This window comes from Haemaphysalis longicornis, unplaced genomic scaffold (genome assembly GCF_048455015.1).
Source record: "Haemaphysalis longicornis isolate Haplotype H1 unplaced genomic scaffold, Haemaphysalis longicornis Haplotype H1 scaffold_1, whole genome shotgun sequence".
Taxonomy (NCBI): domain Eukaryota; kingdom Metazoa; phylum Arthropoda; class Arachnida; order Ixodida; family Ixodidae; genus Haemaphysalis; species Haemaphysalis longicornis.
In genome coordinates, this window is record NW_027526203.1 from 285,230,019 (window position 1) to 285,354,287 (window position 124,269).

The 124,269-nt window shown below is 48.6% G+C and overlaps 2 protein-coding genes across 3 annotated transcripts in view; both read left to right on the forward strand.

The window, feature by feature from the left end:
* The first annotated feature begins 21,946 nt into the window (after nucleotides 1-21,946).
* LOC144147077 (uncharacterized) lies at nucleotides 21,947-84,279 on the forward strand. The gene is made up of 6 exons (XM_077679122.1): nucleotides 21,947-22,419; nucleotides 29,329-29,529; nucleotides 37,482-37,613; nucleotides 78,492-78,674; nucleotides 80,518-80,658; nucleotides 84,175-84,279. The coding sequence occupies exons 1-6, from the start codon at nucleotides 22,294-22,296 to the stop codon at nucleotides 84,244-84,246; spliced, it is 855 nt and encodes a 284-aa protein (XP_077535248.1). The 5' UTR covers nucleotides 21,947-22,293; the 3' UTR covers nucleotides 84,247-84,279.
* Nucleotides 84,280-100,399: 16,120 nt separating this feature from the next.
* LOC144147086 (alpha-(1,3)-fucosyltransferase C-like) overlaps nucleotides 100,400-124,269 on the forward strand; it is a 45,928-nt gene continuing 22,058 nt past the window's right edge. Inside the window, exon 1 of one of the 2 annotated variants that reach the window (XM_077679148.1) lies at nucleotides 100,400-100,572. The gene's annotated coding sequence lies outside the window, so the exon portion shown is untranslated. Of the gene's footprint in view, nucleotides 100,573-111,720; nucleotides 112,000-124,269 lie in introns of those variants that run through there. The other variant, XM_077679134.1, reaches the window with a different exon arrangement.

Consider the following 124,269-nt stretch of genomic DNA (forward strand, 5'->3'; position numbering starts at 1 on the left):
GAGGAAGGGCCTGATGACGGAGCCCTGTGGGGTGCCCACGTCCACCGGACGGGGGGGGGGGGGGGTGACAGGGCGTCCCCCACCTGCACCTGCGCCGTGCGGCCCGTCCGAAACGCCTCGATGAAGCCCCGCAGCTTGCCCGCACTGTCACTTGCCCGCAATGGTGTCACAGGGACAACAGCCGATCCAGGAGGCAAACGTCCCAGGGCTGACCAGGGCGCACGTACACACTGCACACTGTAATGTCTGTTCCTGCCGCACTGAGCCGCAACGTCACTGCCGCGAACTCCTGCACCACTGTCGTCACCGCACTGGTATCCAACTCTGCGTGCTGCACATCGTTCCGCACAAACAGTGAGGCACGCGAGGTCCCTGGGGGTGGGGCGGGTCGCCAAACACCACCGCCGAGCACTGGGCACTGTCACACGCCGTGAGGCTGTGATAGCCGATGTAGCCCGGCAGGCGAATCCTCCCTTGAGCCGTCCCTTCCCACCGCACATAGCTCTCCTGTAAAGCCACGAACGACGTGGGGCTCGTGCTGCAGCAGAAACGCACTCAGCTCCGCACGACGCGGTCGCAGAGAGTTGACGTTGCACTGCAGCACTGTAGGCACCAGGGGCAGTGTGCGGCGGCTCCTAGCCATGGAGGGGCTCGGTGTGTGGCTGTCCCAGCGAGGCCGGCTGCTTGCGCAATCTCTTCCGACTTCGCTTCAACCGCGCCGGGGCTGCCTGGCTGCTGGGCTGTCGCTGGGCTGTCTGCTGCTGCTGCTGCTGCTGCTGCTGCTGCTGCTGCTGCCCGGCTGCTGGCGCATCGTAGGGGGCGCGAAAAATACAGGGGCCTTAGGTGCGACAGGCGGCGGCTAGGGCTGCGTGACCGCTCGCAGGGCTGCACGGACGCCCAAGCGAGAGGCAGGCGCCGGGGCTACTAGCTCCGCACACACACGGTGCTCCTCCAGCCAGCGCGGGCAAGAGTGGTCGAGCACGACGTGGGGGCCCCCGAAGTTGGTGCAGTAAGGCTTCGCGGCCTTGCACGCTGCCTTCAGGTGGGAACCCCCGCATCGCCAGCACCTCCTCTCGTGATTGCAGCTCGCTGTGGCGTGCTCCAGCCTGCCACACCTGCCGCACTAGAGTGGTCGCGGTCGGCACACTCTCACCGGCCGTCGGAGTTTGTGCTGAGCTGGTGGGTGTCGGACTGGGCCTGGACCTGATGCTGGAGATGGAGCCCTTGCCCAAGCGCTGCGCCCTGCTGTGCGACTCCCGGGTGTCCCTGGTGCTTCTTCGTGACGGAGACTCGCACTCCTTGTTGGTGCGGGGCATCCGGGAGAAGGCGGCACAACTGTCGGACCGGGGCACTCAACTGTGCCTGCAGTGGGTCCCCACCCACATCGGTCTGGATGGCAGCGAGCGGGCGGACGAGCTGGCCGCCGGGGCGCACGCGCTGCCTCCCTCGGACATGGTGGCCCAGGCGGCAGCGGATGACGTCCGCCTGCTCATCCAACGACACCTCCGCACCAGGCATCCAGACCCGCGGCTGCGTGTCGGAGGGGTCCTGCCGCCAGTGCGGGCCTCACGCCTGCCTCGTCGACTGCGCTCGGCCATCCTGCGCCTCCGCGTGGGGGACGCGTGTACGGCGGAGTTGAAGCACCGACTGGGGCGGGTGTCCAGCCCCGCCTGCACTCACTGCCGAGCGCCCGTGCAGTCCCTACCGCACGTACTCTACGAGTGCCCCAAGTTTGCGGCAGGTGTGGCAGAGCTGCTGGCCGTTTTTCAAGGAGAGCGGCCCCGTGAGGAGCTGCTTTGGCCCCCGGGCAGTGCTAGGGAGCGGGACAAAGTGCTCGAGGCCCTGGGTACATACCTGGGGGCCTCGGGGCTGCACAGTGCACTCCACTACAAATCCACTTAACTGCCCAGATTGTAGTGGAATGCTGCTGATGATGCAGCTTCTCTACGTGTGTGTGCGTGTGTGTGTGTGTCCCCTTTTACATGTGTGTTAGACATTGTCCCCTGTAGATTCACGTGTTGTCTATATCTGTTGTGTTTCTCTGTAATGCCAATTTCCTCAATGTTTAACTCCTTTTTTCTTTTGTGTTTTATATTTATCCTTGTCAACTTGCCCAGTGTGTTATATACATGATAACGTCAACAATCTCCACTATCCTCCTACTCCTATGTATTCTTTCCTTCCTACACCCCCCCTACACCAGCAGGCGTTCCGATGTCAGCCCCCTAGGCGAGACAATTTACGCCTGTTGGTGGATCTTACCTTTCCCATGAACAATAAATGCACACATAGATACTTCAACAGCTGAAACAACTACCCACGCTTCCTGATCGTGTTATCCATGAACAAAGCATCACCAGTGACCGGGAAATCCTTATTTATTATCTCCGCGTTCATTGCGGGCAGGGTAGGTAAACTTTACAGGGCATCACTTACATCAGACTTAACTCGCAATAAACAGACTACTAACCTTTCTTAACAGACTAACAGCAGTGCCTCTAAACAACATTCACACCAAACTGAACATTATACTTGTCAAAAGCTTGGTAGAGTTGTAATGTTGGCACCGTCCCTAAATTCTTTCACACCTTGTTTTCTGACTCATTTTCAAAGCATAGTCCTTACGGGCGCTTGTGCCACTTTAGTCTTCTTGTTCACTTTAGCCATTACTTAAAGGGGCCATGCGGACAAAAAACAAGTTCGGTTCATTCGAAATATTGCCTCGTTAGAATCATACTGACACCACTTTTAGCGTAAACTTCGCTCAAATAAGCTGATAATTAGGAAAAGAGGGAATGGCGATGCGACTCACTAGCTCATTTCCCGCATTAGAACGTATGATGTAATTGCACAGCCGTGCGATTGGCTGAGGTCGGCAAAAGCAAACGCAAGTTAATCAGGGATTATAAGCTTGCACAACTAGCTATTTTCGCTTAAACGCAATGCATATTCATTTTATAGCAGTGTGAATGGTGGGGTGAAAGAATGGATGTTACGAAAGTACACGTAAACTATAGAAGTACCAATGCATACTCCTGTTGGTACTGCGTGCACTATGCTTGTTATAGCTGCACGGCAGTGCGGTGCTTTGGGGTTGTCTCAGACGTCACTGGCCGATTGGCGTAAGCGACACTGTCTTACGTGACCCTGTTTGACCAGCATACCCCATGTTTAAAGAAACGATTACTACCTACCGTAAAAAAACAAGCCAGGTGCAAATACGGTCAAAAACACAGCAAAGGCAGACAGCGGTCCAACGCAGTATGGTGGCGCCATCTAGGAGGACTTGCGGTAAACAAGGTCCCGCATTCCTCTGCAGACTAAACAGAGCACTAGCGTTCGCTCGAAGACCTGTCCTTGTTACGCCACGCAGACGTAACGAAACACACTTTGGCTGGAGAATCAAAATTTTAACTCAGGTTGAATAATTTCGCAGTGAATAAAGCAGCCTTTTATGCCGGACAAGCGCTGGGGGCTCTATAAAACACTAAATCTTTCGAATAAAACAAACTCGTATTTTGACTGCACGGCTCGAAGTGGCAACATTTCATAATGACATGGCGCTAGCCAAGTTGTACACCAAGCGCCATTTTAAATCCCATTATTCAGATCTCGAAATTATATTACACTCAAACGAGCTTGTGGAACGAGCCCAAAACTGAGTCGGGTACATGAATGCTATATATTCTGTCGTTCTGGTGTTCATGAGAACGCAAAAAACGTGGGATGAAATTACAGTAATCCCTCTTTAACTCGAACTCGGATATCTCGAAATATCGGTTAAGTCGAAACTTTTTCTCGCTGTGTGTTTACCCCCATAGGCGCTATCTATGTATTTGCACCACTTTATTTCGAAACGTTTTTTTTTTTTCGGGGTACCACTGATATCTCGAAATGTTGACAAGGCAAAGTCAGCTACGTGAAGCTGGTAGGTCTCCGTTCGAACACTCAGCTCCCACAACGCGCCGAACGCGGTCGTGAACGGAAAATTTACGAGGATTACGCGTTGTAGGAGGCCGATGTCCCCGTTACCGGATGTCTGTCTGCCGCCTACATGGTTGAGACAGCTGTGGGCGACGCAGCTGATCATGCGGACGACGAGGAGCCTCCATAAATGCCTACAACGGCAAAAAAAAAAACAAAAAAAAAAACATGCTGCGCCTGTTAGCAACAAAGTAGAATGTATCGGTGGCGACCAACAGTTGATGCGATGCATTGAGCAGCTCGAGAACGCTTTTCTGGGACCCGATGCAAACGCGAAACATGAAAACATCACGGAGTTCTTTCATCCGCGATAATAACATATTGTTTTTACTGTGAATTGTTTTGCCTTTATTACGAAAGTTCCCCTGTGCAGTCGAGCTTTTGTTACCAGCACTAGTTCTTATTTCAGTGACCTGGCCCCAATTTTTTTTTTTTGGCATTTCGCTTAACTAGCACCACGGCTTATCTCAAAATTTTTAGCGGATTTTACCACTTCGAGTTAACGAGGGTTCACTTTCAAAAGAATCGACATCTGGGCAAGAATTGGTATGACGTTAACATCTTGAGGGTGTCACGAATCAGCACGGGGTACTTCGGTGTTGCTCTGTGCGCGCGAGCTACGCCGTTTTCTTACACTTTGTGCATTGCGGGAAAGTTCCGTGAGTGGCGGTAAAGCCAGCTCGTCAAACATGTTTCGAGCGCCGGAGCTTGGCTGCCGCGCGCAACCCGGGCCGTTGTGTCTCGGGCAGCCGTTGCGTGATCCGGTTCAAACTAGCTCAGCCAGGACGTGTTCAAACCAGCCTTCTACAATCGGCGGCCGTACGCTGGACTTCCCTATTCCTCCCCCTTCTTCCAGCACTGGGGAATGCAACACAGAATCTAGGAAAGGTGTCTTGTGTATTTGTACCTTTTGACGCTGCGTTCAACACACTGAACGCCTGTTGACGGTTGGGGCTTCTGGGTATAAAGTGTCGCCCTACCGATAGCACAAGCAATGCGTCCTGGGCTTTTGCGGATAACGTTACTGTGCCCGTTCGAGATGTCACGTGAGCACGCCAGTCTGCTGCTGTCTGTATCATCGGTTTTCTCTACTCGCCATGCATTAATCAGATTTTATTTTATTTATTTATTTACAGATACCTCAAAGACCCCAATGGGTGGGGTTTTACATGAGGGGTGTTGAAGCACAAAAATTACACAACAACCGAACAACAAACAGAAAACAATACAACCGAACAAGCGCATCACGAATAAAGAGGGTATCAAGCACGCTCTGTTGATAAAAAAGCATACAATGCCAACCAACGAAGTAGATAACACCACTAAAGGTAATCGCATACACTACACAAAAATAATCACTGCAAAGGTTTTTCTACGGCAGCTTTGAACTGAGTCGGGTTTGTTTGGGTGACGACACTTTCGGGAAGGCTGTTCCATTCGATGGCTGTCAGAACAGGAAATGAATTTAGATAGGCGGTCGTGCGTGTGTGAAGTGGGTATACTGCTTTTGAGTGGTTGAGGCGATTCGATGGGTGGTGAGCAGTTTTTATACAGAGGCTTTCGCATGATAACGAGTTGTAGAATTTGTGGAAGAGGCAAAATCGCGCTACTGTACAGCCGGTAAAAGGCTTGTCTATAACACAGCTTTCCTACTCTCAGCCCTATCCTGCCCCGCCGGAGCAGGATTTGAATAAAACTACTGCGGAATTCCGAAGTCTTAGCCCTTAGCTTTTGCCTCCGACATGTTTGGAACGAGTATGTTTCCGCAGTTTTCGGATGTAGCTCGTTGAAGTCGAAATCGCTGTTATAGACAAGCGTTTTACCGACTGTACGTCGTGTTTTGAGACTTGGCAATTTAGCTTTACGTTTAAGATGTGTTACGCTTGTGTGGTATGAATAATCTACGACTGTACGTCGTGTTTTGAGACTTGGCAATTTAGCTTTACGTTTAAGATGTGTTACGCTTGTGTGGTATGAATAATCGGAAAAGATGAATCTGGCCGCACGGTTCTGGACGGATTCAAGGATGGTACATGAGTTAGCTTGCGGTAAGTCCCATACTGCACACGCGAATTCCAGCTTAGGGCGAACAAGCGTTTCGTAGGCCAATAATTTAACTGTGGACGGAGCCAGGTTTATGTTACGTCGGAGGAAGCCCAGCGCGCGATTCGCGTCACTGGTAATGCGATTTATGTGGGATGTCCATGTAAGGTCATTAGAAATAAGAAGACCTAGATATTTAGTGGACGAGACAGGAGATATAGCGGAGCCACTTAAGAAATATTTGTACGTGGAATAGGAGTGACGCCTGTGGAATGAAATGACGGATGTTTTGTGAACGTTTAGAACCATGAGCCATTTGTTGCACCATTCATATATTTTCCTTAGGTCTTGCTGGAGTGCTACGTTATCAGTGGGATCGATAATGGGGCGATAAATGACGCAGTCGTCCGCGAACAACCGAATGTTTGAAGAAATATTATCTGGTAGGTCGTTGATGTATATGAGAAAAAGTAAGGGCCCGAGGACCGTCCCTTGAGGAACACCTGAGATGACAGGGGATAAGGAGGAAGAACTGTTGTTAGCATTGACGAACTGCAGTCGGTTAGTTAAAAAGTTTGAAAGCCATACAAATACATGTTCATCAAGGTTTAAATGTGAAAGTTTAGATAACAAACGCTTGTGAGGAACTTTGTCGAAGGCCTTCTCGAAATCTATGAAAATAGCATCGACGGGGACGTTAATGTCTAACTTAGAATTTATGTCACTTAGGAAGAGTGCCAATTGAGTGTCGCAGGAGAGACCTTTTGGAAGCCATGTTGATTGGGATGAAAGAACTTCGCGGATTTAAGAAAGCTAGCTATGTGCGTGTAAATAATATGTTCCATTAGATAAGCTAAGTTTGGCTCTTGGCTCTGCGTCGTCGGAACGGGGGCAACTCCCCTGCAACCCGCTCGCCTACCACGCTACAACGATGGGTCGGGTCGTAGTCGCACGCCCTCCCCCGTGTATCAAGGGGCAGCGTAGCGTACGAATACATTCGTCCACTACGCTGCTCCTCAAGCTGGCAATGTTAAATTACTTGACTCAATCCTGACGGTATGCTTCCTAGTAAATAACTATGTATTCCTTTTATTATACGTACAAAACTCCAACACAAACACTTCAGCAAAAGCGGTTTTTAAGGCTATAGACACAGCATTCAGGGCCACAACTTCGTCGGCTTCCACGCCACAAATGGTTTTTTCTCGACTTGCCCCATGCTGCCATGCGACTTGCGGCGCAAGTGATGGCGTCTGCAATGTTTTCGCCCCGAAATATTTCAGTAAACGGAAGATCAATGCAAAAACACATGTCGAAAATGCCGAACAGGAGATAACAATGAACCCATGGTCAGACTCGAATATGAGCTGACTGCATGCAATGAATTACCGCGTCAGCGTAAACATTATCTGGTTGGTTCCTCTGTCATAGGAATCGCTAAAAAACGAAAGTGAAGTGTGCAATGAAGTCTGCCGCTGAGCATGATTTGCGGGTCGGCGGCTGTATTGCGGGTGTGCTTGGCGAGCGACGTCCTGCTGGCGGGTCGTTTCGGCAAAGGTGTACTGGCGTCCTTTCCGGGACGGATATGACCGTCAGTGAAATCTTGGTGTATCCCGGCATAAAACACTTCCTAGTTAAAATACAAAACCCGAAAACGAACCCGAAGTATAACGTACTCTTTAGTACTAAAGGTTGCTTCACCGCAAGAAGCCCTCTGTGCAGAGGTGCAGCCTTTACAGGCCGCTTGCTTCACTGTAGTGGCGTCACTTACGTGACGGATATGACGTAAGCGAAATCTTAGTGAATCCCGGAATGAAACACTTACGTGTTAAAATGATCACCTTTCATATTTTGAAAAATAATCAATTCCACATAATGTAGCAACGTAAAGATTAAAATACAAGTTTGACAATCAAACGTTAATACTACACCGTCTGCGCGTGACATTCACTGCGTGCTGCGCTTTCGGTAAAAAAAGGGACAAAAGTATATTTTTTATGAAACCTCAAGCTTGGTTCCTAGTGATCTCTCTCTCTCTCTCTCTCTCTCTCTCTCTCTCTCTCTCTCTCTCTCTCTCTCTCTCTCTCTCTCTCTCTCTCTCTCTGTGTTACTGTACTAGCTACTGTACGCCCGGCGCGAAAGGCAGCGCACTTTCAACTTCGAGCAGCCTCCATGCCGGCAACGCTCTGGGTTTGCACTGCCAACGCTATTGCGTCAAACCGAGAATAGACCGGACAACCCAGAGAGGTGACAGCATTGGCAGGCATAACCAGATAGACGCTAGCGTTACTCGTGGGCGTTGCTTCATGTGGTTGGTGATTTATTTTGGAAACGCGTCGTAATAACGTTTACAAATATTCGCTAGAGAATCTGGATTCGACGTGCCCAAGAACGCAGTGTGCCAGTATATGCGTCAAAACGACGCTCAGAGAAAATGTAATTGCGAGTAAGCTAACTATTCCGGGTTGCTATTTTTATACCATGGGTGAGAAGCAGCGAACATGGAAATTCAAAAATACACAATACAATTTGAAGGTGTTGTACGCCGAAACCTGCGCAATGAGGCGCGCCGCGTAATTAGGGAAGCGCAAATCATCACTTCTGCGGGCTACCTCGGCACCCTTCTCGCGCGCAGAAACCTCGTACACACGGCCGTTTGAATTTTTCTCCCCTAATAACAAAATGGCAGCCGCTGTTGGAAACCGAATTGTTCACTATATAAATCAAATCAGCTACTTCAACCGCGCGATGTCGAGTACGGTTCTGGTGTGTGCACCTGACACGATGACCACGGCATCATACGTTTGTGGTTCAGTGCTTCCCTTGGAACTTGGAAATTCGTTAAGTGTTCGGCGGGGATTTGTCCGCAGCACACACACACGCACACACCAGTCGGCCTGAAACGGCGCTGCCGCCGAATGTCAGTTTCCGTCGCGGTGTCCCTCGTAAAAAACCATTACGTGCACATCGGCTGTCAGGCTGACCTTGCGGGACTCTGTTAACACCATGGAGGAAAGTTCTTTCCTCCATGGTTAACACTAGCTCATCCAACAAAAATGCCAAGCCGGTCATAACCAACGATATCTTAAGACGCCAAGGAAATCTACACCGCTATGGAATGCCAAAAGCGAAAGGCGAGCCTCGGTTGAGCATGAAAAATGACGACATGACATCCCCCGGGCTGTTTTTACCTACCGCGCGTTCGCGCAAAGTGTTGTTTATGCACCGCTTTTGACTCTCTGCCCTGCCGTCGAGTGCGTGCCATCGCAAACCCAGGCTTAGGCTGAGACGTATACCTCCCCGCATGCGGCGTAGGCTCTGCCTCGCCACTACTTTTCCTTGCAATCTCCCAGCTTGCTGTTTTTATTCATGAATATACATCTAAGTAGGTTTTCGTTTTTTCCCGGCGAATATGTATTCAGGTTTTAGAGTTGATATTAACAAAGAATGGAGTAAAATGGCAGGCATAAAAAAGGTACGTTTATTCATCTAACTGCAACAGGAAGGAAGGAACACAGACACACGCACACACACGCCTGCACGCGCACGCACGCACGCACGCACGCACGACCACACGTACGCACGCCCGGCCGCCCGCACGCAGGTGATGTGCTGAGCTAAGCCAGGCAGCAAGCGTACTGCCAATCAAGGCACGGGTACTAAATCTGATTATAACATACGCATACGTGAGAGTAACTTAGTCATCATGGCCAAGTAGACTCTTATAAATCTCGGAATTCGCGTTTGCACGCAATGAGAGCCTTTTTTTTCTTTGACCCATTGGGGTAATTGTCAGCAGAAATAGATCACCGGATACAACAAAAATGAATCGTATTTGTCCTTTCCAACTAGAGAAAGCCTTGGTAGAAAGTGTTAAAATTAAGTACTTTTCCGGGCAGGGGCGTCGGAACAATTTTTCCCCTGTGGGAGCGGAAAATATGTTACCATAAACATCGTCACTACCACCACCACCATCATCATCATCAATGCCATTACTAATATTCTTATTTAAATATCATTGACATTTATTTTCTTTGAGTACCTCTCCAGAAGCTGTACATTGGCGCTAGAATGACTAGTATATATAAATAACAACAATAGGCCCAACAACATGAAACAAAATCAAATCAAATATTTACTCAGCACCACAGATGCTGGAGAGCCGCGACAGTAAAAAATGCGGCAGCTTGCACTAGTCGTGCAAGGCTGAAGAAACAGCAGAGTTGGCGGGGGTCCCTGTCCCGTTGTCGGAGACCCGGCTGCTGCACCTGACACGTATTTCCGAACTTGCCGCTGAAAGTTCTCCGTGACTGGCAGGCCCGAGTAGTTTTCAGTCCGCGTGCTTTCAGCTTTCTCCCAAAGTGGACCACGTTAGCACCCGCTGAAACCCGCGGCAACCGGACTCGCGAACTCGACGCCTGCGCTCCCCACATCAGGCGCGAACGTATGTGAACTGGCGAGGAGAACAGCGCGAGAGAGATTACGCCACGAACGCAATGGCATAAATCCGCTTTCATAACGCGAGGGACTCAGGTTGGATACAGACCACTGGAAGCGTTTTCAAAGCAATGCTTTGCTACTTTCGTCTAGCGGTTTCGCGGAGGATGCGCAAGTTAACCTTTTGGCCGGAGAGACACCTCCGGAGACACACCCCTCGAAGCGCATCACGTGATTCGGCGGGCCCGCTGTCGGCGCTGCGCACAAGGCCCTGTTTTCGGGTCGTTCTGCTCACGTAGCGGCGGCGGCCGTGACGGGAGCGGCCGCTCAACTGATCGGCAGCCGACCAAGCACGCACCCTCCCATGCATGTGCCGCTGGGTCGTCTCGGGCTATATGACGCATCTTGCGCCGCGTTCGCCGTGAAAGAGGAACGCCGCGTTTACCGAGAATGAAAGCGAGGCCGGGCCTCCTTCTGTGAGCCTTGCACGGGAACGAACAGCTTTGAGCCGTGGTCGGCAATACAGCTACATCAAATGTCAACCAAGAAGAATAAACCAATCTTTTGCTTTGCATATTCAAGGTTAGCTGAGCCAAGCCGCAACCATTTTTTTTCCTGGTTCGTCTCTTTTTGTTTCATGCCGCGGCGTTCTTTTTATTGTTTTCTGTTGCTCCTAATTTGGGCAGATATGTTATCGCTTTTTTGTTACTTTATTATTTATTTCCAACCTCCCAAACCCATGTGTGCATTAGCTTTCCCGCCTAGTAATGAAGCGGCCTGGGAAGGCGAGATGGAATGGTTTTTGCACGCTATGGGCGCCTAAAATCGGTGTTATGCTTATTTATTTTTCCCGCTTCAAAATTAACCCATTTGGATCTAATACTTATTAAAATTCCCATCTGCGCAGCGCCGACAAGGTCACGGTACGGGGGAAGGTGCCCCTCTGCACGGCACTGCCAGACCTGGAGCTCTTGCGGCTTCAGGCTCGCCGCAACCAGCTGCAGCGGCGGGCCATCAGGAGCTAGCGCCCAGCTGACTGGACGGAGCAGCGGCGGGCAGGCGCCCAGTGCAGACGGCGGGCCCGGCAGCGCCGCACGCAGGGCTGGGAGTCCCTGTGCTCCTCTATGGACTCCCGCAGAGACCCTCGTCCACCCCTCGTCCACCTGAAACAACTGGGGTGGAAGGAGCTTGAGCTTGACCAACGCCGGGCAATCCGGTTCTGTCTGGGCCTCCCACGCCGATCTCCTGCGGCGGCCACGTACACCGAGGTAGCCACCTGGCCAATCGAGCTGCGGGCCTTCCAGGCGGGCCTGCGCCATATTGACCGCCTGCAGAAAAGCTCGGACGGTGCCACCCTGCTGCAGAGGTTCCGTGGCGCCGAAACTCGCAGGCGGGCATGCTGGTGCACATTTACGAAGAGGACATCGTGGTGCCGCAGCGACCCCCTCTGGAGCCTCCACCGCCTGGCACGGGAGAGGCCCTGGGCATCACCACCAAGCTGCCTCGAGTGCGCAGCAAGATGAGCACTCCGCACCAGGCCATCTACCAGGAGGTGGCCGCCCTGCTGCAGGACAACGCCGGCCTTAAGGTGTTCACGGACGGGTCAGTGCTCCCCCGCACGGGCCTACACCAACGTTACTAGAATTATTCTAGTAACGTTGGCCTACACTGCCCCGGCAATCGGCGCCAGTTGGGTGTGCCGCCTTCCCTTCGCCGCCTCATCCACCACTGCGGAGTTGGCCGGCCTGCACCTGGCTGCGGACCTGCTGCTCGAGCGGGCAGGCCTAGACTGCAAGGCCCTCGTTCTCACGGACTCCCGGCCAGCCCTCCTGCGGCTGCAGGCGGTTGACTAACCAGCCAGCTCCAGTGGACACGTGTAGCGGTCGCTGGCGGTCAAGCTGCACGCGGTGGCCTCTCGCGGCTACACCGTGCGGGTACACTGGCTACCGGTCCACATGGGCATGCCGGACAATGAGGCGGCCGACTCCCTGGCGAAGGATTCCCACCAGCCGGGGACCCCCGCCTCCCAGGATGTGACGGCGTTCGATGCCCCATGCCAGATCCTGGCCCGAATAGCCCTGGCCATACACCCGGACCCCCGAGTAGTGAGTGGCCAGGCCCCGCCTGCTCTACCTGGGCGCCTCAGCAGGGACGCCCGGAACCTGCTGCTCCGGATGCGCCAGGACTGCGGCGAGGTGGTGGCCCTGCCGCACCACCACGGACGCCGCGCCTCCTCCACCTGTGCCCACTGCCCCGAACCCGAAACGCTGGAGTACCTGGTCCTGTCCTGCCCCCAGCATGCAGCACACAGAGCAGTGCTGCAGGTTGCACTCCAGCATCTGGGACAGCCCATGCAGAGCCTCAAGGACCTGCTGTTCCCCACGGGTCCCGCCAGCTCCCGCCGGGAAGTGTTCAACCACCTCCTGACCTACCTCGAGGCCACCGGACTCACCCAGCGCCTGTAGCTAAGGCTGCCGAAGAACGAACACTCGCGCCGCTGTCGTCGAGCAATTCCCCCTTTTTTCCTCCCTCTCTTTCTCTTTAACATCTTTTCTATTCCACCCCTCATCTCCTCCCTAGTCTTTTTTTCCCTCTTCCCCCACCCCCGCACTGGGTTGTATGCAGGTGAGCTCCCTGCTGAGCTGAATAATATCCCCAGTGCATTTTTCTTTCCTCTTTTCCAACAAATCACTTCTCTCTATCTTGTTTCCGTGTAGGTATTGCGCACTGCGTGCCAACACAACCTTTATTTTTTTTTCCAATGTGCTGCACATGTTATTGGTCCCCGCCACTGCTAACCCCGTTGTACCCCTCGGGCCTTCGGGGTGGTCCTCAGGTTAGGATGCCGGTTGCATGGTGTCAAGGTCCCGGGTTCGATACCTGGGACTGCCCTAATCACATTTTTTTTCTTGGGGCGCGCACTCGCGCGCTCGTGGGCTCCTTGCCTCCTCGCCACATCCCCTTACACTTCTTGGTCTGGCATTTTCACCCTCTCCACTTCTTCGATGATGATAGTTTTCTGGTGTAACGCTCCACGGCGGCACTAAAAGATTACACAGCTCCCCTGTTGAAAAGCCAGTCAGTGAGTTCTAAGGTCCCTAAAAAGTAATTTCAGGGACCTTAGTGAGTTCACGGTGACTGCGCCCTCTCGAGGCAACGGTATCATGCACGATTTTATACAGTTTATTTATCCATGCAGTAAAGCATTTTACATACAAATAAATAGAAAAAAACAAATTTGCAAAAGCAATACACTGCCAGTAGGTTTGTATACAGGCCTCCTAACCACGAACGTACTACCAGGCATGCCCGTTCACAGGGCCGGCTTTACCTCATTCGCCGCCCTGTGCCAACTGCTGCCAGGGCACCCCCACCCGTCAAACTCATTTTTACAGCGAATCTGTCTATGGCTAGGATCCCGCAGACCGTCTCCGACTGCAGAGCAATGTAGACAAGAATACCACGCAAGCGTAGCGCCATTTTGCGGCATCCACTCAAATCTTCGCATCGCAAAACTATGCGCCACACCTTCAGCGTAAGGAAAAAATCATACCAAATAATCAAAACGTCATAGGGCCTTCATATTTTGATATAACACGGCTTATATTGCCCGTGAAAAATGATGTTCACAGCAATGAATTTGTGCTTAGAAGTTATGACGTCTTTAATTGGTCTTTAATTGTAGGATGGCTTTCCCACATTGTGGCGGCCCAGTGAAGCATGTCCAGCTACGGAGGGAGTATGATTGCAGAAAACGGCTACAACTCCTCTCTCATTGAAAACATCAAAAAATCAGTTGTATGACCATTTGCCGCTAAGACGGCTCTACCATCACGCGAAATTTCATTTACGTTTCAATATTTCACACTTCACAGTGAAGTTGTAAATATTGGGGAATTCCCGTCTGCTGTCAATACATGGTTTCTACGGGAGGAAAACGGACAGCCCCATGTTTCTGCGCTGGAATAAAACTCTAGTCCGTCCAAGTTTAATTGAGGTAATTATTTAGAAAGTAGGCTCAATCACTAATAACGAACAAACGTGTTTTGTTTTGTGCACCCCTTGGACACATTGTCGCTCACGTTGAGGCTCGGCGCCGCAGCATCGCTGTTCATCCTCCTGCACAGAGCGGAAAGACACTGAATTTTTTTTAAAAACAAAACTTTCATAGTTGGACCAATGGCGTCCTGCCAAAAAACTAATGCATTTCCCCATAGACTGGTTAGCCGACCGAAAAGCTGTCATACAAAATTAAAAAAAAAGTCCTAGGGCTTCATATTTTGTTATAAGACGGAATAAACTGCTCCTTAATTAATGTCATCCAAGCAATGCATTTGTGTTTCGAGGTGAAGCCGACTTGCAAAGTATCTGTGTAAGCTTGGTTTTTGTAAGCTGGCTTCCCCACAGTGCCTGTTCTGCAGTGAAGCTGACCATCTACGGAGGGAGCACCGGGGTATCACAGAGGAAGTTAACTTCAAGGCTGTCGAGGGGACGAAAAGAAGATTAGAATGCTGGTGGACGAAAAGCAGAGAAGGGAATATTGCCTAGGACAGTTACCACCTGTAACAGGAAAAAAAAAAGGTATTTTGGGCCTAATAAGCTTTTTGTGCCTGCCCTAAGCAGCGCTAGTATTATAAACCAAGAGTGTAAAACATAGGTTTTTTAGTGCTTTTTGGTAAGATGACATGTCATCGCCCCGCTACAAAGGGGAAACCAATAGCAATCATCATCATCAGCAGCATGGTTACAGAAAACGGCTCCTTTAGTATTATCAGAAGTATCCCGAAACGAACTTCAGGGCAATTACCCGCTGCGACCCCTCGACAAGCGTGAAACCGAGCTTCTATCGTGTTTAAAGGGTCAGTTGAAAATAACGAAAAAGGAATGGTTCTGGGTAAGAGAATACAAGCATCGATCATAAAGAAGGAGTACAATAGTATACCTTTATCTCATAAATCACGATATATGGTATACATTTAGGTCGTTCGTAGATGCGTTTACTTAGTGTGCGAAAAATCGTCGCTTTCGCGCTTCTCTCAACTTTTTTAAGGAAAGGATATGGTAGATTTTCTATTATTACCTTTTTTGCGATCGGTTCTTTTCGTTTTTTTTAGGAGGATGTCTAATCGTGAAACAAAATTGTGTTTGACGACAGTTCATTCCCGTGAGCGATGTATTTCAGTGGCTGAAGCCTGCAACATGGACCGTGAATCAATGCCCCAGCCAGGATTACGTTCTCAGGTATGACGTCGCCCAAGGTCCGATCAGGTCACCGACCATGTACATTTCAAGCAGATAATGCTGCTTAAAATGCACAAGCGAAAAGAGGCTTGCCAGTAAAAAAAAAAAGGCTAGTTGTAACCAAAATGCCAGACAACTGCAGTTACTCATCAAGAAGCTAGCGCGAAATAGCAAAGCCCCAATACTGTCCCGATTGATTTATTTTGTATGTCTGATTTTAAACCTTGTGTTGACTGTCTGATTTTAAGCCTTTATAAGCAACAAACCAGTGTTAGTTTTAAGGTAAGTAAGATCTCCGTACTGAAGGGTCCGATAAAGCGCCCCCTTTTCACCAGCGCCTTGTGCGAACACCCTGGTCGTCCCCCCACGACCGGCACTGTACGTTCATGCTACCAAATGAAGGCTTACACAATGAATATTTACAAAGCAAGAGAGTTATTATATACACAGACCAGTTCAAAAGAGAAGTTGTGCTATGCGTTGAAATGTACATACAGATGGAACCATGTCTGTTATATTATTCTAATTGTCTGGTGTGCATGATATAATAAAATGACAGCTTCGTGTTCACTTTTCTTTTAATCTCTTCTTTTCCCATCTTTCTTCTGCCCTACTTCTTTTAGGGCCTTTACTCCCTTCTCCCCATCCCCGCAGAGTAGCATGCAGGCGGTAACATGCCGGCAAACCTCTCTGCTTTCATCTAATAAAGAGCTCTCTCTCTCTCTCTCTGACAGTCGTATGACACGGACGCATTCGCATTCATATTCTGTTATTTATAGCCGCACTGCTAATATCTCGGCTGACAAGTTGTCAGAGCGTGAGTAATTATGGGATTGGTATAAAAGAACCACGGTTTCCTGTAAGAAATCTCAGCTGGTTAGCGTAGAGATATTGGTCATAATGTGCAGTGGAGCTGGCTAAGTATCAGGATAGTACTAGTTCGATACAAAGGGCAAAGTCAACCTGCCATCTATTCCTTGAGATTGATATACTGTAGGCATCAAATATTTGAGACGGGAGATTAGCTTGTCAAATGCTTCATACGAAGGCCTTTCAACTATATATCTCCTGAAAACGGGTAACATCAAAATCAATATATTTTTCAGAATTGGGGGCATTCATAAAGGCGAAAAAGGTCGCCGTCTGGGGCTCAGCAGAAGCCTTCAGGTGCCCTTTGACTGACCGGGGGAGCCATGCTACCCATCTGTAAAAGAGGGGGAGCCACCGCTCCCCCTGCAACCCCTGTTTCGTCGCCGCTTTTAGGTAAGTCCACACTGCGTATACTGCACAGTGTGGACGTACCCACCGCCGTTTACCCGGCGGTGAAAAAAATTCATCTCCTTCGGTTAAAACCGAATTCTGAAGAAAAAAATCAATTGACTTTTATCGTTCTTTTTGTTCTTTTTAATCCAAAAAGGCTGATTCCTAAACATATCGTACGGTCAAATTTTTAGAACAAGTACGCCCCAACTTGCCCAACAAAATATCGTACCCGCGGATTTGTGGAAATAAACGCGAGCGCGCGAAAAAATTGCTCCAGAATAATGGCAACTGCAGGTTGCAGTAACTTAAATGTTCTCGCACCGTTTCATGCAGCCCAGCGACTCTTCTCGACACCCTGGGGACCCGCTGCGTTATCTTGCGGATACCCATTCAGAAGCTCTTTGCGTCCGGAAAACCGACTTGAGTAATATATGCGAATTGCTTATGCGAATTGCAACACAGTTGGCCGACGGTTTCCGCTGCGTCGCCTTGCGGAAACACTCGGCCAACCGTGTTGTTGGTCCGTACTGCACTGTGGAAACCCGTTGCGGGGTCACGCGTCCGTGTGTAGCTATAGCCCGATTATGTGTGTAGGCATCGAGGGGTGGGGAGGGGAACAAGGGTAGTACTCGAGGGAAGATTTGGTCATGGGGCGCATGTTAAGAGCTGCTCGTAGCACTAATGTATACAATAAAAATTCACCGGCCATTCAACTCTGTGGAATGAATGAATGAATCAATCAAATCTTTATTTAACGATGTCTTGCCCTCTGTTCAGGGGACCCCTAGGTTGCCCGTCGTGGCTTTCCAGGCGACGTCGTAGTCCTGTGTGGCCTGGGTTGAGTCATTGTCGGGGGCTTGTAGGTTTCCCTTGTGATGGCGTTCCAGGTGGTGCTTGACGAAGGCGGTGAGAGCGGTTTGGTCTTCCCGGGACCAAAGTCTTACAATGGCTTCATCTCCTGGTCCTTTGTTGCAGTTGCCGAATACGTGAAGCTGGTACCAGCACTCCATGGCATTTCGAGCATCGTGGGAGTGGTCTTCCTTGGTAAAGGGCCATTCGTGCTGGGATTAGGAGGGTACCCGTTTGCGCCTGCCTCACTAAGAGCTGTTCTTAGGTTAGGTGTGGGTGTGTGGTTTAGGGTAATCTTCCGGGTTGTGTCTTTCAGTGTGATGGGTTTTGTTGGGATGGGAGCTCTCTGGGGTTGGATGAGGTTGCAGGGAGCCCGGTGGTCGTTTTTGCGGGCGAGTCGGTTTGCTCTTTCGTTACCCTGCATACCGGCATGACCAGGTACCCAGTAGAGTGTGATCGTTCCTTGTCTCTTTTCATAAAGCGTGCGTGCTGTGAGGGGTATCCGATTGTATAGGATGCGTGAGCACGCCTGTTGGGAATCAGTGTAGATGTTCAGAGGTTCGGTGGGGTGTGCGTATTTTTGAATGGCTTGGCCAATGGTGTATATTTCTGCTTCGGTGCACTGTGTGCAGGGGCAAGTGGAGGTGGTTGTCCCGCGAAGCTGCTTGCGTTGGGGGGTGCTAACGCAGTGCTTCGCCGGCCTCTGTGTGTCGGACTTTCATGTCTATGGTTAGGTCGTTATCGAACCAGTATGTCGCACACATTGCAGCTGGAACCAAAATGGCCACCGAGAAATTCTCTTTGGAAACTGGGGTACGCTCCCTTGACCTAGTCGGCAAATTGAAGGCTCTTAGCCGCATTCTCGGACTCGCTATACGCATCGTCCGTTTTCGCCCGTCCCTAACGTGCCGTCTCGCGAGCACGCTCGTTCGACGCAGCATTAGTATCGGCACGCCGGCGAAGGTTGCTGTAATCGGGCCCCGTTCGCATCGCATTTTCTTTATAAGTAGGCTTCTCTGTGCAGCACTATAATGTGGGAAAGCCAACTTACAGAGACCAAGCCCACACCGGTCTTCTTAAAGTCGGCCTCACTCTTAAGCACAAATACACGGCTTGGAAGACGTTTTTCGAGGTACAATATAAGCCATTATATTGAAATATGAAGACCCTAGGGCGTTATCGGTGTAAGATTGGTTTTTGTGAGCTTACCAAGCTTACACCGATTTCCTTATAGTCGACCTCACTTCTAAACACAAATGCATTGCTCAAAAGACATTTTTCTAGAGGCAATGAAGCCGTCGTGTTTCAAAATATGAAGGTCCTGTGACCTATCGGTGTAAGCTCGGTCTTTGTAAGCTGGCTTTCCCACATTGCGTTTTTTCATGCCAACGCCATAAAATCCCGCATCGTAGCCATAGGCTGATGGCGTGGAGCTCCAGTGAAGGACCAGGGTGTGCTACCTCACACCCTGGACCACCGTCTGAACTTCCGGCAGGCAGCCAAGGAGCTCCGAGCCAGGGCGCAGCTGGCCACCTCGAGAATGCACAAGATAGTGGCCAGGTACAGAGGCTGCTCACAGCGGACGGTTCTCCAGCTGTACAGTGCTTCCGCTGTGGGTCTCCTCGTGTATGCGCTGCCGCTGGTGAGCCTGCGGCAACCAACCTGGCGGCAGCTGCACCACCGCAAAGGGGTCCGCACTTGCCTCGGCCTGCCCCAGAGCTCGCCGTGCGAGAAGACGCTGGCCGAGGCGGGGCGTGGACCCTCGAGATGACGGCTGCCCAGCGGGCGCTCGGCCAAATTGACCGGCTGCGGCGCGCCGAGGGGGGCGGCCCGCTGCTGCAGCGACTGAGGGGCCACCACCACTCGCGCATGGGGCGCATGTGGACACTGCGGGCAACTGCAGCTGGCACGGGGCGGGCGTCGTCTGGGCCGGGGCGACCTAGACAGCCAGGTCCTTGTTTACACGGACGGCTCGGTGCGGCAGCAGCAGGGGTCGGCCGCAGCGGCCGCCGTGCTGGGAGAGGCCACCCGACAAGCGCGGCTACCCTACGCCTCTTCTTCGGCCGCAGCTGAGCTGTTGGGTGTCGGACTGGGCCTGGACCTGCTGCTGGAGATGGAGCCCTAGCCCGAGCGCTGTGCCCTGCTGTGCGACTCCCGGGTGACCCTGGCGCGTCTCCGGGACGGTGACTTGCACTCCCTGTTGGTGCGGGGCATCCGGGAGAAGGCGGCACAGCTGGCGGACCGGGGCACTCAACTGTGCCTGCAGTGGGTCCCCGCCCACATCGGTCTGGATGGCAGCGAGCGGGCGGACGAGCTGGCCGCCGGGGCACACGCGCTGCCTCCCTCGGACATGGTGGCCCAGGCGGCAGCGGATGACGCCCGCCTGCTCATCCAACGGCACCTCCGCACCAGGCATCCAGACCCGCGGCTGCGTGTCGGAGGGGGCCTGCCGCCTGTGCGGGCATCACGCCTGCCTCGTCGACTGCGCTCGGCCGTCCTGCGCCTCCGCGTGGGGGACGCGTGGACGGCAGAGCGGAAACACCGACTCGGGTGGGTGGCCAGCCCCGCCTGCACTCACTGCCGAGCGCCCGTGCAGTCCCTGCCGCATGTACTGTACGAGTGCACCAAGTTTGCGGCAGGGCGGGCGGAGCTTCTGGCCGTGCTACGAGGAGTGCGGCCGCTCGAGGAACTACTTTGGCCCCCAGGCAGTGCCAGGGAGCGGGACAAAATGCTAGAGGCCCTGGGTGCATACCTGGGTGCCTCGGGGCTCCACAGCGCACTCCGCTACATCATGTAAATGCCCAGGTTACAGTTAAGGGCTGCTGCTGGTGTAGCTTTCCTGTGTCTTTTCTGCTACACCCTTGTCCTGTACCTCGATGTTTATTTATATGTCTAGTGTTTATACGTATTTGTCCTTTGCTCTATTGTTTAACTCCTTGTTTTTTTTTTGTTTTTTTTTACTTATACGTTGTATATTATGTTCCTTCGTAATCTTGCCTATGTCTTATATATGATTCATGTAATCCCTCCACCCTATCCCCCTATTCCTATGTACTCTTTCCTCCCTATCCCACCTCCGCTACACCAGCAGGTGTTCCGGGGTCCGCCCCTAGGCGAGACAATTTACGCCTGCTGGTGGACCTTCCTTTCTTTCTATAATACGTACATACATACATAGACAGCTTTGCGATAAAAACAATTCGGCGAAGCTGTTTAAGATACACATCACGTCATGTAGAATGTTTCTGTTTATTTTTCTCCTATTTTGGTAATGGTAGTGGCTATGACTTTGTGATTAGGTAACGAAACTTGGAAAGCTTAGCGTTTTGTCCTAGAAGACAAACACGGGGCTATGAATATCCCTCCCTAATGCCAATACATGGGCATCTATTGATGCCCTATGTAACAATTACAACTGCACTGTGACTAAATTAATCACGGCAAGCAAATGGAACTTGGCGTAACGACAGAGTCGTATTGGTTACAGCCGTTTTCCGGTGAGCATTCCCGATAAAGTTGGCTTTGCCGCAAAGCGTCTTGCGCACCCCCAGGAAAAATGCAGAGAACCCCAGCCATATTAAGCTCTGCCATGAAATAACGGGGCCTGGTCACTTGCAAAGGCTTCCTCCACAAGTAGGGGCTCATTGCGGGAAAGCATAAGAAGGGACTGTAGGGCAGCAATGACTGCAGCAACGCATTAGCATGATTTGCAGGGGGCATCTATTCGCCTTCGGCGGCACATGCGCCGATACGCCAGCGACGAACACGCGTTCCCCAGCTGCCGCCGAGAGAAAACTACCCCCAACAAACTACTGACAGATGTCGCTCTAAAATGAGCACGGAAAGCACGGATACGCGTACTGGACGGCTCAAATGATTGTCGCAGATAACACTGTACCCGGAACAATTTTTTAGGTGCATGGCAGTTCTCTCTAGCAGACGACGTATTCGTTCGGCGTGGGAAGCGCCACTACGGATTAAAAAAAACTAAACAAGGAGAGATTGAAAAATATCGGAAAATGACAAACACCGTTATTCCAGGCATACCTTCCTTCTCTCTAACAAATAACAGCTATTTCAGGTATTTCGAATGACGACGTCAACAGAACTATTTACACGTCGCCAGTAAGCATCGTTATTTCGACGTCTTTGCGAGCTGCGTGAGTTTTTTGCAGTGAATGTCAGTACATCGGTGCGCCTAGATTGATTACTTTCTTGGTTTCGCCCGTCGCCTACGCGGCGTTTGTCACGCGCAGGCAGGAACTTAATCATGAATTCCTTTACTACGTCGCTGCAGCGAACGGAAGCACGAATTCCTTCCGAAGAAAACGCCAATCGGACCACTTTCATCTGATCTTCTGGCGCCTGAACGTCGTGTGCTTCCCGTGCTGTTGCGGCGTGGGATGTCGTGTTAGCCTGCAACAGGCATGAAATATGTGGACCACAGTACCAGACGGCGAAGCTTAGATAACGACAATGGATAGCAGCAACAAGCCGCTTCTTCCCGTCACATCCAACGGGAACGCAGCATTGCAGTCTATGTTGGGTCTAAACTACCGCTACTGCTTCAGCCTCATTGGGGTGCTTAAGCTTATAGAAATGGTAATCACATTTTTATTTATTTATTTTACGGAGCTGTGCTGTTGGCTTTGATGCAGGTGTACTCCTTGCCGTCTTAAGTAACCATTCAAGCCATTTGTAACACTGCAAAATATTTTCCGCCCCGGGGCGGTAGCTTGGGTGCAGCCAGTAGTATGATGATGAGCTGTGTTATGTACACGAAGTATCCTTGCTCCGTAACTTATGATTTCATGAATATGTTTGCAGAAAGATTGGACACTGTTACTTTGCCTGTCGACGGTACGCTCCCTAATATGGGCAGGATGAAGCTCAACCTCCGTAGCCAATTTTAGAGGCTATTGGTTATGTAGATCGTCAATGGGAGTGAACGTTATTTGTTTTGCTAATTCACAGGTAATGTTTAGAGACATGAGCTGTGCTCTTACTGGTTCCGTCGGTGTATTGGGCGAGTGATTTTTGGCGCCGGGTTGTGCGCGTGCCACGGCTGCACGCGGAGCTTGGTGCTGGCGACGCCCAAGGCCCGCGCGCTCAGCTGGCTGGACGTCCGGCCCCTACGTACCGCGGTCTCACTAAAACCTGCCGGTCCCAACTTACTTGGAGTCCTGCATTTCTGTGGGCTTGTTTTTGTACCTGTCGTTTTTATACCGTTATGTAAGTTCCTTGTGTGCGGTTCACCCTGGTACAGTAGACTTCCGTTACGCTGAATGCGAATGTAACTAGAATGCATTTCCGAAATTAGAAATATGTTATTGTTGCAGTGACCGAACACTGATCTGCAGGAAAGATTTTAAAAAAAATTCCCGTGCCTTCCCGCAAGGGGAACACGAGTAAATGCAGAGCATTGGGGCCTCAGTACTGATTGAAGGCAGTGTTGCTTCCATCGCTTCTTCCGTGATGCTGGAGTAGCAGACACGAGTAAACGTGGGCACGAGCGTCAACCAAGGAAGAAAGGAGCAACGCAGTGACTGAAACACGAGCGACCGCTAGCCGCTATATTTGCAGCGCGCGCCGTAGAGGGAGAGCAGTACGGGGGGCAGAGCGCGCATGCGCAAGCAGCGCGCGCCCTTCCACGACCCACCGCGCTACTATCACGCACCTGTTAGACCGAGACCGCGACGGAGCGAACGGGCTGACTACGACGCATGCGCTCGCCAGCTGCTGTTGAGAGAGAGGATGGAAGGAGAGGCGCACCTGCTGCGGACGCGAAATTGTTGACACCGTCCGACGCAGGAACAGGCGAGGCTAAGAAATGCGCTGCATTTAAAAATGCTCTGCATTAAAAAAACGAACAATGGAGCACACAGGTCCGCCGCATGCCTCACCGTCTGGCTGCACTGTCAGTAAACTGCGCGCATGCGTAGTTCTTTCTGAGCGTTTGAGAGTGTAAATGCTTGATAAAGAAGCGACGCCGGTCATTTATTTTGAGGTGTCTTTTTATGCTCTGTCGCCATTGAGCATCCTGTTCTCTAATTCGGGAGTCAAGCGCACAGGAGGCTGATTGCAGCTAGCATGGTACCCTTCAACGGTCATCCCGCTCAGTGCTTTCCACGCGCCTACAAGCACATTAGCAGGCTATCATACTATGGAGAAACCTCTACTGCACAAGGCAGGGCAGTTTTCCGTAAAAAGTTGCCTAGCACGGGCAGTGTAGCTGGGGTCTACTCTGGTCCCTGCAAAGCTGCCATGGCCTTGTAAAGTATGCCGCATTCCCCTCCCCTACTCCCCTTCCTCTTCCCCAAACAGGCCTTTCACCCTCCTTACCAATAAAGGTGGTACTACTGCTACTGCTCAGTGGTGACGCAGCGTGAAAAGGCATCGCAAAATAAACGACCGGCGACGCTTCTTGATCTAGCATTTCCCATTAATGTTGGCCACTCTTAAATGCTCTCGAAGAAGTGTGTATACGTGCAGTTTACTCGCTGCAGCCTGGTGGTTCAGCATGCGTGGGAGGCTGTGCGCTCCGTTGTTCACATTTCTTTTAATCCCCCCCTGTACAGTGAGAACAAAAAGGGGTTTAGCACAGGTTTTTGTTCGTTGTGGTAAGAAGATAATTTTAGCAACCTACTGGAATTTCATGCCCATCCTCTGTTGTTTCCTTTATTTTTATTTTTCCCACGGTGGAAATTTAAGTGCCGCTTTCGTAGATACCATGCACAACAGCTTGGGTTAAGCGATTTTTTTTTATTTGTTATTTCCACTGGCTGAGCTTTTCTGAGAAGTTGACATCACAAAGTTAACCTTAACAGGAATGTACCATATTTTCTGATTGACTGTGCATTGAGAGTGTCGATCAAAAAGCCTGTATAACCAGCCGTGGTGGCTCAATGGCTTAAGTGTTGGGCTGCTGAGCCCAAGGATGGGGGTAAAAGATGGAGGCAAAAGATTCCCACATGGTTGAAAGTAATCTGGATCACTGTTTTATTGGTTGATTATGGGGTGTAATGCGCTGAAACTACTCGGGTTATGAGGCACGTCGTAGTGGAGGCCTCCAGATTAATTTTCACCACCTGGGGATCTTTAACGTGCACCAATATCTTAAACACATGAGCATTCTTGCTTTCCGCCTCCATCAAAAAAAGCGGCTGCCACAGCCGGAAATTACACCTACGTCCCAGCAGCACAATGCCTTAGCCACTGAGCTATCGTGGCTGGTAACCCTCCACTGTGGTGCACCTCATGGCACAGGTGTAGCTTTGGTGCATAAAACCCGCCAAATTTGAAAGCCTGTATGCTCCCACTGAGTGGCATTGTTTGATCACTTGCAGATGAACACAGTGCAAGTGCGAGCAGTATTTGCGTTCAGTATTTGAGCAGTATCTGGAGCCCTCCACTACGATGTGCCTCATAACCTGAGTAGTTTCAGCGCATTACACCCCATAATGAACCAATAAAACAGTGATCCATATTAATTTCAACCATGTGGGAACCTTTTGCTTCCATCTTTTAACCCCATCCTTGGGCTCAGCAGCCCAACACTTTAGCCATTGAACCACCACGGCTGGTCATACAGGCTTTTTGATCGACACTCTCAATGCACAGTCAGTCAGAAAATATGGTACATTCCTGTTAAGGTTAACTTTGTGATGTCAACTTCTCAGAAAAGCTCAGCCAGTGGAAATAACAAATAAAAAAAAATCGCTTAACCCAAGCTGTTGTGCATGGTATCTACGAAAGCGGCACTTAACTTTCCACCGTGGGAAAAATAAAAATAAAGGTAACAACAGAGGCTGGACATTAAATTTCAGTAGGTTGCTAAAATTATATTCTTACCACAACAAACAAAAAACTCTGGGTTTAAGGCTTTGGGGCTAAGGCGTTGCGCTGCTGAGCACGAGGTCGCGGGTTCGATTCCCGGCTGCGGTGGCCGCTTTTTTGATGGAGGCGAAAAGCAAAAACGCCTGTGTGTACGAGATTTCGGTGCATGTTAAAGATCCCCAGGTGGTCAAAATTAATCCGGAGCCCTCCACTATGGCACGCCTAATTGCCTGCGTTGCGTCGGCGCGTTAAACCCTCAAATCAATCAAATCAATGAAATATGACCTTCCACCACATTCACTGGACCTCTGTGCTAGAGCACTACATAGGATCGTGCCTAATGGAAACCCGGCCTGCCAGATGGCACCTATCTCCCCCTTTCCCAGGCTGGGCCCAGGTGAAGCCTTTTTTTTTTGAGAGCAATAAGGCATGCCGTGCTATTTATGTAACCATCAAACATACAACTGTCAAATGCTGTTGATCAATTGTAGCCGATTCACTTGTAACTTATTTTTGTAGCCTTGAGCGGCAGTCTGGCCAGACAGAAGTCAAACATATTTATTTGAGCTATTAATGTGTCACTCCATGCATCATTCCAGCCACGCTGAAGCAAAATTCATCCCTATTCTGTTTATTCGCCACCTTCTGGGCCTCGTAATTTATGACTGGACTTAATGGCATAAATCATTTTCTTCCCTAAAAATTGTTGTAGGAGCTGAAAAAAAGTACGATTCACCTGAAATTCCATTTGAATTACCGGACATCAAATTAGAGTAAGCACATATCACGACGGAAAAAACTAGAAGATTTTTTCATTAAATTAGAGCCGTGATTTATACAATTTTTAATTAAAAGATAGATCCTTTAGGGGGCTTTTCGTGCGCTTTTTTATAACATTAGCATTGAGGGCTGCTTAGATTATATTTGCACCACTGCCTGATCACAGAGCAACCTGTAGTGTCACTTCCTGCTTGAATGTGTAAATTGTTTTATCCTTTGCGTTGTGATAATGTGTGCCTCCTGTAAATGAGGACAAGGGTGTGTTTTTTTTTTTTTGTTTTTTTTTCTGTTAGTAAGGTATAGCCCCAGGAGGCTTTGGTGAACCAAACATAAGCCTAAAATTGTTGCTGAAGTTCTTGCGTTGCACTTACAACTGTTGCCTCAAGGTGACTAGTGAAAATTTTTTGAGTGCTAGTGCTTTTGCTTTTCTGGCGTGTTTTTGTTTTTTCAGCAGATAGCAAACATTTCCTGCAGAACTCTCAAAAGTGTGGCCTTGTTTCACCCCTGCGAAGTTTTTCACAGGGTGACCAAGGCGTTTCCTGTAACAACCCGCCGCGGTGGCTCAGTGGCTAAGGCGTTGCGCTGCTGAGCACGAGGTCGCGGGTTCGATTCCCGGCTGCGGCGGTTGCTTTTCTGATGGAGGCAAAAAGCAAAAATGCCCGTGTGTACGAGATTTCGGCGCACGTTAAAGATCCCCAGGTGGTCAAAATTAACCTGGAGCCCTCCACTACGGCGCCCTCATCGCCTGCGTTGCGTCGGCGTGTTAAACCCTACAATCAATCAATCAATCGATCAGCGTTTCCTGTAACAATACAACTGAGCAGAACTATGATTTTTTTTACACTAGGCTCCAATCTATATTGTAGAATTTTCAGATTTGCAATTCTGTGAAAGTATGGTCGCAAATTTCTCTTTTTGCTAAGGACCCCCTTTTTTTTTTGTGCTGGCTCCTAATTTGGTGCAGTACTTCTTAAAAACATTTTGTTACAATGTAAATAATTTGTGTCAATTACATGAAAATCTAATATGCCAGATTTTTACGTGTAACAACATTTAGTTTGCAATGTAGTTCTCAATATATAAAATGATTTACAGTCATGTGAGTTCAGGTTTTCCCCTTTGATAACTGGAGAGTTCAAGCAATTTCACAATGTTTTGTTTATAACCGTAAATCTAAAGCTAAGTAGTGCAACTTTACTACCTTGCTTTAGTCTACTGTAAGGAGCCAAAAAAGGAACTACTGTACTGCTAAGTCTACTGTAAGGAACCAGACAAAGTGGCATTTTGTGTGGCACCAGTTGTTTCAAATTGTGAAGTGGTTGTGGAAATGGATTTGAAGCATCACACATCTGTTTCCAATAATTTAATCACTTCTGGCATAAAAGTTTGTGTGTGACGAAGTTGGGGGTAAATCTGGACCAGGTGGTCAATGTGGGAGAAAAAGACTGAATGCCACCGTCTTCCTCTGCTTTTCTTCGGTTTTTCCCCCAAGTCAGTTAACCAAATAACATGCGCTTCAGAGGGGGGCTCAGTTATGATGGCAGCCTGAACATTGCTCTGTTTTTTCAAATAAGGGGATAAGCTGTCGTGTTACTGTGAACTGTGAGAAGTAGTGAAAACAGATCTGAGCTAGGCTCGGAATTGGTCTCTCAATGTCTGGTGCCTGCAGCTGCTGGAGACAGACAGGAATAGTGTGGAATTTGTATGGTGCAGTGAAGCACTAGAAATGTATCTCTGTAGAGGTTATATTTGCAAATGTGCTTTGCATACTTTGAAATATGTTTACTGCAAATGAGTCTTTATTTTGCATGAATGGGGTAAAACACATTTGCCTAGAATTCTATGTTCACACTCACATATATGTTGCTTGTTAGTAGCACTTGACCCTTTGGATTTGGTATAGTAACTTGCAAAGGCATAATCTTTTTATTCTTCTTTGAAATCAGTTTTCATAGCTGGGTTGTACATCGTTGCCAGCTGTGCGCACTTTTTATTTCATTTCCCTTGTTAAAACAATTAAAGAACTAGTTTCGCTGGAGTGGCATGTTTCTGATGTTTCATTGACCTATGGGTATGGAGAGACGGAGGGAGTTAGGTGTGCCAGTACCTTGAGTTAGTTTGAGGTTGGGGGCAAAAAGTTTTGTTTTCGTAGGTAGACGTCTTCCTTTCGGGTCCGTGCTAATAAGAAAAAACAAGATGCGTTTAGCTGATCTTAATTTTGGGAAAAAAATTCTTATGTTATGCATCATCTTCAGCTCTTACAGGCCTAGGCTCTTGCTTTCGAAGTTGTTTTTTGTTTGTTTGTTTGTTTGTTGTCTCTTCAGTGCCTGTTTGATAGGCTGGGTTAGCCTTCTCCTTTCCTGGCATAACCACGGTTAGGGGCAAGAAAGGTTAGAGTGAGATTGTTTGTGCTACTATTACTAATATTTAGTATTACTCCTACAATTACAATTATGCCAGCATGATTCCAAGGCCTAGTTAGTAGTTTATTGTGTGGCAAACAGCACAGGCAATAGAAACAAAGGATATGAAACAAGGTTTGTGTAGCCCTGAATTTGTTTCTATGCAGTTGTATTGTGCTGTCATAGTTGCACACACCTCATAGAAATCTGCATAAGAAGGGATGAGGGTTTCCTAGGGGCTGGTAGATGCGGAGGTTTGTTGCCTCCACATCTTTGATTTTGGCGAGGAGATGGGGTGTGAAGCCATTCAGTGTTTTTGTAGTTTGGCCTCTCACACAAAAGACGGGCCCTAACATAAAACATCTAATGTGGGAGGTGTGGGCGCAGTGGGCAGCACATTCAAGTGCGCCAGGGGGAGGGAGGGGGTACAGTTGTGTTTGTTGGGGATGATGAAGCCTTTTGGTTAATCAGTGGTGGTGCCTCTTCATCGCAGGGACTGAATGTGATGTGCATCCAGATGATGCTGGAGTACTGCAACCCAGCGTACTCGGGAGCCTCGTGGGGCTTCCTGGGCACAACCGACGAGACGCTGTTCATCTTGGGCAACTTCAGCGCCCTCATGATGAATGGCCTCCTGTTCCTCTGCTGCGTCCTGTCTGGGGCCACGGCAGTCGCACTCTCAAAATCCCTCCTGGTAGGTGCTCCACTTTTCTTTTTTTTGTCTACTCTGATCCCATCCCAGCTGCGTTAATTTTTTATTGTAATCCCGAGTATTCCCTGTTAACACAATTTCATCTTGCGTAAGACATGTGACATTTTAGTGATCTGAGATCAGTTCATATGCTTAAGAGGACACTCTAGTGTGTTTTCTTCTGGCGCACCCCGTAGGAAATACATTACAGATCAAAGTTTTGAGTAATGAATCACATTGAATACAATTGGTTGCATTTAAAAAAAAAAACAGTTGCCATTTTTGGAATACCAGAGACACAGTTTTAGGTTATGCATTTAATTGTAATAGATGTCAAAAGTTGCCAAATTGAGAAAGCTGTGAACCTAAATTTACCAGGTTCTGTTTTGGGAACTGCAGATACAAACCAAAGATCTATGCACAGAAACAATTGGAAGTGTTAATTGTGAAATAAACAGGAAATTCAAGTGGACAGCGCAATAATTATCATCATGTAAATACTAGCTCTGGCATTAAGACTGTCACCCCCATTGCAGGCAGCAATGACAACGGGTCTCTGGCTTGTCCTTTCGTAACAGGAGGTATCTGCAACGTGAAAAGCAATTTTGTTGTTTTTTATTGCTCTTATTTATGGAAGTTAAAGTGTACTAATAGCTTTTCTGGTTATAAGACATGGTGTAACTTAAATTGCTACTAAACTTTGCAGGTTTTACTTTTGTCCGAAAAAATGGTCAAGACCTAACCCATAATTCTGGCTCACCTTGTCCACTAGCTGGAAGCTTTTTCTTATGATAGCAACAAATCCTATGCAAGTTGGCTCTGCAGTTACCTTCAACTTTTGCTTTTGCAGTTTAATGTACGTACTATGGAAAGCTGTGGTTTTACTTGAGCTCTACTTGCTGGCTTGCTTTGAAATAGAATGTCAGCACAAACGGGTAGCCACATCGAAAGATTTTTGCGATCGAAGTGACAAGCGTAGCTCAGTAGTTTACAGTGAACTAGTGGAGCGGGCGTCAGGGACCCCCTGTCGCCCACACTACACAATACACTGCTGCCGGGCCCCTCCGTCACTGTTACTCGCTTCTGGCCGGCCAAAAGTAGCCCGCACGCGAGTGACAGCAAAGAGCGACAGTGACAAAGGGGCCCGGCAGCAGTGTATTGTGTAGTGCGGGCGACAGGTGGTCCCTGACGCCCGCTCCACTAGTTCACTGTAAACTACTCAGTTACGCTTGTCACTTCGTTCGCAAAAATCTTTCTATGTGGCTATGTTTTCATTCAACTCCAGAGGTCAAGAGTTCTTACTGTCCACTTTTGGTAGTGGGCTCTATTTGTACGTGTGGCAATAATTGAAACATGAAAAGGAAATTTGAACATGCACGCACAAATTTAAAGATATGGGTTGATAGGGTAACATATCGCGTGGTTCATTTATCTTAATGAAATTCCATTGTTGCCCTGAATTATTATCTGTGAGGTGCAATATTTTGGCACACTTTAGTGCTTAGGCTTTCTTTATTTCTCACTGTTTGTAGTACTAGTGGGAAGTGCGATATATTGTGCATGAAATATTTGTCGTGCATGAGTATGTGAAATCTTTTGATTAGTCAAATATGATTCTCCAAAAAATACTTCAAATTTTAAATTTAGTACCAAAATTTTGATTGACTATTGTAAAAATTAAATAAAAAATGTAAAAATAGAGCAACAGTGAGAAGGAAGAACAAAGGGTAAAAAGAGAGCATTGGGGGTGCTCATTCCTTTTCGTGGTATTTAATCAGTGTACATTTCTATCATCAATAAACAGGGCTCAGGGCCCAGCTCAAGCTGGGGTCTCGACAGCTGCGAACACACACAAAAGTTTCATCGCTTTCTTTTACTTATCTGTTCATGCCGAGGACCGAGCAGTATGGCCCTGTTCAAAGAGTGTTCATGCGAGGTTGCATACCACATCCCTTTTAGGGCATTTCGTGGTTCAACTCTGTTTCTTGTTGGTGCTTGTGCTGAGCACAGTTTTACTTTTTGCACGGAGCTGTCTACAGGGACACGGGTTTTCAGTATTCCGGTAGAGAACTTTTGTCGGCTCTAATAGGTTCGATGCATGTTGTTTCATCATTTTCAGCTTGTGAAGCCATTATTAATCATAGACAAACAGAAGTTACAACATTGCCAGTATGCCCAAAGGGGCCCAGAATTGAGGCTAGACATCTTGACATTGCAGCATTGCTTATAAAAATGTGTCTTCTTTTTTATAGTTCAGCTGTGTTGTGGTTTTTTCAAGCGCAACTCATTTTAATGTGGTGTTAGTCTCATATACTCCTTGTGTGCTTTCGTTCTTTTCATCACACATGATAGAACCTGATTCTTTTCGGTCAAGTATAGCTTACCGTCTGAGTACCTTACCGGTTAGCATTCTTTTTGGTCCTTCTTGCACTTCACGAAGGAAAAATTGTGCTGTGTAAACCCTGGTTGCACCTTGTTTACCCGATTTCGACCCACATTGACTTCTGCAAAAAAAAAAAAGGGAGAAAATAATAGAAAAAGCTGCGTGCCCCAAATCTATTGCAAACCATATTTCCGTGACTGGGCAGGAACCAGAACTCCCACTCCTAATTTTAACGGCCCTGTGATTTTCATGAACGAAAAAAAAAAGGGCAAACATTTTTATATTTTTAGCTGGACACAAGGTGTTTATTCACTGTTGTTGTCTTTGGACAACTCGTTCTCACTCCCTGACAAAATCTTGTCTTGGTGTTTTTTGTAGCATTAGAGATTAAAGGGTAAAAACAAGTTGGCTGTTATCGATAGATAACAACGCCAAGAATCTAAATACACCATTCTCGCGACCAGCAGTTGTTTAATAAAGCGGAAAATCCCAGAGGGGTGAAAACGGGTGTCGACGTCCCGTATCCTTTCGGGTACTGCGGTTCGTGACGTCACGAAAGTTGTGATTGGCGAGAGATCATTAGAGAAGCATCTATAAATGTTTTTCTGACATGAACAGTTCTTAGGTGGTTGAGAACGTGAAATAAATGTAAATCAACCCTTTACATAGGCTCATCTTATTTAAAAAGCACAGACTCCTGACTACAACTGAAGCGTAAGGGAGGCAGGCTGCTTCTTTCACGCTTCAGGGTTGGCCATCATGTTTTCAGTTTCGTTTTGGAAAAGACGCGTACTTTACGAAGTCAATAATCTATGACGGGGAACGCCTGAGCTTTTGCAAGCAATAACCCTGACAAGAAGTTGCCAAAAGAAACAAGATGCTTAAGCGACCCGCCTGAGCTTTTAATCTTCCGTTCTCCATGCATGGATGTTGCTACTGGTAAAGCATGCCCGTGCCCGGTTTGAACCTTATTGCCCGTGAAAGGTAAAGGGGTGCTCCTTGTGCTCCTCCATTGGCCACAAGCCGCTGTTGGTAATCTGTAAATGTTGCATAGCTCTAGGCTTGGGCCCGGGGGAGCGGGGCAGGACTCCTCAATTGTAATGTTAGCAGGCCGAAAGACGTGACCGGCGGTTTATTCAAGGAGCATACAAAAAGACGTCTTCACTGTCAGCTTATTAAGTTTGAGTGCACGAAGCAGAGAGCGCGGATGCAACCGATTGCATTTCACTGATGCACTGTTTATCGTTCTGGGAAGGCGCCAGTATGCGGGAGCTCGCTAGATTGGCGTCGGAAAAAGCTCACACAGCGTACCCGTTTCATGTATCGCCTCACAGCTGTGTGGCCTTGGGTAGTGGCTGATGCAGTTTTGTTGCCATGGGCATCACCGGTGTGTCAAAAAGCATTTCTCATTTCGTTGGGAGCAAACCGGAAAAGTCCGCGCCAGCCCCCTTGGCCAGATAATCGTTGTCGGCGTCGGCCATGGCTTGCAGACGTATAAGATACCTTTGCCATCATGAAAGTGCCTAGACCGCACCGGTGCCTTGCTCTCACTTTGTTACGCAATGGCTACGTCACGAAAAAATGAAAGGGAAACGGAAGAGAAAAAAGCCCGCTTCATTGCTCGTCGAACAAAAGCTGAGAGTGCTACAAAACGTATGATTTTTCAGTTAAAACAGCATTTCATTCAGCCTTTAGTGTTCCTTTAATGCCTTCACAAGCATAGTTGGCAGAATCTCAAGCCAAGGTTCAGCCACCCACCTGGCCATTTCCTCGATTGAGGCACACTTCAGCCTATTGCATGGAAAGGTCCGTGGTGATCTAACCTTTCTCTTTGACATGTGCTTTAAACCTCTTAGAAAGTTCGCGGACTTGGGGAGCGTCTTGTTCTTGAACACAACAAAAGGAGTCAACTTGTTTCACCCCTGTCAACTCCGCAATGGTGTTGGCAGGCATATCAAAATAGACAGGTGTTTGGTTGGTGTTGCCGAGCTATCCAATATGATGTGCGTTGCACTGATAAAATGTGCCGCTGAAATGAAATTTCTCAAAAGCCTCCGGCTGCTTCTGCCTCACACCAGTCCGTCTATGAAGCAAAAAATCCTTCGTGCTTCAGGAATCTTGTGATCCCATTCCAGCCGGCTTTGAATTGGCTTCTTGAGAAGCCTTGATTTTTTGCAGGCTCATGGGTTTTTACCTTGAGCACCTCGGTGGTCACAGGCATGTGATCTACCTGGAGCTGCCTGGTGAAGTTGGCTGACTCATCTTTAAGGCCCAGAAACCTCTCTGCTTGCAAGCCATGCAGCCTTTGCTTGATGACTTGCACTCAGAGGGAGACTTTTCAGTTTTCGCCAGCTGTGAACACGTTTCTGGCTCGCTACAATCATGGGCTGCATCTCTATTGCGGCTTTCTTCTGTGCATGCAATAACTTTATTGGAAAGTTATTCCTGCAGCAGACATGACATGTCTTTGTGGCTTCTATTTTCTGGCAAAATAGGCTACAGGCTGAACACTGGTAGCACCTGATTGCAAATGGCTCATGTGACACTGAAAGTGATGAGAAAATGGGCTACCATGTGGGCCCGCAACTTGTGAGCTCCAACCACTGCATAATAGTGATGACAATGGGAAACTATGCGGCAGTTATGACAGAGAGCTGGGATGATTGGTATCGAGCATAGTAAGACATGCAGCACAATTCTCAGATACGCTGAACGACATGGGTACATTTGTTTGGTTATCCACGGACCCGATGGAAAAAAAAAATCCACTTAGAACGAACTGCTTCGCACGTACTCTTCTGTTAAGATGAGCTTTCGTAGTGACCGCCACTGCTTACACTTGGCGGGGCATTCACACGACTGAAGGGAAAGCAACAGAAAAAAGAAGAAAAGAAAATGTGGCAACAGCGTGAAGCGAATCTGCATCTCCATGCTACAGAGCGAGAGAGCCAGAGAAGCAAGAAAGAAAGACCCGCAGATAAAGCTGCTACCTTCGTCACCCCCCACACATGGAGCTGGCTTTAAAGCAAAAGAAAAGAAAACAAAAAAGTGGGGAGTACCATGGCCAGTCATGCGCACATTGGCCTCGCAAAAAAGGAGAGAAGTAAAAATAAAAAGAACACAACGACGGCGACTCTTCTATTTACGAACAGAGGAACTCCTGACCAATGCCGTCCCTAAGTGGGAGCTTGTGAGCTCACATCACCACGACTTACTGTGCCACCGCCACCACAGCTATCGTTTGTGGGGTCAGCGAGTCAACCGTTTGTGCTTGCCTTGAAAGGACAGCTACCTGCTATGTCTATCAAGCTAGGCGTAAAGTGAAAGCCCATTGCGCTTTCACACTTCTATTAAGACGAATTTCTGATAAGACGAATAAGTTTGCATGATCCCTTCGAGTTTGTCTTAACGGGAGTCTACTGTAATTACTCATTTAACTGTTCAAAGGTGAAAAGAAGAGACTTGGGACAATACTGGACTTCAACTGAATTGTATTACATGAGCACACACATATATACCTAAAGCACCCACTTATGCATGGGCACTATAAACATGTTATCATAGTACACAACGATCACGCACTATATGCCAGCCCACTCCTGCACAGGTAATCAAGTTCTTTGTCCAAGAGTACCAGTGAAGATGTGCTAATGCAAGTGTCTGCTTCTTTTTAATTGAAAGAGCTTCAAAGATTTGCCTCTCCTGCTGCCTGGTGAACCAGCAAAGCACTCTTGTCTTTTGTGGTAAGGGTGACAAGAAAACCATTGCCAGAGATGCTCAGATGCCCTTACCACGAAAATAGCAGAGTGCTTCACCAGTTTGTAACTTGACAGGAGCCTTTGAATTAAAGGGACACTGAAGTCAAAATACAAAATGCTCTACATTGATGATTAGCTCACCAAGAGCACGGGTATGCCACTATTATGCACAGCTTTTTGTAAAATAAGGGAGACAATAGCGAAAACGGGAAAGCAGGTGCCGTCGCCATTGGCTATACCTCGCAACCTGCACCAGAGATGCTTAAATTGTCCGGTGTGTGCAACGTTTTTCCTGGCTGCCACTAGATGGCACTACTTGCCAAGACTTGGGGTGGCGGTGCCGCTTTTTGAGGAAGCATGCGAGCTATGCATGAGTGGTTGGTTCAACGCCGAAATGGGCGGGGCCTCAAAAGGACAGTGTTATTCTTCAACAAAGCGTCAATACTGATCACAGCTCCCATGAGGGAACATTTTGCTTAGTGGTCACGGCTGATCAGCATTTGGTTAGCAATTTCTCAGCAATTTTGGCACTGAATCAACACTAAAACAGCTATGGGAAGGCCAGACTTTCATTTAAAACCAACTTGCTTGTTGCCTTCAGTGTCCCTTTAATAGGAGCCCTTTAGTTTAATCTTTGAAGCCCCCACAATTAAAGAAAAAATGCACGCCTGTGTTAGCACACCTTTAGTGGCACCCTTAGTGTGCATGGGTAAGCGGGTGCTTCATGTATATTGTTTGCATGTTCATGTAATATAATTCCTTTGAAATCTAGCATCGTCCCGTGTCTCTGCTTTTCTTATGTGTACAGCTAAGCTAGTAATCTTGTCTTATTAAGCTGTGTGACAGTTTCGTTTTGTACCGAATTCTAAAGTGTGTACACTTTTAAGATATATTTTCCCTGTAAAACATGTGCACAGTAGAACTTGGTAAATACAGTCAGCAGTTATTTTGCAGCATTTCTTATACTGCACGGAGTCTTCAGTCAAATTATTTCAAAGTGTGGCTCCTCTCAGCGCCCCCCTAATTTGGAAGCCAAGCTTTGCCTTAGGCCAGTATGTCTTGCAATGTCTTCCACCTCTAGAACTTTCTGTTGATCTCAAAAACTGCTCCGTACACCGTTTTCTTCTTTGCTGAAGTTGTGATTATGTTGAGCAAAATAATTTTCCAATTGTTCTTAAAATGCCACTGGCAAAATTGTAGCCATGCTACCACCTTTTTGCACTGCTTATATGCATCTGATACCACCCAGCAAAAATATAAATCCGAACCGGATAGTGCTGTTTTTGCTCATAAAAAAGAGAAATAGCCGAACTATCGGCTACAGTGATTACAATCAGAAGGCACACTCTTCTCTCAACTGATATGCAGGTGAAATTTTTTGCCCGACTGCTGATTGGGAGTGCAGTTCTGCACGTATGGGCAATGTCCAACATGACCAGAAAGGGTTAATGCATATCTCTCCCTAAAACGTAGCATAGCTTTGGCCTCGGCAAAACCAGGAGCTGTTCCTGCATCATGCTTAAATAATTAACTGGCAAAAATGCCTCGCAATATCATCCAGTGGAAATATATTGTGCAGTGCGTGTCAAGCGCAGAGCTTGTGTTTCCACTATGCAGGGGACAGAGAAGTCTGGCAACTGTTTCGAGAATACTAGACTGTTTTCCCACTCTGAGGTCACTAATACCAGTTTTAGCCACATCGCAGCAATTAAACAGGAGTTGCTGCACACCTTTATGCAGTTTTTGCTGCACTGTGAGAGCTGGTCAGTCTGTCGTCCTTTATTTGTTCACGGAGGTAATGGGCACTTTTGCAGGATGTGATGGGGAACCTTGCCCATTTCCTGATCTGCATTGGGAGCAGCCTCGTCTTGCTTTCATCAGGAGTGAACCATCAGCCGGGCTCGAGGTACAGGGAGCAGGTCTTCCAAGGAAAAGTGACTGTCTCAGTAAGTGCAAGCGCATGGGTGCTTTTTTGTTCATTCATGATAGCATCAAACTCGGTGCTGACTGGACGAGAGTTTCTCTAGTTCAGTTGCATTGAGTAGCAGTTGAGGAGTTTCGCTAGTTGGCATTAACTGTGCAGAGTGCGACCATGTGAAAATTCTGGTTGAGTTACACTAAAGTTGTTTTTGATCAAACCCTGGTCTCTGCTACCATATTGAGTGGGAGCAGATGACCTAATAAATGATATTGTGCTTGCCAGGAAATCATTGCAAATGTACACGCATTTCATAAATATGCTGTACTGTATTAGAGTGAGAAAGTTAGCACCTGTTTATTTTGGACAGATGAGAAATGGAAAAGTGACTGTCTCAGTAAGTGCATGGGTAAGGGCCATTCTGAAAAATGGCAGTTTATTTATTTACAATTTTTCTTTAATCCTATGTGACGACATTCAAGTTTATAACCAGAAAGCTGTATAAAATTTTGGGGTTAGCAAATAACTGTAGCTTGAGCTTTACTGTTAGGTTTTGACTGCTGTTACATTGGTGAAGGTGTCCCAATGCCGTGATTGTGTCTCCATTTCAATGATGGAGAGCCAAGAGCAAAACTTACCTTGTTTAATGCATAGCAAGAAGAGAACAGCAACAATACAGGAGCAGCGCCTTGGCGTGCTTACAGCATGACATCTGAACGGGCAGAGCCATGCTCTCAGTCGAGCCCAGGAGTCGCACTCCTGGGTGCGTGGAAAGCCTCTTTTTATAACCAGGAGTCCGAACGGTCCACAGCCTTTCATCGTGTTGTTTGCATGGCACCGAAAAGTATTAGTAAACAAAACACTCTCCACAGGTCCCGTGATGCGTTCGCAGAAGCCGGTGTATGCTGTGTTGCAGAGAGGGAGGGAAAGGAGGGGTCCAAAGGACGGCAAAGTGAAACGCACACAACAAAAGCACTCTTGCACAGCCGGAGAGGCCATGAGTCGGGCGCCGCCGCTGTTAACGGCCGCTCGGGAAAGCCTTTGCATGCCAGAGAGGGTTCTGGCTGCGCCGTATTTTTTAAGTCGCATGAGTGCTGCAAGTGTCTTCCTCTCCCGGCACCAATGCTATGCAGGAAGGCATCAAGGCGCAATGTCGCTCTGCACATTGTCAAAGCCCGTGCACCACGTCACACAGTCAATTCGTAACACTGCCAAGCTGCCCGTCAGATTGACGGAGTTTTCTACAGTATGCCAGGGTTTATTGTAAGTTGTATCAAAGCTCTATTGCAAATCTAGCCACTGATAATCAGACATAAAAACATTACCCTTTTCAGCCCTGATTTTTTAATTTCAAGCAAAGCAGTGTTTTCTGTGCGTTTTCTTAAATTTTTAGGTCCCATAAGCCCCCAGACAAAAAAATGCACCTGGAAGGGCGAGAAATACCAGATATATTAACGAGGCAATTAATGGGGACATCTGGCAATTAAAAATTTTATGTTGAGCAGAGGCATCACTTTTGCATATTCTCCTAAACCTTATGACTACATGAACCTGCAAACAAAAAATGCGCTTCGTAGTGCACAAATTGACAGATTTACATGCTCGGAAATAAAACTCGGACCTCCATTTCTCTCAGCCTCAATGTCGTACTTTCATTTTCACTGGAGCTTCTTCTTCTTCGTAGTGTGCAGCCCTCCACTAAAATGAAACAACAGCGATATCTATTGCAATAGGTATCACTGAAGAACAATTCCCCAAGAAACTAGCAGTTTTGTTTTCGTAGTCTGTGCGCTAGAGGAACTTTTTTGTGATGGTATCAGTTGACACCAACAGGGTTAATTTTATTCTGCATAGTGTTTTTAGAGCGATCGTGTAAAATTTTCTCTGGGTAGCAGAGAAGCCTGAAGTGCTTATGTGCAGACTGTGCCTGTGCCAGCTCAACTTCCCCACAGTTGATGGCAATGCAGTCGACTATCGTTAATTTGGCATTGGTTAATTCGATTTAACTGCTTAATATGACAAAGCTTGGCAGTTCTGTTAGGACATAAAGCTATCTATTTTGACTTTGGTTTTAATCTTTGGTTAATGTGAGTTCTTAATTTGTCCAGATTATAGTTCCCAACAACGTTAAAAATTAAAGGGGCCATGAAAATATGCAAGTTTGGTTCAGTAAAGAGATGGCTTTGTTTTGGCAATGATATTAATTTTATCACAAACTTCTAGCAGCTAATCTAGATAATGAGAACAGATGAAGCAGTGGGGACACTCCAGCCACGCTCTGGCAAGGTCTCTAAGGCGTCGCAGAATCTTGTTTGTGGGATTGGCAACCGTCGACCAAACTGCTGCGAAGAAATTGTAGGGGGGCCTCAAGTTCCATTTGATCGTATCTCTTGAACGCTAACGGGCAGTTAACACGCTGGGGCTCTTCGATTTACAGTCTCGGACTCACCACGGACTCCCCGAGAAGCAGTCCAGCATTCAATTTTCCCATGTATCCCTATGGCCCCGGGGAATCCTCGGACTACCCGCGGACTATCCGCGGTGAGTCCGAGAGTGCAAATCGAAGAGCCCCACTGATGACTGAGTTTTGAGTGCCGGCCTCTACTTCGTCACTTATGCTGCTATTGTAGCACAAAATGTGAAGGTTTTTAATATTCCTTGAGTTTTCGCGGTTGTAAAAAGTCTTTCAGCGTTGGAATAAAAGCTGAGGGGTTTACCAAAGGCCAGTTCATTCAAATTGAACACAGTTGTATTTCGTCTTCGTGGCCCTTTAATGAGAGTTGGCTGTAGTAGCTTGTAGTCCAGCGTGCTCGTGTAGGGTGCCCACTCCCATGAAGCTCTGTTCTTTTTCTTTTTGTCTCTTTTATAACCTTCCAAGCAGCTTTCCTTATGCATAAAAAAATACAATGCCCATTATGAGAACATGGAGGATATACCCCCATTAAGGGGGGACACTCCTTTAATTGTAAAGTAAACTCTGGCAAACTTGTCAGTCTTCTGCTTTTTTTCCTCTGTTTCAAATATGGCATTATTTTTTGAGTAAGTCAATTAGTCACCAGGATAATTAGAGATAATTAGTCATTTTTGCAGGAACAATAGACAAGACAGTGCTAGTCACAGAACTGTAATCTTTATATTTTCCAATACTTTAAACCATGTTGAGTACAATAAGAGAATCGGTTTTTTGATGCACTGCTTGGAACTAATTTTATAGCTCATTAAACTTTCGTGGCACCAGTGGCAAGGAACCATTAAGAATGCCCATTTCAAACACCAAAGTTTAATGGGCTGTAAAATTAGTTCGGAGCGGTGCGTCAGAAAACCGATTCTCTTATTGCACTCACCAAGGTTTATAGTATGGAAAATATAAACGTTACAGTTTTATGGCTAACACTGTTTTGTCTATTGTTCCTCCAAAAGTGGCTTGTTATCTCTAATTATCTTGGGAACTAATTGACTGACTAAAAAATAATTACATATTTGAAATTAGTGGGAAAAAAGCAGCAAGGCTGACAAGTTTCAGAGTTTACTTAAAAATTAAACGAAATTGTTTTAAGAGCGAACACAGTCAAGCAAATTCGTGGTTATAGGGGCCATGAAGACAAAATGCAAGTTTGGTTCATTCAAAAGATTGCCTCGTTAAAATCCTCAGTCTTTACACAATCTTCACTAAAATACCTAAGCTACATAATGAAGAAAACAGAGAATAGGCATGTGACACCCCAGCTACTTTTCTGTAGTGAACTGATGACATATTACGTGCAGCTCGTTGCAATTGAATGAGGCTGACCAAATCCAATGCAAATTGAGCAGGGAATATAACTTTGGAGAACAAGATATTTGCGCTTAAATTTAGTGCACATTCTTTTTATAGCAGTAACAGTGGTGGGGTAAACAATGGAAGTTATGAACAAACACGCAAACTAGAAGCACCAGTGCGTACGGCGTGCACTTTGCTGGTTGAAGCTGCACAGTCGTTGGGTGCGTTGCGCTTGTCTGCCACGACACTGGCCAACTGGCATAAGCAACATCGCAACTTACGTGGCCTTGCTTGGCGAGCATACCCAACCTTTCACGGACGATTACTATCAATCATAACAAAAGTAAGACAGTTGCAAATCTGGTCAAAAACTCAGCAAAAGCAGACAGCGGTCCTCGGGTGGTATCGTCCCCGCCAGCTATGGAGGCGAACAGTAAGCAAGGCAACCCAAAAGACTTTCGCCATACACAGCAGCCATAATCAACGTACTAACTTCCGTATCGTGTATGTTCTTTGAAGACATCATTGCTGATGTCACAAAACACATGATTTAGCCAGATAATTAAAATTTTGGCTTAAAATGTTTAATTTCTCAGTGACCAAAGCATCGTTTGCTGCTGGACTAGTGCTGGGGGAACTATAAAACGCCAAATCTTTCGAATAAAACAAACTTGTATTTTGGCTTCATGGCCCCTTGGGCAAGTCGTCTTTGTGTTATCGTAGAATGCAGAATGCAAGAAAGCATCGTCTTGAGAATCATTTCTGATGTGCACTGACGGATAAGAACATCATTTCTCATATCAGAAGCTCAGAACCTTTTGCTGCCAGTTACTACGAGGAAAAGGAGGACGGGGCATCTGTGCAGTCACCGACTCAGAAGTCATGGAAGTCATGACCAGTCATGAATGCCGCCATTCCCTCCCACAGTTTTTAAAAAGACAAACAGGAGGCCTTCCTCTGTGTTTGCTCATTAGACCAAAGGTGCTGCCAGTCGCCTTGAAGGACAACAAGCAGGCTGCAATAACAGACTTCTTCAAGCATCAAGTTGTTGACATGGCCTACTGCTTTCCATTCACAATGTGCTGTTGACCTTCACTTTCATTAGTTTGAACTTTCATTAATTTTAATATGACTTTCCATTGTGGTTCTAATTAATGAGCTTTTACTGTACGCATATACACACACATGTGTGCCCATGCATGCACACACTCATGCATGCCTGCATGCTTACAAACTGGAGAACTTGATCACTTTGAAGTCCAGCAAACCATCAGAGATACTTTAATTCAGTGGATATTTAAATTTCAGAAAGGGAAAGAACTAGAAAAAAAATTACAGAAGTTCAGTAAGACAGTCTGTTAATACTTGTGAAGCATGATCGGCAAGGTCATGTTCTTCACTTCGTTCTATAACGCTGTGCACAATGCCTCTAACGATGAATGACTTCTAGAGTCAAGGGTGTGGTGGGCTGGTGGTCACTGTTGTTGATGGTCGTGGACTCCACAGTGGCACTGTAAATGTCAGCATAATAACTTTGCTCATTGTTGTTCATTCTTGAGTATTTGGAGGAGTTAGCACGATTGGACTTTACATCTGTTGTCAGCGCTTGACTGTGAAGGCAAAACATTCAGTCACCTTCATCGTCTAGCTCCAAAGTGACATCGGCAGTGACACGGCAGTTGTTGTCTTGCTGTTCCACTCTATGTTCTGCAAACCCTTAAAAGCATGTTGAATTTTTCTCAGAAAATTGAGTGGAACAGGAGGATGAAAAATTCCGAAAATCGTGCTTCCCATGTCAAATGTGTGGGCTTCAAATCGTCCCAGGAGGCACGCACTGTGCACTCGAAATATTGGCCAGTCTTGCATGGGAAATTGTGGGGCCCTGCAAGTGTTTTCTGTTATGCGGAATTTTGAAATAATTGAGTTATCAAAGTTGTAGTGTGCATACTATTACACCATGCCCAACAGGGTTGTGCGTGGCATATTTTTCTTTATTGGAAGTGTCAGGTTGTGCGGTGACATTTCTCTTGATTGGGAGTGTCAAGCTAAGCTGTGATATTGTGTTGCTCTTTTCCAGGTTCTGGGCATAGTGAACTCCCTGCTGTACTTGTGCAGTGTGTTAGCTGCCTACTGGACCTGCAAGGCCAGCAGACACTAACTACTGATTCCTGCAGCAGCCCCACGCATTTTAAAGACGTTGCGCCCTGTCCTGGCCGTGGACTAAGAAGCTAGGTGTGAGCTCATTCAGCCAACGAGTGCGTCCGCGGTTGGGACGGACGTTATTTGCAGGGTGGACTCACCTTCTTTCTGTAACTGGTCTTGAGGAGTTGGCCAGTACGCGGCCACCAGCAGTGCGGAGAGCTGCATCCATTTGCTGTGATGTTGAACCGGTGTGGCACGCATTCGCTAGTTTTTACCTGGGGACAACCCCAGTAGTGCCCCGCACCTCAGGTCTTCTTCTGATGCATGGCTACTTATCTGACATGGGAAGAGCAGACATCCGGAGCTAAAAAATGGATGTGTGCTAATGTCTGCCTTTTAGTTCTCCTAATGTCAGCGTTAAACTCAAGCTCATTTATGTGAAATGCAGTCGCTTTTTTGGCACTGATTTTGCAATGAGCTTCACAGAAAAAGCATGGCCCCTAACTCGGTTTACACGTGTTGAAGAACTTGTCAGTGATTGGTTAAACATCGAAGTGCGTTAAACATGCTCTTGTGGGAATTTTTATACTTGAACGAGCGACGTAATGTCTTTTTTTTTTTTTTTTTTTTGTCTTCCAGCCTTGTTTTATTGTTTTGTCTCCGTTTATTTTACACCAAGCAGACATTATCTCCCTTTGAGATAGTTTCCCATCAGCTTTCTGTTTTTCTCTATTTTCTTTACACAGATAGAGGAAAGTTAAACTAGTCCTAACCACAACTCAGCTTTGTTTCCATACATGTCAACCTTCCCCAGGTTTATAATACATTTTGAGCATTTTCCTTGGTTGTGTACATTTCAGAGCAAAGTTCATGGCAACCGCCACCTTCTTTGTTGCTAACACTTTTGGTTGAAATCACGGTGGTTGAATTGCTATTGTCATCAGTTAGCAAAGTTGCTTCAGTGAGAAGAATAGGTTGGCTTCTGCCTCTCATGCTGTTACTCACTACGGGTGTCTAGTTATGAAACCTCACTAATATTGTATGTCACTGTTTGACAAGTGTGCATGTCCAACCATGTTAAACATAGCCCGACCATGTTAAAATATATGTACCTGTTGGGTGGCCAGAAATAGTGTGCATAAAACTGCACTGCAGCCCAAACGGCCATAGTCAGCTGGAATAGTCATGCTCACCACGTCTTTTAATGCTTTAAGTGGTTAGTGAGAAAATCTACAGTGCAAAGGGCCAGAACAGATGAGGGGCACACGCAACACCACTGTGTTGTCCATCCCCTTCACCCCTCATCTTGCCTTCGCACCTGTCGACATGGTCAGAAGAACACCATTTCTCTTTTGAAACTCCCTGCCCATTGTATTGGATTCATTGTGCAGCCTGCAACCTCTGTGTGAAATTTTAGGGCATTAAGTGGAGGGAGAAATTTGTGGTTCAAGTTTTTTTTAATGTCAAGGAAAACCACCCTGTTGTTAGGAAGCGCAGGCGCGTTGTTAACGTGATAGCCCTGCGGCTGATCGTCCTCTCGTGTCCGGCTGCATTTCATGCATATGTTTATCTAAGCTGTCTATGCTTCAACCTCTAAACAGCTGAATGTGTTTCCAAAAAAGCATACACACTGGATGCGTTTTTTCATGTACACCTTGCCTGGATACACGTCACATGTGGGGCTTCAAATAGGCACTCACTTTTACTGAGGATTTAAATAATGTGATGAGCTTTTTTTTTTTTTTTTTCTGAATGCTCTTGTTTTAACTTTTTGGCTAACCTGGTCACTGTAAGTTTGGGTACGGAGACGCGGTTTGGTCCAGTGCATCTCGACCTCTTTAAGCTGTTATTCAGCTTGCGTTTTCTTACCGTGCATTTTGCTGTGTACATTTTTTTTGCCACCGGCATGTACAATTTTATTTTGCACATTTGCTGTTACAGTGCACATTCGTTAGACAACTCACCCAAGTTCACCACACTTGGGTGACTAATGTTTATGGTACACATATGTAATTAATGATTCTTAGCTGGCTGCACTAATATGCAGCTAGGAGTACTCTGTACTTTGTAGCCGCAATCTTTAACTACAGTAATTGATGTTTTCAGTTAAGTCAGGAGTTTTCTAAACCACCAGAACAGTCCCTTATAGGTGCCCATGTACTTGTAATCACATGTCTCAGCAGCTTATTTAATTGAAGTCCAGTTAGAAAAGGCAGTTGATTGTTGAACCTTTTATTTGAAAAGCAAAAACTAGACTGAAGTGTTAGTGGACCTCACTGTGACACTAAAAATTTTTTCTGTGTGGCATACTTCAGTTATTAGCTATCTGGAAAGCTGAAGTCGGGGATGTGCGCACACAAAATGATGTAGATGCATCTGTAAAAGTGCGCAACAAAGAGCTCACATCAGACTTCTTGCCTGATTGTTGCTCTGTCAGCCTGTCTTCTTTTTCACAATTCTCATTTGCTTTCTTGTTCTCCCATTCTCTTAATTAAACTTTGCAAATGTCGTTTGTCTGTCTATCTTTCAATTGATTTACTTTGTCCTAGATCTCCCTATGCATCTTGTACCTGAGTGTACCATGACGCAGGCAGTAAGCAAACTTCTGTTACTAAACTCTTTGTGATTCGCCTTTGCTGGAATGGAACTGCTGATTATGTTCAGTACCATAAAATGGTCAACTTCATCATCTCTACACTGAACTGCTGTTGTCTGCTGAACTCTAGGACTTTGATTTAATGAAACTTTATCATATGTGCACATTGTTGTATATGAGCTATTCATCAGCTCATAAGCTTTAACAGGTGCATTGAAGGTTACCAGTACAAGTGCTTATGTTGACATGAAAGGAAAAAAGCTCACACTGTCTTAGTGGTGCGATTTATTGTTATGCTTTTTATTTGACTTTTTGTAAAATTTTAATAAAACAAGCGATTTGTATGTTGATGACTCGGATTCTGATTTCTAGATACAAAAAAATCACAAAGGTGGGTCTAAAAAAGTGTATATTACAACTAGTAACAGCCCTAAAACATGAAATAAGAGGAGGAGAGAAGCCAAACATGACACTAACAATTGAAGATTTTTTGTCCCTGCTAATGGTGCAAACCAAGACAACAACAAAACGAGGGAAAGAGCAAAAAAACTAATTGGCCTGTAATCACATGAGAGGATATAAATATTTTGTGGCTATGACTGGCCCTTTTTGTTCACGTGTCTTGCTAATTTGTTTTCAGTTGTGGAAAGGACGAATCCTGCAGCGGAAATGCCATTTGAAGTGTCCATGAAATGTGAACGTGCTAGTTAAAATGGACAAACCTAGTACCGACAAGAAAAATGTGGCGTAGCACAGCATTTCAACCAACTGGGAAAGCTTGCTGCGTCAAGAAGTGACTTTCTTGGTAGAAGAGGGCAGTGGGAGGAAGCTTACGCAATGGTCCCCTAACTTTTATTTCAGTTGCTTCAATGCGTATTAAGAGGATGTTAGCATTTAAAAGTCATTGTGGACTTCAGTAAGCATCCTGCCTATCTGATTTCTCATCATCAGTTTTCTTGTTTGTAAACGACTTCACAAATACTTCTACTGACTCGATAAAAATAAAAGAAATAGTTATGTCAAGCCATAACTGCTAAAATACACCGTAAAGTTCCGAAAGGACGTCCACCCAAATTACAGAGAAATCAAGTGAAGAATACGGGGCGGGCCAACTTTCGGGTAGGGTGCGAAAAACTACAAAAATGTGGTCGCACCGCCGCCCAAAACTGTGGAGATATCAAATAAAATATATATATGAGATGGGCAAACTTTTGGGTCAAGTGCGGGAAGGACGAATCGACACATAAATAGATGATTTGCGTTTACTTTCTTCACTCATCATCACTAAAGGCATCAAACCTAGCGTCGCTGTCAGAGTCAAACACAAACTGCAGCGCTTCGTCCACCATGCTTTCCCGAGCTTCGGGTCCCCATGCCGGTTCCGTGCTCACAGAGGCCAGGCGTTGGTTGAACTCACCGTCTTCACAATCGTCAAGGCTTGTCGAGATGCCGTACACCAAAACGGTACCTACCCGCTCTTTTATTCTTCCCATCTACTACCCCTTACTTGTCCTCTGGCCAGTCAGGCCGGACTAGCGTCACTGAATAAAGGCTTCTTATTTAGTGACGCTAGGCCAGACAGTTTGTTAGGCCAGTTTGTGTCTCTTTTGTTCAAAATCGGCCGCGGGAAGTTTTCGCAGAGGTTTACGATGGGCTTACAATGGGCTCCGGGCCTACGATGGCGTCGAAGCTAGCGCGATTTTAGGGGGGGGGGGGGGGCGATGTTTGAATATTTTGATGTTTGAGTAAGTTGAATATTTCACCCCTAAAGGGGGGTGGATCGATCTCTCGGAACTTTACTGTAAGGTAAGTTTCCTTTTTTTAAAAATGCATTGCAGCTAGTAGATTCGTCCTATAAACTGGTGATGGTCATACTCTTTTTTTTTTCACATCATTTAATGTGGGAGTCAGTATTCCAGGTTTAACTTAGTGTGTCGCATGTAATTATCAAAACCTATGGCCCATCAGCTATTTGTAATGCAGTAAAAGCTCGTTAATTCAAACTCAAAGGGGACCATAAAATTGTTCGAATTAAGCGGAGTTCGAATGAATGCAAATTGCGCCACACTGCTCGGGCAGAACACAAAGAAGCCACCTCTGGACTCGTTATCACGAATTCGGCGCTAGTACTACACGTTTGTGGCAGGCGACTTTATAAATCATACTTCATAAATAATATTGGCATGTGCCGGATCAGTGGCATTGGTGGCACGGCGCCCTCTGTAGACGTGAAATAGGCTGTTGCAGGAGCGTAGTGCGCGCGCGCCACGCTGTTGTTTTTCTGTTTCGTTGTTTCGCGTCTCTAGTAAACTAGGTTTAATTTGAATTTCCAACACATTGCAATCACTCTGGGCTGACTTCTTCTGCCCGGAGCAATGGCAACGAGGGAATCATAGTTCGAATTAACCGTTCTGGATACTGACGCGTTCGAATTATTGGAGTTTTCCTCACTTGAAATATTCAGGGCTGTGCCGGGACTGCGGCGTGAGTTCGAATTAGCCGATTTCGAATTAACAAGCTTTTACGGTGCTATACAAGAGCACATAGTTAAGTACGTACTTGTCACAGATAAAATTCTTACAGCTAATTTCATATGCGTAATCAAAAACTGGCCCTCTACACTAACCATCTCCATTGTCATTAATTGATTTTGTTGTTATTCTTACTTACCAGGTTTACCACGTATACCTTTTCATCTCTGTTGGCTAACCACTTATTTTTGGCACTCTTTGCCGTAGTTGACCTTGTGCCATAAAAATCCATCCATCACAAATACGTACCATGCAAGAGTGAGTCTTCACATTGTGCAAGCCAATATCTTGGGCTGTGTTTTGCTCGGTTTGGCACAGAGGTAATGCACATTTCGCCACATGTGCATAGGTGTGTCTCTTCACATGCTATGCATGCGCAAGGGCTCCCTTACGAGGTGTCAGCATGTGTACTGGACGATCGCTCGGTTGACAAATGCTTATGAAGGATATTGGTAGCTAACTCCGTTTCACAATGTACACGTTTTTACCACCTGCTGCATACAATCAGTGGCCCGATGTGGCTTATGTCTGTTGTACCAAAGCCAGAGCAGGAACAATATCTACCAAATATCCTTCCATGTGCAGCCAGCTATTATCCTGTGGCGGCGCCCCAGCAGCTTGCGTCGTCTGCTGCCGCAAACGGGCACGCTCCAGGAACGATGACGCTGGGGCTGAGCCACGAGTGGCGAGTGCCGACCACGCGCTTGCGGTGCGCGCTGGGCACGAGGTGGAATAAAGCGGGGCCTCCAGTTTGGGCCCACGGCGCTGTAGCGTGCAGACGTGTGTCTTCTCATCTCTCTGTCGCCGTCGCGACATTGGTGACCCGGACGTTGCAGCGGAGCCACGTACTCAGAATGGACCCTCCCCGCGACGCCAGCGGTCCTTCTGTGTCCTCCGCTGCCTCTCCACCTTGCATCTCCGCCGTCGCTTGCCGTTTGCCCCCCTTCAGCGCTAAGCACCCCGACGTGTGGTTCCTTCAAGCCGAGGCAAGCTTCCGAGTGAGTCACATCACGTCGCAAGAGACCCGCTTCAACCATCTACAACAGTCACTGCCTATTGAGATCGCGGTTGAGGTTCGTGACATCCTTGCCAACCCGCCTACCACGAACCCTTACGACACGTTGAAGGCAGCCATCTTGAGCCGCACGAGCCCTTCGGAACGGCAGCGTTTCCAGGGGCTGCTTTCTGCAGAGGAGTTGGGTGACCGTCGACCTTCGCAGCTCCTTCACGAACTGCAAACCCTGCTCGGCGACGCACCTTCTGCCACGGACTCCCGTTTGTTGAAGGAGCTTTTCCTGCGACGGCTCCCCTCTTCCGTGCAGATGATCCTCGCGACTGCTTCTGACCTTCCCTTATCCGCGTTGGCCGCGCATGCTGACAAGATAATGGAAGTCGCCACGTTGCATCCGCCCTTGTCCACGGTGGCATCCGCTCAATCTTCCGACCATACCACCGTGGCGGCGCCTGCTACTCCTTTGCCCTCACCGCTATCCGACGACCTCGCCGCTCTCCGAGAGCGCATGCAAAACTTGGAGGAGCTTGTCGCCTCGGCTGGTTACAGCTCGCCGCCGCCTCGCAACCCTCGAGCTCGCCGGTTTGGCCCTTCTCGCCGTACCCCGTCTCCGCAAGTATTTCGCCAGGAAGGCACAACGCGCCAGCCACCTCAACACCCTGATTCATTGTGCTGGTACCATCGCCGCTTCGGTGCAGCGGCGCAACGTTGCACCCGTCCTTGCGGCTGGCCGGGAAACGAGGCGAGGGATCGTTAGCGGCGGCGACCGATTCCCAAGCCAGCGACAGTCGCCTCTTCTACATCACAGATGCAACCAGTGGTCAACGTTTCCTAGTTGACACTGGTGCTGAAGTGAGTGTGCTCCCCGCTAATTCCTGTGACCGCACTCAAGCACCACTGTGCCATCTCCAAGCTATTAACAAGTCCAGCATTCCCGTGTACCGAAAAAAATCCCTGATGGTAAACATCGGCCTACGCCGTGCGTTCCGCTGGATTTTCCTCGTGGCCAACGTGAGTCACGCCATTCTAGGAGCCGATTTCCTTTCGCACTTCGGCCTCCTGGTTGACATGGCCCGAAAAAGAATCCTGGACGCCACAACCGGCCTTTCTGTCATCGGCAAATCGTCTCCAGTCCATCCGTTCGCATTCACGCTTCTTTGCGACCTACCTTCTCCGTACCGGGAATTGCTGAACGAGTTTCCTTCCCTGACTGCCCCTCCAGACTGGACAAAGCCAGTGAAGCATGACGTCGTTCATCAGATCATCACCACCGGTCCACCTACGCACGCCGTGGCGCGTCGACTGGCTCCAGAGAAACATAAAATCGCGGAACAGGAATTTCACCACATGGTTGAAATCGGCATTGCTCGCCCGTCATCGAGCAACTGGTCCTCGTCGTTACACATGGTCCCGAAGAAATCAGGAGACTGGCGACCCTGTGGTGATTACCGCTCCTTGAACGTGGCCACTGTACCCGACAGGTACCCCCTACCTAACATACAGGACTTCACCAATAACCTCAGTGGATGTACCATCTTTTCAAAGCTTGACCTCCAAAAAGCCTACCACCAAATCCCCGTAGCCCCGGATGACGTCAAGAAAACTGCCATCATTACACCGTTTGGCCTCTTCGAATTCACTCGAATGCCTTTCGGGTTACGCAACGCAGCTCAGACTTTTCAGCGCTTCATAGACGTCGTCCTCCGTGGTCTACCTTTTGTTTTCGCCTACATAGATGACGTTCTTGTCGCCAGTTCATCGCTATCTGAGCACCTGCACCATCTGCGGATAGTTTTCGAACGCCTAGCAGAGCATGGCCTCATCCTTAATAGCGACAAGTGTGCGTTCGGGTTGCCGTCGTTGGAGTTTCTCGGTCATTTCGTTGACTGCAATGGAATTCGCCCTCTGCCAGACAAAGTGAAGGCCATAATCGACTTTCCCCGACCTGAGTCCTTGCGCCAACTGCGCCGTTTCCTAGGGCTGGTGAATTATTACCGACGGTTCATCCCGGAATGTGCGGCCATTGTTCAACCTCTCGAAACTTTCCTTCAAACTTCCAAGTCTCCTGAGTGCAGTCTTGAATGGTCTGAAGCCGCTGATCGCGCATTCACTACCATCAAGGAGCGCCTGGCCTCTTCTACCCTCCTCGTGCACCCGCGCCACAACGCTCCCACAAGCCTGATGGTAGATGCTTCCCACTGTGCGATTGGAGGTGTACTTCAGCAGCACATCCGCGGCAGCTGGCACCCGCTCGGTTTCTTTTCGAAGAAGCTTTCTCCCACTGAGCAACGGTACAGCACTTTCGGACGGGAACTCCTGGCGGCATACCTCGCTGTGAAGCATTTCCGCTTTTTCCTCGAAGGCCGCAGCTTCGTGATCTTCACCGATCACAAGCCTCTTACGAACGCCTTCAAGTCATCGAAGACTACATATTCTCCCCGAGAGACGCGACATTTGGCTTATCTTGCAGAGTTTACGACGGACATTCGGCATGTCAAGGGAGTTAACAACATTCCAGCCGACGCCCTTAGCCGTATTTCCGCCATACAGAACCCCGGTTTCAGTTCTCAGGAGTTGGCCCAAGCCCAAAGCGATGACGAGGAGCTCCGAACTCTACGTTCTTCAAACAGCTCCTCTCTGCAACTCGAGGACATTCTATGCCCTGATTCGGGAATCAGCATCGTTTGCGACATTGACCCGGTCTCAGGCCGCAGACGGCCGTACCTTCCTGCGTCTCTCAGGCGCATTGCCTTCAACTCTATTCACCGTCTCTCTCATCCTGGAGTTCGTGCCTCACGGCGTTTGATTGCCGAGAGATACGTCTGGCCGGGCATGAATACTGACGTACGCGCCTGGGCCCGTTCCTGCCTCGCCTGCCAACAATGCAAGGTCTCTCGGCATACCACATCGCCTCTGGCTACTTTCCCACTACCGGACTCAAGGTTCTCCACAATTCACGTGGACCTTGTTGGCCCACTACCACCATCTAAGGGCTGCCGCTACATCTTGACAGTGATCGACCGTTTTACCCGCTGGCCGGAGGCTTCTCCAATCGACGATATTACGGCTGAGACTGTTGCTTCCACGCTTATGTCGACGTGGATCGCCCGTTTTGGCGTGCCGTCGGAGATTATCACAGACCGTGGCCGCCAATTTGAGTCCACACTCTTTCGCCACTTGACATGCCTACTCGGTGTTACTCACCTAAAAACAACGGCCTATCATCCTCAAGCCAACGGCATGGTCGAGAGGTTTCATCGTCAGCTCAAGGCCTCGCTGATGGCTCACGAATCACCTGAGCAGTGGGCAGTTCACCTTCCTCTTGTGCTGCTAGGATTGCGCACTGTCATCAAAGATGATCTTGGTTGTGCCGCATCCCAAATGGTCTACGGCACGTCTTTGCGATTACCGGCAGACTTCCTGGTCCCTCCACAGCCTCAAGATAACCCTTCCTCTCCTGGCCCATCCTACGTAAAGGATTTAACCCGGTTTTTCAGCTATATCCGTCCCCAACCGCCACGGCCGTGTTCCACAAAACCCACTTTTATTCACCCAAGTCTTTCTGTCAGCCAATACGTTTTCATCCGTGTCGACAGTGCCCGCCGGCCACTTCAACCGCCCTACACCGGCCCTCATCTCGTCATTTCACGCGGCGAAAAGACGTTTACAGTTCGCGTTAACGGCCGCGACACTGTCGTTTCCATCGATCGCCTCAAGCCCGCTTTCACCGAGGCTGAACCGCCTGCCTTCGACACCACCATCCACCACTCCACCCTGAACACCACCACTCTCCCCTCCGTTCGCAGCCCCACCCGCGAACATCCCAGCGCAAAGACTGTCCGTTTTGACGACACTCCGTATGAAGAGGGGGGGGCTATGTGGCGGCGCCCCAGCAGCTTGCGTCGTCTGCTGCCGCAAACGGGCACGCTCCAGGAACGATGACGCTGGGGCTGAGCCACGAGTGGCGAGTGCCGACCACGCGCTTGCGGTGCGCGCTGGGCACGAGGTGGAATAAAGCGGGGCCTCCAGTTTGGGCCCACGGCGCTGTAGCGTGCAGACGTGTGTCTTCTCATCTCTCTGTCGCCGTCGCGACAATCCAAATTCTTGTCTCTTGGTCATAGTTCACATCGCACCGTTCCACGAACTTGCACCCGATCTTTCTCACTATTACCTTGAGCACACTGGCTTAGGGCCAGCATATGCCCCATGCTGTCAGCTGTTGTGCCACAGCGCCCGGCACAAATTCACTTCGCCTGGCGACGCGCCGACGGCTGGGCCAAATCACGCCTCGGACATACGGACCGCAGCAGACGTGCACCAGCACGCCGGGAAACGGCGCCGAAGAGTCGCCTCCCCTTTCCTCTTCGCGGCGGATGGGTGACGCAATCACTTCGCCCCAATTCGTCGAATTCAAACTGTGGCCAGCAAAGAGTCCCGATTGGAGGGATTTGAACTGCTCGCGGTGCCAACTGACCCCCGGAAGTATAAAACAGCCCGGAAGCAGCAGCGAGCGCTGCATTCAACGAAGGCGCCGGCATGAGACGTGTTCTCGCCTTTGTGGGAGCCATAACGCCCTTGATATACATTAATACATACTGCATATAAATGCTGCATTACCTCACCGTCGGCTCAACAACTTCGTCGCTGAGCTACGCGTCGCGTTGGTCGCGGGCTGAGCAAAGCAACTTCGCAACCCCACTGAACACAAAACGTCTTATAGATGTCTACCATGGTCTTGCAAGGTCTGAGATATCTTGCGCTATGCGAGTTAGCTATAAGACGTGTATTTTTTACGTCTCAAAGATGTCTTAAGAGAGATATCTACAGGACACCTGAGCAAGATGTCCGACGTCTTGATCTCCGTGAGATGTTGATAAGTCATCTTTACTAAGATGACTAGAAGACACGAACCTCAATGTGTACAAGACGTTCCCAAACAGCAGAAATTGCCAAGCCCAAGCACGGCAAATCATCAGTGACCAATGTGTCCGAGCTTGGCAATACCTCGGCCGCCATTATTGGCTGGCGCTTGGGAAAGGTGACAAGCCAACAATTGGCCAAGCTCTGGAAGGCCAATATTGGACAAGGCTTGTCAAAGTATGTTGCCATGATAATGCCTATGGGTGCACCCCGTGAATTCTCATGCACATTTTTGGCGTTGTGGCCAGTCTTTATGACTAATGCCTATGTTATGGGATGCCTCGCTGCTCGGTTTCTGCTTTATACATGCCTTTATACAGGAATTTATTTAACGTTACTTATTTAATTAATGCGCACTCGTTAAACAATTTCCTGTGCAATGGCATATATAAAACAGAAATCGGACCGCGAGGCACAATAAACAAATGCATCAACTTTGCGAAGCAATTATGGCACTTGCAAAACAATTGAGAAAAAACTTACCGGGTCCCTCTGTGTATTTTTATTATGCACATCAAATTTACAACTGGAAACTGGCTTAACAGTGGCAAGAATACGAACACAAACACGAAAGCAAACAGAAACACAATAGTCGAGAAAAAATTTTAAAAAGCGCTGCTCATGAAGCGCGAACCGATTGTGCTTCGTTTAACGGCTTGAGATGCCTACATGCATGATGCCTACATACATGCATGAGAAGGCAGCATGCCCTCTTTCAACCACCCCACAGTAAGAGGGCTGCGCCGCAGTGCCGGCCGCAGGATGGCACGAAGGCAGCATGCCCTCTTTCAACCACCCCACAGTAAGAGGGCTGCGCCGCAGTGCCGGCCGCAGGATGGCACGAAGGCAGCATGCCCTCTTTCAACCACCCCACAGTAAGAGGGCTGCGCCGCAGTGCCGGCCGCAGGATGGCACGAAGGCAGCATGCCCTCTTTCAACCACCCCACAGTAAGAGGGCTGCGCCGCAGTGCCAGCCGCAGGATGGCACGAAGGCAGCATGCCCTCTTTCAACCACCCCACAGTAAGAGGGCTGCGCCGCAGTGCCAGCCGCAGGATGGCACGAAGGCAGCATGCCCTCTTTCAACCACCCCACAGTAAGAGGGCTGCGCCGCAGTGCCAGCCGCAGGATGGCACGAAGGCAGCATGCCCTCTTTCAACCACCCCACAGTAAGAGGGCTGCGCCGCCGTGCCAGCCGCAGGATGGCACGAAGGCAGCATGCCCTCTTTCAACCACCCCACAGTAAGAGGGCTGCGCCGCAGTGCCAGCCGCAGGATGGCACGAAGGCAGCATGCCCTCTTTCAACCACCCCACAGTAAGAGGGCTGCGCCGCAGTGCCAGCCGCAGGATGGCACGAAGGCAGCATGCCCTCTTTCAACCACCCCACAGTAAGAGGGCTGCGCCGCAGTGCCAGCCGCAGGATGGCACGAAGGCAGCATGCCCTCTTTCAACCACCCCACAGTAAGAGGGCTGCGCCGCAGTGCCAGCCGCAGGATGGCACGAAGGCAGCATGCCCTCTTTCAACCACCCCACAGTAAGAGGGCTGCGCCGCAGTGCCAGCCGCAGGATGGCACGAAGGCAGCATGCCCTCTTTCAACCACCCCACAGTAAGAGGGCTGCGCCGCAGTGCCAGCCGCAGGATGGCACGAAGGCAGCATGCCCTCTTTCAACCACCCCACAGTAAGAGGGCTGCGCCGCAGTGCCAGCCGCAGGATGGCACGAAGGCAGCATGCCCTCTTTCAACCACCCCACAGTAAGAGGGCTGCGCCGCAGTGCCAGCCGCAGGATGGCACGAAGGCAGCATGCCCTCTTTCAACCACCCCACAGTAAGAGGGCTGCGCCGCAGTGCCAGCCGCAGGATGGCACGAAGGCAGCATGCCCTCTTTCAACCACCCCACAGTAAGAGGGCTGCGCCGCAGTGCCAGCCGCAGGATGGCACGAAGGCAGCATGCCCTCTTTCAACCACCCCACAGTAAGAGGGCTGCGCCGCAGTGCCAGCCGCAGGATGGCACGAAGGCAGCATGCCCTCTTTCAACCACCCAACAGTAAGAGGGCTGCGCCGCAGTGCCAGCCGCAGGATGGCACGAAGGCAGCATGCCCTCTTTCAACCACCCCACAGTAAGAGGGCTGCGCCGCAGTGCCAGCCGCAGGATGGCACGAAGGCAGCATGCCCTCTTTCAACCACCCCACAGTAAGAGGGCTGCGCCGCAGTGCCAGCCGCAGGATGGCACGAAGGCAGCATGCCCTCTTTCAACCACTTGTTGTTGTTGTTGTTGTTGTTGTTGTTGTTGTTGTTGTTGTTGTTTCGACGGTGTAAAAATTTTCGACGGTGTAAAAATAAGGCCATCCAACAGTGCCAATAAAAAGAGTGCGACATGCAAATATACTGCGTTTCAAGCGTGAATGCGCGCGACGCAAACAGCTCGTGAAGATTGCCGTTTTGGGAACCTAAACTGAAAAACGCGGCCATTACCGGCGGCCGGGCGTCACAACGGTGATAGAACGGAAGCATGCGCATCAGAATCAGAGGCCGCTCACAGCAGCCTCCAAATGCGCGTGATAACGTCGCGTGTCCCATTGTTATTTCCACAGAAGATGTTCCACTAACGTCTGCCCAAGCTAATGGAGTTAGGCGCAATTCCAACATCACGTTGCTATCTATCAGGATGAAGTAGACCGTCCGACAGTTATTTTTGCATCAGAAAAAGTTGCAGTGACATGTTGGACGCGATAGCGTTACTTTGACGCCGAATGAGCGTTTTAGAAGGGAGTTGCTGCGTTTACAATTTCTGCTTTCCAGTTACCGAAGGTTAGCCAAGATAGTTTTAAATTGCCCTGACACACAAATAACAGACGCGATCTACGCTTGTGTGGCTGAACATGTGGACGTGAAGGTTGCGGCTGCTTGATCTTGGTCAGTTTCAGGGACAAGGCGACACTATCTGTCGTACAAAGAGCTTATTCCCTCATGCCGTGGCTGGTCTAAGCGTTTTGGTTTTTCTGAGAGAGAGAGAGATAGAAAGCAAATATCTTTGTTCAGTAAGAAAGAGTGGGAGTTTGGGCAGAGGGGAGCCCGAAATCCAAAGCCCCTAATGCAGCAGCTTGTTCCCTGCCCTCTCAATCAGCCCACGTTGATCTAGAGGTGACAAGCTAGTCAAAGCTGCCTCCCATATTTCACCAAAGAAGTGGTATACGCAATTTTTGAGTTCTAACTCTTAGAATACCCTTGGACAGGGTGACGTTGCATGGAAGAGCGTGCATATTTTCCGCATTTCGTAGAGTTTTCAGTTAACGTTGCATGTTTTTTTATCAAACATCTCCACCCATCTACATTGATGATGATGGTTTAAGTTTAATGGCGCAAGGCCGACATGGGCAAAGAGCGCCAAATACAAAGTTATTTGAGGAGGAGGGAAAGCATAAAATCAGTTAATGACTATGAGCACGGCTGGTGTATAGGGCCAGGGTGAATAACATGAGTGGTTAAAAGATAAATAAGGTGGCTGGTGTATAGGACCAGGGGTAAAATTATGGGTGGTATGAGATGAGTTGTAAGAAATGAACTTCGGATAGGAACTTAAAGGTACGCTGAACAGAGAACAAGGCATCATCTCCTAAGAAGTATGACGGGTGTGGTGGAATATGTCGTGTGTGTAGTTGTGGGAAGTGTTTGCGTCGTGTGATGTCGAGTTCCTTACATTGTATGAGGATGTGGATCATGGATAGGGCCTCTCCGCACCTGCTGCACAGAGGTCTTGGAGATCCAGTGAGCAGGTGCGAGTGCGTTGCATGTGTGTGCCCTATCCGTAATCTAGCCAAGGCAACTTCAGTGTATCTATTACGTGTGTCGGTGGTGTATGGTCCTAAGAGTGGTTTTATTACGTGTAACTTGTCTGTTTGTTCGCTCCAGTGTGTTTGCCATGTTTTTCGAAGTTGTTGTCTGATGTGTGGTTTCACGTCGGTGTAGGGTAATGTGGTTATGTCTACTGTATTCAAGAGTGTAGCAGCAGCAGCCATTCGATCCGCTGCTTTTTTGAACTCATCCTTTTTGAACTCATCCTTTGCTGGGCCAGGGGCCCAGCAAAGGATGAGTTCAAATTTGTGGACATACACAGACATAATACTTTTGATGATAAGATTTACAACGTGATTTTTTGAAGACTTTGTTGACGACAATGCCCGCACAACACTGAGGGAATCTGTATAGATAATGGATTGTGGGATGTGGCTTTGAAGTATATGGTTAACAACAAGAAGTACACCATAAGCCTGTGCCGTAAAGATACTTGTATTACTGTTAAGAGTTCTCGTGACACTCAGGCCGGGCCCATGCGCCCCGCAGGACACAGAGGTGGCAGTTCTAGAAGCGTCCGTATAAAATTCAGAACATTGGTACTTCTGCTGCAAATACAAGAAATGCTGCAGAATTGCACATGTGGGAGCTCGGTTTTTATCTACATGTGTGAAAGATGTGTCGCATGATACAGGGCGGAGATGCCATGGTGCTATAAAATCTGTTAGTGAACTTTAGATTGTATCTAAAAAGGAGACAGCAAGCTCTGACACTTCCTCTCTAACTATATAAGAGAAGGGCGCAGAGAACGATGGTCGATTTAAAAGGAGTTCAGTCAAGGATGTATCATGAAAAACTGATTTAAAATGATGGTGTGGCATGGATGAAATTTTAAAGGCATAAAGGAGATCTGTGTATGCTCGCTGACGTTGTAGGTTCCATTTGTTGCACTCCACATAGAAGCTTTCGACCGGGCTAGTGCGGAAGGCGCCACACGCCAGGCGGAGCCCGAGATGGAGCAGTGGGTCCAGCGTTTTGAGGGATGTTTTACTTGCTGACCCATAAACAACGCTACCATAGTCCAATCATGAACCTATCAAGCTGGTAAAAACACGTAAAAGAAGTTGTTTGTCAGCGCCAAAAGAAATGTGCGAGAGAACCTTCAGGATAGTCATTGTCTTTAAGCATTTATGTTTTAGATGTTTTATGTGTGAACGTGAGCTTTTCGTCGAAGATTATACCTAAAAACTTGTGTTCCTTTTTGACAGGAATCGAGACACCATTGAGTTGAATGTCTGGATCCGGCCGGATGCCACGCCTCTTGGAAAACAAAACACAAGTGCACTTTCCGGGATTAAATTTAAAACTACTGCTATCTGCCCAGCCAGCTAGCTTGTTAACACCAAGCTGGACCTGGCGCTCACAGACAGTCAAGTTACAGGATTTAAAGGAGAGTTGAACGTCGTCTACATAGATTGAACAAGAAATCGACGGTGGCAGCGCCTTCCTAAGGGAATTCATTTTCACAATAAAAAGGGTGCAACTTAAAACGCGGCACTCCATTTTCCTGCACATGAACCCTAGAGAGTGCAGTTCCAACTCGCACACGAAAGGTTCTTTGAGACAAGTAGCTGACAAGTGTGTTCATCATGTTACCTGTTATGCCGAAGGACTTGAGGTCGCTTAGGATGCCATACCGCCACGCGGTATCGTACGCTTTTTCCAGATCAAAGAATACCGTCATACAATATTGTTTGTGGAGGAAAGCATCCTTTTACATAGAACTCGAGCGCGACGAGTTGGTCGTTGGTGGACCGCCCCGCCCTGAAGCCTGCCTGGCAGCTCTCGAGAAGACCATTGTACTCAAGAAAGTACACGAGTCTCCTGTTCATCATCTTCTCGAGGAGCTTGCACAGGTACCTTGTGAGGGCGATGGGCCGATAGCTAGCGGGAGAGGAAGGGTCCTTTCCTTCCTTCAGGAAAGCCACTACTATGGCCTCCCTCCAAGAGCGAGGAATGTGCCCCGAAAGCAATATGTTGTTGTATAGATGTAGGAGTGTTTCAAGAGTGTCTGGGTGTAGGTGTTGTATCATGGTGTATGTGATTTTGTCTGCACCTGGAGCTGAAGGCTTACATGTGCTCAGAGCAACCTTCAGCTCATGAATTGAACTGAGCTGAAGAACTGAGCACGCGCTCCTTGTAACACAGTGTGCAGTTGTAATCACATACGTTCAAACTTTTTTGTATCTTTTTGTATATTTTTTTGCATCTCCTTTCCACACAAGCACGTGTGTATATATATGTTCATCCACGTAAATAAATCAGTTGTTAGTTTGCGCTTCGTCCTGTGTTGTAGCTTTTCTCATCCTTGTTTAATAGTCAAAGTTTGAACGCTTTACATTCAAGCTATGAAAAAGGAGAATTGTAAGAAGTGTGCGACTTGTTGTTATCACGCAGGGACTTCTTCTCCGCAGATGTTTTGTGTGTCATGAAAGTGTTTGTGTAGTGTGCTGAACTGGACACGTGTTGGAAGTGTTGTGCGAGTGTGTTAGCCTGGTCTTCCAGTATGTCCCCTGTTGTACTAACCAGGGGCAGGCTGTGTGTCTGTTGTCCTTTTAGTTTTCGTATTCGTGTCCAGACTTTGTGTGTATCAGTGTATGAGTTGATGGAAGTGAGGAAGGTGTGCCAACTCTCCCTTTTCGCCTCACGACGCACTCGCTTCCCAAAAGCCTTTGCCCGTTTAAAAGAAATGAGGTTATCTGACGTGGGGTACCGGCGAAGGACACCCCACGCCTTGTTCTGGGCCTCTCGCGCCCGCCTGCAGTCCTCGTTCCACCAGGGCCTCCTTGGGGTGCGGGACCCACTGGAGGCCTGGGGAATTTTTTCGGCGGCGTCGAGGATGTGCGCCGTGACGAGTTGGGCGGCTTCCTCCACGTGTAGGTGTTTTATGGATGTGTGGTGTAGTTGAGATGTTTGTGTGAATGTGCTCCAGTTTGCTTTTGATTCATTAAACTTTTTATGGAAAGATGGACTGCTCGGGCCTATACCTATATACGTTAATGAACTGGGGAAATGTTCACTACCATATGGGTCTGTGCCCACACCCCACTCAAGACATGGAAAGAGAACTGCGGAACCAATAGCCAAGTCAAGATGCGAGTATGTATTGTGTCCTAAGTTATGGTATGTAGGCTGTTTTTTGTTGAAAAGGCATGCTCCGGAGGATGTAAGAAACTTCTCTATCAGGCGACCTCGGGCATCCATTCTGGAGGAGCCCCAAAGAGAGTTGTGCGCATTAAGGTCGCCTGTTAGTATGTATGGTTCGGCCAGCTGGTCAACTAGTGCCTCAAAATCAAAGCTCAGAAGTGCAAAATCAGGAGAGATGTAAATGGATCAACCTATTAAATATTATTGTACAGCCTCGAGGTCAGTGTTTAAAGAGAGAGGGTGGCATGCTAATGATTTCCGGGCGATAATGGCCACACCTCCTAAAGAGTGGGTGCAGCCAACCCTGTCCTTTCTGAATACCATGTACCTATTTAAGAAATTTGTTTGTTTATAATTGAGGTGGGTTTCCTGGAGACACATGATACTTGGCTGACTGGCATGCAGAATCTCATACACATCGTCAAGATTTTTAAGGAGGCCTCTGCAGTTCCATTGGATGATGTTTTCTGTTCCCATTATTTAAATTTAAGAATGACTGGAGTGTGTGTGTTCGTGTGTGTTCATGTGTCGTCTTTCGGGGCTGTTACTCTTGGATTAGGCTTTTTAGGCCTTTCTACTGGCTTGGCCGTCGGAGGCCGCTCCTTGCGCTGCGTTGCAGGCAGGAACGGCGCGACGTCCATCTCGTCGTCGGATGTCCGAGGGGTGCCCGACGGACCGGGCCCCCCGGACTTGGCCCCCCTTCGGGAACCCTTCGTTTGAGCCGCCACCGCCGCGGGCGTCGGGGACGCCAAAAGTGGCACGGGCGGTGCGGTGGCGGTGGGAGCCGATGCGGGGCCCGTGGTGTCCATCACCTCGGTACCCTCCAACGCACTGGAGGACGGGGAGGTGGAGGCGGGAGCGGCACCGGTCCCAACAAAAGTGCTTTGCACCACAACCGCTGCTGCCTCAGCAAGCGGCGTGGTGCCGGGTTGGGCTGCGTGAGGCAACCCAAGGGGGGGGGGGGGGGCGGGGGCGGGACCAGGTCAGACTCGCTGAACTGGGTCCCTGTGGACACCAGACGCCGCTCCGCCCCCCGGCGAGCCGCGTCGGCGTACCTCCCCAGGGGGAAAGAGGCGAACCTCTTTCGCGCCTCCGGGAAGGTGATGTTCTCAGTTACCTTGATGTTGATTATCTTTTTTTTCCAGTTGGAACTTTTCACACTTGCGGGAGTACGCTGCATGCGGCCCGCCGCAGTTCACACAAGACAGGGTATCGGATGGACAATTGTCGCTTGGATTATCATGCGCCCCGCATTTCGCACACGTCGTTCGCCCACGGCAAGAGTTTATACCGTGCCCGAACCGCTGGCACTTAAAACAGCGCCGCGGGTTCGGGATGTACGGACGGATGGAGCAACGGATAAAACCTGCATTTATGTGTTGTGGGAGAACTGCGCGGTAAAAAGTCAAGATAATATACTTGGTGGGAATCTCCTTGTCGTCTCTGCGGATAGTGATGCGTCTCACGGCAGTGACGCCCTGCTCCTTCAAGCCGGCAAGGAGATACGCATCCGTTTCGTTCAGGAGATCTGTCTCGGATATCACACCCTGCGAGCAGTTGAGGCTCCGATGGGGTGTGACCCTGATGTCGAGATCAGCCAGTATAGTCTGAGCTAGAAGCCTTGTGGACTGCTGCCTAATTGTCATTTATTTCGATGAAGAGTTCACCAGACCTTTGTTTTTTGCACTTATACGATTTTCCTATTATGGCTTCAAGATACTTGGCGATCAAGAAGACTGACTGAGATGCAAGAGGGTGGGTTGGATTGATGGACTCCATGACAAGAAATCGAGAGTAATGATCAGGTTCAGAAAATGTCAAAGATGGCAATGGGGGAAACGATACTTCGGTGCGGCCCCTTTTAGGGGGCCGATCACGGTTGGGGGGGGGGGGGGAGGGTTGAAAATACCATACGGCATAGTATAAAAGCAGCGAGACGGGGGTACTTTCTCCTTTGACCTTACCCTGGTAGTCAAAGAGGTCCCGGAGCTCCCTGCGTGGTAGACAGGCAGGGAGCCCATCGGCCGGAGCTTGACCAAGGCTCCGACGGCCACCGTTTACGGCTTCTACCCTTCACCTTTCAACACCTCGCCACGGTTGGACACGGCTTATGTATGGGAGCTCGGGGTCCGCGGTGTCGCTGCTCACCGTCACCATGAATACTCAAGGTGCCCCGTGCGGGGACCCATCTACATTTCTGAATACTATATTCTAAATGCACCTAGCACTGAAGGTATCAACCAAAAGATTGCGTGGACATGCCTCCTACGGGCAAATCACCGAGATTCTAACTGCGACAGCGCTGCGCTCCTCTCACACCAAAAGCAAACGTGCAGCGAACTCTCGCAAAGGCGTAGCGACGACTTGAGCAATACGTAGCGGTGCGTGTAGTTTGCCAAAGCACGCATCCTGGGATCCAAAGCAAGCGCAATACCTGAGAAGCCTGAGAGTCCACAGCAGGAATGCTTTCGAATGGGCGCCGCCATTTTGGCTACAGCTTCAGTGGAAGTGACGTCGGTGACATCACGATGCTGGGGCGCAATTTAGGAAGGGGGGGGGGTGTCGGCCTGGTCCCCTACGGGATATGGTTTGGGAATAGGCTTCCGGGCGCTTACGGAAGGGGGTGTGGTTTGACCTCTAGCGCGCAAGGGCAAAACTGGTCACCCCGCGAAGACTGCTCGAGGTAGCGCAGAGTACCTTGCGCTATAATAAGTGGCTAAGAAACATCCAGATTTAAAGGGACAGACAACCGATTTTTGTCGCGTATATGTTCTCTAGCTCATATGAAAGTCAGCGTTTTATATAGCCCGGTAACCACAAGCAATTTCTAAACAAATAGGCGGAAATCATTTTAATTTGGCAGCAAACTTCCTGAAATCGTAAGGGTGGCGGTTCGTAGTGTCGAAACTTGGCACTACAATATGTGTCCCTGTCACGTGACCTACAAACCTAACAGCTACTGTAACTGCTGAAACACACTATCCTATCCTTCGCATGCCACAAGGAGGGCTCAATGCTGAAGAATCGCAAACTCTGCACGGCAAACAAACCTACCCATCTACATTTCTGATGCAAACAAAGCAAGATGACTATAATTACGCTGGCGTAAACTGCTGTGAGAGGTTTTCCTTTATGTCTCCATAACTACTAGAAAACATCTTCAGAAGACATTATGTCTCTATCTGGCATGCTTAGAAGTCGTCTCGTAGATTGCTATTCAAAATTTTTGAGAATGTCGTCAAAACGGAAAATAAACGTTTTGTTGCTTTCCATCCAGATAGCTATGAGGTGTTTAGTATTCGTCCTGTAAACGTCTTGTTGGAATTTTTAGCAGTCTCTGAGATATCATCAAGAATATCTTGCAAGACGTCTTGTAGCTCAGGCTACAAGACATTCGGGCTCAGGCTCGTCGCGTTAGCCGAGCTACAGGATGGCTATCTCCCGTCTTGGCAATGTCTATAAAAATCTTGATCAGGTGTTGCGTAGACATCTTGGAGGTCTCGCCAAGATGTCATATAGAAGTGTGGTAGCTGTCCTAATGTGCAGATCAAGATGTCTTGGATAGCTACACAAGATAAGTTTGAGACTTCTACAAGACGTGCTTGCGTTCACTTGGAACAGTGGTGACAGCGCTGGGATGGCAACTTGACAACACAGCATTGTACCAATTGTCCACCCTCTGGATATTTATTGTTCAGACTATCTGATTCTTGTTGTTACAGTCAATCCTTTTGGAAAGTTCGTGAAGTCTCAGTTCTTCAGATAGATGGACAGACATTTGTTATTTGGCAGGAGGGGTTAACATACTTGTATTTTCTTATTATTTCGGCTGGGCGGGCCTACTTAGCTGCCCAGGCGTGATTCAGGCTCGCGCTGCGCCAGGAGCAGTACCGCAGAATGCGGCCAGTGACAGAGAGAGAAGCACAGTGGCACATGTAGCGGAAACATCAACGTGCCTTGCTGTTTGCATGGGGCTGGCGCCCAGCTGTTTCTCAGAAGGTGTGCTGTAGCCGTAGCATACGCATGCTAGTTAGTAGTCACTGCGGCCAGCAAGCAATGGCCACCTGGATCAAGGCCATATAGCGCTGGGAGAAGGACCCGAACTCCGCCTCTCTTCTCAGACAATGGCGCACACCCACCTACTCCCCTTCCTCACGGTGTGACAAACAAGAGAAGGAAAGAAAACGTATAAGGGAAGTATATGTTAGAATTTTGTGCCTAATTGTTTCTATTCATAGATAAACACAATCGTAGTCCTGAAAGTTTCAACAGAGGTTACCCTAGAAAGGCTCTCGCCTTTGAAGGTTGGTGCAGCTGCCATACAAAGGCCCGACCACTCTGGCCGCAGAAATGACTGCCGTAATAGAATTTGAAGCCCTCTGTGGTCAGCGCGTAGGCGGACAGTGCACCGAAATATTTGGATGGCGCCCGCTGCACATATTCCTTAGAACGCTGTGTTATGGAACGGGACGCGGACGCGAGGCCATGGCTGAGCCGGACCGAGGTTTATTCCCTTCTTTCTCGTCTCCCCGATCGTAATGATAGTTGGCGGTTAGCCGCCTTTGTCCTCTTCCTCTTCGTTACTAAATCTGCAACATACTCCCACCCCCGACGGTGAGACTAGTGGGAAAGTGCAGAACACGTTAGCGTAGTTTTCCTAAATGGGTAGTCCGATGTCAATTCCTTCGTAGACGAGAGGTGGAAGATACATCCTTCTTTATCCTCCATCTATGCTTCGCGGCACGATGCCTTCTTCTTGCTATCTTCTTGGCTACGACGGGGCACGCTGTTTTGCTCGAACCGGAGTGCCTGACGAACATGGATAAATCGTATTCTGGATGCAGCCTCAATCTTCTGGTCAGCGGTCCGCTTTCCCTTTTCTGTTCGCTTTCGATGTTCCTTTTGCGCACTGTCTGAGTATTTCCCACTTTCGTCTGCGTCATTGCCATTAACCTGGTTTTACTTTCTTCTAGTGGTAGAACGGAGGCTTCAATTTCACGTGCTTGAATTCGCTTGTTCCGGGGTCTGCTAGTAAGCCACTCGTTCCATGACGGCAGTGCACGAGTGAATCTCTTCCTGTCGTGACACGAAGAACCACTTCCATCCGTTGATTTAATCTTCCTGTTGTCTATGTGCGATGGCTTCCTGTGCTTGGCCACGGGCGGATCCGAGTCCGAGATGGTATTTTCATCGCTTCGGCGAAATGCCACGGCGCCGGCTGCTTGGTCGAACTTGGTGTTGCTGCCACATCCCGCGGCCTGGTTCACCGACGACGTTGCGAATGTAGGGGCGCTGTGCTGCTCCGTGTTCTCTTCCGCTGAACACGACGAACTCGCGGTTTCGCAAGCAGCCCTTGTTGCGAATGGGAGTGATACAATGGCCGCGTCCCTTTTCAGGGAGGTGCCCCCTCTGAAAGGATCCTGCGTCGGTTGAGGTGGCGACAAAGTCTTCGTCGCGGTGAACGACGTCCTCAACGTTGCCTGAGAGATTCGTTCCCTTAACGAAACCTTCGTGCGACTTATCGCGTATGAAAACTCTTCGCCTTCTTCTAAGTCTGCCACAAAACTGTCAAAGTCGAGAAGGCTCTGGATATGACCGTCCAGCTTTCGAAGTTCGTCTTGTTTTTGTTCTGCCATACGGTGCAAATCGATGAGCATACTCATATTCGATAGTGACTGGTGTTGGCTAGTTCCGTTATGTCCGCCCGGAGGATGACCCGCGAACTGATAAGTTGGTCCACGACCTGCCTGTCATCTAAACCAGAGAGCGCACCGAAGCAAGGGTCGGGACTGTCCGATGGGTAGGGTTCATCTCCGGGTTCTAGGTGGGGGGTCTGTGTCCAGCACGCAGCCATGGCAGGCACCGTTCAAGGGTGAGGCCTCCGAGACGATCCGACGTACCTGAGGCCACGCACACCTTGAAGGCACTGCGCCGTGAAGTCCGCTGGTCCGTCGTTCCCGGGTTTCACGGCACCAGAAATGTTATGGAACGGGACGCGGACGCGAGGCCATGGCTGAGCCGGACCGAGAGGTTTATTCCCTTCTTTCTCGTCTCCCCGATCGTAATGATAGTTGGCGGTTAGCCGCCTTTGTCCTCTTCCTCTTCGTTACTAAATCTGCAACACGCTGATCAAGCGGAACGAAAAACTTCGCCCTAAATTGCGTGGTTAACATACTTTCACCATGTTAGTCTAATTCAAATGTTGGGTGTTTTGCGCGCCGAACTACACTTGGGTTATGAAGCGCGTCATGGTCAAGGCTACAAGTTAATTTAGACCACCTGCAGGGATCTTTAATGTGCGTTAAAATTTTGACATGGGTTGTTTTCGATTTTCGTCCCTATCAGGAAAACGATCACCGCGGACAAGATCGAGCCCACATCCTTGGGCTCAGCAGCACAGCACCTGAGCCACTGAGCCACCGCAACGGGTACCACGTAGTACTGGTTGTCACAGGTTAATTCTGGGACTTTTGGAGGTCTGTGGGAGGTGCCTGTCTCACGCATATGAAGTGCATTACTTCAAATAAAACTCCAGATTGACTTAGGATCAGAGGAGGTAACATGAATAATCATATGGAAGTGAGGTCTATAAAATGCTCAAGCGATCTGGGAATTGCCAAAACTGACATTAACCGCAGTAGTATGAGGGAAACACAAAAGGGGCTGGCCTATCTGTGCAATGCTATACACATGTGTGCTTGCACCGGGAAACTGGCAATGCAATGGCTGCCGGGAGGTATCGGCAGAACACACATTCACTTCTGCATTGGGTGAGCAAATGGCTTTCGCGAATGGGCCGTAGAGGAAGCCGTGCCCTCCTACGTTTTTATCGGTACAGACTAAAAATAGAGGTGCAGCAGCGTGCGACCGTCCGGGCTCAATTGTGTTGCGCATGGCTCATCCTGCATGCTGGGGCCACGCACCGCTGCTGGTGATGATGACGATGCAGATGCACACGGCACGTGACAATAATAGTAGGCCTAGCAGGGCGATGATGATGCAACCACTGCAGGACTCTCTCCCAAGAGTTCTTCAACATACTGAAGTTGCGAAACACCGCTTCAGAATGCAGAACCACTGTGCCCCCTTACCCTGCCCTTCTTGGTAAGTTATGAGCAAGCATATTGCTTAATCTTGCTGAACGTTTACTTTTAATTATTAACACTATAATTACTCAATAAAACTTTCTTTTCAAATTAGGAAACATCTAACTGGAAAACTTATTTTAAAGGTGCTGACAAGGTACAAGTTTGGTTCGTTCAAAAGTCTGCATCGGCCGAATAATGGTGATGCCAATTTTGATGCAATTAGCATCCAACAACTGTGGCGATTCACTAGCCACCTTCTCACCGGGCCCCTTATCCACTTCCAAAGGCAAGTTCTTTGAAATTACAGAGCTAAAGTTTGTCTTCACCACACCTTTAATTTCATCTGTGGCTAGCGGAGGCAGCCTTAAGCAGGCAATTTCTACTTGAACTGTCCGTAGCAGGCGAATCCAGAGCCAACAATCAAACCAGGGGCCGCTTTTTGATACATAGGACCTATGGGGACTTTTGCAACATTATATAATAAAAAAAGCTCTGTTTTGCTTAAACGCTGAGCCCGCTAAGAGCAATTGTGCGATGTAATGGTATACGCACAAACGGGAAAACGAAACTGGCTAGGGGTTGGTATGTGCTAGATAGGAAATGTATGAAGGAAATACCTACAAATAGGAGACCAAAGAGCCATATGTACAAAGCGGAGTAGTACAGAGGGGACCAATGAGCCATATGTACAAAGGCGAGTAGTACAGAGGACGGGCATTTTTTTAGTGTCGTCATTATGACGCTTCCTCCCCTCCACCCGCACTCTCAGCGGCGGCAGCTGTGTGGGGGCCGCATCACCTTGTCGGAAATATCTGCTTTGTCAGTCGAACGTCGTGAGCCCTCTCCGACGATCGCACTATGCCAAAATAGTCCTTAAGCGACCGCCTTCGCGACGAATTGCACACTGAATCGCATGCATGTTTTACGCACATAATTCTCACGCTGCCGTGATTGACCGTTTTCCCCCTACCACGTAACAGGAAAAGGCCAAGTGGAAAGAGGTAGCTCGGTGTCATTACTGTGGTATTGCTAGTCTGTTGCTCCCGAGTTTTTGGTGCGTACAGGGCGATTTCGCCTAGGTCTTTCACTAACCGCAGTACTTCATATCCCTTTGATCAAGAAGGAATACAAAGCAATTGGTAGGGCAGAAAGCCATAGAAAATGCGTGCCTTTATTTCCTATACATATGCAAAGGGGAAAACCTTCAAAAATGCTGAACACTGAAATACGGGAGTAAGACAGTCGAATAAACTGCTATAGTCAACGTACAATGCGTGCCAAGTTTATACTGCGCAACCTTATTGCCAGCATATGCGACATCACAGGGCATGTGTGCACATACTAAAGGGGCGCTACGGAAATTTGAACAATACGCACCCTGTGAAATGTGGTATAGATACAGGGGCTAGCCAGTAAATTTACTTGGACCTCTTCTATTTGTTTATTTGTATTCCTATTTCGGTGTCACCAGAAATAAAACATCCGCGGACAGGAACACGCCTTCACCCGAGGTAGTTAATGTATATATATGACGATTCGACATCTAGGGAAGAATGCAAAGTAGCACCAAGCATTTTCAAATCAGCAGTTCACATACGCTCGCTTTCGTGTCTACAAAAAGACAACATTCAAATTTGGGGTTCACTGTGCCGAAGTTGCACCTCGGCTGTACGACTTTAGGGCGCAGACAGGAGGCTGCGAATTAAATTTCGCGCACATGGATGTTTCTCACACACAAAAAAAGTACGGGGATGCTTAGAGCTTTCTAAAAATTTGAAGGCTAAAGCCTAGCTGGACCTCGATCTGTTGATCTGCTGTTGAACTTTCTGTTGAACACCGTTGCCGCACCCGTCACCACTTGACCAGACCTCTCTCCTTTGACGCTGCTGTCTCCCTCGCCCAGCGCGCGATTCCCAGCTCACGCTCGTTCCGACCTTAACTTTTCAACTTCTTTGTTCTACCGATTTTCTGTTCCTCCCAGCGCGTGTGCTGAAACAAAGTTTCGCTTTAAAAAATGAGGGATGGGGGGGTCCGTCGCTGCAGTGTATTGAGTCGGTAATCTCATGTAAAGCGAGTGAGCGCGGCGCAGAGCACCGCAGCAGCTGACGACAGAGTTGAGTTGTGTGGCCCAAACATTTACTGAACGCAAGTTGGGGGGTAGAGGTGGGTGTGTGCACCCGTGGCCCGACTTCCGGGAGCTCCTGGGAGCTCCCAGCGCGTGCTTATTTTGAGACCCTTCGGAGAAGTGCCCATTTCTAAACTTGGCCAAAAGGGCCCGGCGCGTCTTGCGTTCTTCTCTTCGCTGGCGCTTCCGGATTGACTGCGGCGACGCGACGCTGCGCGGCTCTGTCTGTCGGTGACGCTACCCACTGCCAGTGCAATGTACCCGGCGCGCGAGCCCCGTGCGCCGGGTTGATGCCGGACGCGCTCGGGCTCGCCTTACGTCCGGACACTTCCGTGTCCGCCGTGCGCCTCTTCGTTCGGAAAACGAACAATATTCAGCAGGTTCAGAAAACTAGGAAAACGGCCTTCGAGGCGTCAGCTGCTCCGAACGAAGGAGCCTGCCAAGCTCAGTACGGCAGTTGGAGGGTGAGGAAAAAGCATGGACAAAAGCAGGCCAGTTGTGACCAGAACGACGACGACTATGAGATACCGGACACCGACAGCGGGAAGTGACAATAGCGAGCTGTTTTGCGGCTGCTTGAACTTGGCGGTTTTCAACACGAGAGCAGGCCTCTACAAGGTTCTCGAAACGGTAAGGTGCGCATGGGTGAGTGACTTCGGGGGTCCTCCGTTCTGGGAAACATTGCATCTCGAGACTATTGTCTAGAACGTCCAGTACCATAGAGTGCAACAAGGGGAAAGCAAGCTACGAAATATGTTTCATAGTCTCGCATTACATTACGCATTCCCAGCGCGTTCTTTTTCGCAAGTAACGGTTAGAACAAAATTGTCGTGCATCTCGATTAGTCATAGTTCCGCATTTATCAGGTTACTTTTTTGCGATACCTTTTGCGCATGTTATATTCATTTGACAATACTTTTAGCATTTTGTTCGTTTGTTTATTGTTATGCTGGTATGAATAGAGTATTTTACCCGTATTGCACCTCGTAGCAAACTTTGAAACCAACTATATGGGACATCTTGAAGGTAGCGCACTTAAACACGGACACTAGGGAGAGAATATGTCCCATATGCATTACCAACTAGCCCAGTTGACACTTCTACTGTAGCCAATTTTTCGTCTCATTCATTGGCGATATCTTTTACGCATGCTATGACCGTTTTCCACATAGTGTTTCTTTTTTGGCGTATATCGAGTTGTTTATCGGTGTAGTATTTCATACCGAATCCTTTTGCGTGTATGACGCCGCTTTCATGTTCCTACGGTGCCGGTGTTAATTTTTTTTTTCGCTCGTATATTGTACGGCCGAATACTTTTTTGTCTCGTTGTGTTGCCGAAACGGAGGCCCGCATCTCCGTCAAGCTGTTATTTGAGAGGGCTTTTTCTGTCGGCCCTTGGCTCATCACTTCAGCTAAATCACTTTATAGGAAGCGATTGACTCACCCTTAACGAAGCACCACCAGAGAAAAAGCTATGCAAGCAATTAACTGGAGCTTTTTTTTTTTCTTTTTTGGCTCAGGACTACAGTGTGCTCAAATGCCGCTTTTCCCTGCAAGGATCCCACATGGTGTCATTATGTCTTGTTACAAATCATATATGTGCTTTAATTACACTTAGTTTTCGCGCGAAGCATTCGGCCAACGTGCAGCGGCGTGCGCCTGCAGCCTCGACACGTGCCTCGACATGATGATGATGAAGATGATTAGAGCTTCCCCTTCCTAACGAGGTGGTGATGCGAGCAACCTTAATGGTAACTTCACTGCTCATTCGCCTGGCCTTCTTAATTTAAAAAGAACTTCTTACACTTTCCCCCAGTTCTAGGCTAGGCTTGACAGGCGGATGAGCGTCGTGGCCGATACATGCGAGCGCAAAGTTCTGCTCAGAATGGTCTGCGCATGCTCGCGCCTCTTCTTATCGGCGCGTTAATCAGCTATGTAAGTTTTTACTTGCCGACTCGAATTCTCTTGTGCCGCCTGTAAAGGTGTTTGTCCATCAACGGCCATTGCTTTAGCGGCTATATAACGGAGGGAGTGACTGCACTGTAGTCAGTGTACATGCTGGAAAGAGCTCGTGAACTGAATGAGTGCTCATGGTGGAATCTTTTTCGAAACATTTGCTTGATGTAATTACGTTACACTCTTCTTCTCGTCATATATTAAACAGTTTCAAGTTTGTTGCCTATTAGTTTTAGAAGATGTATTGTAACGTCCAGCTTTTCAGAAGTTGTTGAAGCCAGGTGGCGCGGTGTTTCTTTTGTTGCTGATTAGAGCACCGTGGAGCTTGATACTGCATTCCTGCGGATCACAAAGGCCGTGAGCGCCTGTAAAAAGGTGAACGTCCTCGCGGAGGCGAAAAACAGAACAAGAAAAAACGCGTATCACTGCGAGAGTTCGGCACACGTCAAGGATCTTCACCTGGTCTAAACAATTAGGTGCCTCATTACCGAGGTGTACAATGTGCGTGCAAAACCTCTATTCGAACTTTGCGGTTAGGTTAATTTTTGTCTCTCGCTGGAATCCAAGTGTAAATGACCTGCCAGGGTTTTTTAACGACGATAGTTTTCCTTGGATTAGGCAAAGGCAAAAATTTTGGCCTGTCTGTGTGACTGACACCCGAATGAGTCATAAATGTCACTGGTGGGTCTGCTCGCTATGGCGGATGTAATATCCGGGGTTTCGGTTTCGATGTCGGTGGTTACTATTACCAGGGGGCTAACCACGGGGTATAAATGTGACGTCACTCTGAAAAAATTGCTCTTTGGCTTCACTCCTAAACGCGAGTGCACGTCTGTCTGCTCGCCCCTCGGGGCCGTCACCGACGCGACACTACAGTCAATTTATGTTCACTAGAGATGTGTGAACGAACACTAGTCATGAACTGCGCCTGCTCGCAATCTTGGACGCATTCTCGGGCAAGCACATCTCATGTAAACGGTTGAGCGGGCACTGGAAACCTCCGATCTGCACTACCACCCCGTCGGTCTCCCGTGGTTCACGTGACGACCCAGAGAAGGGGAGGGAGCTGGAGAGGGAATGGATAGGGTAAGTGACGATCGAGGAGTAGCGGCGGGGATGAGAGGAGGAAGCGAATAAGAAAGGGGGAAAATTGGAGTGTAAATGATATGAGGGGAGGAGGAAGAATAGGCGAGGAGAAGCTGTAAGCACATTGAGAAAGAGGCGAGGAATAGAGAAGGGAGACGGGGAAGGGAAGAGAGTAGAACGGAAAGAGGAGGGGAGCGAGGAGGCGGATCAGGAGAAATGGCATGAAGGGGGGGAATCAGAAGCTCGGGAACCTGAAAGAAGCAAGCAAGGTGAGCGAAAGAAGGAATGAAAGGGGAAGAACAGAGCGTACGTGAGGGGCAGGAAGTACGGGGAAAGGAAGAGGAGCGTTAGGTGCAGGGCGGTAGGCGCTTTCGTCTTTCCACGTCATTTGCAGCAAAGTTTTAAAGACGATAGTCTTTCTTGGGCTATTTAAACCCAGAAATTTTGGTCTGTCTGTCTGTCTGTCTGTCTGTGACTCGATTCAGCCACCCGGCCAAAGTAAAATGCATACTGCGCAATAGTCTTATATACTCACAGCCAAATGTGAGCGTCTAAGCCCGGTTTATATGTTCATACTTTTCAACTTTGCTGAACATTAACAAGACATTACGCAAATATAGGACCGAAAATTAATACACAAGGGATATTTACAGTGTCCCTTTATTTAAAAAAAATTCATGGATGCATGGTTTTTCGATAGCAAATGGTAATCTACATCTACTGCAGAAAACCATCGCCTGCTCTTACCCGCGCCACCTCCTGGCGGCATATGAGAAATCACGCGGCAACAGCAACGAAAGGTTCCACTAGCTCGGTTCCACGTTCTGCTTGGAACGCACGTGGAGCACGGCAACGCGGTTCTATAAACCTTGAAGTCGGCCGCCTCGATTCACGCGCGTCTCCGCCGTACTGCAGCGCTGGCATCGATGAACCCGGCCTGTGCAGTGGAACGCGGTAAATTCAAATCGCCTTGCGCAAACCTTTAGTGTGTTTACCTTGGGGTTAGCGCGACGGTACAGCAACAGCATGAGAGGTGAGCGGGAAAGCAAAGGGGGCATTTCCTTGGCAAATGTCTACAAAGACTATCGTCTTTTGACGACATTTGCAACGAAAGGAGCAGATACGCGGCCAATTTTTACTCTCGCATTCCTTCCTTAGAGATAGAGAAATAATGATTTATTCGAGAGTTTAGATCCAACCCATACAGGAGCTGGCTACTCCAGGCATTGGAGTATACAAAAGGTACAATACTTGCCCTAAGGAACCACAAGGGGTTAGATTAAGTACATTGAGTCAGCAGCGGATGAAAGATGCGCACTCAGTAACTACTTGCTCTGCGTAGTACATAAGCACACCCATATATATATATATATATATATATATATATATATATATATATATATATATATATATATATATATATATACAGGGTGTCCCAGCTATCATGCACCAAGATTTAAAAAAAGAGAAATCGCGTAACTCGAAGAAAACCTAGTGCATAATGTTTGCAGTACTGTGAAGAAGCGGAGAGTATTTTTTTCGTTAATGAGACTTAATTAATTAATTGTAATTAATTATCTAACTCGAGAAATACTGTCCTAATCACTAAAATGTCAATGAGGCACTTGTAGGTAACCACGAGGGGCATCTAACTGCGCTATTTTCAGCGACGAACTAATTGCGTACTCATTTATTCTGACTGATAAAGGAAACCCGCGAAATATGAAAAATACCACGTGACGACGCTTACGCGCGCATTTTAAAGCAGCGTCCCCAAACAAAGCTGATTGAAAGCAACTGCTTCGCGTGCTACCCGCCCGAAGAGACAGCGCATCACCTTGATAATAGCATGCATGGAAGGAGCAGCAGCAGCAAGATTCGCGCGACGCGTGTGCAGATAAGGAACAAACTCGGTCGCGATTTCTTATTTCTTTCTTTTGTCTATTTCATTCTGGCTAACTCAGAGGCAGCCTGTTTGAGGGCGTTGCTTTACGGTGCGCGCGGAGGCGCCGTCACGTGGTATTTTTCATATTTCGCGGGTTTCCTTTATCAGTCAGAATAAATGTGTACGCAATTAGTTCATCGCTGAAAATGCCGCAGTTAGATGCCCCTCGTGGTTACCTACAAGTGCCTCATTGACACTTTAGTGATTAGGACAGTATTTCTCGAGTTAGATAATTAATTACAATTAGTTAATTAAGTCTCATTAACGAAAAAATTACTCTCCGCTTCTTCACAGTACTGCAAACATTATGCACTAGGTTTTCTTCGAGTTACGCCTTTGCTCTTTTTTTAAATCTTGGTGCATGATAGCTGGGACACCCTGTATATATATATATATATATATATATATATACATGATTCCTTACAGCAGTGGAATATAGTTTAAAAAAAACCAAGAGAACTACACACATCTATATTCAGACGACAACCACGACGCGACACAGATAGTTTCGCCAATATACATAATACCCTTGTGTGTTTCCACACCCATTTCGGAGCGTTTCAGCGGAAAGTGAACGCATTTAATAGTGTTCACACATCTTCGTCATTTGAAAAAAATCCCTTAAGGCAAGGAAGGCTTTCGTTTGGTTGCGTACATTGTCCCACAGACCCAACAGTTTCGGCAAGGATAGGGGTGTCCGAGATAGCAGGTTAAGCTTATCACTTAATTTTTTCCGCTCGGTCGCATATAGAGGGCACTCAAGCAGGACATGATGCACATCTTCAGTTTGGTGTCCACAAGCACAGCAGGTGTCATCAGCGAATCGAATACGGTAAAGAAATTTCTTATTTTATTCCTTCCTTAAAATTCACTACTGAGCGTTACCTGCCCTCGACCATTCTGTCGCAAACTAAGGTAGAACTGTGGATAACGTATTTTATGTCCTTTATTTCTGTATGTATTTTGTACTGCATACTTTTCTGTTCTAACAGCAGAGCTGTTTGAGAGCTCTGTCCGTGCGGATCGTCAACAGAAAATTATCGTCATCGCCGAAGTGGAGAGAGGGAAAATTCTAGACCAAGAAGTGTGAGGGGAAAATGAGGTTAGGGAGGTCCCGGGAATCGAACCCGGGACCTTTATGCTGTTTAACCGGCACCCTAACCACTGGGCCACCCCATAGGCCCGAGGGGTACAGAGTCAACAGCGGCGGGGAACAACATGTGCAGCCAATTGGAAAGAAAAACGCTTCCCCGTGCACGGTCGTAATCGAATTTGGGTCCCTCGCGTTATGAAACCGGCGTTGTTACATTGGCAAAGGCGTCCCCGTACCGAGTTCCGTCGTCTCCGTCATGTAGTGGTAGCGTGGTGAACGAGCGGCGAACAGGACAGATGCCTCGGTGTCAATAGGTTAATTTATAATCGGACAGAAAGAAATAAATAAACCTAACAACGAATTTAGGGCGCCCATAGTGTGCAAAAGCCACTCCATCTCGCCTTCACAGGCCACCTCATAACGAGACGGGAAGGCCAATGCACACATGGGTTTGGAAGGTTGGAAAAAAATAATAAAAGAACAGAAAAACGGTAACTGAACCACCAAAATTTAGCACCACAAAAAATAACTAAAACATGAGTAAAACCCAGGGGGGGGGGGGGGGGTACGCTTCCCGTAATCGAAATCGAGCCTTGGTCCCTCGCGTTATAAAATCGGCGTCCATCCGACTGCGCTATTATCTTTTTGCTTTATTTCCATACAAGCACCGCTTTTACAGACATAATACACAGTGACGAAAAAGGAACATTGTACTAAGACAAAATCACTTCCACTTTGGGATACAGTGCTGGTTGAAATATTTTCTATTTCATTACCCTTTCCACTACAGACAATGAGTCTGGAACACATTGGTGTGCCTTTTGCACTTAAGGAAAGTGAATATGGCTTCTTGGAAATCGCATTCGGGGCGCACCGCATTTCCTTTGGGTTTGTAGCGCGGGCTTTCGACTTTGGCTGGGTTTCGGACTTCAGCAGTTTGGATTTCGGACTTTAGGAGGGCAGATTGTGGAATTTGATTTGATTCAGTTTGCAGCAAGAAAGCTTCGCTTTTTAACCATCTTTTTCTAAAGAAAGGGAAGACCTAAGAAAAGCGAAGTTAAAGCTCGTGAAGACCCCCAGCTCCGCTGTTTCCTCAGTCTTCGCATCTCACTTGCGAAGGTGGCCAACTTTTTTCGCTTGTATTATCTTTCCATTTCCGCTATAAAAGCTGAAGTATGTAGAAATAATCGAATGAATAAATAGTCTTAGCACACGCGCAAATTCTTCGCACACGCGCGAACCGATATATTCGCGAGTTTTTTCAGAAATATTTTACAGATGAGCGTTTTCCGAGCTTACTGGAGTAATCACCGCAACATTATTTGCGACCTATAGCAAACAGAGTTTTCTTGGAGTGATTGCGGCAAAGTCGGAAAGTTTTAATTTCAGTGTATCCAGCAAGGTTAGATGAAACAAGCCATTCTACTTCCAGCTGAATGCGCCCTTGGTGAGACGTCTCAGAAAACGATCGCACCAATGTCTGTTGTCGCCTTGATCGCCACGTGCCATAATTGGCTTTGAAATGCTTGGCATTATAGAGGCATTTCCGTGACACGCATGCCAGCTACGCTGCGTACCTGCGTCGGTAGCAAACGCGCGGCCGCTCCTCAACGCCGCTAGTTGAACACTCGGGAACGGCCTGCCCTGTGCGCAGGCCCTGTCCAGCATCTCGCTGTGCCTGATCCTGTGGTACGGCACGCCCGTCTGGCTGCTGCTGGGGCCTGCCTACCCCTTCTACTTGACGGCGGTCACCTGCTCGCTCATGGGCTCGGCCACCTTCCTGCTGGCGTACCTCGTCTCCAGGAACACATTCCTGGTTACTAGGACCACCGTCCTGGTGAGCGCATGCGCACGCTCCGCTTTTCGCACCTCCCTTCCCCGGGTCGCTGCTACTCGTGTTTCAATGCCTTCCCAACGATGACCTTTTGGGCCCTCGTTGTTATCTGTCCGTGATGGTCTCAACCAACCGTTCGCAACAGCCAGCCTTTACCGTGTCGGTGAGTGCCATCTCTTGCCATCCGCCACTGAATGCTCCAGTATGGCCCACCCTCTCACGTGCTTGCCGTCTGCCAGTACCGGTTCCCGATCTCCCACTTGGAGCTATTCGGGAGCACCCGTGGCCTTCTTCAACTACGCCCAGTTGATCCAGCAGCTCAACCACGTCTGTAATGCCAACGCAGATGGGAACTTCGCAGCTGTGTTTGTTCTGCTCCTGATGGCACATCTCGTCTTGCCCTATCAACTGTGCCTATCAGGACGGAGGTGACGTTGAGACGAAGCCGGTCCTCAACTTCAACTCTATGAGCTTGAGGATGAGTAAGGTGTTGAAGTTCGAAAAAAAGTTAAATCAGGCCCGTAATCAGTCCGCGTACTTTTTCACATGGACAGCTTTCTGTCTGTTTTGATCTTTACTGATTTTCCGATAAGATTAAACGTATCTTTCCAGTTAAACATCTCTAAATGTGTCACAAGGCTTTCAATATTTAGCCGTGACATTTTAAATAATTTGCTCACTTCAACCTGGATAAATGTTGCACCCATGAATGCGTATTGGTTTAATACTTCTGTTTATATATCTTAAATTTATATTTGGCGAATGCAGTATCGAATCAAGCAGTCTTGAACGCCTAGAATGCTTAGCAGGACGCGCAAAAAAAATTGGCCGAAAAATTTTTAATGCGATAGCTTTTTCTTGGGTTACCTAAAAGCACAATTTTTTTTAAATTTTGGTCTGTCTGTCTGTCTGTCTGTCTGTCTGTCTGTCACTCGATTTAGACGCCAGAAATGACTAAAGACGAAGTACATATAGGAAGGACCGTTCTACACTATTAAATGTGCTGGAATGGCTCATACATGTCCAGTTTATTCAGCGTGAAGGAAACTATCTAAGGCAAAACCTGAGTACGAACCGAGTACCAGCGTTCTTTTAATTAAGAACACACGTTGGATTGGTTTTAATGGTAGCAAATTAAAGAAAGCGGGCTAAAAAAGTGTCATAGAGAGGCAAGATAACGAGCAACACTATATGAAATAAAAATCTCAACACTTGCTGTCCCCCCCCACCCAAAAAAAAACAAAAGATAAAAAAAGGACGCGCGCTGCCCCAATCAGATGGTGCGCGAGCAGTGTGAAGGCGGGGAAATTGAATTGAATCGAGCAAACGCTCATTATATTCATCATGGGAGGAGCGAGAGGAGAGGAGAAGAGCTTGAGGGGTGGGAGGGGGAGAGAGGCACTTACGTGGTAGGGGCGGCGGACGACTATCATCGTTAGACTACATTTGTAGCGAAGCAAGCAGATACGTGGCCAATTTTTTTCTCCTAATACATACATTCAGTAGATTATGCCGCCAATCGTTGCTAATAATCGTTGATAAGGGAATTAATTGAAGTCACGCGCGACGCTGCACCTGCACGCAGCGGATAGGGAGTCACGTGAGAGTTGCGAGGCACTACGGGATTATTGCGTAACTACTTGCGGGCGAAGCGCGCTTCACAGGTAGCCTTGCGTAGGCTGCCCCACAAATCTTCCAACTTAGCCGTCGTTTTAAGATGCCCGGATTGGCGTTTCAAAGGGTCTTCCCTGATCTCAGCACAGTAGGCGCTAACGAAGGCGAACAGGCTGTCTGTCTCGACCACCGTTGCCCGCGTTGACGCTAAAAATGCGGACCTTCCGTGCAGGAGACGATCCAGAACGGCGTCTCCTTCCTGCTGCTGGCCGGGTCGTCGTCCTTCTTGCTGGTGCAGACGTCCTTCTTCCTGTGGCCCATGTATCTGCTGATCCCCTTCTTCCAGGCATACCCGGCCATGATGGCCGCCGGGGTACGACGCGCCAACGAGGCCTTTGTGACTGTCTCGTCCTTTCTGGGAGGAAACATACTATGGGTCTCCTCGACTATCAGTCCCGGACCGTCCGCGGACTGCCCGAGACGCGGTCCGGCGCTCGTTTTTCTCATGTATTCCTATGGGGCTTCCGGTCCGAGGACAGTCCTCGGACTGCCCGCGGACCGTCCAGGACTGGAAAATCGAAGAGGCCCTATATAGGGCTGCTGTCACGGGGCGTGACTCGCAAATCTTAATTGACCGCGACTGCTCACCGTAGTCCTGGATGTCACGTCTTATAGAGCAAGAGAAAAAGAGTACAGGCACACAGCTAGCAATGCGTTGTTCGGGAGACACAGAACCCACGTTATTTCGGGGCTTTAACGCGCCGAAGCTACACCTGGCTGTGAGACGAGCCGAGGTGGAGGGCTCCGGATTTATACCACCTGAGGATCTTTAACGTGCGCCGAAATCTCGACACACGGGCGTTTTCACTACGCGCCTCCATCAGAAAAGCAGCCACCGCGGCCGGGGTCGAACCTATGTCCTTAGGCTCAGCAGCACAACGCCATAGCCACTGAGCCTCCGCGACGGGTAACCTCCGATACTTAGTGGCCCAGACGCGGCAGCGTACACAGGTCTCAAGAACTAAATGTCTATTCGGTATGCAGCAGAACGTCCTACGAACAGTAAGCCAATAGTTAGACTGTTCACCATTCTATAGGGTTCTCAGTGACATTCATTGGTAACTGACATGGGATGGAAACCAACCATATATATTGGTGCCACGAGCACCTGGTCCAGCGACCATATATTGCGTGGAAAAATCGCCTTAGTCCACAATGTGCAGGCATGCACCGTGAATGCCAACGTACGGCCTGATACCTTAGCTGCTGCCTATTCTTAAGTTTGCGAGTTTCGGAAATTGCACTGGGAGCCTGTGAAGAGCGCCTTCACACTTCCACCCTTCCAAAAGTGAAATAAGTGGAGGAAACGGCGAGTCCCCGAAGGTCATCAATGGCTTGACGTCACTCGGAGCGGAACGTTTGTCGTGCTGGTACTACTGTAACCGATGCTTCACGGCGTCACTCAAAACCGAGATTTATGGATCATGGGCATGACCCCAATGAGTTGTGGTGTGGTGCAGCAATGCGCACAGTTACGCAACTGTGGCATATATTGTAAAAGCATACACGCCTGGGAGACAGAGCCGGATTCATGCCACCTTCTTTCTTTTTTACTCAGAGCTGGCACCGCTAGTACTAAACATCCATTCCCGGCAAGAATTATCGTATGCTGTCTTGAAAGCCCTGAAAAAAAAAGTGGCTCCAATCCACTGTGTGAAGGTGGTTGTACTACGAAGCTGTAAACGACACCCACAACGATTACCATGCGACGTCACTTAAATTCTCACACGTGGCACTACAAAGAGTGAGACCACAAGAGTGACGAGACAAGTGAAATGTACTTAACCACACTTTCTATTACTGTATAAACAACGACATTCACGACCGCTTTATGTTCTTCTGTCTGTTCTTCTGGCGTCTACTTTCCGTGGTCTACGCAAGGTAGCTTGAAATGAACTGAAGGAGGTGCTATACCGGTCTCCGTTTTTATATATGAAAGCGTGGTGACGTCACTACGTGATTTCTATGCTGTTGGGTACTTTTGCAGTCGGAGCAGCTTGCACAACCCTTATCTTTGCCGGTATGGCCAGTCCCCCTGGAGAGGTATGTGCCTGCCTTCTTAACGATGATAGTTTTCTACCCTCCGCGGTGGCTCAGTGGCTGAGGTGTTGCGCTGCTGAGCACGAGGTCGCAGGTTCGATTCCCGGCCGTGGTGGCCGCTTTTCTGATGAAGGCGAAAAGCAAAAACGCCCGTGTCTAAGAGATTTCTGTGCGCGTTTTTGATCCCAATGTGGTCAAAATTAATCTGTAGCCCTCCACTACGGCACGCCTCATCGCTTGCGTTGCGTCGGTGCGTTAAACTCTACAATAAATCAATGATAGTAGTCAAGTTCTTCCCTTATCTTCTTTATGTTCGCCTTGCTGGTTGAGCGGCAGATGGATGCCGCTGACATGGGGAATGAAGACGAACTCGTTATCTGCTGGCACCTTGAGGATCAGACAACCACGACATCTGAGAGAAGAGAGTGTTTAATGCGTCTCCTGCTCTATTTACAATGTATTCACAAGAGGTTATATAGGCTTTCTAACCACAAAGGATTCCCTGCAGCCCAATCAAAGAACAGCACTTTCCCTTTCGTGAACTTCCCATTGGCTGCAGACGAAATGTCCGGCCCGTGTTCCTTCCGGCCAATTATCCGATGCACAACCGCCTCTCTCAAGGCGATCATTCGTCGCTTGCGGTCTTGCACGGTCCTTGCCTCATTCTTCGTAATTCACAGGGTCACCTCGAGTTCAATGGATCCTCCGCAGTGTGGTGCGCCTTCCCATTGTTGTGCAAACATCGCGCCACCTGCGAAGGCGTCATAACACACACGTGCGTGCGCTGGCATTGTCGGCCACGTAGCTCCGCGCGATCCGTTGGGATATCGTATGTCCACGGCCGCTCGCACGAGTTCCTCGCATAGCGAAAACACTTCATGTGTTGCCAGGTTCAGCGTGGTTCGGCTCTGATCTCCGCCTCGTGGTCGCCGCCGCTTGGTCGAGTAGGGTGCAATGTAAAGGCAATGATGAAACCGCACATTCTTCAAGTGGTTGCGGATGTTTTCGAACCCAACAATAGTTTTCTGCTGACATCGCCACGAAAATTTGCTTGGATGGTCGAGGTTTACAGATTCGCAGTAAAAAAAAAAAAAAAACGCGAATGCTTTTCTCTTGCGATTCGGCCACCTGTTAAATGGACTGCGGCAGCTAAGAGTAAAGCGTTCTGCGTGTGCACTGTAGCTGTTTTGAGCGCAAGTTTTCAAATGAACACGGCGAAAGCTGTTAGCGCTAACCCAACCGGGATCTTTCGTGAACGTCGTCAGCAAAATATAATTGCTCCTCAACCAACGCCCACGGTGATATGTATTGGGCATTTGCACCAAGTTAGGACCACTGCGATTTTTCAGTGGCAGCGAGTAAGTGCATTGCCCGGTGTGATTGCCCCACAAATTTTCCCAAGGCCCTGTGTATCGGCCAATGGGACCTGTGTATACAACCGGTGTGATTGTCGCTGGCGGTTGGCAATCACGTTGGTTCTAATGTCCAGGGCTTCTTTGGGCATTCGTTTGATTAATGGTCAATGTACGCCCTTCTTTTTCTCTAAACACCGATACATTAAAAGGCCAAGCACAAATCGGGCTATCTAAAATATCCGGGCTCTGAGCCCGCACTGTGCACTTGTGGACACTACAATGTAACATTAGGCCTGTTAAGAATTGTTTATCACGTTCTCTGTCACAAACAAGAGCTGCGGCATGGAGATCATTGTTTATTCTTTTTCTTTCTTTCTTAGACCAGTGCATTTTTCGGTGTCATTCCATCCGCTCGATTTTTTTTTTTTTTTCAGGTCCTGGGAGCGACAGCAGCAGCGGTTCACTTCATGGACTCCATACTGGCATGCAGAAATATAAGGCAATAATTATACGGAAATAAATTTCTTTCCAATAATGAAGGTTCATCGTCGTCACTTCATTCAGGCTTCTTTCACAAAGAATGGCATACGCGAATCACGAATGCTTGTGAGTAAAATACGAACGATGCAGTTACATTAATTAGGCAAAAAATGTATCAAACTTCGACGCGTGCCTTTCGATTGAGCACCAATGTCCAAAGAGAAATGTTGAAAGCGAGCAAGAAATCTCATAAACACTCATTTCCGCAGGTTCCAGTTTTATACCGAGGATTATACCAACGTTGCGATTGAGCCACGATGACCTCTGAATGGTCCTTATAAAAAAAATGGCTGCATATGCCGATGAGATGATGCGTCTTTTAAAGTTTTAAGAACACAAACACGGCTCCAGTACTGTAGAAGAAAAAACGCGCGATCGAAACTACCTGTCAGGGAATTGTCATCGTAGCATTCTTTGTACGTTCCTGTCAAGCGCTTTATTTATGGCATAATTATCCCGCGTATACGCTCTGCTACGTACTAAGGTAACTTCTTCCGTAATGGCGCGACGTTGGCGCTCTTCTACCAACAACGAACGGTTCGTCCGCTCTAACTCGACTAGCTCACCTCTTTCTGGCGCCGCTCTTTGTAGCTGAGTCTCGTATATAGGAACCAACGCACAGCCGATTTTTAATTGAGAGAGCGCTGCCAGGCTCGATTATGTATTTGTGTTTTGCCTAAGGCTATGTTCAGACTACCGACGCGAAACCCATATCGTGATCTATGGTTGCAAAAAGATGGCGTGTCACACAGTTCGGTTGGCTGAGACGTGAAATGACGTCATTCTTTAAATTTATTACAACAGTTAACAGCCTGAACCCGGCCTAAGGCTATACTTGTGCACTAAGCAATGTTCAAGTTTATGAGCCGTGCCACCAGTGGTAGCAGTTATGTTAGTTTCGAAAGGTTTTGTTAATGCATTCTTTGTCTCCATGCTGACTGTTATGGGAGCAGTGTTCTTTCACACCAGTGAGATCTACGGAAATGTTAACTTTCGCGTATTGGCACATATAAGCGCTAGTGGGTTTTCGTGCCAGGACGGGAACAATGAATTTTTTTTAAAAAAAGAAAGAGAAATTAAACCCTAGGTATTTGTAGAACCTGTAAACAAGAGATCACAGAAGAAAATGTCTATATATAACAATACACTAAATGGAGTGCATTTCTTCTCGAAGCTAGAGCAGGTTGCTTGAGAACTAGGGCGGTTATCCATGAGCGGGAACAGGAAGAAGAATCGCGTGTATTTATTTACTGAAACCGTTGTCGCGAGTATAAGCTGAATCAAAGCGCTCGGCACAAAAGAAGAAAAAGAAATCTTCAGACATTTTGAGAAACGTTTGCTAATGACTCAAAATTCCTACGCGCGCCTTCTCCATTTCACAAACCTTGCGTTTTCTTGGGAGCATTAAACGTGTCAACCCATACAGCGTCTTTTCATTTTTTCTTTGTTGAGTTAATCACGGGAGGCCGTGGGGTTGAAATACACCTTTGTGATTGTGTTAGTTAATTTTCAGTCCATTTTTCTTTTTGTTTTAGGCAAACGCGATAAGGTAGAAATTTGCGATTGCATTACTTTAAATTTTCAATATATTCTAACTCCCTTTTCTTCTATTCTTTCGTCCCATAAACGTTTGTTCCAAGATTTGTTTGTCAACATCCAAATTGTGTGCCTTTGTTTCGTCTGGTAATATTTTTGTTTATGCCATCTACCCAACAACATACACATTGACTTGTCAACACTGCCCCGCACCCAACACTCTCTGCAATATGGTGTGAGAGTGCCGACACTCACCATCACTAACCGCCCTACCAAACCCCACCCTGGAGCAGTGGGAGGACCAGCTGACCAGCTCGCGCCCTCAAGATCAGTGCTCGACGACTGGTGGATAGGGCCCGTGTAAGGGATCCAGGTGCCAGCGACGCGGAATATGTCGAACGCGGAGGGAGCGGCAGGCCCGGGAAGTGGGAATTAATGAATGGCTTTATGGCAGCCAGCTCGTTAAGAGCAAGCGGTCTCTGGGTCATGCCGTTCGCGGAAGGGCACATTGTCTGGGGTCGCAGCTGCGCTGTCGCGTTGTTTTGGCCGAAGTGCGTGGTGCCTTGGGAAAACATTGGTAGCCTGGCGACTCAAATGGAACCCCGGGGGCATGGCGGCCGCTGGCTCGGGACTCACCACGGTTTCCATTAGCAGGTTGTAAAACCATTTGGTCCGTCGAGCGGCTGGAGACGGGGAGCGTGGAGCTGTCAACTGTGGTTCGACAGTGGCCGATTTACGGCGATAGCTTTCCTTTTGTTGGCCAGTGCGCGCGTCGAGTGGAGGCTTGCGAGGGGGCGCGCGTTGCGGCCCGGGATGGGCGCGGCAGAGGCGACGCCTGAGCCGACCGCCGTGTCCTTTTGTCCCTACGCGCTGTTTCTGGCCCACGGTCCAATTAACGGGGCATCGCCTGTCAACGGCGGAGAATCTTGGGGACGGGCCGGGCCGTTAAGACGGATGTTTATGGGTTTCAGCTGGCTTGAGTAGCTGTCCGGTCTCGGACGAGATGCGTGGGAACAGGCGATGCAGACCAGCGTTCGTGGAAGCTTGCCCCGGGCGCTTGCACGTGTTTCCTCGGATGTTTGAGTGTTTGTCGTCTTTGTTTGGTTTACTTTTGATCTCTTCCTTGTTTTTCTGGTGGGAGAGAGTGACCAGCGTTTGAGGGTTACGGAGGGGCGTTGCCCACCGTGGTTTAGGCCCGGATTTACTAATCCATCCTATCAGGTGCCCAGGAGATACCGATTGGCCGGTGTATCGGGGGTGGGGCCTAAGTAACCCATCAAAACCACGAGACACGAGGTCTCGGGGTGGAATCCTCAGGGTTTTAATGTGCTATGCACGGCCGGCGTATTGCCGGGCTAGCCAGGTCAGGCTAGGGAGGATCTCACCACTTGGGTAGTTTTAAGGTCAGGGTCCGTCGCTGACGGGGGTGCCGCGTGCACAAAGTTTTAGCTGACCTAGAACCCCATTTTATTTCTTACTTTGTTAACTCCATCTTCAGTCTGTCAATATTCTGTATATATCTTCTGTGTGAATATACAGTTTTGAAAAACCCTCCATCAACCATCGTCGTCGTGTCGTCAAGTGCCGCCACCATCAGGCACCAACGCAGATCATCACCATCATCAACAACATCAAGAACAACGAAAGAACCTACTGACATTTACTGGCGCAGTCGGCAAGGATCTGCGAGGCGCGACGACAAGGAGGGCGACGACTGAAGAACAACAAGTAAGGGCGCATCTGCCACGGGGGAAGACATCGTCTACCGGAAGCCCGTGCAGACAGCGGGACGGCGAGTTGACGGCTTGCCGGGGACCAGCAGGAGCAACGGAGGCGTCGACATAGCGTCGGAGTCGGAGCGACTACTGGGGAAGCAGCGCATCAGGTGTGTGACTGCGGACACTGACTGAACGCCGTGATCGTGCGGTGAGGAGCAGCAGGGAAGAGAGACCACCTGGAAGACGACGGCGTCTGTCACAGCGCGTCGGGGGGTGAGTCCCTTTTGCCTTCACCCGTGCGCGATCACTGCCGTTAAGTCAGGGCATGCATTAGCGTAAACTACGATTTAGTTCGTATAGCTAATCATGGCGAGCAAGAATCGCTCAGTCGAAGTGATGGAAGCAGAGCTCAGGGCTGTTCGGGAGAACATTAGGCATTTAGAGCGGGAGCTCGAGCTAATGGAACAGCGCGAAAGAGCCCGGCAGTTGCCGCGGCGGGGAGCGGCGGAACAAAAGCTGTGTGAGGCGACGCCGCATTGTCAGCCGAGCACCGATGAGACGGCCGTGTCAGAGGCGGGGGGACGCGCGTGCGTCGCACCCGTTGCGGCCGCCGCAGCGGTTCACGAGCCGCCGCCCGACCCCGCCGCGGGGTGGTCAGTTTATTCAGACTGCGAAAAGGATAGAGAGACCGCACGCGAGTGTCTGGTCTCACGCCGGTGCGGGATTGCGATCCCGGGAGCGGAGCCTTCAGGTCAGTTGGCGAATGCTCAGGAGCCGGGGCCGGCCGACGAGGCTGTAACAGTGAAGGGTGAGGCGACGCAGCATTGCCTGCCGAGTGCCAACGGAGCAGCGGCTGTTGCTGTCCCAGCGGCAGAGTTGGGATGCGAATGCGTCGCAGTTGGTGCAGTCGCACCACGGCTTCAGGAGTCGCCGCCCGATGCTGGCTCGGACCGGTCAGTAAATCCAGACCACGGGCAATCTCAGGAGTACGCAAGCGAGGGTGTAGACATACACAACCGTGAGGCTGTAATCCAGGTAATCGAGCTGAAGGGGCGCATGAACTACACGGCGGTACTATCGGAGGCCGCGGGGCGTAGTGATTGCAATCACCGCTCGCGGAGCGACGCGGTGGGCGGGAAGGGTGCTTCGGTAGCGCTCCTTCCGCGAGATGATCTCGACGACACGGAGTGTCGGGAGGAGCCAGCTGTCGCGGTTCCGCGAGAGAAACAGAGCGACAGGGTCGAGCAGGACGCGCGGGTATGTGCAAAATGTCCCTCGGGCATTGTTCTGCAGCAAGCAGACGAGAGGCGCGTACAGGGCTCGGCGGTGCAAGGGCACAAGCCGCTCGAAACTGAGCATCGTGTCGCGCCGGTAAGATCGCGTGAACGGGCAAGCGAGCTCAGCAGTTCTTGCAGTGAAGGAGAGACCAACACCTTCAGTGCGGGCAAGTGTCTGTTCGCTTGCAAAAGACTTCCATGCAAGGTTTCACACTGTCAAATCAGCGGTGGCTTCATGCACAGGCGCGGGGAGTTTTCTCCGGCGCAGGTTGATTACCCAGCTACAGTCAGGGGCTCATTTTGGGCGGCCTGCAGCTATTTCGGTGAGGTGTGGCTTTTCGGTGGCCAGGTTGAGCTCGAGGTAGAGTTGCGCGAAGGGGCAGCTCTAGGCGAGGACGGAAGGGTGTCCATTTTTCTGCGGTGTTCCTAAGGGAGCGGCAGTGTTCGCATGCGGGTGCATGGCGGGGGAACCCTCCTGTGTAATCGAGAACTTTGTGTCGCAACAATGACTGGTCGTGCTGCCGAGGAAGACAGCGACACGAGACGTTGCGGACTGGCACCGGGTGTGTTAGTGTTTCGCTAGCGGAGCACAGCGGACTATACGCCGTGTAGCGAGCGTGGTGCTACACCGGACACGTTTTGCCTTCGCTTGGAACTCTAATTATTTTGGGGGTTGTCCTTGTCGAAGGGTTGGTGTGTGCATGCAAGCTCGTGTTAGCGTGTTTTCCGGGTACAAGTATGTGCACTGTTTTCACTGTCACTTTGCACGCCTGGATCCTGGTTGGGTTATTCACGTAGTGACCAGTGGGCCCCTACGTGAATCTTGTGACGGGCGTGTAAGGGATCCAGGTGCCAGCGACGCGGAATATGTCGAACGCGGAGGGAGCGGCAGGCCCGGGAAGTGGGAATTAATGAATGGCTTTATGGCAGCCAGCTCGTTAAGAGCAAGCGGTCTCTGGGTCATGCCGTTCGCGGAAGGGCACATTGTCTGGGGTCGCAGCTGCGCTGTCGCGTTGTTTTGGCCGAAGTGCGTGGTGCCTTGGGAAAACATTGGTAGCCTGGCGACTCAAATGGAACCCCGGGGGCATGGCGGCCGCTGGCTCGGGACTCACCACGGTTTCCACTAGCAGGTTGTAAAACCATTTGGTCCGTCGAGCGGCTGGAGACGGGGAGCGTGGAGCTGTCAACTGTGGTTCGACAGTGGCCGATTTACGGCGATAGCTTTCCTTTTGTTGGCCAGTGCGCGCGTCGAGTGGAGGCTTGCGAGGGGGCGCGCGTTGCGGCCCGGGATGGGCGCGGCAGAGGCGACGCCTGAGCCGACCGCCGTGTCCTTTTGTCCCTACGCGCTGTTTCTGGCCCACGGTCCAATTAACGGGGCATCGCCTGTCAACGGCGGAGAATCTTGGGGACGGGCCGGGCCGTTAAGACGGATGTTTATGGGTTTCAGCTGGCTTGAGTAGCTGTCCGGTCTCGGACGAGATGCGTGGGAACAGGCGATGCAGACCAGCGTTCGTGGAAGCTTGCCCCGGGCGCTTGCACGTGTTTCCTCGGATGTTTGAGTGTTTGTCGTCTTTGTTTGGTTTACTTTTGATCTCTTCCTTGTTTTTCTGGTGGGAGAGAGTGACCAGCGTTTGAGGGTTACGGAGGGGCGTTGCCCACCGTGGTTTAGGCCCGGATTTACTAATCCATCCTATCAGGTGCCCAGGAGATACCGATTGGCCGGTGTATCGGGGGTGGGGCCTAAGTAACCCATCAAAACCACGAGACACGAGGTCTCGGGGTGGAATCCTCAGGGTTTTAATGTGCTATGCACGGCCGGCGTATTGCCGGGCTAGCCAGGTCAGGCTAGGGAGGATCTCACCACTTGGGTAGTTTTAAGGTCAGGGTCCGTCGCTGACGGGGGTGCCGCGTGCACAAAGTTTTAGCTGACCTAGAACCCCATTTTATTTCTTACTTTGTTAACTCTCTCTTCAGTCTGTCAATCTTCTGTATATGTCTTCGGCGTAAATATACAGTTTTGAAAAACCCTCCATCAACCATCGTCGTCGTGTCGTCAAGTGCCGCCACCATCAGGCACCAACGCAGATCATCATCATCAATCTTCAAGGAACAACATCGAACCTGACATTTACTGCCCGCCTGGCAGCTAAGGACCAAGGCTTCCTGTACTAAGGTGGCTTCCCACAAAGGGACATATACCATTCAATAAATTTTTATTCCTCCTCTCTTAATGCCTTACATTTACACCATTCACATCTAAATGTCTTGACGAGGCATGACACAGTTCGCGTTGAGGTACTCGGCAAAGAATGCTTGCGCATTGTAAAAAACTCGGTGACGCTAATTAACGCACTCTGTCACGTTTTTAACGCCCTTGGCAGTTTATTTGTGCCGCCTTTTATTTCACACAGGCGTGAAAACGTGGGGTTTTAGCTTTGGCTGTTGGTCCGATATTCAATAAAATGACCACTACAAACGGGGAAGCGTGGCCTCAGCTCCCAGGCTCCCGTGTCGTCATTACTGGGAAGTAGAGCGTACAATGCTTATGGCTGCAGAAAAAAAAAATTGTAAACTGCCTCAACGTTCCACGGCCACACAGCAATCGAACTCGCACGTAAGCATGTCTCTCTTCAAACTATACGGTACCCTGGTATCCCACCGTTAAGGCTGGTGCGGAAACCGTTGTGATTGAATAGTAATACATACTAATAATTTTATTCGTACTCAGGGCAAGTGGAGACAGGCGTACGGGGCCACAAAAGGCAGAACTGCCCACACCAAAAGGCTTGTGCACCCAACGTTAGAAACGTCCGACGAGTTTCCGTCGCTGGTAGTGCAGCCGGCAACACAACACGTCTGCCTAGACTTCGTTTCACCGGACGTATCCACTCAAAACACCACCCAAACATTAAAAGCGCCGAAGCAAACACGACTAAAACAATGGGAGGCTGCGCACTCCAATGCACCGGCCCATTCCAGAGACGAAAGGAGCGCCGAGGGGTGGCGCTACCCGTCCAGCTGCCCGGTCCCCAATCATTTAAAAGTTACTGTGCACGTAGTTTTCTGCAGTACACACACCGTACAACCACACACAGTCCGCTGTCCTCCTTTCTGAGATCTGCCCATGCTTTACTCTTAAAACAGTGCGGTGTAATAAAGAGTGCTACAGAAGGGGCCCCGCCCCCTTTGTGCTTTTTCCGTGCCTCTTCCGCGGTGTCCCTTCCCCGAAGAGCTCCGGGAAACCCAAGCCTGTGGCAGCGTTCGATGCTTGCAGGTTCTCTTGGGTAAAAGAGACGATCATCCCCAACACACGTGCTCTCATATTTCAATGGGTCCGTCATTGCGCTACCGGGGCGACCCGGTGTCTCCCCCTCCCCATTATTAGCACATGGTGCCGAAACTTCTTTGGTATATTCACACTTTGCATTTTTTTGGGCGAAGAATATCATAAAATTACATGCCGAATGGCATTTCACCACGGCTATGAATTGCCGCAGCTGCTGTTGACTCTGCTGAAAGGTATATTGTCACGAAGCCATAGATGACGCAGTTGGCTTGAAAGAAAAACATGTTTATGGGAGCGAACTTGTGCTCCCCTAACAACTAAAAAAATACACAGGCGGCGGAGCAGCCGTCAACAAAGTGACGTGCGCAGGCGAGTGTCGGCGAATCGAATGCCGCAGCGTCAGCTCTGCAGGTATTTATCAGTCGGCGCGAGGGTTTCTCTAACCGTCTAATTACACCAAGAACACGGTAGATCAAAGAAAATTTTCGAGGCTAGTGACGTTAGGGCGAAAGACTCTTCCTATCAAATGAGATAACCCGTGCGGCATAAAAAATAAAGAATGGAACAAGCGCTCACTTGTCATGCAGATAACAAAGCCCGGTGCGGCCGGGCGGCAAAAACAAAACAAACAAACAATGCCGATACATGGTTTGTGCCAATATACCCAGCATCCTCCGCGACCTCTAATATAAAGTGACCTGAACCAAGACCATTCACACCTCACGCCAGCTTGCAAAATTGGACATGCCGACGACCATGAACTGAAACAGAGAATTTGGGGACAGTTGGCATGGGCACCATGCATGCCGGTTGAAAAGACAACGAGAGCGGGTGAGGAATGATAGGGTTTTTGTGTGCTGGGATTCCGCTCACAGGGTTTGAATGTATAGGTGGCTTATGGTATTCCTTGAGCACACTACGGCTATTTAGCGTGCTCGGGGAATCTTTGGCCCTATGATCACTGTTCACCTTCAAGCTGCGCTATGCGTTCAACCTTCTTCCACAGTTAAGCGAAAATATTTTTCTTGAATACGATCAATCGGATACACATCCATTTATTAGTCCCTGGACCTAAGAAATTTAGCTATCGAGGGACTTTATTACACTCCACACGTGCGCTACTACGATGCATACGCTGGGCGTGTTAAATACAGATGCTAAGGTACATGTCGTTCTGTATCGGGATATTTAGGAAGTACTTTTGAAGATTCAATTTTTATATTCCGGAATACAGATAAAAGATACAAATACTGAAATATTCTTTTTTATTTTATGCAGCTTAATCTTCTGAAACTGCATTTTTCTGCAGCGTTGTCTATTTGAAACAAAATGCATGACGAAAAGTTTAATCACTGATACAAATGAATCGTCAAGAGAAACAAACAATGTTATTTCGCACACGAGTAATCGACAATAATTGCACCTGTAAGAAAAAGCAGCTTCTCAAACACCTTTTCAGACTTGTGCGTCGTTCTTTTTGGCTGCTTTCTCAACGTTTTATCATTCGACGGTTTATTTCGGAGCGCGAGTTCACTTTGATAACCTTCTTCTAGTACGAGAACCTTGTGTCTTCGTTGACTTGATGGCTTTGGAACAGTTTCTTTGGAACAGTTAGCTGTTCCCCTTGGTAGGCTTTAACGAAGCAGAAGCGTTGCTTGTCCAGCATGCAATGCTGGTCTCAAGACTGAGATACCACCTTCCATACCTTGCCATTTCTAAAGGAAAGAAAATTCGATTTGAGAACTTTAATAAAAAACCGCTAAAGTTTCCCTTGGCATACCGATTAGCGCCAGCAATGAGGCGTTCGCGGAAACAGGCACCTTTAACACCATGGACGAAATGACAACAGTTCACCTTGCAAGCCAGCTTCAATATATCCGTGTATCCTCACAGGGCGGATAGATTTGAGATAGCATGAACTATAATTCCAAGCCTCTGCCTGACCCATCATACCCATTGCCTGGGACGCCTACACACCCGCTCGAAGGAGCGCTCGACATCAATGCCTTTTCGCATTCAGAACTCATAAGGAGTGGGTGTGCCATTTATAGAGCATTGTTGAACTTGCTTTTCTTTCGATATGCTCTGCTGGGCGGCTTGAGCTTTCTACTACTAGGCTTCTAAAAAAACGCCTTGCGGCGCGCAAAGCCAACTTTATCACGAATTCTCAGCGGAAAACGGCTGTAGGGTAAAGCGGGGAAAAATGCGACAAAAATTTGAAAATAGCGAATGTTTCTTTATCTCACTCGATACCATGAAACGTCAATACCGGAACTTTCTTTTGGGTACAAGGTACACACTATATTTTCTTACACCATTTTCGGTCACAAAGGGTGTAAGAATCTTATCCCATGGCGAACACCTTTAAAAGGTGTTTTGGCGAAAATAAGGTGTACGGATGAAAAAAGGTGTTCGTGTGAACACCCTAAAGAAAGGGTGTAAGGTTGCTCAACACCCTAAAATAAGGGTGTGGCTAGGGCATCAGCTACGCATAGCAATGTGAATCGGCGGAGCACGCAGCATTCAACACAACCAGTCAATACTCACAAATTACACTTCGAACACAAATGAATTGAGCAGGAAAACCAATGGGATGCAAGCGGTACAGGGAGTGCATACTTACTTAGTATTACATGTGCTCTTCTTGCTTTTATATCCAGCAGACGAAAGCCCCCCGATCGGGTCGGTGGACTTGTCGCAAAAAAACAAATATTTTAGCTAATTTTTGAATTATGAACTTTACTATGAGAATATACAAATCAACACGCGGATTTGCAAAAACTTTTTAATCACGTGGCAGTTTTATGTTCCATAACTTATATAATTTTATTAAATACCAAACAAACCTTCCCGCCACCTCAACACCCTTCAAAAAGGGTGTTCCTTAATTGAACACTCTTTTTCCCAGGAAGGGTGTAAAGCTAAAAATTAGGGTGTTCGAAACTAAGAAAACGGGCGTGAAGAAAAAGGGTGTAAGAAAAGACTGCCAACTAAGAAAAATCATGAAGGGACCTCCAACTTTGGAGGCATTTTGTACCTGTTTACATGGGTGGACTGAACATTTTCTAGAAGCGGGGTTTTTTTTGTACCTCACGATGTTTAAAGCAGTATGAATTAGCATAATTTATTACCATGAAGCTGTTCAAGCTTGAGCTAGTTTCGGTGGCGCTAGAAAAAAATACAAAGAAAAAGAACTGCAGCACCTGTAAAGGGTACACCACCGCAGATAGGGTATTATAACAGTGAAGTCGGCTTTCGAGCTTGTTAGTGTGTGAGCACAAGGGGCGCATGCGCATGCGCACCTCTTACTATACAATTTCGAAGGTACTAGTCTTTTTTGGATTCTAAAAGGCAAAAAAAATGGCGCAGCTTGCAATAGTGGTGCAAGGCTGGAGAAACAGCATAGCTGGGTGTCGACCTAGCTTGCTTCCCCCTTGGATCCCCTGGCAGTGGGGGGGAAGGGGGGGAGGACACTAGAACAGCCTTGTAAAATCCGCTTAAACTTGGCCTCAGCCATCAGCAGTCATCCTAGCTTAGCAAGAACATTGCAAAGCTTAGCAAACATAACAAAACTTAGCAACACCGGAACAAACTAGATCGACCCCCCAGCTCCGCTGTTCTTTTTTTGCAATTGAACACCTATTTCACACCGTTTCAACAGCCTACAGAAATCCAAGCGTGTTACCCTTTTCGCCACGCGACTACAGTCTTTTTGATTTTGAAGGTTCAAATTGGTGTTTCACGTGCCAAAGCTAAACTTGGGCATGAGGTGCACCGCATATGGAAACGAACGATCATTGCATACGAGCAATTATTTTTTGCGTTTGAAAATTTCTTGCGGGTAGAAAAGTATATGAGGGGATGTCTTGTTCTTTACAGTGCTATTATGCATCCAAGCATGACCTTATTCAATAAACAGCTGAACACCCTTTCCCCACCCTAATAAAAACCAAAGATGCTGAAGTTGATCAACACTCTTTTTTTCACACAAAAAAGGGTGTAGAGCTAGGAAAAGGGTGTTGAGATTCAACAAAAAGGGGTATAAAGACCTCCCAACACCCTTTTTTCACTTATGCTACACCCTTTTTGGCTAAAATGGTGTAAAAATGTTTAGTGTGTATGTGCAACATAAATATGGCCATGTTACCACTGCTCAAAAGTTCATTTAAAAAGAAATAAAAATGCACCTAATGTCTCATTTTGCTCCAACCTGCGGGGCAAAGCGAGACGCTGCGTGTGGCAAAACGAGACAGTGTGAAAAAATTTCATTCCTTCAGTTCTTGCAATATAAGCACTTCAAATTCACTCCGTGGGCACCCCGCAGTATTCATGAGCCCAGTCTTTGCACTCCACGCACTGTATCCAGACAGAACCCAGCGCTGGGCTGCGCCCAAAATCCTTGAAGATCAAACACCGCCAATCTTTATTTGTGTTATTGTTGTCCTTTGTTGAAGGCTTGCACTTCATTGGCTTATTCAGCGAATGGAGGCTGGTTACGTTCTCCCGCATCTTCTTCTCCTCTTTTTGCCGTTTCGATGCAGAACTGCACGGGCATTTCATAACTTTCGACTTCGTCAGCCTGTTTTTGGTGAGGCGATTACGTTAAAACTGGGCTAGATTCGGATTTTCTAGCGCTTGTTTTTTTTTTTTTAATTTTGGTATTGGAGAAATGCCATCAAAACTAACTCCTGTCGCAGTAGTTTTCTCATTCTTTTTGGTGCTTGGTGTTGCTCGATGAGTATGATGTCGGTGTTCTTGTCTGAAACTTTCTGCACATCCTCTTGTTCTTTACGGGCACACGACGGCTCGTCGAACTCGGGGTCATCTAAAATAGCGCGTTAAAATGGCCAAACACCACACTTTTGAAATCCAGCAGTAAAGTTGCGGATGTTGCCGGATATTTCGAAAGCCTTTGCCACTAATCCGCCAACGTGGCCCATTGTGATTCGGTCACGTGGGTGGCTAACCCTCCATTCATGGCAGGCGTGGTTGTACGATGTCTTGAAAGCCTTGAAAAAACTGACGTCAAGGTTTTGCAGCTTGTGCGTCGCATGTGGAGGCAGGGAGAGCATAATGATCCCGTTGTTCCTGGCATACTGAATAGCATCCAAATTACTGGTATGGCTGGAGTGACCATCCATAATAATCAGTATATCTTGTGGTGTCGGGAACATCTGACAACTTCCGCAAAGTGCTCCAGAAAGCTGTCAGTAATGGTCTAAGGTGTTTGCGAGGGAATACCATTGCTGGAGGAAGAACAAACCCCAATGCACTGGCGCAGCAAACGACTGTAACCGTGCGCCCTCTCTCCCCACCTGTCACTGCCGGCCCAGTCCTTTTACTACTATGGTTTGCGCACGTTTTGGACACCAGTCTCGTCTAAATTGAAAACTCAAGAAGGTGTCATCTTGTCTTCAGTTATGATGTGTTCCACAGCGTTGAAGTGTAAGTTGCTCGTGCTCTGAAAATTGACAGAGCTCTCAGAATTGAAAGTCCTTCTGGTTTTCGAAGCGACAGAATTGCTTTGTGGTGCTTCGATTATGAAGAGATCCAGTGCTTACCCGCTACCTTCTTTTCCTTGTTATACGGGTGTTCAATGTTGTTTCCTTCGCAAAAATGATAATCTAACCTTTGGAGATCTTTGCACGTCAGCCTGGACAAAGCTATCTCCATGCGTAGGATGTGTTCGACGAGCTGCTTCTCTTGTTCTTTAGACAAAACTCTTCTTTTGGATCCCAACACGCGTTTGTGAACGGCTTGGCTTTCAAATTCTTCCCATTTCTTCACGCGTCTCGGGAAAGCATCCATGGGAACACGGAACAACCTCGATGCAGCGCGAATGGAGTGAGTCTTGTCCTGAACTGCATTCAGTGCTTTTTTCATGTCATTTTCCTCCCATGATATTCTCTTGTACTTGCGCAGCATCCTAAACCAATACTATAATATATAATGAGCGCAAATAAATGATTCACTTAATGCGACACTCTCTAAGCCAATTCAATGCCTTTTTGTCGCGTTTTACCCGTCTCACATGCCCGAATTCAAAAAATTCCCCCTTTGGCCCACGGCATCAACTGTGTAGCATGTAGCTAGTAGTATAGAACAAGAACATAAGTACTTACGTTGTTGTGCTGACACCGGTGTACCTTTATGCACGGATCCGAAAATTTTGCGAGCAGAATTTCGCCCCTTTTTGGCGGGTCACGAACACACTGACATCAGCCGCGTAATTTTTCCCGCGCGAACGCTGCGACTCAATCCCTATAGGTTTTACACCAAAAAACATGGACAACTACCGGAACTTACCGCTGAAAAAAAAAAAACTCCCACCTCCCCTCGCGGGAATTCCTGTGTAGATGCAACGCATAGGGGTTCACGTTGCAGCGTTGGACAGCGGAGGAACGGCGCTGGAACGATGGAGCGGAGCGGCGCAAGCACCGCGTTTTATAGCGCGCATAACGGTGAGGGGACGCGCCGGCGCCAGTGCGCCTGCCGCGGCTATGACGCAACACAATCCAACACAATCCACTTTAATCCAATCCAATCCAAGCCAAATCCAAGCCAAGCCACGCCAATCCAAGCCAATCCAATCGAATCCAATCCAATGCCCCTCGCGAGAGGATGTTCGCTATCGGAGAGGAGAGGGGGTGAGCGGCGGAGAGCGCAGCTCGCGCGGCGAGGAGAATGGGGGAGGGGCGGACGCCAACGACGACGACGCCGACGCCGGATGCAGGGACAAGGCGGGTGAATGAGATGCCTTCGCATCTAAAAGAGAAACAAAGAAAAAGTACTTTGTATTAGCTATTGAGGGCAGCAAAGTCAAAATGTCGCGTTTTGCCCCGCGTCTCATTTTGCCCCGTCTTACCTAAGTTTTATCGAATCATCAAGGACAAAAATTATACGACAATTACCCGCTAAGGCGTCTCTGTATACGCCGAGTTTCATTCCCTTGTCATAATTAGTTCACAGCAAAGTCGGTTCACTGTGAAGACTAAAGTGCAGCGAGGATTTTTTTTCTTCTTTTTAACAATCCGTCCTTGCATTATAGGTTTACTTCAAACACGTGTGGAAATGGTTACAAGTGTGTCGCCATTTAGATTAGCGCAGTTAATAGGGAACCCGTTTCTGCACAAGGCTATACGCTTTGATCGATGCCGGCACAGCTGGAAGGGCAATTTTAAAATTTGTTCACCGTTTCTTTTTCTTTTTTGAAGACCTGAATTCACCTGACGGACGGAGAGACAGACAAAGGTGGCTAGGAGGATATAAAAAGCACTTTCGTTTAATTACGGATAAATCTTAAAGGCACTCCTAATATCCTGCGTAGCAACCACAAGTGTCAGTGATTTCCCACAGAAACGAGATGGTGCCGCGATTGTCTGCGTCTAGAAGTAGCACATAAACGCACATCTAGCGCACGCCTACGGAACGAGAAAATAATTGCCTCTTGATTCTATAAAGCAAACTGCGCAACTGCGTAGAGCGAGGAAAAATACCTTAATATAAATATTCGTTGTTTACGTGCACCGGTGCATTTTCCCAGCTGCGGTGAACAGGTGGACAACTTCTGCTTTCTTGTCGGCGAAAATCGATGACAGCCCTAATCACCCTACAATTAAGTGCACTTTGTTTACAGTTCCCTTCCCTTGTTTCTTTCTCCTCGATCCGCTCTGCGGAGCGCCAGTTGCGGCGCTGGGGCAGCCGCTTTCCGCATCCCTCAGTGTTGTGTGGTCTTGAGACTTTATCCACGTCTAGCCAACATGTAACATTTTGCGGAGGTTGGAGTGCCGAAGTTCACTGTATACCGCACCTGCAGAACGGCAGACATGTAAACGTCCTTCTAAATAGTCGGTTTTTTTTTTTTTTTTTTGCCGCAGCCGCCTCCATTTAGACGAGGATTACCGCAGAGTTGTGTAGTCTCCACCGTGTTGCACGGATCACGTGAAATCCCGACTTCGCTACAATAACGAGCACCCCAGGTTGGAGCAGTGAAACACCTACGAAGTGGCGAGCCAGCGACCTACAGGTACCCAGCCAGCCCCGGCAGGGAACGCACAGGCTGCGAACGAGCCCGCAGCTTAACTTTCTCCTTCCCGCAAGCCCGGAGGCGGGGAGCGAAGAGGGAAGAAGGAGAGAGAGAGCCGGTGGCGCTGCCCTCTGTCGGCAGCCTACAGCGCGTGTAGCCCATCGGGCCCAGGGCCCACGCTACGACGCTGCCAGCCACGCGGTGGCGAGAGGTACATCGCACCCAGGCCGTGTGTTTTGTTTTCATTTTCCTTTGTTCTCGGGAGAAGCCTGGCGAGCGCGTTCTGGACACCGCATGAGGGTCGAGCGCCGAGCCCGGCATAAACTCCAGTCTGCGACCGGCTTTATTCGGTTGACGCCTTGCTGCAGAACTTGAGTGATACGCCCACAGCAGCGACGAACGACCGCTACTTCTGTCTGGACTGGGTTTCAAATCGCCTGCCTTGAAATGTGAGTCTCTTTCTAACCTCACTTCGTTGGCTTGAGCACTGCTGGATGTAGTCGACGCAGAAGCGTCACAGCACCAGTCCGAGCCAGGCGTGGCACGGGGATAAACGGGTCATAATGGGAGAAAAAGGCTTGAAACCCCGGGAGACGATCCCTTTAGCTGCACGCACTACGATAGGGTACGGACAACTGCGTCGTCTGCTAACAGGCTGCGTCTATCTAATTAACGTTTTCTATCTGCACTGTGCACGGCCATGCACGAAAGCACTGAAGCTGTAAGCGTGGATCTGATGAGATTTATTTATTAATTTGTGAAGGGGTGCAGAAATTTGGTTATTCCAAGAAAGCTTTATTTATAGTGAGGAGCTCCAAACGTGACTGAAACCGGACGCCAGTTGGTATAATCCGGCTTCCCAAATCAATTTAAAGTGAATTTCTAGACTGTATTAATGTCCTAGCGAAGAAAAGTAGGAGGAGTATACTTTTTCAGTTAGATTTTTTCCTCTCTTTTGTTTCGCGCACTAAGTTTTTTGTCTGCTGTTTTTTCAATATTAATACACGGTAAGTGGCTGGTGATCTATTTTTTTTTTATATAGACGTACGTATCGTACTGCAAGAAACTTACCATTTTGTTTCTTTGAATGCATGACAAAGCAAGCACTTTTTGTGTTAAATTTGTGCATGCGATAACCTTTCTATTATAAGACCAATTGAAACGCCGACATAGTGACCCTGAATGACGCCACGATTGTGCAAGCGTCCACGCCAATGGCAGAAGTGTCGCCACCTGTCCCCTATGCCTGTGACTACAGACATTTTGCGCGCGCTCCTCCGAAAGCAAGCTGCTCTTTCTCGTGCCATTGCACACATTGTGGGTGATGTGCGGTGCCTGGTGGGGTTTTGATTGACCAGACCGTTTTTTATAGGCATGCGTGCGTGTATTTAGTATTTTATGCCGCTACTGCGGATACTGATGCGAAAGCTCACAACCATCAGTAAAATTCTGTATGTCTGTCTGTCTGCGCGTGCGTGCGCGCTCCCTTTCTCCCCCTCTATAAATACGCACATTTCACTAAATACGGGCAATAACGATGCATAAATAATCTGGTCGGTAACATGACATAAAAAGTTGTAGGTCTACATTGATATAAATAGCTTAGCGTGTGATTAACGCGGTTAATTAAATTTCTGTATGAAAGACCACGCTATAGTGTCAGTAATACAAACATTCAAGTACCTGTATGATATAACAGACTCAAGCGGAGTGTACGTCATGAACAAGCCGGAGAAAAATGCCTGACCGTGGAACATGCATGCAGAGTTTTGCATTTAGTAGTGCTAAATTGCATTTGTCACTTCTTGCACAAATCAGACATGGCACCGATATCATTTTTCGAACGCCATTTATTTCACGAAAAATAACCTGATAGTCGGTAAATAAGTGCACTTATTACATAAAGCACATTCTCGCAAATTTGTACTAAATGACGAAGAGAAGAGGGCCCACAAAGAAAACGTTTTGCAACTCACTTTTAAGCTGCTTTTTTTTTAATGCGACCCACCTGATAAAAAGGTACTGAATGAAATTGCATGTTGCAAATTGTGAACGGTTACGCAGAAACTGCTACAACCATATAAATATATTTCGGTAAATTTTTAGTTTATTTAGCTTATAAATAAGTAAAACGAAAACGGCTTTGTGTCGAGATTTCGACACACTATAAAGATTCCCAGGTGGTCCAAATTAGTCCGGAGGCCTTTACTACGGCCCGCCTCGTAGCCCAGGTCTGGCTTCAGCGCGTTCAACTCCCACAATTTGAATTCTTGAATATATCAGATGCGGAGGCCGACATCGACACAGAGGACGGCGCTGCTTTGGCGAAGGCCGAGCGGAAGGCCGTTCTTCAAAACAAAGTTCCGGAAGGCCCCAACCCATTGCCCCCCGGATTCAGCCGTTGGGCAACAGAGGCGGTTGAGGCGTATAAGAACGGGCACTTACGCATAGTACGGCTCACTACTTATTCGGGCGTGGAAACCCGTACAGCACTCCTAACTGCCAGAAATGTAATACCGGGGCCATGTGCAGTGCGCGACACCGGCACTCAGTGTTCCCAGAGAACGCTGCCTAAGGACACTGGGCCCGCTACGACCGGCAGACAACGAACTTTGGGTCAATCGGGCTAGGCCCTCTGCTGATTTTAATCAGAGAAGCCGGCATTGAGGACTGCTTCTAGCTGCCTTTCTTTCCCTGTTCTCGCCACTCCTTACTTCCTATCCCATTTCCGACTTTTGACCGAGGCCTCGGGTCATGTCAAGGGGACTTCTCCCTCTTTTTTTTTCAATAAACGTGTGTTCATTCATTTATTCATTCTTGAATATCAGTAGTTTTCGACATACCTTATGAAAAGCTTTTCGACGTCAAGGGTACAATCGACACGTGAGCGATGGTCTAAAATGACGTGAAGTTGGTGGGTGGAAGATAACTGCGTTTCACCCGAACATGCACTGTGTACGATTAAAAAAAAAGGCTTTCATTCAAGAAATTTAACAAGATTAGAAAACAAAACATGCTCTAGAACTTCACACGGAACGCTTTTTGTGTCAATGAAATCCGGGCTATAATTTTGTGGTGAGTCTTTACTCCCAGATTTATGAAGGAAGACCACTGCCGCGAACTTTCAGTCAGCCAGGATGTCACATACCAGTTATTAAGTTTAGACAAGCCAATTTAGGAGTGCAACAAAGTGCTTCTGAAAAACTCTGTACATAGTAATTGGCCGCTTCCGGGACTAGCCGATAGCGTCAAATATCCAGTTATTTTCGCAATGCCGCGTATGAATCAATTATGTAAAACCCCATACAATGTAAATAGTTATAGGATTGTTCGTTTGGTAGCGACAGATCAGGAGGGACAATAAATTTCCAGTTAAAAGCAGCTTTTGGCGCAACAGGTCACTCCGCGTCAGGTATGGCGCAGCCATTACAATCAACTAGATAGTTGACCAGTAGTAGTATATAAGCCAAATTTTGGTGGGTCATATTGTAATTATGGAACGTAAAGTGTGTTGAAGGAAGTCTTTTTTGTATACGCGTTTTAGTTGAGTTACGTAGGGCACGCTAGCATGCTTATATGAAGGCACTTGGTTTGCGGACGGAAACCGCTTGAGCGCCCAGTAAAGGCGCTTTTTGTTACCGGACGGCCGTTGCGTGGCGCCACCTTCGCTTGAGAGGAACAGCGCCGCCCTTGGCGAAACACTCGTCAGTGGAATACCCTGTGGTGGTCAGCGCAGCGTGCTTGTGCATGGCTCTGCCCGTCGTTCTGCGGTTCGAGTCGGAAAGCCCAAATATCCGCAGCAACTTTTTCAGATCGGGGAATCTTGCGAGTAGAGACAACCTTTACGAGGCACGCCACGTGTATAGGATTTACGCACATACTCAGTAAATGCAAACCTCAGACGACGCTCAATGCGCCAAGCTACAAAGTCGAGCTGGAAGGGCGAGTTCATTCCTATGTGTAAAAGCTTCAATACACAAAGCAAAATTTTATATCGTATTGCCTGCGTGTTCCCTTCGTCCGGTTTGGCGCATCGAGGAGCATATCTTGCCGCAAATGCTCGGCCAAAGTGGACGGCCAATTCGAGCATGCTGCGGCCCTGACATTTGCAGTTGATGAAGAAACGGCGTCGCGCACGAGCGAAAGTCAGCGATGGGGACCGCCTTTTAAGATTTCCCCTAAAATAAAAAGGCTGGGCTCAAGGGAATATGCTACGTAACGCCATTACATACCGTAGAAACGTGGTGATAAATTGGGTGCGTTTCCAGAGTAAATACCGCGTGACAGTAAAATGGTATTGAATTCACGTGGAAAAACAATGCGTTTTGCGTGTGATAAGGTTTGGTTGTTCGCTAGTTGGTTCATGGCCTCCGAAAAAACAATTAATGCGCGGCTAAATCAGGACAGAGACAGGAAGGTGCCAATGAGCTGCCTTTAGTTTACATCCAAATGCTGTGGTCGTATTTCAACACGTGTGTCTACCACCCACATTTGATAAGCAAACTGTGTCACTTGAGCTGCACTGAAACCGCTGTCACAAGTCGCATGTTCAAAGGAAGCGCTCGGCATTAAAAAAAGAGCTGCAGAAATCTCGAAAAATGTCTATTTACGCTTAAAAATTGTTACGCCACTTCCACGTGTCACTAACCGCATGTGTTTTTTTTTTTTTTTTTTGGCATTAAACGCGTCAACCCGGACATCGTCTTTTTTATTTTTAAAGCAAAGCTTTATTAAAACCTGTCCGAACCGAGTTTCGCCATCGCCAGCAATTTGACCTGCATTTGACCGAAGCTGCGCCATAGCCTTGGCAACGCATCACGTGACTCACCGTGCCGAGCTACGCCGCCGCCGGCTTGGCGCATGCGCTCTCCGCAGCTGGGTGGCTGTTTGACCACGTGACTCGCCGCGCGCCTGGCTTAGAGCAGCGCCGCGCTATGGTCCCTAGAAATATAGCCGCGCTCAGTGCGAGCTTGGCCAGGAATGAGAGCGAAGCCGAGCCGTCTTCTCTGAGGGTTGCGCGGGGGCGGGATGCTCTGAGCCGTCGTCGGCAAGCGGCACCTGACCTCTGCGCGGATATCGCCCGGCGAGCTGCTTCACTAAAGAGGGCGCGGAATGCCAAGCGCGCGAAGCTAGCGTCGGAGACCGAGCAAGAGTAAGCCGTTCGGCTCGCAAAGCGCCGGAAGTGGGACCACAACCGTAGACAACGGCAAACCAAGTGAAACCAAGACTTCACCAGGCTAAACCAAGCTTTCGCTTTGCATGTCCAGGGTCAGCTGAGATAAGCCGCAGCCATCTTTTTCTTTGTTGAGTTACCCATGTGAGGGCGCGGGATGGGAATACACCTTTGTAATTTCGTCAGTTAATTGTCAGTTTCTTTATTTTTGTTTTTAGACAAACGCATGAAGGCACACTACTAAGTAGAACCTTGCGAGTTTGTTGCTTCATTTTCAAAGTTTTTATTTTAATGTGTTTTTTTAGTTTCTTGCGACGGACTGTGGTTGCCAGAATCGGCTATCAACATCCAAATTGGGTGACTTTTGTTTCATTTGGAGAGTTTTGTTCCTCCTCAGCGATTTACATATAAGGACTAAATGTCTTGACAAGGAATTACCCGGTTCGCGCTCAGGTACTCGGCGAATACTTGCACATTAAAACACAGATTGACGTTAATTAACACACTATGCCGCATTTTTAAAACCATTGGCAGTCTGTCGGTACCGATCTTTATTTCACACAAATGGGAAAACCTGGGGTTGTGCGTGGGCTGCTGTATGGTTAGACTGTACTCCGATTTTCGATACCATAACCGCTAAAAACCCGATATAGAGGCTTCAGCTCTCAGGCTGCCGTGCTGCACTCCTAGGAAACGTAATGCTCAAAGCTTACGGTTACAGAAAAAAAAATGTAAGCGGCCGTGCCAGAACGTTGCCACGACCACACATTAATCGAACTCGTACGTAAGTAGTACCTCTCTCTTCAAACCAACCGTACCCTGGTACCCCGCCGTGCGCGCTGGTGCGGAAACTGTTGGGGTTGAATCCGGTAGAAATGAACACTATTACTTCTATTCGTACTCAGGGTGGGTGAAGCCAGGCGTACAGGGCCGCAAAAACTAGACCTGCACATACTGCCTACCCAACCATATATAGAAGCGCGCGATGAGTTTCCGTAGCTGTTAGTTGAGCCAACAACACAACACGTCTGCCTCAACTTCGTTTCACCGGACGTATTCACTCACAACACCACCTAAACACTAAAATGGCCGAAGCAAACACGATAAACACAACGAAAGGCTGCGCACTCCAATGCGCCGGCCCATTCCAGAGCGCTGAGGGGTGGCGCCACACCTCCAGCTACCCGGCCCCATGCATAGGGTTTGAAGATACCTTGTGTAAAAGCACGAGCACTCGATCGCCCTCCAAAAGGTGGGCGATGGAGTGGCCGTGGAGATTTTAGAATATCTCACCAAAAGGGGGCAGATCGAGTGGCCGTGGTGAAAGAACATATTAATTCGTTAGATCATGAATTAGTCAGTTGAATAAATTCCCATTTACTTTAATTGCGCGGCACTCGATAAGGAATAGGCTAAGAAAACTGTGCAATTAGTTATTGACGGCTTTGAGGGTAGCTTCACTGAAATCACGAATAAGCTTATGTGTACTTATCAATTTAGATACTGCAATGTTAATTTTGAAAGAAAGGGTTTGAAATGGCCGCTTATCCAGGGTAGGTAAGAAATCTTTGGTACAAGTAATGGGTGCTTAGTTAGAAAGAGATCTAGCGTATTAGCACAATCGCTATTAGTTCTCGTTGGTTAAGTAACCATTTGCGGCAAGGAAAAAATTGAACAGAAATCTAGAAGTTTTTTGCAATGAAAGGTAAAAGGATAGGTGAAGGCGGATAACAAGACTTTAGCATATACACGGAAGAATAAAGTCACCCAGTGGCAAGAATAGATGCGCCAGGGTGTCGCGTAGACACAAGGTGAAGTGCAGACAATACTTGTAAACGATAATTCTGTGATGCCATGGTTTTAAAGGAAACAACTGGTGAAAATAACTGGCATCTCCATTTAGCTTGAACCACTACTAGCTACTATATTGTACTGTATATAACCCCCAGGATGTATTTTAAACGTCCCAGCCGAAAAAAACCATTGGCCGACCTATTGGCGTTCCAATTGGTCGGCCATTTGGTCGACCAATTGGCTGGCCAATTGGTCGGCCAATAATGTTTTAGGCACCCATTGGCGTACCCATTGGCCGGCCAATTGGGCGACCCATTGGCCGTCCGAATGGGCGACCTATTGGCCGACCCATTGGAACGCCAATAGGTCTTCCCATTGGCCGCCAACTTGTTGCACTTTTAGTTGGTTGATCCCACTGCCGCAGCCACTCCATCTGAGCTGCCGCTGCAGTGCGTTGGTTACCTGTATCACAAATACAAGAACTCTCGGAATGAATGAATACCTTTATTGCTCTGTTTGTATACACAGCATGCAGACAGTTCGTCGTTTAAGCAATTTTTCACAGGCCATTGTCCATGCCGTGCTCCGGTCGCCGCAGGCTGGCTGGACCTTCACAAAGTGAGTGGCAAAAGCGAACAATGGGTTAAGTTTATGATAAACCGCAGTTTCGCGCATTAAAACAACAAGGCACTGAAATGTTGAAAGACGTGAGCTCACCTCTTCAACAACGTCCCATGCATGGCGAACTGCGTTGCGCGGCGATGTCGTGAACCCGTCAATCGTAACATGAACAGCCCTGAAATATATTTAGGCAGACAAATTAATTCTTAATAACACCGCTCACGCTATGATTGGTGAAAATGGCAAGGAAAACTTACATATAAACAGTATACTCACATAAACAGAGACACTCTTCCTTCGGTGCGAGGCTTAGCGGCGTTCAGCGTAAAGATGCATCTTGAAACACACTGCTATGGGTGTGCGATATCATCGTCGCCACTTCTCACACTCTTGCAGACCACCTTACATTTCCAATGCAATATAGTCAGAGAAGACTGCGTGTGCAACCGATCAACACGCCTACACTACCTACACCGCCAACACCACGTTGAATATCACTTATCCACTGTCCGTCTATGGATTGGATTCGATTGGATTGGATCGGGGTTTTATTTCAAAACAATTTTGCCAAGGTGTCGGAAAGTTTTCATTAGTGTGTTTGTTATGTTTTTTAAGAACTTTATCTTGAATTGCTGATTGTAATATCAAAATTAATTGCCTCATAAATATACATTTGTAAAGGTTGCAAGTTTTGAACATTTCTGAAGGTTTCAAATTAAGGGTGAGAGAGAGAATTAAATTTCAGCCATTTGTTGTCGTAATTGAATACTATCCAAATACTATCCAAAATGGCTCCCCGATTGGGTCATCATGTTGGAGCAGTCAGTAGTATTAACTTTATAGTTGGAGCCAATGGTCCAATTGGCCCAACTGGCCATCCTAATCGGGCCAATGGGCCCAATTCGGATCACTCCAATAGGTCCAATTGGACCCATTGGGTTTCCATTTGGACCCATTGGGTTTCCATTTGGACCCATTGGGTGGCAAATTGGACCAATTGGTCGGCCAATGGTTTTTTTCGGCTGGGGTACACACAGCGATAATGACGCGAGAGGAATGCAGTTGCACCCAGGTGTATACCGATGATTTCTGCTCGACCATGGGAATAAATCAATTGCGATGCACCAATTCAGTGGCGGGCGCCCTTGTGCAGTACTATCTCGGTAAAGCGAGGGACTACAGGCAGGCACGGCAGGGGCGGATTATCAATGGTTCAAAGGGCTCAAATGAACCATGGCCCCCCGAGGGCTGAAAAAAAAAAAGACAGACTTCGCGGTTTGGTTCAAAAAGTTGAATCCTCCTGCTGATTTCCCCTGATTGAAGCAGAGATTATATATTTCAATAATGAATGCTTCGAAAAGGCTGTTTGTTGCACAATGCAATGTGCATAATCCTGAAGTCAGCTTACAGTTCTTCAGTCTGATGCATGCTGTAGATTCTTATGACCAAGCCGTTAGTTTTTTCGTACTTGTGACAGCGTGTATACGTTTCCTCTGCTGCGCCTACTCATATTTGGGCTGAAAGGCTCACTTGAAACAAAACGCGACAGCGGTGATCCCAAAGCAAGTCTCAGACACGCGGTGATCACCGGAAGAGGGTGCCACTAGGGCTCTCGTGGCAGGTCCTAAAGAAATCAAAGCCGCCTTGATGGAACTATCCGAACATCATGATGAGCGAGCAGAAACGAAGCACGAGGCAATGTAGTTGCTGCAGGAAATTACAACATTGAAAACTGCGCTGATGGCGGGGTAGAGCTTGCAGCGCTTCAACGCCACCGACAAGGCACTTCGGAGCCTATAGGCTCCGAAGTGCCTTGTCGGCAGCAGAATGCTGCCGTAAGCCTGATGATATTGTTGTGTGCTGTATGTATCCGGATTAAGAGTGAGGCTCGATGAAATTGAAAAGCTTGGGAAGGAAGCGTAGGACGATGCTTCGTGCAAAGCAAACACCCAGAGAAAACGAAAACAATCGCCAGGATACGACAGCCGGCACCGCGCAGTTTTCAGCACCAGTGCAAGGGAACACCATGCGCCGGCCATAGCACTGAAGGCACGACGAGTACGACAGGGTCACAAGATCCTTCAGCTAAGTTCAGCTGTGAAACCCTCTTCATCGTGATTGACAATCATCTCGTAAACGCTCTCACAGGTGTATCTTGTACGCTTACACCGAAATCTGCCCGCAGTTTGCTGTTGTAACAGATGGCAACTGCTGTTCTCCAGCCCAGAGGCACCTGCAGGCAATAGACCTTCCTTCTCACCTGTCCTTCTCACCTGTCTGTATCCTTCTCACCTGTCCTTCTCACCTATCCTTCTCACCTGTCTGGCACAATATACGCAACCTCGCTGCTTGTATGGAAACGCTGCCTTAAGAGAGCTTAAATTTGTGTTGCTGGATGAAATAACAAAATAGCCAGACCATTGGTGGCGTAACGATGTGGGAACAGTTCAGCAGTACTCGCACGCAGGCAACCGAAGCGTGCTCTACCGAATTAGGGAAGCAGATAAAAAGTCATTTTTCACAAGTGCGCTTCCTGATTTTCGAGGGAAGACGTTGTCTATTGAAACAAAGCTAGGTAAACTGCGCTTAAGCTTAAAACGAAAGGAAGAAACACATACGACACTCAGATGTCGTATGTATTTCTGCCTTACGTTTTAACTTCTCGCGCAGTGTACACTTGTTTCAGCGTGAACCAACTAGCCCAACAAATATTAATGCTGTCTATGTATCTTCGTCTCCTGGTATAGTACAAATGCGATGACAATATCTCCACGTGCTCTGCGAGAAAGTAGACTCCCAGGAGGTGCTCATAAGCGCTCCGGAGATTCTTTGAGTAAATACGGCATGCGTTCTTTGTAGACAATTCTAAAAGGGCGTCAAGTCTCAATAATGACGAGAGGGTAAGGAGGGGGGGGGGGGCGGGGCAGGCCCCTCCTTGTTTTTTTTGAACCGGGCCTCGGCACTGCTAATCCGGCCCTAAGGCACGGGCACCATGACTGCAGCGTGGGGATGCTGCAAGAGAACGAAATCGAGCAAGAATATCGGGGAAATGTTGAAGCAGCAGTGAAGAAAGTTAATGAAACAGCAAGAGCGGTCTTCCGGTGCTCTCCCGGTGGGAAGTGTCTGACCCCGGGATACCCTGGTGCTTGCTGGCGAGATGGACCCCCTCCGCCAGCATACGATGGGCGGCTAGGGCCTAGGGCTGAGTTAGTCAGCAGAGAAAAAAGGCCCCGGCTGATGAAAAACAGCGCAAATGTCAGTGCATGACCAAAGCGCGCCCTTGCATTGTCTTGCGCTACCTCTGTTGTTTCCTAGTATGGCATTCCTAGACAGTAATGCCTGGTAATTGAAAGAGCTGTGTGAAGCGAGGAGGTGCATCGTGCTAATGCACGATGTTGCATCGCCTTCGAAAAAACTACATCCACACAAAAAAAGTATTGCCGACGATGTAGACGAGGCCATATGTGCGTGAGAAATTTGCGTGAAAACGGGTGAGCAGTTTAGGCGGGATGTTTTTTTTATTATTTTCTGTTTTCTGCGGAAGCAATGCAAAAAAACGTAATTAGAACATGCACAATGCAAGACGGTAAGGGAACGGCATAGTTTCGAACTCCGTGAACGCTGCAAAATTGGAGCATAAACAGGTCAGTGCAAGCCAGTAGTAAGGTGTTACGAGTTACGTGAACTTCATAATTATAATTCTCGCTAGTAGAACAAAAACATGTCACGCACACCTTTAGTGTAGTAAGCCTGCCAAAATCCACGTCCACGGATGATTGCTAGACCACACAACCACGCTGCAACCGAAAGCTGGCACCTACGCTGGCGCTCTTGGACGACCCCGCGCTTCCCCGTTCAAGTCTGGCGCGTAAGGCCGGCGCGAGCAGAGGCGCGCCATCTGTTGTACGCTCTCTGCGCCCTGCGACGCTCCTGGTTCTTTCCGTCCCCTCCTGATGCCGCTAGTAAACTTGTCTCGCGTGATGCTGGTTGTGTGGAACTTCATAAAATAACCTAATGCTGGTAACGTTGCTAGCGTCTCCCGCTAGGGTGCTGGGGGCCCAAGAAAGTTTTTCTCGGGACAGTTGTTTCATGCTGTTGCGCTGTTTTGAGGAGCTGTTGCTCGTTGCTCGTGTGTGTCTAGGCCCGTGGTCAAGGGTATGAAGGTCTTCCCTGGCATTTCGACGCCACGAAAAGTGCGCCGAGGTACCCACACAGTGTACGTGACGAGCGGCCCGTGCCGGAATTTGATGAACGCGGCGGGCCGTAGGCTTCTCTCGCGGGCCAACGGGTAAGTCGGCTCCTTTCGGCCAGGTTAACGGACTGCCAGATTGTGCGTGCACGCATCAAGCGACCCGGAACGTTTAAACATTCCCTGGGCGCCTGTGCGCGTGTGCTGTGAACGATCTGGCGTGATTTTTTTATCGCTGCTTCTTTTTAATGCGGAAAACTTAAAACTTGGGGTGTTTGAATGTACCCTGAAACATATGCAGCGTTTCGTAAGTAGACGCTGCTATGTTGGAGAATGAGCTCTAAAATCGTTAAACATCAAAGTTAGCACCTTTATAATCGGTGGTATTGTTTTACGGCAACAAAGTTGGTGACAAAGAGCATTAGTTGAGAAAAACGAGCATGTTCGTACGAAGCACGAACCTGTTCGTGCGCCGTACCTGGGCGTCTTTTGCTTTTGCCTCTTCTGTAAATGCACGTTGTACTCATTCGCGTGTGTGGAACCGTTGTGTGAGGGAGGTCGTCAGGATCGTGTGAGCCAATTGACACAGTTAAAGCAAACGCCTGGGGGCTTCCCCGTATACTGTAAACAACTTTCGAAGGGCTGTGTCCGTCAAGAAGGTTATACGAAGTTCTAAGTGCATCCTCCTTTGTGCCCGTTATGAGTATTATGTTTGACGCGGGTTGCAGACAATTAATCGAACGCTGTTACATCGAACGCCACTTTATAGAAGCCGTTTCATCGAACACTGTTTCACCGAGCGCCGTTATTAGAAGGACATTTCATCGAGGACATTTCATCGAATTTGGTAGTACACAGTAGAGCAGAGCATTCATGGCGCATGGACAGAAATAAATGTGGTTGTTATTTTTTCGCGCTGTTATTTCGTCACCAAGCACTTTGGCACGTGGATAAGCATTGATGAGTTCGCTAGATACTGGCATCTTACAAGTGCCTCAGCTAACGGTATTTCAAAATGGCGTAAAAAATGTAATTGGCAACTAACTACCGCTCGTGGGAAGGCGAAACTCTGTCTTGATGGTTACACATAGAACGTGACAAAAAGGTCGAATGTAGAGTGTATTGGAAGTACAGAACCGTGCGGCCACCATTCAAGAAGGGCAAGCCAGGGCCGTACCCAGAGGGAGGGGGGGGGGGGGGTTCGAACCCCTCCCGAAATCTTTTCCAAGCAGCACGTAAGCAATACTTACAGTTGCCTTCAGCAAAACTACCCTCTTCCCAAAATCCATAACCCCCCCCCCCCCCCCCCCCCCCGAAAAAAATTTATGGCTACGGCCCTGGGGCAAGCCGACCAACAAGTGTAATCATGCTCCGGATAGCACAAGGGTTGGAGGTCTTGCGTGCGAATGAAGCTTTAAAACGGATTGATCCTCGCAGCACCAGCGCTCCTATGGAGGTCGTCCAGGTAAGTGCCGACATTCTGGAGGCATTTTCATGTGCTAGGCTCCTCGGCGTGCCCTTTTTTGCTACGCAGCATGTGTCCGGTTCCCTGAGAGCTAAGGACGCCAAGCCATTCATTGGCATGACACGCTGAGGAAGGTTATTATTATAACTTTGTAGACTAGGGTAGAAAAAGACTTCTATTAGTAACAAAGCAGGAGCGTGACTTTTTTTCTCTGGAGTCAACTGACCTATTAATTCGTTACAGACGTTTCCGGATTGTCGGCGAGAAGAACATTCTGCACTTTGCCAGTGAATAACTTTTTAAGGGTAACTTCTGATCAGTTAAAACAGTGACTGCGTTTCAGTACACTGTTATGTCATTGAACACTGTAGTGACATGTACAGCTCGTATCGTTGCGAAATAATTTTCTTTCAGGTTTCTGCCAGTCGGCTGATAGATTTTTAGTGCGTCCTGAAAATGTGTGCCTCCTGCCCAGAAAGTCCAGAAAACCGAAAGAAGGGAAAAAAACAAACTTCAGTAATAACAACACAAAAGGCAGCATCACCCGGAGCGACTTCAACGCATTGCACGTTGCCGATAATCACCATGGGAAGTAACAGGGACAAATACTTCTGCTGGGAAAATGCGCATTAAAATTATGCGACCCTGAAATTATAAAGCCTTTCATGCATCATGCATCACTTGATGACCAGAAAACTTGCACTTTTCTAGCAGCAAGAGAAACCACAACCGCAGCCTCCGAACAGCATTCGATGTAACGGGCGACGTCACTACGATGTAACGGCGTTCGATGAAACGGTTTCGATGAAACGCTCATGCCTTCCATGAAACGGCGTTCGACGAAACAGTGTTCGATGAATGGTCACGTACACGTTGACGCCTGTCGGCTCCACCGCTTGCCTGGTGCTGCGTCCCAGCAACAGTGTCGTCTGCTGCCGCCGCCGCGCCTGCGGTGCTAGTCTGCGTGAGGCCGCAGCTGGTACCAAATTCTCGAAGCGGTTCTGATGCACTTGACGCTATCCTGGTCGAGAAGGTAGCACACTGCCTAAGGTGTTTCAGGAACGCTGTGTCACCGCGTGCGGCATCAACTGCGTGTAAAGTGGTGGTGCACAATGCGGCACGATTACCATCCAATCAGCCTTGGCCGATGGACGATCGGCCAAGGCTGATTGGACGGTTGGTCTAGGGCTCCGCATGGTGGACAGTGCAAACGAAGACACCGGACAGGAAGAGTGGGGACGACAGCGCCCGTGCCGTCCTTCTCTTGTCCCGTGTTTTCGTTTCAGCTGGCCATCATGAGTGCATCTTCCATGGAACTCGCCCAGTTCGCTGCCCTATTGCATACATTGCATGCTAAATATGTACTACAAGGCACCCATTCGCATGCACCTATGCACAGTCGGCCAAGCATGTATGTACATATATGGTTGGAAGATGTACACTGCGGGACGAATCCTTGATTTCGCAAGACTGTGACGAATGGTGAGGTTTGGTCGTCGCGAATAACTCGTGGGCAAAGGTGGGCGCATGCCCTAATTTTAAACTTACCGCCGCCTCACCTTCAATCTCTTAAAATGAGGACATGTACCCGTGACCACCTCTGCCTTACCTTCAATTTAGATTTGATCTCTTCAACTGACGCCCCTGTCACTATTTTTATCATCTATTCTTCACCCCACCTTCGGCCGAAGTTGTAAAAATATCCCGCCCTCGCCCCACTCTTGCCCCGTAGGAAAAAAATTACCAGGACGCCTAAGCACTCCTTGTGATGTAGCGAATGCTGACGTATTAGTGCCCAATTCGGAACAGATGTGCTGGTATTGTGGGTGTCGCCATAGCGCCCTGGATTGCTGGTGACTGTTGCATCGCTGGGTAAAGAAAATGCGTGAGAGTAAAGCTCGAAGCGGCGCGTGCTGAAATCATGTTTCTGCTGATAATCATCGTAAACCTTGCGCCTTTGCGTCCTTTAGTTTTGTCTTCATTATAATTCTTGACTGAGTAAGAACCTTGGCCAGTCGTCCTTCCTGGTCAGCTCGGCGTAACATTGATCGTTACGACTTGCCAAGCAACATCAAACTCATGTGCACTGTGCGTAAAGCTGCGCATACCGGTTGATGGCGTTAGAGCGCAAAGCTTAACGTTAGGCTTAACGTGCGTATCTCCGATAGGACATTTAGCGGAAACATTCTTTAGTACTCGTCTGATTACTGATCGCCTAATTGCTACTGGGATAGTTCAAATCACCCAAATCCATTCTCAAACCACCCATGTAAAGCTCAATACGTGTAACTCGAAGGCCACGACGCCATCACCGGGTCCACCTTATGTGATCAGCTAAAATAAAGCCTTGGAGCTGCGGTGGCGTTGGGGACTCGGGCTCGTCTCGCATTCCGCAGGTCCCGGGTTCGACTCCCATCATCCATGGCACAAACGTACCCAATTTTTTTTTTTCAAATCAATTATTTTACTTTTATTCTCGTTGCGCCGGCGGCCGTGTTGTCTGCCATTTTGTCGGCTACGAAGCCGACAACGCCGGATGTTCTACCTACGAAGTTGTTGGTCCTCCGGCACCCTTCCCCTTAGATGCGGGAACTCGTTCGTTTCTGGCGCCCGAACGTCACGACTCGTTTGTCTTCTTATTTTTGTCAAGCACGAGTTAAGGTCTATTTATCTTTCACTTTCATCCTGCGCGCTTCCTGCCCACCGCCATGTCGATGTTTTCTTTTTGTTTTATCTTTCTAGCGTAAACCGCTTGTCAGCAGTACTGTCTCTAGCTTTGTGTATCGCTCGGCGGTGAAAGATCTATAGAACATTCTTCATGATGCTGTCGGATGACGAGTTTCATTTGACGCCAATTAAGTCATTTGTTGGGCTCTGAAGTACTACTGCCCAAGCAGCAGAGCTCCACGCCGCCTGGCTCCCGGACATCCCTATTAGAAAAACAAAAAGAATAATGCGCCCATGCTCTCCGTACAGATGGTTAACCGTCGAAACTGACGAAACTGTAACGTGCGGTCGGTGTTTACCCGTGCGTTTCGCGCCCACCGACGCTCCTATGCGCCCTTCCCACTTACCAGCATCTGTAGGTGCGAGAGTGTAGCACTCACAAATAATGGAAAGTGAGCTACCTCTATCACCGAAAAGAAGAATATACAAACAATGCGTTCTGCCGGTTCTTGGCGCCTTACTAAAACTTGAACGCAAACTTAGGGGAGCTCAACGGGCAATGGAAAGAATGATAGGAGTTACGGTATAACGGAGAGGAAACGAGCTTCCTGAAACAGAGAACGAACTAGAGTAGAGGGTATCATAGTTCACATAAAGAAAAAGAAATGGACTTGGGCTGGCCACGCAGGTAGGCGAAATGACAACCGGTGGACAATGATGGGGAACAGAGTGGATACCGATATACGGGTGTAGAAGGGCGGGAAGGCCAATAACTCGGTGGAGAGACGAAATACGGAAATTCGGAGGCAAAGAATAGGCTCGAACAGCGCAGGACAGGAGCGGTTGGAGGTCGATGGGAGAGGCATTCGTCCTGCAGTGGACCTTAGCAAGCTGTTGTTGTTGATGATGATGACGACAGTAAGCCTCCACGTTTTTGCTGGTCGCGGTGGACGTTTTGCAATGCTGCGTTGCAGCGATGGCCTGTGTTCAAACCGTACCGTGACAAGGCACTGGTGAGGCCTTCAAAATTCTGGCTATGACAGGCTGTAGCTTCAATGGAACCAGCTACGCGGACATGTGGTCTTGACATGCAGTCTCCGATGGGATTGAGGAAAATGAATTCGAGTAAATACAATGGAGTGCGGATAAGGGCTGAGCGGAGCACCCTCCTTCACCTCACCACCGTTGTCCTCGCTCCCCGTTTCCCTCTGCTGTCCCAGCCTTGCAGGCTTTCAGAACCTCATCCCCACCTCGCCACGTGAAGGTGAGGACGCTGTCATGGGGGCTCGCCACTTTCCACCGCCGCCCGTGGCGATCAGCATGGGCGCAACTTTGGCCTTTCCAATTTATTGCATTTCTGCAGTGTAGGATTTCTCTGTAGATTTTTTTTTTAGTTTAGTACATCCGGGTTTAATTAGGGAACATGCAATTACGTTAAACTGAAAAAAAAAATGGCTCAGGTTTTTCGCTTCTAAATCTAAAGTTATCACGAGCTGAAACAAAGACATGTGCGCAGTGTTTCGTGTCTTTGTTTAAGATTTGGTGGTTAGATACACCTTTTCGCTTGCGCTGAAGGGCACGCACAAACAGCCCATCCGGCCCAGCCATCGATGGAGAGAGTGAGGGGTCAAGCGGAGGCAAAGCAGCCGTTGAACCCCCAGCCAGCCACGTGGTTCGCTTACCCTGAAGCGCCAACACGGACGGCTCAGCCGGGGCTGAACAGTCACACACGTGAGAAGTATCCGTTTTACCCTCGTCTCGTGGCACCGCAGCGGCGATGCTCCGGGCAAGCGAAGCAAAAGAAAGGTGCACAGCTTGCTCGCTGGCAGCTGAAGGTCAAATTCGACGCGATGAATGACCCTGAAAGATTCAGGGTAGTAGATAGAGGTTTCGAAGCCTCTAAAACACAAACGGTCTGTGTTTCAAAGTGCGGGCAATGAAAGTATGGCCGTTGAAACTATTAATGTGGCTGTACAATCAAAAGAGCGATGAACCGATAGCCATCGGGAAAAGGCAGCAGATTAGATGCTGCGCCGACGGGCGCTTATCAACAGGAAGGTGTGGAACCACCTGTGAGCCTACAGCTGGCTCGCCCTTCTTGTCGATGACTACCGGTCAATCATAAGCCTCGCTTACATGGCTGCGACGGAAGCACATCGCAGCGAGATAGCTCTGCGGCTACTGCGATGCGGTGCCGCGCCCAAGCTTCTGCAGCGGTGGCACCCCGTGTTTCGCAGTAGGAATTTACTATTCGAGAGTCGCTAGGATACAATGAAGCGCACGCGCGGGCATTCACCTCCTTGTTCCTCTCACACGTCGTTACCGTCCGAGTATACATCGGCACAAGTCGCGAAGGCCGCTTTAATCCTGCCCCGGACATATTTCAGAAGTGTTAAGCGTCCCGTTGTAACTACTCAATACCGCGTTGTTGCAGGTCACTTCCCGACGTCGGCCGTGCGGGTGGGGGGGTCCTGTTGAAACACGATGTCTTCGAAGAGGACGATCCCTGCGTATGGGCCTCTTTCCCGCTTGCCAGTGGTCCCAGTAGGCACAGGGCGAGGAACGTGCCTGGGAATGGCGCCCCATGTTTTTCGACGTTCAACCCCTGGCGGCGGCGCGCTGTAGCCATTCATGGTCATACCTGCGCGGAAACATTTATACGTAGTCAAATACACCGATGCATTTTGCCCCATAGAGTATCACTTCGACGTTAGCGCTTAACCAGCGCAATTTAAAGGTCCCCAGAAGTACTCTATGAGCAGCGCAAATAAACGCGGGCAAATAAACCTGCCAAGAACATCTCAGTCGAATAGTATACATACCTGCGCGCAGCTGGGAACCCGCAAATTGCAGGGGAAGCTGCGTGAAAACCAAAGGCGGTCTGCTTCGCTTGTTTAGAATTTGCTGCGCTATTTAGTACTCGAGCGTTGTCACTTAGGGCCGTCGCCGTTGCTGGTTAACGGCACAGTCCCTAACCTAATGAACTTGAATGTATCCTCAATAAAATACTATATGTATTGACTTTGATTTCCTGCAATCCAAGTAATTTGTTAGAAAAAAAGTATGAAGTAGGCAAAAGAACGAAATCTTTTTTTATTTCGCACTTCTAATATTGCGGACCTTCGTCGAAGCTCTGAAATTGAGCTGACCTAAACTTATTTCGCCACCGAGGCACCGAAAACCCATCGCTGTCCGAAAGAATCGGCAAACTTAACCGGGTCGCAAACTTAACTGGGTCTATGTGCGCGTGGAACGAAGCGACCAGACACATCTGAGACTGAAACTGAAGTGGTTCACTTTTTTTTTTTTTTTCTTTTTGCTCCTTCTACCTGACAGGGCGCGTGCCATAATAGTCCCCGGCTCATGCGTACGGCCGACGGCGCGCGAAGGCGTCACCGACACTTCCTCTGTGCTGCCGCGGCCGGCTAACCGTATCGTTAGAGTGAACTATAGAATAGTAGAGAGTTTTAGCTGACCGTTTTTGACGCTCCGCTATGCTCCAGACGGCCCGCTAAGCACAACCGGAGCGTCAGCGGCAGAAATGCTTTTAGCTAAGCGATAACCGCATCTCCCTCGACGGGGAATAGGGAGTTTTAGCTGACCGTTTTTCACGGTCCGCTAGCAAGCGGGAGCGCCATTGCGCATGCGTGGCGCGCTTGGCCACGAATGAGCGGGCCACCGATACCGGAGCGGAGTGTCGAAAACGGCCAGCTAAAACTCTCCAGTGTTACAGCATAGCGGAGAACCGGTCCCGGTACTGTACCTGGTAGGCGACCGGCGCTAGTTCGCGTGCTCAAAGGCGGGAAACTGCTCCTGTGCATGCGGAGGTGCACCGGGTACCGTACCGGGACCGGTACGGTACCCGTACTATGTAACTCTATTGTCCAGTTGACTCTAGTATCGTGGAGGCAAAATGCGGATACATGTAAAGAAGCATTAAAAGAAAATCGGGATGTATTCGAGTACAGGGAAATGCAGCGAAAAAAACTAGGAGCCATTCCACTGGATGACCATCACACGACAGGAGGTGGCACCGAATTGATGCGAAAGACATAAGCAAATTTTATGTCTCTCGAGCGTTCACGGCGCTCTTCCCTGAGAAAGAGTTTGCGTCTCGGACACGACACATACCTGCAACCGTAGCCACAAATTTTGCCGTGCTTGAACGCGGCTGAACGAAGTTCCTCCAGAGAAAGCTCGCCTTTCGGGCTAGAGCGTGCAGTGAACGCGCATACAGCTGCACGCGAGCCAAAACACTGACGCTGCTCAGAGTATTCGGCGCTGTAGTGGCGAACGCGCGGTGAACTTTCATGCAGCCAGCACCTTGTACCATGTTCTGGTGGAACGCGCCATTACTCTTCCCCGCTACTCTCTCCGATACCGTCTCTACGCTACCGTCTCCTCGGAACGAACGATTAGACGCTTTCTCCACACAAAGTGCTATCTCGGTTACAACTCAAGAACGGCACCACCTCATGTAGTGTATCACTCCGCCAAAGCGCCGGACCCGTGACGTCAGTGAGCGCGCGTTTTGAAAGGGGTTTGCTATGAATGCGTGATATCGTCTCCCTTGTCTCACGCAGTTTGTTTGTCGTCACTCAGTTGTTTGTCGTCACTGGAGTCGCTTATAAGCATATTAAGTCCAAAAGAAATCGCGCCACCACACGAACGCGTGATGTTGACGTATCCTTTTTATGTTCGCGAGTTTCTTTTGTATTTCAGGGGAAAGACAGTCAGCCATAGCCTTCCGCTTGAAAAGGCCAATAAGGCAAAATTGTTACAAAATCGGATAATTAAGAAGAGTGCTTTTTCCCGATAACAATGATACTAATTTTACCAGAAACTTCAGCCAAATAAGGGGGACATTAAGAAAAACAGATGAAGCAGTTGCCATTCTCCAGTCACTTTCGGGCGACGTCTGTGTGACGTCACGGGATCTTGTTTGTACGATTGACGGCCGCCTACCAAAGCCAGAGCCATGAAACGTGACTAGTCGATTGTACTGGGGCCTCTAGTTCCGCTTGATCTTGGAACTTCAAAGGTAACGGGACGTTAGCACACTGATAGAACCATGTTTTTAGTGCTGGCGTCTGCTGCGTCACTCCTGTAGCGCAAAATTTTGAACGTCCTTGTATACTTCTCACATTTTTTTCGGTTAAAAAACGTCTTTCGTCGCTAGAATGGAGTTGAGCGAGTTACCGAAAAAAAAACTCCCAAGCATTTCCCCGAGGGTGAACATGGTTAAGTGCGAATGCACGGGGTGATGCTATGAGGGGGAGTAAAGTTAAAATCCGTTGGCATTCGCCCGTGAGCGCGCGCGAGCCGACCCACGGAGGTCTGGCAGTTTATCGCTGCATATATAGGGGGGTACGCCGCGCCGAGCGCGCCGAGCCAGGTGGCTGAGAGAGGGAGGCGAGGCGCAAGGGGAGAGGGGACAGCGGCGCACGGCAGCTGCAGCCGAGCGAGGGGGGAGAGGGAGAAGAGTGTGACGTCACGGTGGAGAGAGAGGCGCGCGGCAGCTGCTGGGGGAGAGGAGGCGCGCTGTGACGTCATACCATGACGTCACGGCGCGAGGAGCGCGGTGCGGGGGAGCGGCGCGCACCCGCGCAAGCCACGGCGAGGAGGCGGAGCGAGAGCGCGGTCACGTGGTGAAAGTGACGTCACCGCGCCGTTGCTACCGACGCTCCTCTCCGCTCCACGCCGTTGCTAGGGAGAGGAGGACTGCGGACGCCGCCGCCGCCGCCGCCGGCGGTGGAAGGTTTGGGGTCGCTTATAAAGTGCATTCGCACTTAAAATATTTCTTTCAAAATTAAACGAAGTTATTTTTTGTCTTTATAGCCCCTTTAATAGAGGTGAGCAGGAAGATGCAGCTTCCTCTCGAGAAAATCTGTACCGATAACCTGGCTTTGTGGTGTAGGCTGGGTTTGCAGTAATAGTGTGTGTTTTGGTGCCTTAGCTACAAGCGCAGAAACTTTTATAGAAAAATAAAATAGGGACTTCGTATATCCTGGCCCCATGATTGACTGACAGCGTCCCTTAAATGGAGTGCTGAAGACGAGGACGCGGGTTCCATTCCCGGCCGCTTTTCTGATGGAGGCGAAAAGCAAGAACGCCCGTGTGTGGGATATTTCGGCGCACGTTAAAGATCCCCAGGAGGTCAAAATTAATCCGGAGCCCTCCACTACGGCGCGCCTCATCTCCTGCGCTGCGTCGGCGCGTTGAACCCTACGGTCAATCAATCAATCAATCAATCAATCAATCAATCAATCAATCAATCAATCAATCAATCAATCAATTGACAGCGTCCTTTCAATGGAGGCTAAAAGCGGATACGCCCGTGTGTTCGAGATATCGGCGCACGCTAAAGATCCCCAGGTGGTTAAAATAAATCCGGAGCCCTCCACTGTATACCGCGCGCCCCATCGTGTGTAGCGTCGGCGTGTTTAAACCTCATTAATCAATCAATCAACAGCGTCCCTTCGTTCCTTCTGCTAAATTTCGAAAATTTTATTCCAGATAATGGGACTACAAATTGAAAAGGTAGTTCGACGCGTGAAGCACAATCGATATTTGCTTATTTTATTTTTTCAATACATACTCCAGACCACAGTTGTGGTCCCGGCAGGACGAGCACTTGAATATCACAATTCGTCAAAAAGGGCAAAAGGGTCAAAAAATGAAACAGTGGACATTGCATTGAAATTGCCCTTATCAAGAAACAAACAACAACAACAACAAAAAACAAATATTAAACTCTTCTTACAACAGAATCTTTAATTTGTCGACAGCACTACTCCCCCCTCCGGAACGAGTTGCAGTGGGAGCCGAAAAGCGAGTTGGACTAGCCAGTAAAAGTGCATCTCCAAAAACAGCGCACCGCTGAAATTGACATTTCAACAAAACGAGCAAAGAGGATGGGCGCTGGGAAATGGGACAGAGCGGGACGGGCCTGCCTTTCTACCCTTGCGGTCGCGGCGGCCCTCTGGACCGCCCCCACCCCCCTCGCTTGAGCAACAATAAAGTTCTCTCTCTCTCTCTCTCTCTCTCTCTCTCTCTCTCTCTCTCTCTCTCTCTCTCCTCTCTCTCTCTCTCTCTCTCTCCTCTCTCTCTCTCTCTCTCTCTCTCTCTCTCTCTCTCTCTCTCTCTCTACACGTAAATCTACTTTCTCGCTGTTTCTTTTAAGACGGATTAGGCAGTGCTGCATGGTCGGCGGATAGAGCTTGTTGTACGGTGAAATCAGTGAAAACAGTGGACCGCGAAAAAGTGCTCGTTATTCTCAAAGATCGTTGTAGCGAAAATCGCAAAATTTAAGACAACAAATAACATTTCAATGCCTAAAACGACCTACCTGTAGAGCTGTGCATCCTTGAAGAAGTCATTTTTCAGAAAAAAATGCACAAGTGATCATGAAACAATGTACGTTTATTTAAAGTAGTTGGCCATTTTCTTCTGGTGCGTGCTGCACAAGCTTCCTAGCACGAAGGACTCCAACTCTTCCATATTCCTGTGGACAGACACCGTGGCCGTGCGGTTTTCCCCGGAAATGTGCGGCGTTTTCGTATGCTGTCCCGCACATCCGCAGTCGTCACGTGCTGGTCGCAGTCTACGAGTGCTGCCGCGGCACCCTCAGAGGCATCGTCGTTCATGGCGTCCTCGCTGCCTTCTTCATCCTGAACGCCCATGCTCCGAAGATTGTCCTCTGTGGTCAGCTCCGTTGATGTCCGTGAAGGTCCAGCAAGCAACCCGAGCAGCGGCGGAACGTGGAAAAGCTCGAGTTGGGGCGCGAATAGCGCGGCCGCGGCCTTTCTGGACGGAGGAGGCCACCCATGCCTCATTTTTTCCCCCCTTCTCATCACCTTATTTTTATCTCCCTCGCATCGGCTCGCGCATTCCTGCGGAGCAAGTTTCAAGACGTCCTCTTCTGCGCATCGCGTTGCCGTGTCGTCTGCTAGCATACGCGTCTCCGGTTGCCGCGATTGTTTAACGGAAATCTAAGAATCTCCGGCAATGAAAATATCAGTTCGTAATACTGAGGCGTTGTTAACATGACACGGAACTAAATAAAACGATCGTTATTTTGAAATGTCGCTATTGTGAAGTACGTAGTAGTGAAATAATTTTACATTAAAACTATAAGCAGTCGGCGTGGGATTTAAATGCTCGTTAATCTGAAAAGTTTGTTAATGTGGTGTTCGTTGTACCGAGACTTGACTGTAAAAGGATAAAGCGTGCACCTA

Bases quoted from the DNA above. Each gene is read 5' to 3' on its own strand.
- LOC144147077 (XM_077679122.1), top strand. From the start codon at position 22,294: ATGGATAGCAGCAACAAGCCGCTTCTTCCCGTCACATCCAACGGGAAC. The intron at 37,614-78,491 runs GTAAGTGCAAGC...CCCTGTGCGCAG, and splicing joins AAGGAAAAGTGACTGTCTCA to GCCCTGTCCAGCATCTCGCT. The intron at 78,675-80,517 runs GTGAGCGCATGC...CCTTCCGTGCAG, and splicing joins TTACTAGGACCACCGTCCTG to GAGACGATCCAGAACGGCGT.